At 42.4% G+C, this 139,068-nt stretch overlaps 3 protein-coding genes across 4 annotated transcripts; 2 read left to right on the plus strand and 1 right to left on the minus strand.

The window, feature by feature from the left end:
- Nucleotides 1-1,145: 1,145 nt before the first annotated feature.
- On the minus strand, nt 1,146-39,228 carry NUP58 (nucleoporin 58). 2 transcript variants are annotated; one of them, XM_074569025.1, is made up of 16 exons: nt 38,893-39,228; nt 34,982-35,121; nt 33,619-33,657; nt 30,401-30,553; nt 29,203-29,337; nt 28,387-28,497; nt 25,535-25,559; nt 25,019-25,084; nt 24,089-24,263; nt 22,675-22,754; nt 21,857-21,975; nt 18,889-18,971; nt 15,335-15,536; nt 9,292-9,390; nt 6,471-6,566; nt 1,146-3,236 (listed from the first exon to the last, which is right to left on the minus strand). In XM_074569025.1, the coding sequence occupies exons 1-16, from the start codon at nt 39,006-39,008 to the stop codon at nt 3,067-3,069; spliced, it is 1,809 nt and encodes a 602-aa protein (XP_074425126.1). In that variant the 5' UTR covers nt 39,009-39,228; the 3' UTR covers nt 1,146-3,066. The 2 variants fall into 2 exon arrangements, with proteins under 2 accessions (XP_074425126.1, XP_074425134.1); XM_074569033.1 differs by having other exon boundaries at nt 33,619-33,654; nt 38,893-39,147.
- Nucleotides 39,229-42,499: 3,271 nt separating this feature from the next.
- Nucleotides 42,500-70,335, plus strand: MTMR6 (myotubularin related protein 6). The gene is made up of 14 exons (XM_074569045.1): nt 42,500-42,609; nt 47,019-47,135; nt 49,096-49,258; nt 50,260-50,417; nt 51,127-51,255; nt 52,141-52,275; nt 56,582-56,714; nt 61,945-62,054; nt 62,633-62,758; nt 63,996-64,045; nt 64,812-65,012; nt 65,714-65,848; nt 65,924-66,050; nt 67,903-70,335. The coding sequence occupies exons 1-14, from the start codon at nt 42,586-42,588 to the stop codon at nt 68,161-68,163; spliced, it is 1,869 nt and encodes a 622-aa protein (XP_074425146.1). The 5' UTR covers nt 42,500-42,585; the 3' UTR covers nt 68,164-70,335.
- A 37,177-nt stretch (nt 70,336-107,512) lies between these two features.
- On the plus strand, nt 107,513-110,388 carry AMER2 (APC membrane recruitment protein 2). The gene is made up of 2 exons (XM_074569059.1): nt 107,513-108,480; nt 108,655-110,388. The coding sequence occupies exons 1-2, from the start codon at nt 107,661-107,663 to the stop codon at nt 109,533-109,535; spliced, it is 1,701 nt and encodes a 566-aa protein (XP_074425160.1). The 5' UTR covers nt 107,513-107,660; the 3' UTR covers nt 109,536-110,388.
- The last annotated feature ends 28,680 nt before the right edge of the window (nt 110,389-139,068 follow it).

Here is a 139,068-nt window from a genome sequence, read left to right on the forward strand (position 1 = left end):
TCATTTTAAAAAATGATGCTATAAAAACAGTTAAGGTCCAAAATGCAGTTACGTTATGAATATGTAGATGGAGGGGGTGTAGCTGGGTTTGGATTTCAGAGGCCCTTGCTGAGGAAGATGCACAAATTCTATCCACCTCCACCTTATTTCAACCTCCTCCCTCTCACCTCCTCCCTCCCAGGCTGCAAGAAAGCAGTAAATAAGTGTGGTAGTATCTAGCTAGCCAGCATGTCAGGAACAGAGACAAATGTGAACATAACGGAAGTTTTGAGACGCTGGACCAAGAAGAGGTTGATGACGCAAGGCAATCTAAGGCATAACTCCATCACACCTCCTGCCACGTTAACTGTAGTGAGAAGGCGGGGGAACAATAAGGTATTTCTGGCAAAAGAAAGAGATCACATAAGTAAGTTTAAACCACAGCTGTACAAGGTGCAAACTAATAGACAAGCACATCCTTCATATGTGACTTTAACTTTCCTCCAGTACATATTTTTCTTTTTTTACAGAGCAAATTATCTAAACTTGATTTAATTTCATGGTGCTTAAGTACAGGTCAGCTTCTTAACATGACTTGTAGAGGCCACACCTTGAATGTACTTGTAGTTTGCCCTCTACTTATATTATGTATCTTTAAATTGGAAAAAAACCCCACAAAACAAAAAACCAAATCACTTGAAACAGCGTATACAATGCTGATCCCTGAAAATCACGGTTAAATTCAACCATCCAAGTAATATTCTGGGAACGTAATCATTTCAAATCCCATTTTGACTTTAGTTTGTACTCCAGCATGTGATTATTCTATTACACAATCACTTTTTCACTTAGGCTTAATTAAGGACCTAACTGTTACCTTAACGTGAAAAGAAGCAGAACACAGGTACCCAGGAGGCTCAGACTGCTTTCGAATTTCCAAAGCCATACCTAGTGCTGTGCCACGCTACAGCACGATCCAGGTTTATACAGCGCCTCGTGAAGAGATTCTAGACAAACCCACACCCCCCCTTTCAATCCAGAGATCAAGGCTCTAACTTCAGCAAGAACAATTTTACACCATATAAATTCTAGGAAAAACAATTCTACATATCAGCCGATGATGTTTTTGTTTCTCCTTTCAAACAGGCAAATATGTATTACAAGGATCACAGCATTACTGTTTTATTGTTTGCACAATGGTAAGTTGCACATATGGACAAACAGTACACATTTAGAATTAGTTTCACAAATTAATACATTACAAGAGAGTCCAGTGGTTTAACATATTAACTATTAAAAAAAGCAATAACAAAGGAATACAAACATTACGGTTCTGACTGCAGCCCAATAAAAGTTTAAAAAAAGGCTGAAATCAAAATAAACTGTAAGCTTTATTTTTCTGAGACATAAAAAAACCACATTATATCCCTTCATAAGAGACTGCTCACAAGGATGCAACACCATACAAGTACAAAAGTGAAGAATTCTGTGCTCAGTTTCCCTTAATTATATCAGATCAAGTGACAAACTGAACATTTGTCAAAGAATAATCACCGCTGAATGCAGACGTTTCCAAAACATACAAAATGGTAATAACACTTTAACAATAGAAAGCAAATGACCTGGTACTAGAAAAATCTTATGCACTGTAACTGTTTTAGAAAAAAAGGTGCTTTTGTGAAAATGATTGTGAATATTCATTTGATGCATGTTATATACAAAACATTATCTACCTAAAAAGCAACTCAGCTCCAAAGCTCCACGTTCACACTTCAACCCACATCTTTATTTGCTAAGATTCAATTGATCTATCATTCATCTCATCTCCTTAAGATGTTTTCCCAGCTATTTCTAGCGCACACCGAATTGGAAATGCAGCACAACAAGCTATGATGTTGTAATATGCAAGATTCATTAATTACTGTTGCAATAGCTGTAACCTTCAAATTACATCATCTTCCTCCTCCACTCTTTAGCAGCAACTTATTGTACTCTATACCTCGTATTGAAAGCAGATACGCAACTGCTTTTAAAGTCAATGCTAGTGGCGCTGATGAGAAGCTCCTGAATCAACTCTGTTTTATAACAGCTAATTCGGGTTTTCATTAGAATAGCATATCCTATCTCCCCCAGTTGCAGGGAAAAGCTCATCCAGCCCGACAACTCTCCGCTTGCACACAGACCTTATGGCATCCTGAGCTTTCAGCTGAAACCCTGCAACGCCCTACTGTTCAGCTCAGGAGGGAAAACAAAACCAGTTTGGGAGCATTAGGTAATGCTGAAATGTCTGTGTCAAAATCTCAGGTTCTTCTTTAGAGTTGGCTGCTAAATGGGTCCAAAAAAGGTTTTTAAAAAAATCCAGCTACTATTCACTATTTACCAAACTTTATGAAATAGTAAACACTGTATTTTCAGCTGGTCTAAAACAACAAAACACAAAAAGCAATGATGACATAGCCCAGGACCCACTATCTGAAGTTCCTAGGAACATCAAGATATGGGACCACAGGGCAACATGGAGAAACAGAACACACAAGGAAAAGGAGACCTGTCTAAGGGGCAAGGTTTGCACATCTGTATTTTATACATATATATATACACATACATACACACAGATGTGTGCACTGTACTGTATATATTTACATCCATATACACAAAAACACCCTGAAGTAGATTTAAAGGCCATATCCAGGAACAGAAGATATGAACTCTAGTATTTGTACTAGAATATATTTTATCTGTACAAAAAAACAAATATGCATATATTCATATGGTATAAAGCTTATTAACAAAAAATATTCTGCTACTAACATTAGGTTAAATAGATGGTTTTACAAGATTCTTTAATAATAATGCAGTATAGAACATTTCTAAAACTAGGGCCAAAAATAAAAATACATAAACGAGTTTCTATTCACAAGAAAATAGCTGTTCAATATGATTTTTCATTTTGTACTTCAGACTAGGGAAAAGTAGCAAAATTTTTATAAATCTCCTGGGATGCAATTTAATTAATGCATCAATCTAGAAAAATAGACTTTTCAGATGAACAAAGTTGATTCACTTCCGCTTCCCTAAAAGGGGTGCCTATCTTTTCCCTCGCTTGTTTCCAGCTGGAGGTTTCTTCAGCTGAAGAAGTTGCCCTCCTGTCCCAAAGCCTGCAGAGGCAGGATTAGACACCCCGAACGTCAGGCCAGCTGATGCTGTGATGCCGGGATTGCTGAAGTTAAACCCAGATGTAGTCGAGCTGCCAAAGCCTTATGAGGGAGGGAAAAATATTTTAAAACGTTAAGTTATATCAGGATTGCAAGTTTGTTCTCCTTGGAGTTATGAACACCAGTCACTTCATTACCAATATTTGTAATACTTTATACTCGTGGATCTACAGCAGTATGCCACATTGCTAACACACTTGGACTTGCTATGGCAACTTGGACATTACAGCACGAACACAGTCTACCTCAGTGATTGTAAACAATTACATCCTAAATAACTAATCTATTATACCATTCACCATACAACAGTAGCACCCAAAAGACCCACTGAACCATAACTCCTCAAGTTCTCAGTGTAAACACATAATGCGTACGTAGGGTGGGAGGGAAGGCAGAAGTACACACGGAACACGGCCCCACTCACACAGCAGGCAGGTGGCAAAGCTGGAGTCAGAGCTCCCAGCCTTGTGCCTTACCAACCAGGCTACCTTTGCCTATCATTATAACGTACGTGGCAATGACCGTGCCTTAAATGAGAGGCAGAAAAGGCTCAAAATTCTTGCCAAATTCTTGATATTTAAAAAAACCCACCTTCTATGACTTAAACCAAAAAGCAGCACTGAAAACAAAGCTTTGGAAAAACTGCGTGACTAGGTGAGCCAATTGTGCTATTTTAACTCCCCCACCCCTCTTCTATCAAGGTAAACAAATTGAACATTTGGTTCAGCTATAAAACAAGGTCAGTTGAAGAAAATCTGCCTACAGTTTTCAGCAATGGTAATACCAACTCATTTTACTTTCTTTTGTGAATTTACATCAGTTATGCACAACCACTTTGGATAATAATTGAAACTATTAGAGAGTGCTAGAAATTTCTCAGATCTTAGATAATACAAAGCAGAACTTCCAAACTCCACTTTCTATTCTCTCAAGAAGCCGAATAAGGTAGCCAATCATACAAAATAACAAGTATGACATGAGCAAGTTAAAATCCTAACAAATAGTTTCATACAAGTTGCACCTGTAAACAATTAAAATATTAAGAACAAGTGGGACTGGTTCACAAGCAAAAAAGGTATATTCTCAATATGCATTACTTCACACAGTTTTGTTAGTTCTCTAATAGACAGTTAAAGCAATCCTTTGATCATGTCAGTATTTTCAACTCAATACCTAAATATTTTTGAAGCACAGAAATAAAAACCCCAACTGCTCGTCTCACAGGAATCGCAAAGTGGCTCTCACAAGCCTGATGTCTTCTGTTCTCTCACTTGTTACTGATGCTTTGCATCAAGAACTACTTCAAAACATAACGTGAAACTCTTCCTCCTGCAATTTCCGCACCTGGGTTACACACTACCTCATCTTGACAAAAAAAAAAAATCCCCCATTAGCTACATTCCAGTAACTGCAGAGCTTCAACATGCAGCTGCCTGTGCAGAACTCATTGTTAATGTACTGAGCGTGCAGATCTAGCATATGACCAATGACATTGTTCGTTTGGGTCTTGTCTAAATTTTGTGGACTAATTTGTCTCTCATCCTAGGATGTAAGGGGTGAAGCAGATGCAACTATTCCTCCATTTCCCTGCTAACTCTGAATCCCAAGCAAGATTTTTAGAAGAATAAGCTTGTTCTTCATCAGGGAGTCTCATGAATGAAAAAAATCTTTGATAATCAAAACTATTCTTGGTGAGTTGCATTTTCACTTCAAGTATGTATCTGAGATAACAGGTAAGCATTGCCTCCTATAGAAAACATCCTGAATGCCATTCATAATAAAGCTGTATGCCATTTATAGTGTCAGGAGTTCAGTAGGCAAGGGTAAAGTGTTCATGAAGTACCGCCACCTAGCAGCTTCTAGATACAGGGATTATTTTGAAGCATGCAGGGAAGGCAGCCTGAGCTTTATATGAGTAATGTTAGAATAAGAAAGAGATGCATGAACTGTGTGATAGAAGACTGAGAACATGCTTGTTAGTTTAGATATAACTTTGAAAGTAATAGCTGTTATGCCAGAGGTGCCTTTTTAGGGCAGCCACAAAAGCATAGAAAGGCAGAAGGGAAATTCATCTAAATGGCTTTGTCCCGTCATGGCAGCATAACAAGGCCATGCTATGAAGTTTTTTTTCTTAAAAGTAAACCAAACCCTAAAGCAGAATACTCAAATGAAAAATCTTCAGGAGAGAGCCTTGAACAAGGTATATATTCAGTCTCATTCCTGTTGCAAGGGAAGAGAATCAGTCACAGAATGGCTCTGTTCTGAAGGGAAGAGTCCCAAAGTCTTGAACCATAGCTACAATGTGATCGACAATTAGTATCACCTATGTGTAAACAACTATTTTCAGAAAGTAAACAACAACCTGCCCTTCCAGGGCATAGACCTAGCATCTCCCTGAAGGGCCTTAGAGTACACTTTATTCATTGGGCTTTTACCTCTCCGCTTCAGTCAGCCCTTTAGAGACGTAAGCCAAACATGAGGTACACACCTCCCTGTAACAGTATTCTATTTTTTTTTTTATGTCTGTAAGACAGACTATAGGAAGCTATTTGCCTCAAAACCAAATTCCTGTTGAAAAAGTGAATAGAGATGCAAGCTATAGAAGTGACTAAGATTTCAGACGTCTAAGTTAAGGAGCAACTGCATCCATATTTTCATTTTCTCACCACCAACAAAATTAAACCAAAAAAAGTGAAATGAGTACTGAGTAGTTGAATTGCCACAGAAATGTTTTCAAAGTAGTTAACACATTGAATCATGCATATATTCCAGAGATACAACACCTATAACTTATTATTCAGATAGAAAGGATAAGAAAAACAGCGTTAAAGAAACCTTCTAAGCTTTTAAAAAATAATTTCAACTTTATTTGTAAATACAGGAAGTCGAATTACTGGTATATTTGTCACAAATTTCTACACTAATGTCAATAGCTCACTAACTATAGCCTATGCCTTCAAGTAGTAACTGCACTTCTGTGCCTCGGACTGCATCTGATCCAATCGGGTGCACCTGATCTCCTGTTTCGCCTCCTGACTAGACAGACACCATCAAACAGAAAACATTAATGCTCACTCAGTGCTGTCTACCCAGGAGACCTTTAACAGAACCTAAAAACTCCTCTGAAAATGTGTATCCAGCAAGTAAATAGCTACTTTAATGGTTATATACACATGTAAACACTTTGTTTCAGTAGCTTTCTTACACCAAGTGCAGCAGTTTGATTGTAACAAAGTAAGTTTAAGACAAACTGGAATTTAAGAGAAACAAACCAACCTGCACTTAGACTTCCTGATGGCTTACTTGTAGTTCCAAACCCAAACGATGATGCTCCTGTGGCACTACTTCCAAAGGCAGAGCTACTTCCAAATCCTAGTAGAATAACAGTAAAGACATACAACAAAAAAATTACAGACACAGCGATTAAAGACACATATGTTTGGGGTGATTATTCTCAAACCAAACATAATTCTAAGCATTATTTGGTAAACAAATATTCTGAAGATTATTGACTCAAGTATTTTATTCTCAACTCAGTATTGCATTAAGAAAACAATGCAAACAGGAAAGCGTTGGAGAAAAATACTTCCTTCAAAATACAAACTGAGTAAAGGGAAAAGCTATAAAAACAGGTGAAGCAATCTATCAGAGTTTACAAAATTGCTATTGAATTGCTGTTAAACTGGCAAGAAAACGGTAACCAAATGGGCCAAAACTAAGAAAATTCAGACATAAGTTCTATGACTTCTATTGCAGAAAGCCGCAATCTTCATCCACAACTCTAAAAGAAAAATTCTCTATGCTTAAAACAGGGTAAACATTTTCTTGAGTTTACATTGGGCTTATTTTAGAGTCGTCGTGCCCCCCAGGTTATTTGGGATCAGCTTTACCTAGGAAACCACAAAATAGGTTAAATATAGAATAGAAAAAGAATTTCACAATACTTAATGGGAAAAATCATAATATAAAGGGCAGCCATAAACATATAGCTGTAATAAAACTCATTATGTAAATTTTGTAATTGACATTTATAATTTCATAATATAAATATTTCAAGATTTCAAATCGTGTTATTAATATGAGATCACTTCAAAGGAAAAGTAAGTTGATGCTTGCAGTTTGAGATGGAAACCAGACAAAAGGAGAGAGAGAAAGAAATTCTCTGATTTTGGCCGTCTCGAGAGGTTTGTAAAAAGAGAACAGTATTTGTATTTGATGTTATTATGCCCCCATCTTAAGTTTCAAGTGTCAGGGAAAATACTAGTATTTTACTGCAAATTGAGCCTTTAATTCCTTTACAGAAATAATTTTTAGATTTTAAAGCTAATAAGGACTAAACACATGATCTGAAGCAGTGTTCTCTAGTTATCTGCAATTTTAAAATCAAGTAAGTTTTAATGTAATGAATGTAAGATGGTTTATCTAAATGATACACTCTTCTGTCCTATCTAGTTTGAAATTAATTACCAATAGTCAGACAAGGCGTCTGCAAATATTTAATGAAGCATAGGATCTATATGCTACATACCTCATATACTTAAGTGCTAAAGCATCTATGGTTATCACTGACAAAATTCACAGAATATTTATCATGGAAAAAGAGCAACCAATTAAAATGATGTTTCAAAAGTACACATTAAAAATTGTCCTGTTCAAAAAAAAAAACCTTAAGAAAATCTTAAGCATTCATCCTGCTAATTTGTTTCAGAAAATGTTCTTTCATTTACATTGGCAGAATTGGTGAACATATATAAATAATCTTTAGTCTACAACCTCTTTGGTTGAAAAGGAAGAGTTTTACAGTGTTTTTTGTTGGTTTTTTTTTTTTTTTGGTGGTTTGTTTTTTTTAAAAGGCATTTAAAGCATCATGGGAACGACCTGGTAATTCACAAGTACTTTCTTTTTAGCCTGCTATTCTCAGTTATTTTTCCTGTTTTAGCGCACAGACTTTCTTTTATCTGAAAAAGCTTAAAATCTGATGAGAAACGACATTGGCAGATTTAAGCATAATTTCAAGATAATTTATGGTAAAACGGATGTAACATTCAAGTTACATCATCTTTCCAAACTGAATGATGTTTAATTATCTTAAATATATTACAACACTGATTCACATGTTTGGCTCATTAAGAGGCAAAATGTAGGGATGCGGACTGAGGCTGCAGAGAACAGAAGATGTAACAAGAAAACCCACAGCACATTATGTTTGCGCTCAGCAGATGTAACCATTTTCTTTGCAGATCTCATACAAAAGCTTCAGAGGACACTAGTGTCTTTTGACTTGCACTGCAGGAACCCCTGACCTATATAGATGGGAAATTCACATGCAGATTAGATTCTACTAGTCACTTAGATTCTACTTGTAGTTCTTGTAGTTCTTCTACTACTGAGAATTCATTACGTTTAAATGAAAGTGTCTACATGAATCTTATACTTTTTTTTATTACCACCTACTCTTTCACAGTCATGTGTCCTCTTGGAATATATACCCCACCGGCACTATTAACATTTTGATAAGTATTTTTCCCTTGCTTTCAAATGTTGCTTTTTCAGCTTGAGGGTGTACTTTTATTTTTTTTTCCACCTCAGCACTGAGGGACAGAATGACAGCTAAAGCAAACATGTTGCAGCAAGCAGGATTCCAGAACTGTAGTAACTTTTAAGCGTTTATTCTTATCTTAACCCAAGCAGAAATGGGTCCCTATAGTTAACGGTTGTATATACAGGTGAAAAACTTCTGTGGGTTAGCTACAGCGTGATTCAACGTCTCAGGTGCCTAACGTTCATACATGTAAAATTAAAGTCAAGTTGTTACAAAAGGACATACTTGATGTACTTCCCTAGCTTTAAGAACAGAACTTCTATGAGATTACTTCATCTTGTTCATCCTGGGTTTTAACTACAATGGCTTTTTAGCCTTACTGTTAGCCTTAGCAACTCCTTCTGTATAACATGAAGGAGTTTGGAAAGCGCCGACTGCCAAATTGTAAGGTCTTTCCCTGAAACAGATCATCCTCTTAGTGGAGTTAAAGGTTTGCAAGAGATTCAGATGTGCGGTATAATAATTCAATGAAAGATTAGAAAAGTTAAAGTGTACCTCCAAGGCTTGAAGAACCTAAGCCACTTGATTGCAAGCCAGTGCCAATACCTGAGCCGAATGGCGTTCCAAAACTAACTCCCAGAGATGGCTGTGGCCCTGGTATAAAAAAAATGAGAACAAACTTGCCTTACTCTTTCATAGTAAAGAGGTCCTTTATTTATTTATTCAAGTATTTGATAATGTGAACATCATTGCTTTCAACAAATCCCATTAAGATCCCAAACTTTACCTCATCAAAATTCCTCACTTAACTGTCTGCCTCTACGTCCACCTGGTAAAAATCTAAGAAAACACTGATTGTAATAGGTGAAACTAGTCAAAGCTGATAATATGATAATAATGTCATTTAGTATTTTTAAAAGTTAACCAGTCTCACCTTAAACTTTAAAACATTAATCAAAACCTTGAGAGAACTCATAGGTAAAATTTTGTCACCTGTATTAATGAACTCAGAATATAAAACCTTCAAATTAAAAACATAAGAACTGACACTAATGTAACTAAAACTATATTACCAAAAGTTAATTTATTTAATAAACAGGAATCTTCAAAACTACTCAAGTATTCCATCCAAATTTAAACAGAACACTAAGATAAAAAACAAGACAATGACTTTATTTTATTAAATTTATTGTTCATTTTTAAGCAAGTCAATTACACAATAACATGACAATTCAATTCTTTTCCACACAAGTGATAACTGAGTTCTGTTAAGCTCTGCTACATAACACCATTCAATAAGGTAAACTAGTCAAACCACCTGTTTAAATAAACATTTACAAAAGGCACAGTACTGTGTACCTTAATGAATTAGATACATTCAAAATTTCAAAGTCAGAGTTTGTCCCATAATTTAAAAAAGTTGACAGTACTTCCCCTGCGTATTCACACTAGGATGCAGGACTGTCAAAAAACATTTTCAGTCTGCCAAGATAAAATTTACAGCCTCAGTTCCTTTTTTTTTTTTCCTTAACCTTGGGGAATAAAGAATCAACTTGCTAGCCCATTACTAACACATTTTAAAATAATTAATTCTGATAAATAATTAATATATTTTGACAGTTTTCACAGTACAATCTTATATTCCTGTCTTTTTCAAACAGTTTTCAGTGCACTAGTTAAAAAGTTTAACCATTGAAGATAAAATACAGTGCCAAACTCTTAATCCACAGGCATTCACACCTTTCCTCAAGATAGAGTACATAAAGTATGTTCAAAGATGGAGAAGGCTATCTGTGAAAGTGATGTTTTATTTATATGTTACTGTAAAGCTCAAATGATTTCAGTCTTTTTCCTAAACCATTATCACATTTGGGCTTATTTTCATTCAAAATTTCTTCCTGTGTACTATGAAGTTTCCCATTACTAATATTTATCTAGAGTTTTAAAACCTAGCTATTTGAAGCTTTTAAAATCATTTCAGTATTTGAAGATTTAAACAGAAAATCATTTTGAATCAAGTGAAAGGCACTGTATATCGAAAAGTAACATTTCTTGCTAGGAACACAAAATTCTTGTGATCCAAGCTGAATGACATCTGTATACTCAAAGTAGTGTTAAACTAAATTTTAAGGGCATCTAAAGTTGTTAGCTTTCAGTCTCTGCTTAGCAGGGAATAGTTGCGAAACCCAAGCTATTTTTTCAACTAAAAAAAAATATACCAGATGTTGTAATTACAAATTTTCACATAAATTTCAAACTAAACTTCTTTACATCCAGTTTAAATACTGATACATCTACCTAGCAGCTCCTTAAAAATAAGACAATTGTTATCAATAAAAAGAAAAAAAAAAAGCCTACACAAGTCAGTTAGTTAGCTAATAACTAAAAGAAAACCCAAAACCACATATCCAGTTCCTTCTCAAGTGCACAGGTTTCTATCCCAGTAGGAGGCACTGTTAGTGCCTCCTTAAAACAAAAACCTTAAAACAAAACACTGCAGTCCTCCAGCCAAGCCTTTTTCCAAATGCAATATGCTTTTTAGAGCCAGTAAAAAACATTATTCTAAAATATCTCAGATTATATAAAACAGGATCTCAGGCCTTAGGCTAATAAGCTTCTCATTGAGCAACAGCACATGATATTTGTTAATTTTGTACCATAATGTTCTGAAGGCCTCATCGCTATTTCTAGTTCTTGTAAGTAAACATAGTTTTCAATAGCAAAAAACTAGTAATAAAGATTCTTCGATGCCAAAAGTACTAGCAAAAAATTGGCACTTCTGGCTACTGTAAGTACGAGACAAATTCTTTATAATGAGTATTTTGACATTTTAAAACTTTATATATTTGCCCTGTAGAGCATTTCAGTTTAATGAATAGTGCCCACTATAAAGAGTCCAGACAGGTCAGCCAAATTTCCTAAAGTGACACTGCAATTTTGGGAAATCACAGCTGGTCCTAACAGTGAACAAATTTAGTGTCAAACTTAGATCCAAGTCTGACAAAGTAATACACTAATTTTAACCAAGGTTAATATCAAATGACACAACAAAAGTTTTAAGTGCTATGAAGATTTCAGTATCCTTTCCCATTAGCACTTCAATTTCATACCGAGCCAAGTCAAAACATAACAAAGCATGCTAGTAGCTCGACAATGCTTTGACTAACTCTGCACTCCATCAGTTAAGGAGAGAGTAACTAAGCTGTTGGGGGGGTATCTACTTTATTTATTTTTAGAGGAGGAAAGGTGAGCTTGAAGAAAAGCATTTCTTTAAGACAACTTAGTCTTATCAGAAAAACATCAGTTTCGGCCTCACGCATTTAGTTCACTAAACTTTAATTTCCTTTAAAATCTTTTACTTTAGTCCCATCAATGTTAATAGGTAGACTAGCCACCATCATTTTAACTTCCACGCTGTTCAAGACTGCTCGGGGAAGGTGCTAGTGAGGCAGCAGTTAAAATTCTAGTTGCTACGGCACAAAAGCATGACCAGCTACCAATAAAGCTGTGCTCAGAGCAAGAGTGCTAAACTAGGGAGAAAGGTTGTGTGCAGACAAGACTTAAGCATAATGTTAATAACTCTACTTCAAAAAACTGCACAAAAATTGTGCTTCAGTGTGCACGCCACAGTCTCGGTGTCCTGATTATCCATCCCAGGAGACCAGTGGAGTGCATCTTTGCTCCCTTTCTTCCATATGGCCGGGATCCACTGGCTTTATTTCTTTCAATAGAAGCCAGACACATATTGGCATATGGAGAGAACATAAATAGGGTGCACACCTACACCCAGGAACTGGGGAAACATTCCCTGATCCCACAGCTTAGATGTAGCTACTAAACCTTTGACTTCTGAACACAAGTTTAAAATAAATTATTATTTATCTTTTTCAGAGAAAGAAGAGTAACTAAGTTAATCTTATTAAATAGATGTAACCATGTAAACATTAAATATTTTTTTTTTAAAAAGAGACTAACCATCCTGATCCCACAATACTAGAGTACCATATATTAGATTTTAGTCAAAAAGCTTTAAAGCCCAGATTAATTTTCTTGTTTTATTCTTATCTTCAAGAACAGTAACAGCATGTCAGGTATTACACACACACTCCCTTCCCCCACTTTACATACACCTAATTTCATAATCTTTTCTCTCATAACTTTCTACCATCCCTCATCTATCCCGCTCTTCAGGATCTAGATCTTGAAAAGAAATACGCATGATTTTAACTTCTAGCAGATAGTTTATCAAATTCACAACAACATAACACAAAAGTTAAAACATGTAAACATTTGCAGTTTTACTGCAGCAAATGGCCATCTGAAAACTCAAACGAGGAAAAGGAAATGAACAGGAGGCAGTCTTTAAATATTTAAAGATTCCTGCAAAACTGAAAGAATAGATTCTTTTCCTTTTCCACAAAGAGTAAGACAAAAAGTGGCAGCCTTAATCTGAAGCTAAGAAGTTTCAGGTAAGTTGTTGGGACACACACTGAAATCAGTAATTTAGGAAAGCTGTGAAGTTTTCCTTTCTAGCAAGCTTTTAAGACTTTAAGGTCTCTCTGGAACAGTTCAGGCCTGAATAATCCTGCTTTTGAGCTAGGGGAACAGAACAGATGACTTCAAGTTCCATCTAACCCTATTTTCTAAGAGTTTTAAGTACTCTTGAAGTGCCACTCAAAACATCAATCTACCTCTATTTCTGCAGGTCCTCAAGTGAGTTGCATGCAGTATGACAATATTTCAACTCAATCAGTAGTAAACAAGTTGTTGTCTACTTTTGTTGGCTGGTTATGTAAGTTAATGGCTTTGTTCTATCTGCACCACTCCTGTAATTGGCACATTTTTGGCTTTTGAGATACTCCACCAAAACAATCAACCAAAAAAACACCAAAAAAACCCCAACCTACACACACTCCCATTTGCTCCTTTTGCTACAAAAATCTTACAAAATACCTCAAGGTATAAAGTCACCTTACCTCAGGTTGTGTTGGTACAGGTCAATTCAGCCTTCCCCCCCCCACTCTCCACTACTCCTAAGAGAATATTCAGGAAGTCATGCCGTAAGTGGCATCAATTTACTGAAGTTCTTAGCAGTTCTCTTGAAGCTGGACTAGGAAGAGGAGAGTTCAAATACCTCACCCCAATTCAAAAAAATGCAGGTATAACTTTACATGTGATAACCCAAGTATATGGCTTTCAGACACAACTAATTCTGTAATGACTATGGGGAATATTAAAAAAAAAATAAGACAAGGAGAAAGATGAAAGGAGAGGGAACTACTGTGGCAACATTAGGCTGCACAAGCCACACTTCTATGTATATTAAAAACCCTGAAGTGTGACATTACACTTAATGTGTTTAAAACCAGACTCTTTTGCAGATGTCACTTCAAGAGAATTTCCATGGATTAATACAGCAGCAACAGGAAAACAGTGGTCTATGACGGGAATATTTCATGTTTCTTTTTTTTGTTTGTTGTGTTCAAAATATTTTGGCATATTTGTTTTTTAAATCCATCTCCTTGCTGTTTATAAGGGCCAGGGATGGAAGCACATTATATTTTTTTTTATTTTTGAGAAGGCAAGGACAGCCTAATAATTTGTCAAACTTAGTGTGGTTGCTGCATAGGTCTCTAATTAACAACAGTCATATTTTGAATGGTTTAAGACAAGACACGGAACAGGTGCCAATATGACTTTCAGTACACCCATGACAACATTTTTAGAAAATAAATGGCAGAATGAAGTTAACTACGCTTTTCATAATTTGCTGACATAGACATATCCATGTCCAAGTAAAATTACATAGAATTTATCTTATTTCTGTTATACGATTACATTTTAATTCAATTCTCTACATTTAGGAATCCGTCTGAGAAGTGCTGGTTAGTGTAACAACGTCAACTAAGGTGCCTTAAGTTATTTCCTTTGCCATACATATCCATTCTTCATTACCAGTGGGTCACGCATTTCCTCTGTTTTGGTCTTCCTTTTACACACGTGCACACACAGAACCACTGATTCACTCTGCTAATATTTATTCGCAACAGCATAACGGCCAGCAAAAACTGCTCCAACATCACCCTGACAAAGGACTTGGCTATAAAATAATAAGCCAGGCATCCATCCTCCTATTCTACAGATTTTTGCTCCACTATCCTTCCTGTTCTACAGCAATTTTCATTTTACAGTTCCAAAGTGCTATATAAAAATGCATTATTTTACATAAGAAAAAGGTTAATAGGCATTTAGATATTCTCTCCTCACTGCTTTGAAATAATTTACTATAACCATACAATTCTGGAAAGAGGCTATGTATATTCAGAGATGTTACTTAAGAATGGAGACTCACATTCCGAGGGGTAAGTTAGAACAATACAGTAAATACCACTAATACAAGTAAATTCACAAGATTAAGTATCTGTTGCATAATTATTGCTAAGTCTACCCTGCATTTTTCTATTGGCTATGTATCAGTAACTTTGCTCATCACAACGTTTAAATTTTAGTCTAACACAAAGGAAGACTTCATAGAAAATTTTACACAAGTTTACTATTGTTGTAACACTAATAATCTATAACTTGAATGCACTCAGACCTGTAGCAGGCTGTTGCTGCTGAGTAAGTGTTGCAGCCATCGCAACGGCTGCTGCATTTGGTATGTTGCTGAAAGGGGTCGGTCCAGTGGTAACACGTGGCGCGCTCTGCCACTTCTTAGCTTCTGTTCGTCTTGCCTCAAACACATCCATGGCATCTCCCAGAAAGGTTTTCCTGTAGCCAAGGTATTGGTCTTTGAGCATCTGAAGGGGGTGGGGGGAAGCCATTTTAGTTCAGTGTATTTGATGTAAAACCTTAACTTAATAAGGATAAAGAGAGACTAAGTTATAAATAACATTTCCTTAAAAACAAACATAAAAAACCCCAAAAACCCAAAACACCCCCCACCCCACAACCTGAAGGGATCTAGTCAGGCTATGAAGTGGTGAGAATTGTTTTGCATCAGCTACAGCCAAAACAGGCTCCTTTCCTTAAATTCTGGAAAGCAGTCAAGCGTAACAGATTAACATACTGAATGGTATCAAAATCTTTCAAAGCTGGTATAAGTCGGCACAATTCCATTTGTATCACTGTACTAGCTGACCTAAGAGGCAAAATATGGCCACGTTACTTACTCATAACAGAAAACAATACACTCTTCTTCAATGCTACCCTTTCTGCATGGAGTCTACCTTTGCTCCCCTATCACCGTTACCTGTGTTCTTTCCTTCCTTTCACTCTTACATTTCTTTCTTAGCATGAAGCCAAAGAAGCCACTAGAATTTTAGAATTCACTCTTGTTTCTGATGCTTTTCCATCAATGATGTAATGCAGAGCAAATGCAATAGCTCATTCTGCTTCAGACTTACCAGCAGCGCAAATGTGTTGTGCCTATGCCGCTTACCCTATCAAAACCCCACCTTCTGTGGCAACACCTGGCTTGGCCTGTTCATCATGAGCCATTTCTATCTGTCACAGATGAGGGAACTATGGATATCTTAGGTAACATAAAAAGAATAAATGGCTTTGTCATGGTTTCAGTTGGAATAGAGTTAACTTTCTTATTAGCAGCTGGTATAGTGCTATATTTTAGATTTGGGATGAAAGTGATGTTGATAGCGTGCTGATGTTTCTGATTGGTGCTAAGCAGTTAAGGCCTCTTCTGCTCCTCATAGTCCCTGACAGCGAGTAGGCTGGGAGCGCACAAAATGTTGGGAGGAGAGACAGTCCAAATGACCAAAGGGACATTCCATGCCATGTGATGTCATGCTCAGTATATAAAGCTGGGGGGAGAAAAAGGAGAGGGGGACACATTTGGCATTATGGTGTTTGTGTTCCTAAGTAGCTGTTACACTTGATGGAGCCCTGCTTTCCTAGGGATGGCGGAACACCTGCCTGCCCATGGGTAGTAGTGAATGAATTCTGTGTCTTGTTTTGCTTGGCTGCATGGCTTTTGCTTTACTTAAACTGTCTTTATCCCAACCCATGAGTTTTCTCACTTTTGCTCTTCTGATGCTCTTCCCCATCCCAACCAGGGGAGTGAGGGAGCAGCTGCATGGTCCTAGTTGTTACCAAAAACCAGTTAGGTTCAATTGAGTTTTATGGAAGACATACTATGTCCTGTGCTCCTGGCTAAGGATATGCTTGTTTCCAAGAAGAGGAGCTTACAGTTCAAAAATTCTGTCTCAGGATTTGATCAGCCGTAAGCCTAAGTCTATCAGCAACAGCATGAAACACACAGAAAAGAATGACCTCATTATCACATCAGGAGTGCCGTCTTTGGAGAGAAAAGACATTCGTAGAACTCTGATGAGATTCAATACAATGCCATACTGACTGCCATAGGAGCTGACAGAAATGCCATTAGACATTGTAGAGAGGTTCCTAATGCTAATCTATGCGGAATCATTTAATGACATTCTCTACCCGAATTGTGCCTAAGCACATTTCACCCTTCACTGACCCTGGATACAGAATGTATGTTCATGTGTAATATAAGTGTATTTAACAACTAGCCCAGTGCAAAGATGTTTCATGTTCTTCTACAACTTCAGACCTTTGAATCAAAGTATACGTATAAACCAGAAAGCCTACTTCAGACAAACGAATGAGTTGTGGTCACAGCTCTGCTTTCACAAACCATATCACAACCATCAAATAAGGGAGAGACAGCAGTTTCAAAACTACTCTCCTCTCCTAGAAGATAAACTAAACAGATGGTCAAAGTAACAGATCCACTTAAGCAGTACATTCATTTTTCTGATTTTTGAAGCTTTAGTTATAATCGTGTCTTCCAAAATATCAGCCTTCATGTCCACCCACTAGATTAAATCTCAAAAAAACTCCCCAAAAGAAAGAAGTAACCTCAAACCAACCCCTTAGGTGATAGAATACTTCTCAAGTTGAAGTAAAGTCTTTCCTATTCAGTCACACTGACAAGGTACTGAAGATACTATGGCTTACACCTACATATTAATCCTTCTCTTCATATCAAAGAGCAACAGAACAGTGCCAAAGACCACTGCATGAGTTCGGGCTACACATCTCAGAAGTGAAGAGCCCAGTACACATTTGGGATCCTTTTTCTGTAATTCTGACAAAATTATGGAAGAGATGATATACTCTATCTGGTACCAAAATTGAGTTAACTAAGAGCAGCACAAATATCTGGTGGCAGGTAGCTGTAATCCAGTGAGTATCCATGCTGACAGAAGCAGTGCAACACAAAGAATTTAGTTCATACAAGATCCCTGGTATTCCTGAACTTTATTCAGGAAAGGTAAAAAGTTTCAGATGTTTAGAGAACTAGCAATTCTGAGCAGAAGCAGCTTTGAGAAGAAAACAAGCACAAGATTTAGCAGAGCTATTCCATTAAGGAAGTCACTTTGTAGAAACAATCCCAAACACTTGTACTCCAAGTTTTTTTTCTTGTAACCAGAAGGGTTCTAATAATCTCAAGAAAACTTATGGATTGAAGGACATAGACATTTTGTCAATATGTCCAGAACTGTTAATGGGAAATTTAAGATGGAGTCCACAATAGAAAAAAAAAAAAAAAACAAGCCTAGTTAGGATCTTTGATACATCAGCATTTTTTCCACAGTAGTCTCTCTTTTCTATACACAAGACTTTCCATGAAAACTAGGTTGAAAACAACGAAGCAAGCCAAAACATGATTTTCACCAGAATTCTTTGACATGTTGAAAAATCTTACATATGAATACCAACTTTTTTTCTGTTACCTATTTGAGAAAGAGCAGCTTTTGATATCTTTGCTTGAAATCAATAAATCTTTGGTCGAAAAGCAAAATATACAAGCATAAGGTCAAAGACAGAATTTCAAGAATTGATCAACAATTAAAAAGGAAAAGGAGTTAAGTGAAAAACATTCTGTAACCTAAAGGATTGTGGTCAGTTGCGACCACCAAATTAGACTTCAGCTGAACAAAAGTTATTTTTTTAATAAAAGCACTTCTCCAGGACAGTTTGAAAATTTTTAAAAGCAGTTAATTTAACAGAAAAATAAAAGAATACCTGAAGATATATTATGTTTTCAAAAAGTGACTCTTTGTAGTCCTTTCACTAAACACACAGGATCACATCAAAACAACATACCTTTACATTTTCATGTATTGATTGAAGTTGTGCAGCTAAAGCTACAAATGTTTGATAGATTTTCTGCATAGCCATAGACAAATCTGTAAGAGGCATACAAAATAGTGGTAAGTGACAATACTACTACCACAAGAAAAGATTCAGTGTTTATAGCGCAGCAAGAATCCCACCGAAAACCCATACAGCACAAAGCGCAAACATAGTTGCATGAGAACAAGTTAATGCCTAGAAGAAATACAGAATTTGAGAGCAACTCGGTAACAAGTCACCCAAGCACTACTTTTTGACAGGTCTTCACACTTTATTTTTGAAAAGTATTCTGTTCTCAGATTTATTTTTATATACATGGCAATTTGTTTCCTACAATTCTCTCATTTAGCAAAGCTAAAAAATATTATTTACCTTAACTTTATCCAATTACTCAGGAACATTTTGCCTCATTGTTTTTTACATAAATACAGTTAAATCACATTTCCTTGCATTTGCATACATTTTCTACTCTTTCTGACTTAAAGTATATTTAAGCGTTCGGTTGATCTTGCCGAAGAGAGCACTACAATAGAAGCTTTACTTGCATATCAAACAGAGAAACACAACGGGGAGCCTTCTTGCCTACACAGAGTCTCATATTCAGGATATCCTACTTCCCATACAGATCCGAAAGTGTTTCCAGCGTACTGACCCAACTAATGCAAAACTTTAGGATTAAAAGGGAAATCACAAAGGTTTTGGCAAAATGACACGTCTGTTGACAAAAAGTGCTTTTCTGAAAGAAGCACTGAAACAATGTACCAAAACGAAGCACAGGAAAGTGAAGTGATCTTTCACTGTGAAAAGATCAGCTTCTGCATTTCTTATGAAGGATACATATAACCTACTGATATGCAAATAGTAGCTATCAAGTTCTTGAAGATGATGTCTAGCAATGACTCATGAACTGGAAAGGTCTGCCTCTCCATAGGAGAATTACTCCATTATAATTTGCATTTCTTTCTGAAAAAGAAAAGCTGGGGAATAAATCTCACAGCTATCTGCAGCGTTGTGGAGGCAGCGGTATCTAGGAAGACCAGTCACAAGTTTCCAAAGAGTCTGGAGGCAATTTATTGATACTGAATATTAGACATTTCAAAATTTTCAAAGCATTCTGGGGCATGGTTTCCTGTATGATAAGGAAGTTTTTCCTGTACGGTAAAGGCTACATATGCAATATAGTGTTGACAAGATCACTAGATCATTTGCTGACAGTCTGCAGTCTGCACATGTTGGTACAACAAAATGAAACTTGCCCACACAAGCAAGGAACCTTTAGATTACAGCAGAAGCTGCTGAAAAACCTGAGGAAAATCTGTGAAGGCGTCTCTCTCATACTCTAGACAGACAAGAGGATCACACAGAAAGATAGAGGCCCCTCAGGATTCAGCAGATCTTCCATTCTGGAAGCTAGATCTAGACAGTTCTTTTTGTTTTGACATATGAAGTCCAAAATCTAGGTACCGTCCTGTGATAGCAATATATTCAAGTATCATTTGGCACAAAAAGCCGAAGCAACTTGAAATCACTGCTTATTGGAGGACCCGTACCTAAAATGACCCAGAAGATAAAAATTTCTGTGATCACAGGAATGGCAACCAACCAGATTACCATTCAGAAATCGGTATTCTCTGACCAGAGAGAGTCTCCAAAGATTGAATTACATGGCAGCAAACAAGACTAAATTTTCTCATTTGGTCAGAGCTGAAGGCAATGCCAACAAGCTCCAAACTAAGGAAAAGATCCCAATCTGGAGCTGGCAGAGCAGACACCCATATTTGTCCAGTCAGACAGCCCGGTATAAGATAGAAGGTCCCAGACATCAGCCTTATAATAGCTAGATGCCAAAGGGATGGAGGTGGATATAGTGGATGTCAATGCTCTCACTCTCATTTTGTCAGGATTGCCCATCCAGATCAGAGATTTATAGAAGAAAGATTACAGAACACCTTTCCCAGAAAAATCCATCTTCATCCCTATGCCCACATTTTTCACAAGACAGTCTGCTGAAAGAAACCTTACATCCCAAGCAACTGCACAATTTCTCAGAGTTTACAGGTGGGGGAAAATCCCGCATCCGCAATGATGAAGACATTTCAGTATCTTCCATAGATAACCACCTCTGTTGTATGAAGACCTCTTCTTAAAGTAGCAGGCGGACAGAAGTCACATTAGTGGGAGGGGATAGAGGAAGGAAGATAGAGGACAAAGTGAAAGGAAACCAGATTTTGTTACTGTTGTGTCAACCACAAGAACAGTACACAGACAAAGGCAAAAGAAAGAAAAATGGTTTGGAAGTAGAACTGAAGTAACAGTCATCTGAGTCAATGAAAAACTGAGGAGTAGGGAGCTTTCACTGACATTTATGAGATCACTGGGAATTGTAAAGAAGCAAAATGCAAATGGATTGAATAGACACTGTCAGAAAACGCAGCACAAAACCGGAATTCAAATGTTTACATAATAATGTCTCAGATGTGACCCTGCCCCACTATGAGCCCCAAACTTCCATTTCCAGCTCCTATGCAAGTGCCCTAGCTAAATATAGAGACGACTCAAGTTCTTTTACAAGAACAGTGCTTAAGTCATCAGACAGAACAAGAGTGTAAAACATACCATGCTTCCTTATTTCTTATTTTTAAGAAGTTCAGAAGTTGTGATTTCTACTCCTGCATAGCTAGGTATCAAAATCTCTACACAAAACAAACCAGGCTTATAAACTACACTTCAGAAACTGGATCCATCTTAACAAAGCTCAAGAACATTTATGAATTTAACCTTTAATCCCTTTCATCTTTACATTTAATAACTGCAGAATCTATCTTCCGTACATTAAATAAGTCAACACTGACAAAAGAGGAGATTAATTACTGAATTTTTCTTATAGGTGCAAGATTTCTAAATTTTGTGTATGAAATATTACAATTGAAACATTTACCTTGTGGAGTTATGTGTGAATTATTTGCTTGAGTAGCAAGATGATTTTCCAGTTCTTCTATTTGTTGCCTGTATTGTTGCAGCTGTACTTCAAACTGCTCAACCAAGATTCTGAAGTAGCTAGACAATGAAATAGTATGATTAAACTTCACTAATTTGCTACTTTTTTTATCTGATCTATATTAGACGCCAATTTTCATTTCATTAATTGCAACAGTTATGTTCTATGACATTCTTGACATCCCTCTACTACTAGAAAAGGAGTAAAGACTATTTTTCATGTCTATGAGATTATAAAGCTAAATTAAGTGCACAAATGTAACACTGATTCTGTGAAGCATTCAGAACATATGTTACAAGAAGCAGAAAAACATTCATATTATGAAGCTCATTGACTACTTTGGGTTGGAAGGAACCTTTAAAGCTTATCTAGTTCAAGCCTCCCTGCAACGAGCAGGAACATCTTCAACTAGAGCAGGTTGCTCGGAGCCCCGTCCAACCTGACCTCGAATGTTTCCAGGAATGAGGTATCTACCACCTCTCTGGGCAACCTGTTTCAGTGTTTCACCACCCTCATTGCAAAAAGTTGCTTCCTTCTATCTAACCTAAATCTACTCTCTCAGTTTAAAACTGTTGTCCCTTGTCCTATTACTACAGGCCCTACTAAAGTAGGCCTATTACTAAACACCCTAAAAAGCCTGTCCCCATTTTTCTTATAAACCCTTTTTAAGTACTGAAAGGCCTCAATAAGGTCTCCCCTGAGTCTTCTCTTCTCCAAATTCTATTATTGACTATTTCTTATGAATAATAGTAACTCACTCTGCTGGGGCTGTGTTTTCATGCTGGAGACCAGGAGGAGTTTTCTGTGTTCGTAATGCTATTTCTGCATTCTTTAGCTCCTAAATAAATAGGGAAAAGTAACAAGACATAAGGTTCTGAATGAAGCATTCAAAACAAAAAATAGCTACAACTCTACTGTTCATTCACATAAAATATTTTCTACATATATTTAATTTAACACAGTGATAGAATCTGACTGGAAATTCTTCAAAGAATAGACTGCCAGAAAATTGGAGAACTGCAAATACCAACCGACGTTTGGGGAAGGAACAAACAACAGCACATACTGAAAGCACACTGAGCTCTCAAAAATCGAGAAAATACTGCGCTAAACTGACACAGATAAGATCTAATTTCTGCTGTACTTCAGAAATCCTGTTATAATTATTGAGGACTGGGGGTAAAAAGCAATAGTCAAGAGCAAGGAAGTAACACACCTAAAAAGAAACAGAACAAAAAGGATTATTTCATCTTTTAAACAAAAAACTAACTGGTTTAAAAAAAAGTCTCTTTTTCTATGGAAATGATCTTTTTAAGCATGATAATCACAGCATACACTTCTGTTCAGTACTTTCTAATAACTCTGCCATTAAGAATTTCTCAGTGCCTGGTTCTGCAGTTATTCTCAACTGCACCATTTACAGAAATATGAGAATATCAGTAATAATTTTTTGTTTTCACAGAAAACTGTTAGCAAGGAACAACTATAGAGTACTTCCTTTTGGCATCACAAGATTGAGAAAACACATCAACATTTTTACTTTAGAATAAAACACACTTATTTATAGAGCAAGCAGCCTTGACATGCCAGATGAAAGAAAAAGCAGTACAGAACTTAACTTGAAAAGCACTTGTATCAAAACCTGAGCTCAAACTGATTGCAGTTAAGATGCAGACTGGTGGACAGAGTTGTGACTCCAGTTCAATAAATGAATACTAGTGCTAATTGAGATATTTTGGTCCCTGAAATGCTATGGGATGTTTTTTGGTTTTGTTTGTGGGGTTGGGTTTTTTTGGTTGGTGTTTTGTGTTTTTTTTCTCACGTCATCTGCAGAAAACATACTTGCATTTCTGCTACATCAGAGTCCAGCATGTTGTTACAAACATGTCTTCACTAGCATCTGAATATGACTGAAACTGAACTAGAAGCAGGCAGACATTCCCTTCTGTTCCCTTTGCTGTGGAGTGCTTTCCTGATTTTTATTGCTGTTGCACTGACATCACAGATTTCAGTCTCCTCCACTAACTTCAAATAGACTAGAATTTTTCATTTTGTTTACAACTACGTTGGTTTGGACACATGTGTTAACTTGACTGATAAAAGCAGCTAGTTATCCTACATGAAATAATCAACATACAAACTCTACGTAACAAAACTTATATTTAACCATACCTGTGCAGTTTCCACTTTCAGCTTGTCAATATTAAGAGTGTTTCTCTGTAATCCACTGGCAACCACAGACAGAAGTTGTTTCAAAGCTTTAATGTCTTCTTGTACTTTAAGCATTGCTTTAGAGGACATTCTACTAATTTCTTCCTGAACTTGTTTTTGTTCTTTCACAAATTTCCTGGGGAAGGGAAAAAGAAGGGGGTGGGGAGGAAAGAAACATAATATATTGAACCTGAAATACCCAAGTATTTACCTCTTGGTCACATTTTTTATATAGCTATTAAATTATTTTTCCCATAATCAAGTACTGAACAGTAAAACTACTGTATAGCATAGCATTATCTTAACTCCTAGCATGCTAATACTGTAAAAAAAGCCACCAAAAAAACCCGAAACTTCAACAGCAAGTGTTTAAACATTTTATGCTGAACCCTGACAAACTAAGATAAATTATTTTTATATACACATAACATACTATCTATGTAAAAGCGATTACTACTTTGAACTCAAATACAGTGACCGAGAGCCTCTTTGACTAGCCTACAACTTGCCTCCTTCCTGCCTGAGGGAAGGCTCTTTTGTAGTTCTCTCTATTCCATAGAAGATCCACAATGCACATGCGATACGGACATAAGGTTCGATCCTTACTGTGCATGTGCAATGGGCTTAATACTCCCAGGGAGAGATGGATCAGATTCCAAGAGCATGTTTGTTGGGCATGTCCATTTGCATAAATGCATGGAAAAGCGAGGCTGAAAAACCCCACCAAAAAACAGCCTAACACTTCAGCTACTAGAACTATCTGCCTACTCTGTTCCCAAAGTTAACCTGCTGAAAGGTCTTGGGGTAATAAGTTATCCTGCATGCTACAGAGAACCAACAGCATACAATACTTCAGGTATTCAACTACCGTAAATAAAAAACACTACTCACTGTAGATTTTCCACATCTTGACAGATTACTGGAGGTAGATTTTCATCCTTTAGTGCTTTGCTATCTCTACAAGAGACAATGCATGTTTAGATGGTGCTTTAATATTGACAAACATTTTCGTACGATTACTAAATACCGTGAAAACATTCAAATGACTCTACATGCAATGTGTGCAAAACTGTGTATGCCGCAACTAGAAATGATTTGGATTAATGCACACAGATACTACACCAGGGTCCAAGCCTGTGGTGTAAGCATTGTACACATTTGCAGAAACCATTTTTCAGACCACATGATCAGTCCATACCAGATGCCAGATAAGCTGTAGGTATTGCATTTGATGGGAAAATTGCAATGTTTAAAATGATGAAGCACCATTACTAAGTTATCCATATTGCAAAAGTTAGTTATTTACACTTATGGCTTTTTCAAGATCCAAGTAGTAGAACAGCCAACACATTTAGTTTATCTGTTTTCTAATAAGACATGGAATGCAAAGAAAATCTGAACACTTACTCTGGTCTTGTTCCTGTTTTGTCACCTAGAAAATGAAAACTGTAGGTCAGAGAAAAAAAACAACACTTTGAAGAACAAACAAGACAACGTTAATGAGATTTTAGGGAAGAACTAATGACTACGATCTGCTAGATTTCTCTCGATAAGAGGAACAGACTAGGCTAGGCATAAAAGAAAGAAGGTTTTAATTTACTCCCCCTTCACAGATAAATATCTTTTCAAGAACAATGGTTCAACATTTGAGGTGCTAATTTCTTGGCAGAGAGTAATGCAAAACATCTTGTGTCACTATACAAGTCACTACAAATGCATAAACAACTGCAGTTGAGTAAGAAATCTGTTCCTGCTTACGCAACCACAACTCACTTAGACCTGTACCTGCAAAACACTCAAGCGTTAAATTCAGCAATAGTAGGCTCCTCTCAAATACAAAGGTAATGAAGGTTTGACTACTGTACTTCCCTAAGAATTCTGCTAGTGCATTAAGTTTAGTAATGAATGGGGTTTCACAAAACTGAAGATGTTACTGCTTACCTACCACCTACACATGTCAAATTATGCATCTGTGGACCAAGATGCCAGATGCTCGAGTAACAGAATGGAGCTGAAAACAATATCATGCATAGCAGTGTAAGTAGTAATCACATCCCACACCACAGCAGTCTGTTAGGAAGAATACTCACTCTGAAAGCCCAAGAAGTGAGCTTCATCTTCTTCAGCTGGATGCAATTCACATCATCACTTCCCTCTCAGTGACACCAAGGCAGAAAGCAGCTATGTAGCTAGTGCCAGTGCCACAAACATTTTAAGCTGCACAAGCCAATGCCCCTGCCAGAAACAGCTACTTCTTTTAAAAGCAACATCTACTTAAATTGTCTGCAGACTCACTCTGTCACCCTGTACCAGGACACCTAGAGAACCTGGAGTCTCACAGCCATTCCCTACGTCTTTTGCTAAAGGGAAAAAAAATCTACATAAAATTAAAAAAAAAAGAAACTCCAGAATTTAGGACTCTTTCTCTGCTGATAACCTAAAAATTTGGCAGAAAACTAAGTATACTTTGCTTTCAATCTGCAGCCACTTTTCCCTCCACCCCGTACATCAGAACAGTACTTACAAAGTAAAAGATACAGACTTGAAATCAGATTTTGCTACTTTCTGGGCAAGTGCTGCAGTCAATTTTACATTCTTTTTAGGGATACTTGAGGAAATTATGTGTAAAACCAGCTTCTTTTCCTTCAGTTGCATTTTAAAGAAGTACTAGACAGTCAGTCTTCAGAAGGAAAAGCTTTTATAACCATTTACAGAAGAGAGCACAAAAGTACTAGTCCCTGTCTGTCCTGGGATTACTAAGGTACTTTTGTTTGGTAGCCACATCTTCTCTTTCCTTTTCTTCAGGAAGAAAAAAGAAATAAAACTTCAAAACCATAAAACTACCACCCTCAAACCTTCACACAGTTCCTCATATAGTAGTACAAACCACTGTACTGACAGAACTGAGTAGCAGCACACAGGTAAGGATATTTGTCAGGGCTGCTTAAGCCAGCACTATCCATTATGGAAAACGTTCCTAAATTAAAAAAAAAAAAGGAAAGCTCAAAAAACAGCCCCCTTTGACATTTCCCACTGCTTAGCTAAGGGATCTCTGCTTATCACCCTGACAGCAATAGTCCCATGCACCCAGTTCGACTATGCAACTTAGGGGGAATTCAGGTACTCATTCCACCCTAACAGCTGGGCAAAACAATGATGGGAGATGTGAAATTGAAGTACATTTGTGGTTCTCTGATCCTCATTTTAAGATACTTGCATATTATGGAAGTGTTGTGACATCCTAATATTACAGGAATGGATATCCTGTAAGAATCTAGGAATCAGAGCTTTTTCCATCACTCCTAGTTCCAGTAATCATCTCCAAAACCAATCAACATCATGCAGAGCGCTCCAGTTTGGACAGTCAATATTCCATCTCTTCTACAAGTATCAAGAACTATGTCTCCACAACCTACATTACTCTGTAAAAATGGTTTCATAGAGTTTCTGTATTTCTTTCTCTTCTAGCTACTGGTATACCTAGTTTAAAATTTGGGTCCTGAGTGGAATCAAGAGATTAAGCTAACAGTAATTGATTCCCCAGAGAAAATGCACATTTTAGAATCAGCTTTAATTAAGCTTACTGTGGAAGTATAAAAGCAAGACAAATTAATAAGTTACCATGTGTCAATGTTCAATATTCCCTTACTTAAGTGCTCCAAAGCTACCACAGAGGTAAAGCTTTTATAACTGGTTTTAATAACCTGATAGAATGTATCAGATAGAATCACACACCACCAGAAAAACAGCTTTGAAGAACAGCAGCTTAAAATAGGTTTTATTGTGCAGGCTTTAAAAAAAAAAAATAAACTAAGTTTAAGACCTGTTACAGTTGGAGAAAGCTGGTTCGAGTATTTTTCATATTTGCAACGCATTACTTAAACATAGCTCCGCTCCCCCCTCTAGTGGCTATTTGACATATAACTGATCAGAAATCTGCCACGGTTTTTCAGCCAACGGCCCTGAATCTTCACTCCTGAAAGGCTGAAGGGTTTAGATCCTGGTTCTCAAGTATGATATTGGCTTATACTCATTTTAAATAAATACATTTACATTACATTTTCAACCAAAATCTTGTTCTTCTATACAAGCACAATATCTAAGAACAAAATTAGCTGAAATGACTTGTAAGGGGCAAGGGGGAGTTAAAATTCTCAGCTTTAATTGCACACTCCTAATGCAATGAAAAAGTCTCTCTGCTGCAATGCTCTGGTAATTTTCTCAATAATAAAAAAAAGAATGCTTTAAAACAAACTTACTCTTTTTGTCTGAAGAACTACTAAAATCAATGCCACCAAGACCTTCATTGGCAGTAGTTGAAGGAGCTGCAGTTGTCCCCAGAGTCAAACTCAAAGCATTCTGCCCAAGTCCTACAAGAAACCCAAACTGAATTTCTGCACTTAAAATTTTGATAATTAAAACTTACTTTAAACTGAAAACACATATAACCTTGCTTGCAGTTTCAGTGTCCATTTACAACATTTGGATTAAAAAAAATGCAAAATAAACAGAGAAGAAAACAGACTGCATAAAGTTTCATACAATTGTACATAAGCATTTTATGTAATTTCTCCACATTACTAGGTAGCTAATTAGACAGCCAACTTATCAACACTGTAAGTATCTTCCTGTTTCATAACAACAACTTTTCCTCTAGACCTGAAATAACAATACTAACAGTCAAATATTTTATTCAGACTGAAAGCCACCAAAATAAGGATCTTTCAACTTCTCTACAGTTAAAGGAGATACTTGCATATCATTGCCTTCTCCCATTTATGATCAACTTCATTGAGTCAATTATGGCACTGACAAAGATTTCCTTGTGTTTTCATTTTAAAAAAAGTGTTAAGTACAAGTGAATTTAAGAATGAGAAAGAAGCCAATGACTTCAGATTTCATTTTTATTGTCCATGGATAGCAACGCTGTTCTTAACCGTTAACACTGTTAGAAGTTACACTTTCACAGTATTAAGATTTTATATAAAGAAATCTTACGTTATAAATTTATGCAATCAGACATTAAATTTCAACATTTTGAGACAGAAGGAGGAAAAAACTAAAGTAACTTTCACCTGTTGCTGCCGTGCTTGTATTCTGGAAGAGTGAACCTCCTAAACCTGCTAAGGCTCCTCCTAAGGAAAGGCCTGTGGAGGCAGTTGTAGTTGGAGCGGTTGTACCACCCAAATTTAACGTAAAGCCAGTAGTTCCTGCAGAGAAAGCACACCAGCTTCATGCATGCTGCATACAAATACCTCCATAGACAATCTGAAATAACTGAAAGGTCTGAACAGTATCTTTATCATAATTTGATAATAAACTCAATCATCGTTTTTCTTTCCTGCAGATTTTCCAAACAAAGGCCACTGGAGACTTTTGAATTATATGCAATTTTGTTCTACAATGTCAAAATCCTGATTAGTCCATATTTACCTGCAACTATATAAAAATTTCAAGAGTCACCCAGTACACAAGAGAATCTAGAACCTGGCACAGAACTTATTTTAAGATAATGTGCTATTGACTTTTTATATTAAAATACTGAAATGTTAATATTTTGATGTTTAACATAAAACATTTTGCACAAGACAGATGATAAAAGAACATTCCATTGGTAGTTTGAGCCCGCTCCTGGAATCAAGCATCCCAGCTTTTGGTAGGAGAGGGAGGAATTGAGCAGAGAAAGACCATAGGCATAAAGGGATGGAGCACTGAAGGCACAGATAGCTGAACTCAAATGCAGACTCCTAAGGTTAAGAAAAATGAACTCCAATCTTAATTATCATCATGCATGGTGCAGTTTAGCTGCGTTAAATACGACGGCAGGTGCCTGCCAGTATGAGAACTACACTAGAAAAAAAAAATCTTGTTTCCACTACTAGTTAACCATTTCAGGCCATTTACAAAAGGTAGACACTTTCCAAACTTTTCAGCTGCACGAGTAGGAAGCTCTCAACCTTCAGTGTGGTTAATAATAACAAAAAGAATGATTTTACATGACAAATCAGCTATTGCTGCTATGTGTAATCTAATATACATCGTATAATCTAATGACTTAGATTATATGCTGCCTATATACTGCCCTCTATATAATAAATCTATCTGCCTTAAGGTACCCAAATTTAGAACTAGTGAGGTCCAATGAACCTTCTTATTGAAGTAGTACAAAGTTACATAAATACCAGAAAAACTTAGTGTAGAACTGTTTTACCAAAAAGTTTTATTAATTAAAAAACACAGACAAAAAACCCCAAACCCTAAACACTTTCCTACCTGCTGCGGGAGTCGATGTAAGAGCAGATGATAATGACAGGCCACTCGCTGAGGTAGAAGTAACAGGTAAAGCAAATGGTGTGGCCGAACCTGCAGGTTTGTTGAAGCCTAAACTAAATCCTGTGGTAGCTGCTGATGTGGTGGCAGGCGTGCCTGGAAGAAACCCAAAACCAATTATCACTCTTACAACTTTTTTTTTTTTGAGAACGAATGCTCAATTTATCTTCTCCTCTGAACTATATCCATTTAACCATCATGAGCACCACAGCACGCAAGATCACTTAAATCACGTAAAATATACCCATTGCACCTTCAGATAAATTTGAAAGGTTTACATTAATTGCACAGGCATTTTTGCTCCAGAATTCCTAATGATTCACTGGGCTTTAATCATGGAGGTTACATCTAGTGATAATCTAAAAAAACCTGTAAAAATAAGAACCTTCACAAAGAGCATCCAATAGAAGCAGCAAAGTATTGGTAGATGGAGCTATAAACAATACTGCCCCAAAAAAACAGACTAAAAAGTCTCAGTTGGATATGCATACTAAAATGAATGCACATACCCTTTCAATTTGTAAACAAGAATAATATGTCGAGATGTTATTCCCTCAAATTTTGCTTTTGAACGCTTTTAAAGTAAAGCAAAAGAAGTTTCCACTTCCCTCAGTTTTCATAAGAATACATTTTATATTCTAGAATCCATATTCCAAAGCAAAGGAGGGGGGTGCATATACGTAACACAAACAACAAGAACAAGCACAAGAAAGACAGAGCAAAACAACCCACCCATAATCCAGGAGGAAGCAGTCAATGATCTGCTTCTGCACCTAGACGTACATAAGTCTATGGGGCCAGATGGGGTTCACCCAAGAGTACTCAGGGAGCTGGCGGGAGAGCTCACCAAGCCTCTCTCCATCATTTATCAACAAACCTGGTCAACAGGGCAGGTACCAGATGACTGGAGGGTGGCTAATGTGACACCCGTCTACAAGAAGGGTCGGAAGGAGGATCCAGGGAACTACAGGCCTGTCAGCCTGACCTTGGTACCAGGAAAGATCACAGAGAGGATCATCTTGAGTGAGCTCTCACGGCAAGTGCAGGGCGACCAAGGGATCAGGGCCAGCCAGCACGGGTTTAGGAAGGGGATGTCCTGCTTAACCAATCTGATCTCTTTCTATGACCATGTGACCCACCTTCCGGATGCGGGGAAGGCTGTGGACATTGTCTATCTGGACTTTGGTAAGGCCTTTGACACCGTCCCCCACAGCATTCTCTTGGAGAAGCTGGCGAATCATGGCATAGACAAGTGTACTCTCCGCTGGGTTAAAAACTGGCTGGATGGCCGTGCCCAGAGAGTTGTGATTAATGGGGTGAAACCCTCTTGGCGGCCGGTCACCAGTGGTGTCCCTCAGGGCTCAGTTTTGGGGCCAGTTTTGTTTAATATCTTTATGGATGATCTGGATGTACTGAGTGCACCCTCAGTAAGTCTGCAGATGACACCAAGCTAGGTGGGAGTGTTGATCTGCTTGAGGGTAGGAAGGCTCTACAGAGGGACCTGGACAGGCTGGATCGATGGGCCAAGGCCAACTGTATGAGGTTTAATAAGGCCAAGTGCCGGGTCCTGCATTTCGGTCACAACAACCCCAAGCAACGCTACAGGCTTGGGGAAGAGTGGCTGGAAAGCTGCCCGGCAGAAAAGGACCTGGGGGTGCTGGTGGATGGCCAGCTTAACATGAGCCAGCAGTGTGCCCAGGTGGCCAAGAGGGCCAGCAGCATTCTGGCTTGTATCAGGAATAGCGTGGCCAGCAGGAGCAGGGAAGTGACCGTGCCTCTGTACTTGGCACTGGTGAGGCCTCACCTCGAGTCCTGTGTTCAGTTCTGGGCCCCCCTGTACAAGAGGGACATTGAAGTGCTGGAGCGTGTCCAGAGGAGAGCTACCAGGCTGGTGAGGGGTCTGGAGACCAGGTCATACGAGGAGAGGCTGAGGGAGCTGGGCATGTTTAGCTTGGAGAAGAGGAGGCTGAGGGGAGACCTCATTGCCCTCTACAACTGCCTGAAAGGAGGTTGGAGAGAGGTGGGTGTTGGCCTCTTCTCCCAAGTGAATAATGACAGGACCAGAGGAAATGGTCTGAAGTTGTGGCAGGGGAGGTTTAGGTTAGATATTAGGAGGAATTACTTTACTGACAGAGTGGTCAGGCACTGGAACAGCCTGCCCAGCGAGGTGGTTTGAGTCACCATCCCTAGAGGTATTGTAAGAAACATCTAGATGTGGCACTTCAGGGCATGCTCTAGTGGCAGAGATTGTAGGTTGTTTGGTTGGACTCGATGATCTTTAAGGTCCTTTCCAACCATGAAGATTCTATGATTCTATGAAAGACATCGCTGGTATTCTCAGTAACTGCTGCATACCTGTTTTGCATGACATCATTTCTTTCAGCTATTGAAAAGAATAAATGTTCATCTGCATAGTACAGACTGCCACTTGTGATTACACATCACAGTCTGTTCTGGGTTAGCTGCTACTCCTCCCATCTTCTGCCCATTTCATTTGCTTCTTTATCCAACACCATTTTTTCCTATTTATTTACAGCATGGCTTCCTAAATTCCTGGATAGCTGTCTGTCTTGCAGCACCACCCCCAACTTTTGTGATACTCAAGCTCAGTTTCTCCTCAAGATCTTAGTTGCTGACGTTTCAGAAGAAAAACACACCACAGCTACCCACATATTCCTGTATTTCCAATGACAGCTGAAAAATAGTCACTAACAATACATCAGAGAAACAAAAGTAAAATATTTCCAAGGTCCCTTCCCAGTTCCACCTTTATTCTTCTAAAACAGGTAATTACCAAACAGACCTGTTCACACAAAGTTCATGAAAGCAAGAAATTCTGTATGAAGAATTCTCTGATAATGTATTCCACTTCCCTTCTGCTGGAAGATGAAAGTCATTAGGGGGACATAAAGACGAAGTCTAGCTTTTCACTACGACCACTGTCACAGTTGTACAGGAACAGAATAACCCTTTAACAAGTAACAGTGCCCAGAACTGTAGGGCTCCATTCTGGTTTACAGCTTTAATATTTGGGCTGCAAAGGAGACTGCAATTAGTAATGGGGAAAAAGCTCACATATGACCACTAACTTTCTACATTACAAGAAAGATCTATCTATTTTTTTTGCCTGTATAACATTAAAATCCAAGTTAGATCCTTACCTAGTGTCAGTCCTGTAGCAATAGTTGTTGCTGTTCCTGCTTTAAGAATAAAAACAAACATAGTAAGAATAGTAATTGAAGACCACAGAGCAGTTATGATAGTAAACAACATGAAACAAACACTGAAATAATGCAACATTATGAGACAATATGTAGACTATTATACAATTTTTCTCTGTAGTATGTTGAAAGCAAGACAACATAAACAGAAAACAGTATTTGTAAGTGCCAGCAGCACAAATCAAAGCGTAACTGACTTCAAAAACTGCAATTTCTCTTTATAAAATATGCTGTGAAGCTGACGTTAACACAGCAGTATAGCAAATTGTTTGAAATTCCAAATAAATGAAAATAAACAAAAATATGGAAACTAGTAATTCTATCAAGTTTGAGTTTTTTTTCCAGATATATGCCAGTATGTAACATTAGCATGGAAACAAGTAGATTTGCAGTATAATGAAGAGGTTTATAGAGTCCAAGGTCTTTGTAAAATTCTACATCTTGGTATAGGGTTCTGCCCTACTGGTAATTTAAAGGCATTATTTTGAACACAGTGCTATGCCATTTCATATTTTAAAAAAACATCTGATTAGAAGATTAAAAGAATCATTGAGAGCTAAAAGAAAACTACCCCAGTGTAGCCAAACACAGTAATGCAGGCTTTCAGTCTACTGTTACAAGTAGATTGGTTCTTAGAACTTCCCCTATCTACTAATAGAAGTGTACAAGAAAAAAAAGACCATTTTGTCAAACAACATTGGAGCCAAAGTAAAATTCATTAAGTTATGTCTGCACGATGTCTCAAAAAAAAGAAATACCCAGTCAGAAGAGTTTTATTCTTTTGTACCCCAATACTCCTATAAGCATATGTATGTTCACAGGCTGAATTAGAGACCTAAGAAAATATTAATAAATCTCTTTATGCATATTGCTGACATTAGAAAAACCCAAACAAAAAAGACAGAAATGTTTACTACTGCAGGGTTACAAAAGTCACATTACAAATACTAATAATCTAAATTTTCAGATCAAACTATACCTCAATCTTAAATCATAGTTTTAAGCATTCTGAATTAAGAGTTAGATTTCTAGAAAATGTCAGGATCCATATTATGGAACAATTTACACACAGGCCTGGGCACAGTTTTCTGGTAACTGCATTTGTGTTTCTGCAGCATTGATACTGCATAATTATCAATGAACGACCTTTTAAACTGTTCAATTAAGCCTTTTTACAATTGTATTCTGAGCTACAGAACTAGTGTAAAGAAGTGAGCACATTATGACAACCCGGTTTTTGTGTACAAGTGATCTGTTTCTTCACCATTGATTCAAATTTCTGCTGTACAAGAAATTTTTCTACCTGTACTGGTGCCTCCTAGTGTAAAGCCAGTGGTTGATTTTGATCCAAAAAGTCCACCTCCAAAGCCCACTGAAGGAGCTGATGTAGTTGCTGTAGCAGTGGAAGAGCCCAGAGTTCCAAAACTAAGTCCTCCTGTTGAGCTATTACAAAATAAGACTATTAGCAGTAATTATTTTTTAAAAGAAAGAAATCCACACACACCCCTTATTTCCGTTTCTTTCCCACACCATCATTCATTTTTCCGAACCACACACAATGCAGCTGGACAGGACAGAGTCCAAGCTCACTAAGACCAAAGAGAAAGAGGAAGCCTGCCTCCCTCCTTCCTTCTGCAACTCTGTGACTCCCACTGCTTCCCTGACACCAACTCCAGCATTTGTTCAACTCCTTGCTGACCAGACGGAAATTTGAACTTTTCTCCGTTAGATCATGCCATTAGTTCTGCACAATTATTCTCTCTGAACTACTGAAAAGGGAGAACGAATGCTAGAGGCAGCACAAAGATGACAACAAACCTGCAAGGACGTATTTTCAAAGCAGGCTGCAAGTCCAGTTAGATACCTCTGACCAGAAACCTCAAGCAATGTTACTTTATTTTGTGCTCAAGTGGTAAGCACAGACACACAACCATTCACATCAATAGCACAACTTCGCCCTGTCTTTCTACCAAAACACACGAATGCATGAATTCATTTTCTAACCAAAATGCTACCCTTCCCCACAGGTGCAAACCATAGAGGACCCAAGCCTACCATACTTTCTTTTCTGACTGTATACTTGTCAAAGTTACAGAAATAAGCTTACCAAACTATTTTCACAGATGAAGGGGAAGAGAGAAGGAGAGAATCAAAGATCAGTCATCAACAGGAAAATTAAGCCTTTATTTATCTATTTATTTGGGGCAACTACACAATTCAGAAGTTTCATGGCAAATACAGAACAAGCTTTACATTTAGCAGAGAAAGCATTAAGTTATTGGACAAAACATGGGGAATACAATAATCACGATTATCTCTAACCAATGAAATGTCAGGATCTACAAGCCAGATGAGTCTACAATGTTAAAAATTTTGTTCTTAAACTGACAAAGGATCAGGTGAATAATTTATTTGTAGTAACTTCCTGCCTCCATTTGTGAGCTTTTTTAGAAATGAGATAAATTTTCTTTAACTTAGACAATATTTTGCATATGTACAACAGCAGCACTGAAATGAAATGCAATTTAGACTTAAGGGTCACAACTGTCAAGAAATATTCTATGTTTCAGGTGTTCAGTAGTCTCTCATTGTTCCCTCATCTCCTCTCTCTTTTTGTATGAAAGCACCTCCTAGGCATAACAAACACAAAGTAAATCCTTAAAAAAAAAAAAGGCTATAATTAGCTTCTAACACAGTAAGTTTTCAAAGTATCTACAAAACTGATAGTGGCAAGTGCAGCAAAAGTTGGCTGCAAGTTCAAAATCTAGGTCCGACTTATTCTTAAAGAAGTAATTCAGGAAGCAGATCAGCCAAGAAGTTCAGAAGGAGGCAGACCCACTAATTGTCTCACTCCACAGGAGCCAACGCATATCAGCTTTCTTTACTCACAAAATTTCAACATATCAAACTACAGCACCATCACCTAACTGCTTGTAAACTTAAACATACAATATGGTGACAGTCAAGAGTTTATGTTTGTCATCCTTTTCCAGTACAGATAAAGATGATTTTTCTGGGAAAATTTTTCTTGTTTTCATCATTCCAGTAAAGAAAGCTAAGGTAGAAAATATGCATTCAGCACTATAGGACAAAGCTCAAAAGTCTCTAGTAAAATGAAGTGGCATCTTGTCTGTTTAGATGGAAAGAACCCAAAATGTAGAAATAAAGCAATGGCAGCATTCTCACCATCAGGAGAAGGCATGTGCCAGAAGGACTGCCTACTGCCCACAGACAGAAAGGAAGATGAGCTCGGGTCACTTAAGTCAGGTCTTAGCTCTCATTTTAGAGCTAAACAAAGCATTGCACCTGGCTAAAGCATACTACAGAGAACATTAATTAACAAAAAGAAAGAGCATAACTACCTGCACAGCTATTAGTGCAATGCAGGGACTAAGTATAACACCTGTGCTTGGACTATGCAATAAAGCCCCTTCTCTGCCAACGCCTAGCAATACTGTCTTAGACTCAGCTCAGAAGAACAACAGTTTCTTCTTACAGTCCCAAACATGTTCTCAAGCAAACCATCCCATAGGGATGCTCGATATTCTTTCACCAATCAACCAGCAGTAAAAAGGCCTCTTCCTCTGTGATACTCCTTGACCAACAGCCCTGAAGACTTGTCCTGTTTGTAAGAATAAATACATGAATAAAAATGCAGAGTACCACACTGCTATTAATTAGCACATGTTAAACTTCTACTTATCATTTTTAACAGATTAAAAAGCCAACTAGAACAGCTGAAAAAAGAAGAAACAAAAATATTTAAGTTCAATAGGCAGTTTTTAATAAGTGCAGATCAACAAGACAAAAGAGTTTCCCTTGTTTCAGGGAGTATATTTAGAAGAATGTTTTTGAATAAACTAATATTATTTTAACTTGCTCATTTTAATCACAGGAAACCTGCATTAAACAGGCATGAAACAAAAGAAACTTAAGTTCTTTATAAAATCCAGATAAGGTTCACTGTAGGGGTAAAAAAAAAAAGAAGCAAAACCAAACCCACAAAACAACAAAAACCAAGCACAGGTAATACGCGCCTGTCATCAATGTCACGACCACAAAATTAAGAGTATCAGAAGAGACTCAAAAAACTTTTTCCCCTCTCATATGGGCTTCCAAAAAGCAATACTGCCATTTAATCCAGAGATACTCTCAAATTCAGATGTTCTGTTCCCTTCCTCTCATGCTGCTAATTCCTGACAATTCTGAGAGATAAGTATTTTCAAATATACCTGCTTCAGGCGAAGTTCCCTTCAGTAGCTCACCCTGCCCATTTGCTTTACATTACAGTGATCAATTTTGCCTGATCAGATTTGGGAAAAACTGATACAACACTCCACTACAACAGTCCTAATCTTCAATGGAAGCATAATAACAAGCAGGTCAGAAAAAACAATCTCTGCTAGTACAGTTGTGTGCAAAGAAAAAAAAAAACAAAACAGAAAAAAAGCCAGCAACAAAGACTTACCTATTATTCTGAGAAACCCAAATACCAGTAATGCCTTTAGTACAGAGCCTGCTGTATGTCACATGCACAAAGCACAGCAAAGTTCTCCTTTTACTGCAAGACACTATACACCACATGTAAGGCTACTAGTGTCAGAATTAGTAAGGTTGCACCCACCTTCGGAAAAAAAAAAGAGAGGGGGGGAATTTCACATTGGAATATTAAAAATTTGGGCTTTGACACCAACGAGCTCCATGCTGCACAGATGAGCTCAGGCTGACTGCTGAGACCTAGATAGGCATACAATTTGCGTTCTGCATTCAGAACCTTAGTGAAGGCAGACACGCTGCTCCGACAAAGCCAAAATAAAGCAAAATTAGAAGAGCACCGCCCTTTGTTATTAGCTGCTGAACAGATTCATCCCTACGCCTACATTCACGAAGCAGACAAGGCAGGAGGGGCCTCCCCGCCCCCTGCGTACCGGGGCAGACACGGTGTACACGCTTCATCCCTTTAGGCCAAACGTGCCGGACCTACAGGCCTCTCCAGGGGCAGCAGGAGAGGCACCGAGACACGCAGCACGGTGCCTGCCTTCCCACCCCCCAGCACTCACACACATACACGCCGCCCAGGCCAGGCCCGCAGAGAGACGGCGGCCTCGGGGCCAGGCCGCGGGAGCCAGGGGGCCGGGGCCTGCGGGCAGGGCCGAGCCGAGCGGGGGTGGGTTGGGGGAAGCTGCGGGGGGTGCGGGGGGAGCACGGCGTTACCTCGGCGTGGCGACTCCGAAGGAAAATCCCCCGCCCCCGCCTCCTCCTCCCGCCCCGGCGGCGGCGGCCGCCGCGGAGCCCAGGGTTCCCGCGCCGAAGGAGAAGCCCGCAGACATGGCGGCAGCGTCGGGAACGGCCGGAGGAGCGGTGCTGGGAGACGGCAGCGGCGCCCGGGGAGCGCGGCGGCGGCAGAGGCCTCCCTCGGCAGCGGCGGCGGGAGCGGCCTCCTCAGCTCCGCATCGCGCCCGGCGCCAACTTCGAACCCGGCGGCGGCAGCGAGCGAGCGCGCGGGCACCAGCCACGCTCCCTCCGCGCGCCCGCTGCAATGCACCACGGGACAGCAGCGCCCGCGCGCTGTCCCCCGGCCCTTAAAGGGACAGTAACGCGCGGGGCGGCGGCCGGGGATGTCCCGTTCCGGGGGGACTGCGGGGGGCGTGGGGCGGGGAGCCAGGCACCCGGCACCCCAGAGCCTCCAACTCAAATTCCATGAAGCTCCTCAAACCCACTTAGTTTACGGCTGAACCAGGGCTCGCAGCCAGCACAACGGCACGTGGCTCTGCTCTGCTTCTCTGCCGATTCTCCACGGAATCACAGAATGGTTCGGGTTGGAAGGGACCTTAAAGATCATCTAGTTCCAACCCCCTGCCATGGGCAGGGACACCTCCCACTAGACCAGGCTGCTCAAAGCCCCATCCAGCCTGGCCTCGAACACTTCCAGGGATGGGGCATCCACAGCTTCTCTGGGCAACCTGTTCCAGTGCCTCACCACTCTTAGGGTGCAAAATTTCTTCCTGATATTTAATCTAAATCTACCTCCTCCAGTTTGAATCCATCACCCCTCGTCCTGTCACTACATGCCCTTGTAAAAAAGTCCCTCACCACCTTTCCTGTAGGCCCCCTTCAGATACTGGAAGGCCACAATAAGGTCTCCCCGGAACCTTCTCTAGAAGTTGTACAAACTACAGCACCTCAACACCACCAACTCAATTATAATTACTGCCTGCGTTTACCACCCAAATTACTGCTCCTGCTTTCCTGACAAGGCTGTCCTGCCCACACGTATTGCACAGCGTTCTGGGTGAAGCCGCGTTGGTGGCTCCATCCCTGCCCCATCTGGCCACTGGATCACGACGCGTCTGCCACATAAAACCAGGGAACGGTAAGAACCCGCTGCTGAAATGCAGGGGAGTTTTCTCAGTGTCCTACAGACCACACTTGCTCAGGAAAAGGCATTACTAGACTTTTCTTCTAAATCTACCCGATAGTCTAGATGAATCATAGTGCTACGAAAGGTTCTACGCGATTACCTCGAGTTTCTCAAAGCATCCCAAACAACGCAAACACCTCTCTGTTCTGCTGCTGCTCAGTGCTGTGGCCGCTGAAGGCTATGTGGGGCTGACAGGTATTATTTACTGAAAAGATCTTTGAGATTATTTATGGGTGACTGAATCACTGTCCTTTGCACAAGGCAGAGCTTCCGGCATATAGTTAAATGTCATTTGTGATGTTTAGTCCGTGTTTACTTCTATATTGCATCCACATGCCTATCTTTGAACATCTTAAAAAAATGGAAGTCCTAAAACTGTGAAAGCATTAAATAGCATGTATAGAGTGATTTCTATACAGTCATTTGTCAAACATTTTTCTGATCTGGCAGGCCAAGAAGCGACAAGATGTATTGGCTTAACAGGAAAAGGGGACCTGTCAAGGAAAGGGTGATGCCTTCGTGGTATGATTTTAATAACTCACGACGGTCTACAAATGTGACCACTCAAAAAGTTCAAGTCTGTATGTTAGTAAAAGAGGTTAATTTGTAAAAAAACTCTCCTACTGAACCGTTTCTCATTTAGGTAATAATCATGAAAACAGCAAGACTTATATAGCCCATTCTTCAACCTTTAAGCTAAGTTTTATCACGTCTCAACTACTGTGCAGCACACACAAGATTTTTGTGCACCAGCACCCACACAACTGCGACATGGATGAGCCACTGCACCCTGCAGCTTGATACTTCATTCTTGTACAGCCTAAAACTCTCATTCCCCCCAACACACTTTTACCAGCAAGTTCTTAATTCAGCAAGGCCTTTGACACTGTCTCCCATAAGCTCCTCGCAGAGAAGCTGTTGATGTATGGGCTGAAAGAGCAGACAAGGAGGTAGACTGAAACCTGGCTGAACGGCTGGGCCCACAGGGAGGTGGTCAGTGCCACAAAGTCTACTTGGAGACCAGTAGTGAGCCAGGGGTCAATACTGGGTCCAGTCCTGTTTAATGTCATCATTAATGACCTGGATGATGGTGCAGAGCGCACCCTCAGCACGTTTGCTGATGACACCAAACTGGGAGGAGTGGCTGAGATGCCAGGTGGTCGTGCTGCCATCCTGAGGGACCTTGACAGGCTAGAGAAACAAGCTGACAGGAACCTCACAAAGTTTAACAAGGAGAAGTACAAGTCCTGCACCGGGGGAGGAACAACACTGGGCACCAGTACATGCTAGGGGCCAGCCAGATGGAAAGCCACTTGGCCAAAAATGACCTGGGGGTCCTGGTGGACACCAAGTTGAACATGAGCCAGCAATGAAGGCAGCAAAGAAGGTAAATGGCATCCTGGGCTGCACTATGCAAAGTATTGCCAGCAGATGGAGGGATGTCCCCTCTACTCAGCACTGGTGAGGCCACACCTGGAGTGCTGCGTCCAGCGCTGGGCTCCTCAGTACAAGAGAGACATGGACATACTGGAGAGAATCCAACAAAGGGCCACGAAGATGATGAAGGGGCTGGAGCATCTCTCCTATGAGGAAAGGCTGAGAGAGCTGGGACTGTTCATCCTGGGGTGATTGGGGGGGATCTCATCAATGTGTATAAATAAAGGGAGGGTGCAGAGATGGAGCCAGGCTTGTCAGTGGCCCCCAGTAACAGGACGAAAGGCAATGGGCACAAACTGAAACACAGGAGGTTCCCTCTGAACATCAGGAAACACTTTTTCCCTGTGACGGTGACCAAGCACTAGCACAGACTGTCTATAGAGGTGGTGGAGTTTCCATCTTTGGCAACACTCAAAAGCCATCTGGACATGGTCCTGGCCAACTGGCTCTAGGTGTCCCTGGACTAGACACCTCCAGAGGTCCTTTCCCACCTCAACCCCTCTGTGATACTACAAGGACAATCTTCCAGAAATTTCCCCATTCGCGACACTCTAGAAGACTGAAACTCTCCATGCCGTGAACAGAGGCTTGGGTAACCAGGACATGGCTCCTGTTTTCCACACAGCTACTGCCACCCCAACGCGGGGCCCAGGACCCCCCTCTCCTCAGGGCCGGTTACCAGGCGAGGCTTCACGGCCAGCACTGCGCTCCGTGGCTCCCAGCACAGCAACCACGGCCTCTTCCTCCCCCTTCCTCTCCCTTCCCCGGATCTCACAGAGAATCCCTACGGCACTGCGGGACACAGCGTGGCCCGCTCCGTCCCCTCCACCGCCGTGATCTCCGTACCTCCCGTCCCCCCCCCCCCGCCATCACCGTCCCGGCCGTGGCGCAGCCGCGCTGAGAGAGAGGTGGTGTCCCCCGCCCGCCGCCAGGGGGCGCTGCAGGGAGTGAGCCCCGCCCCGCCCCGCCCCGGAAGCGTTTCTAGGTGACGGCCGCCCCGGTCCGGCAGTAGCGCGGTGGATGGTGGCTGCGGCCGGGCGGGCAGCGCGATGGAGCACATCCGCACCACCAAGGTATCCCCCGCCTCGGCTTTCCGCTCCTGGCTGGGGCGGCCGCTTCGGTCGCCGGGTGGGGGTGGTCGGTCGGGGAGCGGCGGTGTTGCCGGTAACTGAGGGGAGGGCTGGGCTGGGCCGGGCTGGGCCGGGCCTGTTCGGCCCGGCGAGTCCCTGCCCCGCCGCCGCCAGCTGTGGGCGAGGGCGTTGTTGTCCTTCTCTTCCTTCCATTTTGTAGCCCGTGCCTTCCCGGGAGGGGCTCCGGGGCGGTCGGTGCCGCTTGGGGTGTCCCTGGGCCCCGGGGGGGGAGCAGCCGGCAGCAAGGGTGTCTGTCTCCGGTGCTCCCCCCGCGCCCAGGGTGTTAGTTTGTCTGTCCTCTATAGCCAATATGTAAGAAAGACTTATGCAATTTTTCCTCTATTTTTTTCCTAAGTGTTTTCTATATAACTTTACTTTTAAGTCTCAGCTTTCATAGGATTAACTTTCTAACGGTATTTTACTCCTCAGCCCCGGCGGCGGGGGCTGCTGAGGGGGCTGCCCCCCTCTCTTGGGTCCTGGAAGCTGTGAAGTGGGAGTTTCCCGGCCTGGCAGTCTGACCTTAAACTAGGCTTAGAGATGTGCGGAGAAAAGGAGTGGTCATATTTCAGCTCCAAATAGTAGATTTATATCCAGCATTATATAAAGGAACAGACTTTTAATTTTGTGTAATGACTTATATAAATTTTATTTAAAATGCGTCTAGCTGATTTTTTTATATATATTTGTATGTGTACATATAAAACAGGAGGAATGTCACTGATGAAGCTACTGTTAGTGATGCTTACAGTTTACTAGATAGAATAATCTTGCACCAAGCTGACAGATAGCAGATAAGGTTTCTTTATCAGCCTGTTTACTTAGAAACCTGAAACTCCTTGTTTGTGAACTTAGTATTGTATTGTTACAGGCAATAGCTAATTTCAAAATAAAAACTAGGCTAAAACCAGAGTCTCTTGATGAGCTGAGTAGCTGTTTAAGTTTCAAACCTGAAAATAAGGCTAGAAAGGTTACCACTGTCTTTGCATTTGCAAGTGTGTTTCTGCATGTTTTTGGGCCCCTGGTGGGGAAAAAATACTTCATGTAGCAGTATAACTGAAGAGAGAAACAAGCTCTGAATACGACTTACAAGATACAAGACTTACTACTTGAAGCAATTATTTTTATAATTCATACAAAAAATTATCAGTTCTGAAAGTATCAATTTTATGGCTAGAAATAGCATGAGGTTTTGATTATAATTGTCTTGCTTGCTTAGCTTTTTGTAAGCCGTTGGTTTATTGAATATCCAGGTGGATTAAAATGCATATACGCTAGATGGTAATAATTGTGAGTGTTACAGTTACAGGAAGCAGGAAAAGTAAAGTACGGGCTTGCACTCTGGGCCTTAAAGGTTCAGTGCATGTGTAGGTTCAAGTTGGATCTCATTCCAATTGTTCTGAGACATATCTACTTTTTATAATCTGACAGCTGTTCACAGTTGTTTTTTTACAATTTTTTTTTTATTAAAGTAATAGTAAAATAAGCTTCAAATAGCAGTGCAGTCTTGTATTGTTAACTGCTGTGCAGGGAAGCTGTCATCCCTAGGACAAGGTGATGCAGTAGGTTTTATTCCTCGTTAAACTTCAGTTTGCTGGAAATGTCAAAGTTAAAATTGTCTTAAAACTATCAGTACAGCTACTGGAAATAAAGTTTAGCTTTTTGTGAAATAAAACTGTCCAGCAGATTTATGTTGAATAAAGAAGTGAGGTGAACTTAAAAATCACTTCTGTCTGAGAATATATATTTAAATAGCAGCAAATGATGAAAACCAGTTCACAATGTGTCATAAGTGGTGGGGAAATTACAAATAAGAATATTGTGATTTTGCAATGGAGCTTTAGAACTAAAGTGTCCTTAAAAATATTTTAAAGCAAAACATAGTAGAAAAGACTGGAATTTCTTCAGTTAAGTGTTTGTATATTTAAAGTCAAATCTGTTTTAGTGAAAATACTGATGGATTTTCTACTGAAGATAGAAAGTTTTGCTTAGCTTGACTCTTAAATCCTAAGCTTATGTTTGTCAGCCTGAGACAAATGGGGAAGGGAAAACTTTAAATTTCAGTGAGTGTCATACAAAAGTAATAAAAGAATTTTGGAATGACATACTGTAATTTGTTTTTGTCTTGCTTTAATTGTTCTAATTTAATCCTTTGATGTTTTTAATGCAAGATTAAGAAGTAGTGTTTCAACCTTCCTTTCTGTTCTAACTTGTCTCCTGTATTGAAACACTTCTTTCTGTTTTTTTTTGCTTTTAATCTGTAACTCCTAATACCAATAAATTGTATGGTGTATCTCTTTCACTGTCAATACTCTGTTATTGAGGTAGCTGTTCAAATTCTTACTGATCTAAAAATTTGCTAATCTCTTAGTGCTACCTTCTGTCAGAATATAGCTTTTGACTACTTAAATGATCTCTGTTAACAGATGTGCTAAAATTCAGTAACAGTCTTCAATCTCTTAATCTTGTGAACCCATTCTCTTCAAAAATGACGACTGACTTGTTTTTCCATAACTAAGGATTTGCCAAACTTTACAATTGAAAGGCAAAAATAAGAAGTGTCTGTCTAGCTGCGTACCCATTAGAGCTGGCTTGGGTCAAGTTTAAATGAACATCTCATCTAGGGATGCTGAATCTAAAATACGTTTCAGTTGTCTCTAAGAAAAGCGTATCTAGAATTTAGCTTTCATAACTCTTGAAGACTTTACCTACGTAAGAGGAAGCTGGAGCACTAGTGCCTGTCCTCATCTAACATAGAAATACAGCTTTGAGAATAGCTGCCTTGTTACATGGAGAATGGAACTTTGCATGCCAGGATTTTGTGGGTTGTGTTACTGGAGCAAAAGTGGAGCAGTTTCTGTGCCCTTCTCAGTTTGCTGGGGAGCTGCAGTGCCAGGTACCTGAGCAGTTACTGCTGCAGAACTGCCCAAAATAAATTCTGTGTTTTGGCCATGCTATATTGATTTATGCTACTCTGTATCTGAGTGCTGATATGTTGCTGGTTACAGCATAATATATTTTGAGGTACTGATGCATGTAGCTTTGCAGGTTTTTTTGCTTTCTAAACTGAAATCTAGAATATCACAGTAGCACTGGCTTTTAGTAGATATTTTTATTTCCTTTGTTCTGTTTTACATGTGTTAAGTTGCTTTTCTAACTTTCAAAACCAACATTAGGCCTTGCTAGATTGTAAGAAATACCTAAATTGAAAAGACAAGTTTTTAGTGTTCTCTATGTGCTTTTAGTAGATAAATAAGTTTGTACATATGAATTAAAAATGGCTTAAAATCAGCACAGTAGCTGTAGTCTCTCCTAATCACCTCATCTGGGTGCTGGTCTTGCTGGTGTGGTAGTTTTTGGAGTTCTGCCATGCATTTAACGGCAGTAGCAGCAAGCCTCAAGCATAGGAGCTTTAACTTGCTATTAATGAGACGGTGCTGCCAAGAAATAGAGGAATGCATGGAGATAAGCCAGTTGCCATGCTCCTTTCCTGTTGTTGCGCACAAAGAATCATGTAATGTTTGCTTCAAATAAAGCAAACTGTGGAGCCTGTAAAGTTATGAGCAGCAGATAAAATGCAGGCTATCTAGAAATCACTTTCTTTCTGAAATGTTTTCCACGGGACTGAGATAACAATGTTGATGGAATAGCAGAGAAGTTTGCCCTTGCAAGACTCAAGCTTCAAATATCTGCTTCAAAAGCTAGCACAGTCCTTGAATTTTTAGGAGATTGGTATAATTATTAGTATTATGCTTGCATTTCACTAGAATGTATTTTGAGTATGAGGCAAGGTTACGATGATATAGATTTTTAAAGCTGAGGATGACATAAAAGACAATAGATAACTAAAATTGAAGTCAGGGGGACATAATCTTTATGGCTTTGAGTCTTTAGACAGCCAAGGAAGCAAGTTGCTGAGATCAGCTGTTAATTCAGTGCTGGCATCTCAATAACAGGAAATTCAGTGTGTGCTTGCTCTGTTTTGGGGAAGCAGTCTAAAAGCTTAGTAATCAATTGGTTTTAATTATTTTCTAAAAAACTTGATATCCTGGCCTCTTCTACTAGTAAATAACCATAGCATTTATGTGCATGGAGTAAGTATTCTGATGAGCCTAGCATTGTGCCTTCATTATGCACTTTTGTATTGAAATAGGATATTTTAACTAGTCAGTCTTCTCAAAGCTTATGTGACTGCTGTTGTGTTCTTAATAGTTTGGCCCAAATAGCCTTGTGTGTACTGTTGTGCTGTCTACCGCTTTCAAAATTATTGCACAAACTGACAGAGCTTTTGCACCGTTAGGATTTCGCTTTCTGCAGAAACTAAGTTTTGCTCTCCCTCCCCTCTTTTTTTACAGGTAGAGCAAGTGAAATTACTAGATAGGTTCAGCACGAGCAATAAGTCACTGACGGGAACTCTATACCTTACAGCAACGCATCTGTTATTCATTGATTCAAGCCAGAGAGAGACATGGGTAAGGATAATGAATGCTTGTGGCTCCAAAGCATAGGCTCCAGATGCATTTGTTCTTCCTGATCTAAGGTTGAATTTGCTTCCTAAAATGCTCATCTAAGGTACCTCTTGTTCATGGTATCATAACAAGTTAATGATTTGCAGATTGTACTCTTGCCTGACACTGCTGCAGTTGAAATCGGGTAGGGTTGAAAATGTTCACGCTTCTTTTCAAGCTGCTGTAATTTCTTCTCTAGCCTTTACTTGTATTCCTGCATGAATGTGTGGTGGTTTTCTTTAAATTTGCACTGCAGTTCAGGGGCAGGAGTGGGAGACTACCAGGTAGTTTAAGCATCAGGTTTAAAATTTCTGCATTAACTTACCTTGTATTTAGATCCTGCCTAGGTTAAATGAGATGGCAAGACCCAAAGATCTAGGCTTTGGTGAAATATTGAATATCCCATGACCTTTTTTAAAGTGGTAAGCAGCTGTTTCTTCCCAAGTGTTCACCTCCGGAATGAAAGAATTCAAAAGGGGCTGCAGCTTTTTGGTGACCACTATTAATGTTGTGGTTACTGTACTAGCCAACAATCAAAGTTGGATAGTACAGTGATTCCCATTAGTTTTTCTGTTCAGTGCCCTGATGGCACACATGTGGACATCAAGTTCTGTCTTCCACTGTAGCCCAGCTATCTGACTGAGTTCAGTGCCTTAAGTCTATCATCCTCTGGGATGAAATCTCATTTCCCTGTGTGTGGCTAATTATTTTTTTCTGTGCGTGTATTACCTGATGGTGTATCTTTCTGGATTACCCTTAATTCTGTATCTTGGTTATCTGACTAGATGCCTCATGGAGCTTTCAAGAAAAGTTATTTTTTCCGTGATTTGTTCTTAGATACAATGCACAATTTTGTACAAACCAAACTGTTATACTTTCATACAAAATGGGTTATTGGGGAGAATGTGATTCAGAAGCATTACTTGCATCTCCCTGTGCACCACGTTAAAAGGTTTCATTTTGGGGAAATTGAATGTATAATCAGAGTATTGCATTTCTGTGATGAGAATGCAAGTATCAAGTATAATTATGATAATGTCTCAGAGAGATAGTCTTTGTAAATGCGTATTTGGCAGCATAGTTTTCAGGTGCCTGTCTAATTCTGATCAATATTTAAGAAGAGATGATTGCTTCACTGAGGTAATTGAAATGCTATCAAGAACGTCTTGTTCAGTTGAGGTAATGCATCTGTGGCTTTCTTGCCGTGGCTGAACAGCTGTTGCTTTCCCATGTATTTTTTTTAAATTTTGTGTAGATCTGCCACACAGATGAATCTATGAAGGGCTTTTGTGTATCCATTACTGTGGCAGTCTTCTGTTAGAGTGGTTGAAAGGCATTTAGCTGAGAGGCTTTCATATCTGCATACTGCAATGGGTAATACAGGAGATGTGTTCATTCTATAGGTGTTGAATACTGGAATTCTAAAATCTTCTGTATCTTTTATACTTTGAGTTGCTTTCCCTGATTTGCTTTATGTTGCCTGAAAATTCTGAAGTGCGTTCCTGTAGATCCTTTATAAAAAAAAAAAAAAGGCAAGCATATAGCCTACTTGGACCCTGCCTAATTAGATGTAAGCGTATCAGTTAGCAAAGTTATAGAAGAGGACTAAACAACCGCAGTGGAGTTCTACTTCTTGATTTTATTTTGTTCTGCATTTAAAAGGATATTTACTGCCCCTTGCAGATATTAGACAACCCCTCAATACGAGGGAAGTGATTAATTAAATTTTGATGAATTATGATATCCTTATCAAAATGCCAGTCTTGGATTTCTTATTCTAAATTTATTTCTTTTCATAACTAAATGATTGACAAAATTAGTCAAAATCTGTATTCAGCATTGCTTAATATCTGCTTTTGTAAATAGTATGCTGTTCCCATTTTTTTGTCAGCATGCTAATGCTGTGAGTTCTTGTATGCCACAGATACTGCATCACCACATTGCTGCGGTGGAAAAACTTCCCTTGACTACTTCTGGCTGCCCCCTTGTCATTCAGTGCAAGAACTTCAGGATAGTTCACTTTATTGTTCCCAGAGAGAGAGATTGTCATGACATTTATAACTCTCTGCTTCAGCTGTCAAGGACAGGTAATACTTCCAATTGTAAAAGACTTTGCAGTATATGTCTGGATAACAAGGTGGTGGTGGGAAATCCATGGCTTTTTTTTTATTATGTAAAAGCCTTTTAAATGGATTTGATATGTGAAAGAATTTTAATGATTAAGTATTAATCTGCAAACAAACTCAGAATATGCGTTGCCTGGCTTTTGTAGGTCACTGATGTTCACTAGCAGAATGCGAGATTCCTGTTTTTTTTGCATTTCTAATGTTATCCCTGAAATTGTGACTATAAATGTGTATAGTCTTTCTTTACTGGTGTGTTCCATAGGTAAAATGCTACTAAGCAAATACTAACTTGTTACTGATTTCATGCAGTTTGAAAAATAAAACTAAAGTTTTGATGCTAAAAATAGCACTACCAATTCAGCTTTACAAGAGAGTTCTGTCACCTAGTGTGGTCTTTAGCATTTTCTTCTTTGCATTTAGAACAATGTAAAATGTCGTCATCTGTGATATGTGAATAATGTATTAGGAAAAAACATAAAATATTTTGAAAGCTTTTTTGCTTTAAAGGAATCTTTAAAACTTACTGCTTTTAAAGGTCAGTAGATGTAAATTTCTGTTCTTACCTCCAAAAGTAGTTCTTCTAGCTCTTGTAAAGTCCTCTAATAATTCTGCCTTTTGTCTTGTTCAATTTTGTCAGTCTTTATTTTGTGACTTCTGATTTTTCCCTTATGGCTTTAGAAACATCCTGGATGAAATACGTCAAGCACCCTAGAGAGAGCTCTCATAACCTACCTTTAACTAAATATCCGTAACTGTGTCAGTTAACAGTATGATAGTTGTAGAATAAATATTTCAAGAGTGTCAAGTATCTATGTAGTCTTGCTTCTGAGAATCTTGAAGCCTGAAGCTTTCTCTGCAACTTGGGCAATTTCAAGACTTGTCAACTGTGCTACCTTTCTCCACTCAGAAATTTTTTTTGGGGAGGGACAACTCATTATATAGTCTTATTCTTTACCTTTTAGCAAAATATGAAGAACTATATGCCTTCTCCTATAATCCAAAACAAAATGAATCGGAGCAAGTCAAAGGTTGGCAGCTTATTGATCTAGCAGAAGAATATAAGAGAATGGGAGTGCCAAATGCTAACTGGCAGTTGTCCGATGCAAATCGTGATTATAAGGTAAGTGTTGTAATGGAAACATGTTTTGTTCTGCATCTGTTTCTGCCTTATCCTCTTATCCTATAGTTCTATGGAAAACAGTCTAATACTGTGAAAGCACTTGGCTTGCAGCATGAGCAAAAACTTGCAGGTGAGAGTGTTAACTCCTTAATCAGTGTGCAGTCTCACAACTTTCTAACTGAACCTTTTTTCAAGGTCTCATTGAGAGAGTGTGTGTGCATAGATGCATGTGTTCTTTGGGATTGTTTCTAGAGTATACTTACCTGTTTGAAGCCCAGCCCCAGCAATTCTGGTGCTCTGCAGCTCTGTTATCTCTCTTAACTGACACGGATTCTGCTTTAGCATTTGTGATGATTAGTTTTCATCTTACTGTGTGGTCTGCAAATACAAAAAATAAGGGAAATAATTTTAGTATTTTATTTGAAATTCATTCTTAGCATTTCTACTGAAGAGTTGTATTCTTGAGAGGTGAATGCTAGTATAACAGTGCTTTCCAGCAGTGCTTGGTTGTATAACTTGGATACCAATTTGTACATCCTTATTCATGGCTTGTCTTCTCTTTTGAGCTATTTATGTGTATATAGAGAAACATGTTAGTGTTTATCCTTTCTCTTATTTCACCTAACATAACTCAAATTAGATGCAATAAAACTAGTATAGGCTTTTTGCCCTGTACGTAAAATTCTTTGTGTGTATCTGTGTCTTTCAGATTTGTGAAACCTATCCTAGGGAACTTTATGTTCCCAGAACTGCAAGCAAGCCCATAATTGTTGGTAGCTCTAAGTTCAGAAGCAAAGGAAGATTCCCAGTGCTGTCGTATTATCATAAAAATAAAGAGGTATACTGTGTCTTCTCTTAATGCAACTGTACTGAAAACTATTTCTCAACACTGGGCAGTAGTTCAGGGTAGGTAAGGAGAAACTGACCTCAAGATAACTGCAGATAGCTTTTTGTCAAGTGATCTGTCTGCCTTTATATATCAAGAATAAAATCTGTTAGGTCAAAATGGGCGTCAAAACCCCAAAACAAAACACCAAAAGAATAGAGCTGGTTCTTTAAGGAGGAATTTGAAAGGAAAAAACCCCTAGAGAACGGGAAAAAGATTTTGCAGGGTTTGGTAGAGTGTGGTGTGAAGCAGCATCTACCTGTCTTAGCTATGGAGTGTCTTTGAAGGGAAAGAAGGATTGTCCTCTTGCTGAGTTGAAAAATTTATGAAGGCTGAGTGTTAAGCTACTAGATGCATTTGAAGATAACTACTATTTGGAAGATGCAACTGATACCTTCTGAAATAAAATATATCATTGAAAATTGCATGCTGAAAATTACATTAGACGATAACATATCATACTTGCAGTAGTAAAACCAAACATAACTCACTTCATACCAATAGAGTAACTTGCTTGCCCAAAGTATATTTTTTCCAGTTTATACTTTCTTGGAATTTTTAAACTTGGTGAAAGTCCATTATGTAAACTGGTACCTTGCCCATGTACATAAGCCAGAAAAAATCTAAAGGTATGTCAGAACATTTTAAGTTGTAGTTACTGTGTTTGAAGGTGTACAAGTGATATACTTAAAGTCGGAATGCCTAAACTTCTTTCAATTTAATGCTGTTACCTGCCAAATGAAACAATTTGTTTCCGTGTCCTTTTTAGAATTATGCAAAGCACTTAAACTACAGATATTAAACTGATGCTAATTTGTTCTTTGTTTTCTATGGTAGGCTGCAATTTGCAGATGCAGTCAGCCGCTCTCAGGTTTCAGTGCCAGGTGCCTGGAAGATGAACACATGTTGCAAGCCATCAGTAAAGCAAATCCTTCAAATCGCTACATGTATGTCATGGACACCAGGCCAAAGGTATGTATGTCAGGTTCTACAGACTGGCCTCTCCTCCTGAACATTAAAGTACAGGGATACAGTGTAATTCTGAAAAAAAAAGAGTGTTAAATATAACTCTATTGTGGGCAAAAATGTTCTTTAAAGGTAAGTTTAGGCCTCTCTGTTCAGGTGTTTAATTACTTGCTTTCTTAAAGAAGCTGCGCACCTCTCAGGACTCGGCTAGAATTCACTGAATATGCTAGTGAACTTTTGGGGAAGTGCATTTAAAAATACACTTAAAACATAGTTAAAACATGAATAATTGAGTGGGATCCAAATCATTGTAACTGTTTGAAATTAAATTCATAAAACAGTAAGCTGTGTTGGGGTTTCTTTGGGAATGGGAGAGAATACTGTATTCTGTGTATATGTTCTGTGAAAACTGCTATTGCTCTTTGTCTTAGCCAGGAAGAAATAGGGTAAATTCTGTTGTAGCATTCTGAGGTCATAATTCATCACTGTCTAATTAAATTGAATTATGTTGGGTTTTTGACCTGTGTTGGAATGTGCATTTAAATAGGTATTCATTTCATAGAATCACAGAATGGTTCAGGTTGGAAGGGACCGTAAAGATCATCTAGTTCCAACTCCCCTGCCATGGGCAGGGACACCTGCCACTAGATCAGGTTGCTCAGAGCCCCATCCAGCCTGGCCTTAAAAACTTCCAGGGATGGGGCTTCCACCACCTCTCTGGCCAACCTGTTCCAGGGTCTCACCACCCTCATGGTGAAGAACTTCTTCCTAACGTCCAGTCTGAATCGACCCATCTCTAGCTTTGATCCATTCCCTCTAGTCCTACCGTTACCCAACATCCTAAAAAGTCCCTCACCAGCTTTCTTATAGGCCCCCTTAAGATACTGGTAGACCACTAAAGGTCTCCTCGGAGCCTTCTTTTCTCCAGACTGAACAACCCCAACTCTCTCAGTCTGTCCTCATAGGAGAGGTGCTCCAGCCCTCTGACCATCCTTGTGGCCCTTCTCTGGACACGTTCCAGCACGTCCATCTCTCTCTTATAGTAGGGGCTCCAGAACTGGACTCAGTACAGTACAGGTGGGGTCTCACGAGAGTGGAGTAGAGGGGGAGAATCACCTCCCTTGACCTGCTGGCCACGCTTCTCCTGGTGCAGCCCAGGATACGATTGGCTTTCTGGGCTGCTAGTGCACACTGACGGCTCATGTTGAGCCTCTCGTCCACCAGCACCCCCAAGTCCTTTTCTTCAGGGCTGCTCTCAAGCCAGTCACTGCCCAGCCTGTATCGGTGCTTGGGATTGCCCCGACCCAGATGGAGGACCTTGCACTTGGTCCTGTTGAACTTCATGAGGTTGGCATGGGCCCACCTCTCCAGCCTGTCAAGGTCCCTCTGGATGGCATCCCTTCCTTCCAGCGTGTCAGCTGCCCCACACAGCTTGGTGTTGTTGGCAAACTTGCTGAGGGTGCACTCTATGCCACTGTCCATGTCGCTGATGAAGATGTTAAACGAGACCGATCCCAGTACTGATCCTTGAGGGACTCCACTTGTCACTGGCCTCCACTTGGACATGGACCCATTGACAGCCACCCTTTGGGTGCGGCCGACAAGCCAGTTCTTTATCCACTGAATTGTCAGTCCATCAAAGCCCTATTTTATCATCTTGGAGACCAGGATGTCGTGCGGGACAGTGTCAAAGGCTTTGCTCAGGTCCAGGTAAATGACATCAGTTGCTCTCCCCTTGTCTATTGATGTTGTGACCTTCTCATAGAAGGCCACCAGGTTCGTCAGGCACGATTTGCCCTTGGTGAAGCCGTGTTGATTGTACCCAATCACCTCTTTGTTATTCTTCTGCCTCAGCAGTGCCTCCAGGAGGATCTGCTCCATAATCTTACCAGGCACGGAGGTGAGACCGACTGGCCTATAGTTCCCTGGTTCCTCCTTCTTTCCCTTTTTGAAAATGGGGATTATGTTTCCCCTTTTCCAGTCAGTGGGGACTCCACCAGACTGCCATGACTTTTGGAATATAGTAGAGAGTGGTTTAGCAACCTCATCCGCCAGTTCCTTCAGTACCCGTGGGTGTATCCCATCAGGTCCCATGGACTTGTTCACTTTCAGGTTCATCAGATGGTCACGAACCTGATCTTCACTTACGACGGGCAGTTCTGTCCAACCCTTGCCATTGTCTTCTGTGACTCCGGGAGTGTGGCTGGAGCCCTTGCCAGTGAAGACTGAGGAAAAGAAGTCATTGAGAACCTCAGCCTTCTCCATATCACTTGTCACCAGCTCCCCCGTTTCCTTTCTGAGGGGGCCCACACCCTCCCTAGTTGTCTTCTTACCATTAATGTACCTATAGGAATTTTTGCTGTTTCCCTTGATCTCCTTGGCTAGATTTAATTCTAACTGAGCTTTAGCTTTTCTCACCAGGTCTCCTGCTGTTCGGACAGCTTCCTTATATGCCCCCCATTCCAGCTGTCCTCTCTTCCACTCCTTATAAAGTTTCTTTTCGTGTGACAGTGTGTCTAGGAGCTCCCTGTTTATCCAGGCAGGTCTCCTAGCATTCTTTCCTGCCTTCCTCTTCCTTGGTATAGTTTGCTCCTGAACACAGAGAAGGTGATCCTTGAATACTGACCAGCTGTCCTGGGTCCCCCTTCCCTCTAGGGCTTTGTCCCACAGCACTTTGGCCAGCAGATCCCTGAAGTGATCAAAGTCTGCATGCCTAAAGTCCAGGGTCGTAAGCTTGGAACATATCCTCCTAGTTGCCCTGAGGATCTTAAATTCTATCGCTTTGTGGTCACTGCAGCCAAGGTTATCCCTGAGCTTCACATTGGTCACCAGCCCTTCCCTGTTGGTGAGAACGAGGTCCAGCATAGCACCTTTTCTGGTTGGTTCCTCTACCATTTGGAGGAGGAAGTTGTCGTCAATGCATTCCAGGAACATCCTGGATTGCTGGTGCCTTGCTGTGTTGTCCCTCCAGCAGATGTCAGGGTGGTTGAAATCCCCCATAAGGACCAGGGCCTGTGAATGCGAAACCACTTCTATCTGCCTATGGAGGGCCTGCTTTGCTGGTCAGGTGGCCTGTAGCAGACCCCTACTGTGACATTGCCTTCCCCAATCTTCCCTTTAATCTTAACCCGTACACTCTCAACCAGCTCCTCATCCTTGCCCATGTGGAGCTCTATCGATTCTAGCTGGTCACTGATGTAGAGGGCAACACCTCCTCCCCTCCTACCTTGTCTGTCCTTCCTAAAGAGCTTGTATCCATCTACCCCTACATTCCAGTCATGGGAATCATCCCACCAAGTTTCAGTAATGGCCACTATGTCATGGCTTTCCAGCAGCATAGTGGCCCTTAATTCATCCTGTTTATTGCCCAAGCTGCGTGCATTCGCATAGAGGCACTTCAGCTGGGCTGGCCGTGTCACCCTCTTGCGGGAATCTCCCTTGATTCCCTTGGGGTGTCCTGGTGCGTCGTCTCTGGCTTGCCTTAGGGCATCAAGTGGAGAGCCCTTACTAGGACTCCATCCCTCTGCCCCTGATGGGCTGCCCCACTGTTTGTCACAGGCAAGCATGAAATTATTGACCCCTTCCCCCTTCAAATCTAGTTTAAAGCCCTATCAATGAGGCCTGCCAACTCCTGCCCCAGAATCCTTTTTCCCCTCTGGGATAAGGGCATCCCACTTATCCCTCACTCAAATCTCTGAACACAGGAGCTGGAAAACAAGGATGTAAAGTGAAAATCTTACACTGCAGCATCTGCACTTATTTTGAGCTGGGTTCAGCAGTAGGTCGGTCTGACAGACTGAAACTGAGCCAACTGTGGGTTTTTTATAGTTGTAATTTTCATAGCTGTAGCAATTTATTAGCTTCTTACCCCCAAAACTGACATTTTTTTTTTAGGATGTCTGGAAAGCGCATGTATGGTTAAGTCTGGGTCTTACTCTTTAGGTTAATTGTTTTGTAGTGTCTTTGCTCATAAATGTTTGGAAATAAGTAACGGTTTGTTGGTGGGAATATGGAGGAGAGAATAGGAAATTATTAAATGCATTATTCAGATATGTCAGCTCTAAATATAGACTGCCTGTTGGTTTTATGTACCATGCCTTTCTTAAGCTTGAATGCTTTCAAGTTGATTTGCCACGAACTGTTAATTCATTAGAATCTGTTTATAGTATGTGCTCTTGTGCGTTTTGTGTTTTGCTTTGGTTGTTTTTTTTCCCCTCAGCGTATTCCATTGAAATTGCATTACTTCAGTTTCTTAATATGAGATTTTTATTTCAAGTACTGGTTTTCAGTATTTTTATTTTGCTCTCTTAAGCTTAATGCAATGGCAAACAGAGCTGCTGGGAAGGGCTATGAGAATGAAGACAACTACTCTAACATTAGGTTCCAGTTTGTTGGCATTGAAAATATTCACGTAATGAGATCCAGCTTGCAAAAACTTCTGGAAGGTATGTTCTAACTGTATGATAATAGTGCATGTGAAAATAAGATAAATATTTTTCTGAAGTCTTCAAAAATAGATTCACAAACTGTATGGATATTGCTGTGTTTTATCACAGCTCTGTTTAGTACCAGTTTGTTGTGCTTTGTTGTAATGAATTACCTTAAAACTTTACCTTTAAACTGTAAACCCAGAGAATGGAGTTATTTTGAAGAAAATTGAATTGCACATATGTCTTGGGTGAACTTTTGATTAGTGTGTCAGTGGCTTTTGGGGAGATTTCTGTGTTTTCCAAGTATACATGCATGAATACATACATGTGTAATAAATACACAAAATAGTGTATGTCTGTACCTACACTTTCATATATAGAATATGGATTCTTCAAGGAGCACTTAGTTCCCCAGAACTCACAGTTAATAAGCATGTTGTCCGTACAAAACTTGAGCTCTTTGGCCTGGTGAGCCACTTCTGTGCTTGTAGGTGCATCTTAGTGTTTGTAGAGAGGAGGGTAGGGGAAAAGCGAACCACTTTACCATAGCACTGCCTGCCACCTGGTGGCGAAAATCATAGAATCGTCTAGGTTGGAAGGGACCTCTGAGATCATTGAGTCCAACCATTAACCTAACACTGCCAAAACCACCACTAAATCATGTCTTAAGCACCATGTCTACCTATCTGTGACTCACCATCCCTGGAGGTATTTAAACCACTTCCCTGGGCAGCCTGTTCCAATGTTTGATAATGCTTTCTGTGAAGAAATTTTTCTTAATATCCATCCTAAACCTCCCCTGGCGTGACTTGAGGCTGTTTCCTCTTGTCCTGTCTCTTCTTACTTGGGAGAAGAGACCAACCCCCACCTTGCTACAGCCTCATTTCAGGTAATTGTAGAGAGCCGTGAGGTCTCTCCTGAGCCTCCTCCAACTTAAACAACCCCAGTTCCCTCAGCCACTGCTCGTAAGACCTGTGCTCTAGATCCTTCGCCAGCTTTGTGGCCCTCCTCTGGACACGCTCCAGAACATCAATGCTTTATTTAGGTATAGGTAAACAGCTGAAAATAAATTTAAGACACTTTGTGGATTATTAATACTGAGATTAGAGTACAGTGGCAGAAGTCAGGGTTCCTCACCTGACAAAATATTTATATTAAGTGTTTGTCTTCTAGAATTACACAAATATTTCCAGTCATGGAGAAGGATTACAGTTGTATGGAAGCCTATTTGGATGAAGACATCCTGGTTACATTGGTCAAGAAATCTTACAGGCTAGCAGTGTAGGCTTACTTCACTCTCATTGAGCCTGTATCTGCTGCTAACCTGTTCTTCAGGCACTCTGTATGGATGTTGTTGATGCCCCATCCCTGGAAGTGTTCAAGGCCAGGCTGGATGGGGCTTTGAGCAGCCTGGTCTAGTGGGAGGTGTCCCTGCCCGTGGCAGGGGGGTTGGAACTAGATGATCTTTAAGGTCCCTTCCAACCCAAACCATTCTGTGATTCTATGAATACTACTGGCTTTGATAATATGTAGCTTTGTAGTCTTACACTTACTTTATTGGAGGGAAAGATGATCAGCATGAGCCTGAACTTCAGTTTTTGAAGTCTGGCATAATCCCTCTTTCTTTTGCTACTATCTTCAGTTCCAGAAAGCTAGCTAATAAATCTTGATTTTTTTTTTTTTAAAAGACACCTGCTCCTGTGCAATAATGCCTGAGGCAGAAGCGTGTGCATCACAGTTAAACTTCACAGACTTCCTATTTCTTCCATTTGACTTAGCATCCCACCAACAGTACTGACCAAATATATTGCTGTGGCTTTCATTAAGGATGGAATATGTTTCAGTTTTTCCGTGTGTGGATGTCTGGTTTATTTAAACCCAATTGAAACAAAATTGTGCGTAATGTCTGTAGTTCTCTAGATCAGGTTTTGGGGCAAATGAACACAGTTGTTCTAACTCTGTCCACATAATTAGCTAGATTTTTGCTGAATGCCACTCTAGAAATAGAAGCATCTTTAGGGGTAGGAAGGACCTTTAAAATTTAAGGAAGTATGCCATAATCTACTCTTCAGACCCCTGTTAGAAATAGGGTGATCAGGAAGGAAATGTGGTGAAAATGGCTCATAGCTTAAAATGAGGAAAATGCTATTTAATGTCTGTGTACCAACTTCCCATGGATGTGCTGAACTAAATGTTCTCAAATCAGGAATGTGATACCAATGACCCTGTTCTTTCAAGAGCCATTGTAACTGGGACTGTCCTCGGGTTTATTTATAACAAACAACTGTTATTCATTCTTCAGCCTGTATCCTGCTCCTAGGTTCTCTGTCCATCTCCCTGATTTCTTTTAGAATCTAAGAATTCCATTTTCAAGCAGAATGTAAGACATAGTCATATAATCTGTTCCAACATCCTTTTGTAATGGGACTACACCATGGAGCATGCTGGTAGCGGTTACAGTCTGTTCTTCATCTTGGATTCAGATGGTTTTTAAATATCTTGCATGCAGTGAAACAAAACTTTTCTGAAATAGATTTCTTCAGTGTGGACATGAGGAGTCTGCTCCCCTGATGGGCAGGCTGCCCGTCTATACAACACCAATGGAAGAATCTTCACATAAACTAAATTTGTGGCTGTGGTATTAAATTTAAAGTCCAGTTTTTATATATCTGAAACACAGTATTACATGTCAGAAAAGACTGATAACCAAGAAGATTTTGTTTATGTTGAGAACAGCACTTCTGCAGGAAGTATTTGAGGAAAAGGCTCAATAATAGCTGCAGTGGTCTGCTGCATATATTTTGATGGTGGAAGTGTGTTAATTAAGGTTGGGGTTTTTTGTGAGTTATGTGGAGTGTGTGTAGGGGAGGTGGGTTTGTTTGGTTTTATTAGTTTAGCTGTTACAAACAACCTCTGCCCCCAACCCACTGTGCTTCAGCCTGGTTCCTAATCACATCTTGAACTGCTGCCTGAGGCATTGTTAGAGGTGTGTATAAGGACAGTCAAGCAATGGAACACTGAGGTTTTGGCACTCACATGCCTGTAGGGCATGAATTTATGATGGGATGCATATAGGCAAAACTATCTTGAATGATAGTTATTGTGAAGTAGCTGAACATCTTAGTGGTACCATAAATCGTCTCTTACCCTTTTTAGGGACCATAAGGCACCAGAAACTTTTTTTTTTGGCATATAAATGTCAAAACAGCATCAATGCAAGTTCTTTATTTCATGTCTAAGTAGTATAAAAATGTCTGCCTTAATTTACAGAACTAGAAAGTAATTATTTGGGCTCAACGTATGTGTTCTTATCTCTGCATTGGTTTATAAAAATATAGGAATCCAGCTAGAAGGGGGAAATACCAGTGGTGAAATATTTCTACCAAGCTGAAAATTCTGATCAAAAGCAGACTTTGACAGCAATATCTGGGTGAAAACAAACTGAGGGCTGAAAGCCTGTTTATTTTCTAGCTGAAAGCTTTGTGCTTTAAACCATAAGCTACAGACCGTAAGGGTGAGCAGCCGTGAGTAGTGCCTCTAGACATTGCCTTGTCTGTCCAATCCCTTCCCTGCAGATGTTTGACTTCCCAGCTATTAAAATATTTTTAGCTTCTTTTCTTTACTGTAGAGTGCTGGACCTGTTTATGCACTGTTGTGATTGAACTGGTGTATGGAACCACTGGTCTACAGGCAGTGTGAGTTAGCTGAAAGGATCAAGTAGTTCTCAGATGATTTTCCTCTGTGAAATAGACACCTCAGAAACAGAACTCCTGCCTATCAATGCTCTCTCTTTCAAAGACTGGGGAAAACTAGCATAGCTTTTTGCTGCTTCTACTGATATTTACAGACTAACCTTTAAAGCTAGGTCTTGTATCCAGGGTTTTCTTGATGTTTTGTTATCGTGTTGTGCTATGATTTGCTAGCTCTTTCTAGGTGACAAAGATCTGTAGATTTTAGAAAAAGTGCTATGATCCTTATTTGGAAGCCTGTCTTTGTTACAGCATTCAGCAGCGACTGGCATAATGACACTTCCTGTGAAGAGCCATGGGGAGCATACAAAAACTCTTATGGCTGAAAGCTGAGAAACATGTAGCACAGATACAGGAAAGCTGCGCAAGGCAGTGGTTTAAGAGTTTATAGCCTTCATTACATCAGGGGACTTGACTGAACAGGAAACTGCATCACAGAACGACTTAGTGAATTTTGTTCTCTATTTTCCCTACTAACTCTCTTCCTCCCACACTCAGAGGTAAAGATTACTTTGCAGCTGCTGTATGAATATCCCTGCTGACAGTTTTCAGCTACAGAGCCTTTTTATTTTCATTTGGGGCCTGCTAACTTGGTAGACAGTAGGCTTCTGCTGTGGCAGGGGCAGGTATTTTTGTAGATGACAGTCTCGGGTATCTTCTCTTAGAATCACATGTAGTTGAAGCTATATCAGCCAGGGAATATTCTTTTCTTATTGCCAGAAGTTTATCATGTTTGGACAGTAATGTAACTGTGGGAGTTGGAACTCAAAATCATACAAGAACCAGGTTACGTGTTTCACTTGTGAATTGGTAAGCGTCTGTGTGACAAACTTTCAGTCTACAGCTCTTGCTGTTACACTACAAGGCAGCTTTCCTTTAATGTGAGTTCTTCCCTGCCCTCTCAATCAGCATTATTGTTACAGGATCAAAGTATACCAGGGAAGAAAGGTAGAGATCAGGGTCAGAACTGTAGTATGTAATTTCTGGAGGTAGACAATCTCTATGGTTTTCAGTTCATCACCATGTCCTTGTACTGCACTTGCTCCATTCTCCTAAACAGAATGGAGAATGTGATGAAACTCTGACTACTCTGAACTGTGTGTGGTGTCTGGATGCAAATACTTCCTACTAGTAGTTGTAATCTTTAAGTATTTCTGTTAAGCTTTTGGCACTCGCATTGCCTTCCTTGGTAAGGCTCCCCATCGGGGATAACCAATATATTTACTTTGAATGTTTTGGCTTTTTTTTTTCCAAAAAGGCACAAAGGTCTTACTCTTGTCATTCATGGTTACTGTAGTTCTACTGAATTGAATTTTGGATGGAGCACACTTTGTAGTAGCCCTGTCTTAACCATTTCAGTGGGGGTTTCCTGAAAGATTTCTAATCAACTTACAGCATAGGGCATTAGAAACAACATACAATTATTCTTCTTTCTCAATTGCAGGGTATAGGTAGCTGCAACTGCTTAATGCTTTCTAACTCTCTGTTATTTTCAGTCGGTGGCACGAAGGGTTTGTCTGTCAACGACTTTTTCTCTGGTTTGGAGAATTCTGGGTGGTTGCGTCATATCAAAGCTGTGTTGGATGCTGCTGTCTTCCTGGTCAAGGTAACTTGTGTGCTGCTTCTTTGTTTGATGGCAAGTTGACTTTCTACCAGGGAAAATTATACTTAATATTATGTACTATGTAAAATTCTGCAGCTGACCTGTTTGGAAGTAGATGCTTAGTATACACTGATACATCTGATATGCTGTTTTAAGTATTACATGACTGGAGATGTTAAACATGCCAGCTAATGTTTTGGGGTTTTTTGAATGCTGTTTGGTCACCTTATTGGGAGATAAAGGGATTCTTATGCTCCCGAGGTTCTTGTAGGTATTTATGAAAGGTGTAAGCAATTTGGAGGTGGATGGAGCAAACTATTATTTATTGTACCCTGAAAGACACGACTCTTGGGGTACTAATTGCAGAGAAACCAAATTGACTATGCTGACTTCATCTAGGAAGGAAATGTGACTCTTAATGAAGAATTCAGAGGAACAGTTGCCTTTGCCAGACACTTATGAAGCCAAGGGCTCAACCTGAGGGGGGCTGGGTGAAGAAAAAACCTGGATCTTTTTTTTTACCTAGTGAAAACTTCTGCCTTAGAATAGAATATTCACTAAGAAACAACTGTGTTTTGCAGGCAATAGCAGTTGAGAGCGCAAGCGTATTGGTGCACTGCTCAGATGGCTGGGATAGGACTTCCCAAGTCTGTTCTCTTGGAGCTCTCTTACTAGATTCCTATTACAGAACAATCAAAGGATTCATGGTAAGCTCATTGCATTGTTGAGTTGTTCCGTGGTAAACAAAGGATGTAAAATGAGTATGAAAGTGAGCAGTGTAAACATGCTGATGCTCGCTTTTTGTAGTTACAAATATAAAACTTGCAATATACTGGTAGATCTTTCTTTCAGAAATACTTTGCTACTGGGAAGAACCATTTACTTAAAATCTAAAAAACTGAAATACAAACAGTGGATTGCTTTTGGCACCTTGCAGAAATGTTGCAATGATTGCCTTTTGCATCCAGAAAAGCCCATTGCCTAAGAAATGTAAGGATTCCAAAGCGCTTATGTGAGATGACAGAGGAACAGAATTATAGCAGCTCTGTGCTTTCATTACTTGTCCCAAAATCAACATTATTAAAATCTAAAGGTGACAGCTCCCCCAGTGACACAGACTTATTTAAGCAATCTAAATTTCTTTATCTTCCTATAGAGAGGAAGAATTATTTTGATATGATTATTCTTTAGAGTCGGAAAATCAACAGTGTTCTGCAGTGGCAATACAAGATGCTATGGGAACTCCTGAAAAATAGTACATAAAATTAGTTCCATGTAGTAGTTAGAACTAACTGCCACAAATATTACAAGCAAGAAAAGTGAAGTTGAGGAGGAATTAGAAAAGGGTTAATTTCTTGTGAATAGTGATAATGTGTGTAATCTTTAGGGAAGTAGTTTCATCTTTTTTTTTTTCAGTCCTCACTGTCCATTAGATTTCTGGGAAAGCTTCTGCAATGGACAGGCAGTCTTGTGTTTCTTTTGGTGCTTGATACTGTGACTGAAGTGATAAAACAATCTAGTGTTGATATTAACAAACTCATTGCTATAAAACGTTACAAAGATTATATTGTGTGGCTTTATGTAAACTATGAGAGCAGGAGTGCAATACTAAAATTTTTCCTATACTTTGCAATTTTCTTTGTAAGTTGGTTGATAATCTATTTGTGAAGTCATACAGTGTTAGTACGCTTAAAGCAAGCCTGGCTTAACGATAGTTAACTAAACTGCTAAACTTTTCTTACTAGTTTTAGAAACATGCTTTCAGAATCTCTTGTGAAAGACTTCCAAGAAAGTAAAGGAACTACAAAGTGACAAAGAGTTGCTCCTACTGTAGTTTATTTGACTGAAATTTAAAATACAAATATCAATAACCTGTGGGGTTAATACTATAGAAGTAAGATTGAGTAACATTTTAAGTGAGATTTTGTTTGTTTTTACCCTTAGGTCTTGATAGAGAAAGACTGGATCTCTTTTGGGCACAAGTTCTCTGACAGGTAGTTCACTCTTCCAATCCAGTAAAATGTATACGGTGAACTGAATGAAGTATTCTTGAAAACAAAAGACAACTTGTGGATGTTAAACTACTGCAGTGTTGCTAAAATTTTGCAATGAGTAAGCTATTTTCAGTAGAGAGAGCACTTCTGTATTGCTATTTATAAGCCAATTATCCAATAGGTATTTGAATATTATAGACATAAATTTCTAGTGCTGCTGATGCTTTGCTCTCAGATGTTGGTAACTGCAGCTAGATCTGCATGTGTGCACAGACAGTGCAAAACCAATATAAAGCTATGTCCCATCTATTTAGGCAATCTAAACCACTTCGTTTTGAAATTGTTAAAAAGGAGTTTGCATTTATGTTTACTTCTAATGCTGAAGTCACGCCTACCTTTAAAAGTTCTGTATGTTAAGAGTTCTGTTTCCCCCTTGATCTGCCTGACAGCTATAATAATAGCCTTGCTGCTATTCACTGCTTTTAGCTGGTGTACTCTGAATGTTGGCTATGGAAGTAAGACACAAAGGAACTTAACTGTCTTATGTTTCTCTTCTGTACTGAATACAGATGTGATTACTTACAAGTCAGAAAAATAGGTTAAATATAGACTTATTTCTATTCAAAAATTGCCCTAGTTCTCGAAGTTAGGTGCTTCATCTCCAGACCAAAGCTAGTGTCAAATTAATGTGCTGTCGCTGAAAAATTAAGACTTTTTGAATTTCTAACTTAAACTACCTTCAATCTGCTTATGGAATCTTTTTCAGGTGTGGTCAGTTGGATGGAGATCCAAAAGAGATCTCGCCAGTGTTCACCCAGTTTTTAGAATGTGTGTGGAATCTGACTGAGCAGTTTCCACAAGCCTTTGAGTACAATGAAGCTTTCCTCCTTCAGATCCATGAACATGTCCATTCATGCCAGTTTGGTAACTTCCTTGGAAACTGCCAAAAAGAGCGAGAAGAACTCAAGTAAGCAGATATATTGTAACATGTCTTTTGTTTATTCCAGCAGACTAAGAACTCCTGTGAATCTTCTTCATTTTAGGCTCTGACTAGAAATAGAGGCAGGACTGGGAGTACTGAAAGGGATGTTGAACTGCATCAGGGAACAGCAGTGCTTCTTATGCTTCTGTACACTGAAGACAGTCTAATTCTGGGAGAAAATCCCATGCTCACTTTTCACAGGGAAAGTTAAGGCTTCTTTCTCCTTCTTTGCCCCCCCACCTCCCCACCCACCCTAAAAATGGGTAAGTTTAAGTATAGAAGCAGAAGCATTCTGCTGGGGGAGGCCCCCAATCTATTTTTAGGTAACCTAATTCAAGACTAATTACTGTCAGTTAGAATTATTAATAGAATGTCTCCTAATGCTTCAGCTGGAAAACTTCTGTAAAGTTTTATCAGTTCATTTTTGTCTCAAACTGTACTTCAAAAGCATTTATTGTAACTAGGCAAAACTTGCACAGTGTAAGCACTAGTACTTTTAAAACTGATAGTTCTGTTCAACATTGGCATATGCCAGGAAGAAGCTGATTTTACTAAAAGCTCTTAATTTAAGATTTATAACCATTTCTAGTAACTTATTTTTAAAAAGTTAAGATGGATTTGAGTTGAACAGCTTCTGGTTTTTGCTTGCAATCAGTGTCTTGACCGTGATCTCTTCTTGCCTTAAGATTAAAAGAGAAGACATATTCCTTGTGGCCGTTCCTTCTGGATGAAAAGAAGAAATACCAGAATCCTCTGTATAATCCAGATTTTCCTCCAGGACTAACTCTTCTGGAGCCTAATACGGTATCATTCAATTTCAAGTAAGTTTGAATTATATACAGTATCTCTTCTTCAGTTCTTTATCCTGCATAGTTAAAACTGTCTGCTACATGCAGGTTTTGGAGAAACATGTACCATCAGTTTGATCGAAGTATGCATCCCCGGCAATCTGTGTTCAATCTTATAATGAACATGAGTGAACAAAATAAACAACTGGAAGAAGAAATTAAAGAACTGGAAGCTGTAAGTATTACAAAATAAGTGTACTTACTTGTGACTTGTTCTTCAAATTCACATTTATAGTCTAATAATACTGCTAGCTTTCATATAAATGTCACTACTGTTTGGCCTAGTGCTTGTTCTATGTAATGTTGACTTTGACTTTCACTGTATGCTTCTATGTTGAATGCCAGACTATGCAGCCAATGTTCTGCTTTCAAACACAATTTATTTTGCTGTACTGATGAACTGTGTTATGTAAAAGTATTCCTACTACCAAAGCATTACTGAAGATGGCTTAATATAGGTTTAGTTTATGTTAAACTTACCTTAGATGACAGGGTACCCATTGTAGCTACAGCTGTGTTGCTAAACCAAGGCGACTGAAAATGTTTTATTTCCATTATAGCTACTAAAATGGAAGTAGTAAGTATTGTCCTTCTCTTAACTTCATATGCAGGTGCATGCTATTGTAAGTCACCATAATTATGGGGCATATACATTGTACTGCTTATTTGAAGATGGGTAATTCCAGAGATTGGTTTTCTATAAATGACTTCTAATAGCTTGCTACAGCAAACAACTAGAAAAACTGAGCAGTGTATCTCACTTTATTCTCGTATGGCTTAATGAGTAGCCTTTCATTGATGTTTCGCTATGGTCAGTTGAGGTGCTGAAACTTCAGAACGGTATCTTTTAAAAAATGCAGCTGTTCTCTAATTATCAGTTTCCCTTTTTTGCATGGCTAGAAATGGTAACACTTAACTCCTGTATGTTATTTTGGGACATGGGAGAAGGAAGAACAGCTTTTTCCAGAAGATTTTATTAAACTGATCCTACCATAATGTAATGAATTCAGGTCACTGAATCTTAAACTGTTTCAAATCTTCATTGTATATTTAAAAGTTCTTATACAACTGAAGAAGGAAGGTGAAAACTGAAGGTGAAGCAAGCGGAAGAATAAGCAAGATGAAAATTCAAAACTGAGACTTGACTTTACTAGAACGTTGTTCCAAGGTGTTAAGTGAGAAATGCGGGCTCAGGTGAACTTGAGTGATGAAGAGATAGAGTTGTTTGAAATCTTGATTCCATCTTCAAAAAGTTGGTGTCAGGAAACACTAGAGTCTTCTGGGCTCAGTCTAGGTTTTAGTAGAGCACAAACACATCAACAAAAAATATCGGTTCAGTTAACTAGTTCAAGCTCCCAGTTACTGAGTGAGATTTGTTTGAATTAAAAAAAAAAAAAAGCAAAACACCTTAATCCAAATCTATCTTCTTCTCTTGCTGGTTGCTGCTAGGATAGGTCCTTTCCTTCAATCCTGTTTTCTAGTTGACACCTTTTAGTGTCTTCCTGCATTTGAACAAACCATATTAGCATTTTTCAGATATAAAGGAAAAGTCTTAGAAGGCTTTTAGGAAGGACGTAAGGGCTTAGGTACAAAATTACTTTTTGTCTTTAAGAGACTCATGGTCTACTGCAAGCTCACTACTTGCTAATAGTTCCAAGGCCTGTTTTCCTTTGCTTGTACTTCAGAAAGTATACCCATCTTGATAGCAACCAAACAACGGGCAGGTCGGGAAGAACCTCTCCTTCTCTACAGACACTGACGACGTTCAACGTGTCTGCATTCTGCTCAGCTGCAAATTTTAAGCATAAGCTTGTGGCATCTGCTGTCAACTGTGGGGGGAAGAATATTTTATTGTCTAATGGCCTAAATATAATAATACTGTTACGTATGTAACTTAAGATATATAATAGAGGGTTCTGCAGATGCTAAGTTAACCAGCAAAAGTAGTGAATTCACTTCCTTTCAAAGCAGAATATTTTCAGTAAAGCCGTGATGCTCACTGTTAGTAACTATTTTCTACATTTCAGAAAATAAAGCGGAGAAATGGGCAGTCCGATGTGGTCCTTGTGAAGGAACAGCAGCAGCCTGTTCATCCTGCACCCATGGTACTGAAAACCCCTCCGTGCTTCAAGAAGGAGCAGCCACTGATCCCTGTGAACGATGCTGTAAGAACTATAGAGGGCAGCAACACAGCAGACAATCGCTACAGTGAATTTGTGGAAGAGTACTCAAAAGCTGAGCCTGCTGTTGTCAGCTTGGAGTATGGAGTGGCCAGAATGACCTGCTAATTAAAATGTGACACTGTGCTCCTCTTCTAGCCTGACTGAATTAAGAGGTGGATTATTTTGCGGATGGGTCTGTGCTGCATGACCAAAACATGATTTGTATATCAGCAAGTTTTGTTAACGTAGATTAGAACAGCATGCTAGTTGTCAAGTGTTTGCTGTTCTTTTAAGGGGAGAAAAAAAGCATAGCTGTCTTTTAAAAGAAATAGGGGCATTTGGTAAGTAGTGACTAAAATCAAGGAATGGTATGTCTTTGGACTGAAGTCAGTTTGCACTAAATTGATTAAAACTGTAATATTACTTTATTCAGTATAGGAAAACACAGGTGGTCTTTCACGAATTGATTTTATTTGGGCAAGAAAACTTGAAGTTTCTATTTTAGGAACTGAAGCTACATGTATATATCACATATTATATGAATATGTATACTCTTGTTTAATGTCACCCAGTACTAACTTTCAGTGTGTTAAGTGCCATGGAAAAGTACGATATATTTCAAATCATAAATACTTGGCCTTAAACCTGTCAGATCAATGATATTGTTTTCCTTTACTACTGCAGTCTACCTGGCTCTGTTTACATTGTATTTGCTCAAATTGTTATTTCCTTAAAACAGGACTGAATATAAGGAATGAAGCATGCCTAAGCTGGCACAGCCTTTCAGCAAATAGCTATATGAATGTTAACTTATCACTGAAGACTATTCTTTTTTCCATTTTTGCTGTTGTGTAAAATATAATAGGTTGGCCTGATTTTTCCTCTCTGGCAGCTCTGTAGATTGAGCATTATTGAAGCTACACGTTGTCTCAAATGTTTTGATTTGTGGCAAGTTATTTAAGTGTAGAGTAAAAAAAGAATAAAACATGTCATGTAAGAAACCAAAACTTAGCCAATAACTGAATAGTCAGGTTCATTCAGATTGTTTAATTGTGTGCTGTGCAGTTGCTCAAGCTGCAAGAACGGAAGCAGAAGTTTTGGAAGTGTAGTCTACTGACGTTGTTCCCCAAGTAAAAAAAGTCATTCGTGTGTGCAAAGCTCATGAGAAAGTGAGTCCCTCCTGAATCTTTCATTAGAAGAAAATCTTAGTTATTGGTGAGACTCCCCTTCTCATCTTGTAGAAACTTGTGAACCTGTGCATATTTAGTAATTTCAGTACAATGTGGAGATTTTTATGTAATTGGAGAAGACAAAAACATCTTCTAGCAGGATGCAGTAGAGATCATGGAACATATGAAAAAAGGGGGATGCTTACAGTTTGTAAGCTTAATTATGTATCTGTAACCTTCTAGTAAGGGAGAAGGGTTTTGCTGAAGTTTGTCTCACGATGGATTTTCTGAGCAGATAACAGAATATGGAACTCAAATGCTGGTGCCCAGCTCTTAAACGGAGGCATAGATTACAATTTGGGGTGTTAAGATCCCTAGGTAGAATGTTAGATTAACGCTACTAGCCTTTTATGTGTGGATTTAAATAACTTTTGGTTACAAGTGAAAAGGAGTTTATTCTCATCATAATCCCTGAAGTCTGTTTTGTTAAAATTACTGGTGTGCTACCCACAATTTGACATAATTGGCAGCATTTCCCTCTGCACTGTATTGGATCCAGGACTCTGTTAACAAGGCCAGTATAGGTTGTGATCGAGTTGCACTTGTGAAGCTGTCTGGGAGAAATTAACTGCGACTCCTGTATTTGACTGTTAATTCCCCTGTTTCACTAATTCGTTTTTAAAAGCCTATATGTGTAAATAAAGATTCCTAAGCATCTTTATTCCCAAAGATATGAGCATAGTGTCATCCTTAAAATACATTATCCAGTCATTTGAAAATGTTTAGAATCTTTCCACCACAGGTTTTGATAGTTTCACGTTTGCACAGTGGTGCCTTACAGGGTTGCAGCAAGAGAGGTTTTTGTGCCTTGTTATTTATTGTCTCCCCTTCTCTCTCACCTTCTGTATCAACTTGGTTCTGTGGTTTTCCTTTGGAAAAACATCTTATGTATTAAGCTTGTATTGTATCACAGTAGTGAAACAAACTTATTGCTGACAATGTAGGTAAGCGTTATCGATTTGCACTCGTTTGTTTTAATATTTAGCTGCTCTGGTGTGCCATGTACATGTTTTATATTTATTGTTTAGAGTTTATAGACTCAAAAGATTATATTAAGCTTTTTTGCAAATATTGTTGTATGTCGTTTTTACTTCAACGAGTAATCTGAGTCTTCAGTCTCAGTCTTCAGGCTCTTTTTATTGCCAGAGTTCACTTCTTAGTGAAAGGAACCGGGATGCCTTTTTCTTTTTAAATCAGTGTAGGCATGTTAGGTCAGCTTTAAAATACCATAAAACTATCTGCTCAGGCACAGAACCTGTTTCTTCATCAAAAAATACAATACTTCGTGGTCTGAAATAAATATTTCACTCCAGTTAATAGGTGAGTAGAGTTTTATAAGGCTGTTTTGTTGAGCAGCCGCCTTATAAAGTCCAGATAGCTCTGCCAACTCAGTCCCCAGGGTCACCGGTGAGAAAAGTTCCTGCAGAGAGGCAGCTGTCTCTTCTCATTTGCTGTTTAGGCTTAAGCCAAGACTACCTAAAGCACATGGGACCTGTGGTGAAGTAAATAGATGGTAGTGAAGTGAGCTCCAACAGAAAGCTTGGCAGGATGGCCAGGACGTGGCACAGTGGGGCTGATCTATGCCCTCCAAGAAGGGCTTAAAAAATATCAAGCAGGTTGACTAAAAAAAAAAAATATGGCAGAAGCCTTCTGAGAGATGAAAGAATTTTAATTCTTGTTTCAGTGGATGAATGTTTCTTCATCATGAATGTGCTGCTCCAAAAGCAGTTACAATACTGAAGGTGCCCAGTACAGATCAAAACATTGTGCAGAACTCTTTCATGCTGCAGCATTAACGTGTCGTTGGTACCCTGGCCAGTTGCGTGGGAATAGAATGTCCTAGATAGAAAGTCATGGATTCTGTTACATCAGCCACAAGACTTTGGCACCTGTCAATTCTGTGCTTCATCTTGAGAAGGTCGCGGTAGAGTCTTTGGGTTTCTATGGTCTGTGCTGTGCTTGATCTTTTTTTTTTCCAATCTCAATGCTATAAAAGAGAAATAATTTCTTTTAATTATAGTCTCATCTGAGCAACTAAAGCTGACTTCACTTTGTATTCCAGGTATTTAAAATATTTATTTCACTAGTACCAAAAGAGTTGGGCTTATTTTTGGGCGGCTTGCTATGCTCATAATGTATTCTTCAATACAAGTTTCAATACCCAACTGTTCTGTTCCGTAGGATGACTGCCAAATCAACAGACTAAGAAATTAATTAAGCAACACTGAACTGAGCCTGTGCGTTTTCCACACATGTCCAATTACTAGTGACCTAAATCCAGGGCAAAAGCCTGAAGTCTGGAGAGTCCATTTAGAGAACTGGAACAGCAGTCCTTCCGTAAAACCGCACATCCCTGTGTGGAACAAATGCCCTAATACAATGTTAGTTCAGAGAGAAAGTTATCACAAATCAAGCTGTGACAGTTTGATTTGTCTCTTCCTCAGGATAAGCAAGCTGGGTAAATCTTGCTGGGAAAGGTGATGTGTTCTTCCTCGGTAGCTGCCATTTTCCTAAGGCCTTTTGATAATGTAATGCATAAGCAAATCTCTGAGAACTTGCTACTCCCCTTCTGGTAAACTAAGCACGTAACTGGGTGCGCGGTTGGGCTGAAGTGGGGCTGGGGTAGCTTGGCTTAACTACTATCCTTTTAAGGAAGTGACATAAATAATATAGAGGAAGTCAATGTTAAAATAGCACAGGGCACGTGCTATCAACATCTGTTCTTTAGAGTCCTGCCCTGCTCTGGAGCAAGTGTGGCTAGCATGATGGCCTCGCAGAAGCACGGTGATTGCTTTCTGGTTAGTTTAAAGATAATCTGATTTCAAACTAGATCATCCCTCCATGGTGGCAATTTATAGATCTTTAGGTCAAAACCTGAAGGTTGCTCTTAAAACTCTTGTTTAGTTGCTAATAGCTCTAAGCCTGTAGCTGATCATAGGCTAAGTATAATGGTCGTGAAACCTATATTAACCTTTAGGATTAGATCTTTAGATTAGATTGAAGTCTGCTGTGAATTGCTTTCACCATTTATGCCACGCTTTCCTCCAAGTGTTGCTTATTGTGGTGCTTGATATCTGTCAGATGTAACAGGCTTCTTCATGCTTTGGATGTTTCAAAAACGTGGAAGTACTGCAACTTTCTTCCCCTATTCTGAAGGCTTGGATCAACCTTAGCGAACAGTATGGGTGAGCTCATGTTTCATCTTGACCTGCCTACATGTTAAATAGCATTAAAAATCAGCACGGCGCCATAATTCAATGGCGCCACTCCTGTATGTACAATAGGCCTAAGGAAAAGGATGTAGTCGGGGACCCTTGTCACAGCACGTAGCCAGGAACAGGACCCTGCTGAGATATGACTCATAAAAAGTAGAAGCAGTAGAGCTGGTTTGATGTCCAGCGGCAGCTCAGGGACTTGAGGAGGAAGGTCAGAAACACGCTGCTTCTGAGATCGGTTTCCAGGTCCCAGAGAATTCAGTGACCTGGTCTGTTAAACGCTTGTAGCTGAGCAATTCTGCATGGGCATCAGGCAGCAGAGAACATATATGGATCTGTTTCTTAATCTACTGGCTTCAAGTAATAAATGTCTTGGTGGTGACATTGAAATTGGGGTGCAATACTTTGTTTATTCTTGTTTATAGTTTAACTCTCGAGGTCAGTTGTATACTGCTTATAATTAAGTGGGATCGTAGTTCTTGACACATACCATAATAGTGTTTCCCATCCTAATGACGAGGTTAGCACGTACCTATCTTGTGCTTTGTATCTCTGCATTTGTTCCTGCTGAACGCTTTTCTTACAAGTCGGCAGCCTTGGTGAAGCCCCACGCTGCCCCACAAAGGCATTCCCAATTACCTCGCGTTGCAGACTGGTTTCCTTGCTCTGTCTTACTGTTGCTCTTCAGTCTTCTAGTTTATCTTTACAGCTGTCTGTCAGCAATGTTCCTTGACAAACACCTTTCCATCAAAGAAAACGGGTTTGTTGTGTTTCTGTGTCTCAGGGATTTCTACCCCTGAACTAGTGAACTTGAAAAATATTGCTTATTCTCCCTTTCAGGGCTTCTGAGTGCCTGTTGACTTCCGCAGTCAGCTTACTTACACGTTTTTAACTTCAGACACGGCTATTTAAAAAATAAAAAAAAAATCCAAACGTTGGATGCGGCAACGGGAAAGAAAACTGTTTTCCTTGTAATGTATCTGAGAAGGCTGGCTCTTTCACTAGCATTTATTGCTCTATGTAATGCTCTGTAAAAGTCATTTCTCTGTGTGCCGGAATCATGCTTGGTGTATGTTCCTGAAGAAACTTTAGCAAATGGAATTTTGTAATAAGTATTTTATTTGTATGTGTTTTGAAAATCCATAAAGCTTAAAATAAAAAGATCTTAATATTGCCAATCTAACTGGGCATTAAACGGTCCATTTATAATAGCAGTGTATGAACATTAAACATATTAAATAAAATTTTCATTTTATGGATGAATTATATCTGATACAGGCTGTAGAGTACAGAAATGTCTCGGCCTATTTATTAGTTTCTTGAACGATTCTGTAACTTTTAGATAGGGGACGACTGGCTTGGTTTCCTGTTACTGACTCTAGACTGCTGGTCTATTAATTACAAACGTTATTTGGTGCTTAATTTAAGAGTTAAGTGTCAGGAGAAGAGAGCTCTGTGTTTACTTTAGCATTACTGTTGCTCCATACGTGGTGATCCAGATCAGTGTTTTCAGCAGCTCCGACAAATCTGGTTAGGAAGTTGGAATAACTTTCTGAAAACACTGACTTCTCTTCTCGATGACTTTTCCATTAATTATTAAGAACTGTTTAATTCTTAGTTCTGAGGCTTCTTAGGACTGTGCAGCTGTATTCTTCATTTAGTAAAGACAGCAATTGGGTTTTGTCATGTTAATAAAGCTCTCCCTGACTGCTACTGGCTACACAATGCTCAAGCTTCTTCCAGCAGCATTTTGCTTCTATCTACTTACTTCACCCACATCCAGCTCCATCTTGACCTGCACTGAGAATATGGTCTCTGTTCATAGTACAGATGGAAACTAATGGACTGGAGCACTGGACTACGCAATGTTGTGATCTTTGTTACAGAATGGGACCCTCCTGCTGTAGGTAGATGCAATTTAAAGGGCTCTCTTCAATCCATTGGAGGTTTTGATTCAAGCGGATTCCTTTCAGGTAGGCAGGCTGGATGCTGGAACACACCGTGGGAGAATCTGGTGAGAACCACTAGGGGAATGTGTCAAATACATCGAAACTGTGAAGTCAGAGCAGGATGTTTTGACCACGTGCCGCAACAATCATAACATCTGTTAATTGGGTCTGTATCCAGCGGCAGTAGCTGCTACATAAAGTGCATGAACACGTTCACCCACAGGCGCTGCTAGTGCGTGGACGCTACGGGATGCAGTGAGAGTGCTGAGTTTCATGTGTGCACACCGAAGTGAAAGGAAAAGCTAAGTCTGACTTCAGCTCTTAGTATAGCCTAGAGGCTGGTTCATTTATTTTACTGACTTAGTCCGGGGAGCAGTCATTGCCTCACTTGTCTGTAGCTACAACCTGCCTAAGTTTAGGCGTTCCTTGGAGCGTGCGTGTTTAAACTGAGAATAGACAGCATGTGGGAGAATTAGCTGGCTGCTGCACAGAATGGTTATATAGTTTTTGTGTCCCACTTGCTTCCCTTTAAAGGAGATGGAGATGTTGTTCTTGACCCTTGTGGTGGCCACGCTGGGCTGTGGAAGGAAGCTCTCAGTAGCTTGAGAGCTTCGATGCTGGCTGAACTCGTTCTAGAGCTTGATGCAAGATTGATCCTAAAAGCATTGCTGTCTGCTTTGTGTTTTATTTTTTCCACCGCTTGAAGCTCTGCCCTGGGTAAAACACTAAGGATGGCTGCGTTCTTGCAAGACTATGGCTTGGCAGAGGACAGGGCTGTTCTCTGGCTATTCAGGAGCGTGGATGTTGTTCAGGAGCGTCCCTGGCTGCGCTGGCCGAGTCCCTCTGTGAGAGCCGGGGAGTGCTGCAGCTTAGTGCTCTGTTGAGATTCACGTGAGAGTGCTTTACTGGGGAAACGCTCTTAGTGATTGGGTCCTTCTTTAGTTTCTAATCCCACTTTAAGCTTTTTGTACACTTGTTTTCAGTAGTATGCTGGTGGAAGAAATGATTCTTACTAAACCAAATGTTTATTCTTCTGCTCGGTTGCTGGACTGCACATATGCGCTGTCTTTCCAGGTTATCTGGTGACATGCAAGTGTCCCATTAGTCCCCAATATATTCGAGAGGTTAAAGTGTGACTACCATGATAGAATAATAACTTTGATCACTTTTTTCCTCTTGAATGTTATAAGGGCAGCACATGAGCAGGAAAAGTGTTCCAATTGCCGTTATATCATTTATTTGAATGGCTTTTAAAGGCTCATTGCAGGTGCAGGAAATGTCAAAGGAGACTGCTGACAGCTGTTATGGAGCATATGGAAAACGAATGATCAGTGGAAGAAAAGGGAAGAATGTTTATGCAGGAGCAGGGAAGTGACCGTGCCTCTGTACTCGGCACTGGTGAGGCCTCACCTCGAGTCCTGTGTTCAGTTCTGGGCCCCCCTGTACAAGAGGGACATTGAAGTGCTGGAGCGTGTCCAGAGGAGAGCTACCAGGCTGGTGAGGGGTCTGGAGACCAGGTCATACGAGGAGAGGCTGAGGGAGCTGGGCATGTTTAGCTTGGAGAAGAGGAGGCTGAGGGGAGACCTCATTGCCCTCTACAACTGCCTGAAAGGAGGTTGGAGAGAGGTGGGTGTTGGCCTCTTCTCCCAAGTGAATAATGACAGGACCAGAGGAAATGGTCTGAAGTTGCGGCAGGGGAGGTTTAGGTTAGATATTAGGAGGAATTACTTTACTGACAGAGTGGTCAGGCACTGGAACAGCCTGCCCAGGGAGGTGGTGGAGTCACCATCCCTAGAGGTGTTTAAGAAATGTCTAGATGTGGCACTTCAGGGCATGCTCTAGTGGCAGAGATTGTAGGTTGTTTGTTTGTGGGGTGGTTTTTTTGTTTTTTTTTTTTTTGAGGGGTGTGTATGGTTGGACTCGATGATCTCAAAGGTCCCTACCAACCATGAAGATTCTATGATTCTGTGATTCTATGATATGTTAAATCAGCATTAAGGTTTTTGTTTCGTAACTCTGCTTTGTAAGTGATTTAAATCCCAGTGTGAATGCAGCTAGAATGGTGGAGGTGAGTGGTTAGTAGTGTCTCAAAAGTGAAGCATAAGCACTCTTGCCAAGACAAAGATTTGTAAATATTAATCTCGTGGTTCTGTTTAACAACTTATGGTGAGTTAACTTTGGATGGTGAACGTGTTTTGGGCAGAAAAACGTAAAGGAGGAACATGGAGCACAACTGGATGTAACCATCACTACGAATTTTGTGAAACGTGGTGCAGAGGACAGCACTGAGGCTTTGGTAGCTATAAAAAAAATTGAGGCTGAACTGCACTCTAATTCCTTTGCTGCTGCTTATATCCCATAGCACACAGGTCCATCCATCGTGCCAAAGGAGAGCCTGGGAGAAGAGAGATAACTGTTATCTGGCTATTTGCTGATAGGGACCAAGAAAAGGCAAAGAGAGCTGCTTCCCCAGCAGAGATGCCATGGAGGAGATTGCGTACCAAGAGTGGGTCAAGGGGTTGCAAGAGAGTGAATTTCTACTTAGACTGTTGCAGGAGAAAGGCTGGTCAGCTGGAGTTCAACAGTGGGGAAAGGATTAGGGTTAGCAATAAGAACTATTTGAACTTACTGGTGTTTGAGGTATTGTATGGAGGAACTGAATTATTTATATAACCCTATAACTGAGTTATATATAGCCCTAAAATTTCTAATTCCTGGGTCTCAGTTTGGCTTGTTCTATTTCAAGATGGGAATCTACATGCAAAATTCTGCTTTGCTATCCTGAAGTCTTGCCAAAAGTTTATTTAAAGAGCACAACTTGGCAGAGACTGCTGTCTTATCTGCAGATTTGCATTGAGTCCTATATGCTCTGTTGTTGTTAGTGCTCTTGTGGCTATTCAGTTTCTGGTCACTTCTGCTGTTTTCTTGGTTTTTCTCTCTTATCTGGCTATACGCAGCCAGGCTCCAAGGCAGCTGAGGCTGAGAAAAGCTGTCGTACGTAGCTGCAGAGGTCAGCCAAGGGACAGTGTTTTACTCCTGAGCTGCTTGTCTTGGTAACAGCTATCCAAGTCAGCAAGGTAGAAATCCACCGTTTGGGATTTCTAGCAACAGCACACCGTGCTCGGTCTCAGCTGCGGAACAGTGCAGTACTTTGGAAACTGGTATTATGGCAGGTCTGCAGAAGAGCTAACGACCTGACCCTGTTCTGAAAAGGAGCATTAGGCAAACGCTGGAAGAGCAGCACTTCTGAGCAGCACTTGAGGATGCGAAGAGTGTGGTGCTCTCTCATTGCGAGGATTAGGGAGAGCCACTCTGATTTAGCGCAGTTAAAAGGCGTTCCGAAATTGTGCTGCTCATGCTCAGTCTGTTGCTTTGTCGGCTTATTAGTGTAACAGATAATGGGGCGTCTTTAGCGTTAGTTAAACAGGCAGCGTGTGTGTTGAGGACATGCTCTTTCCCTGGGGAGGTTTTTAGAAATTGGTAATCACAGCCTAGAAACAGCTAACGCATCTCAGGTCTTGCAAGGTCAAAGGAACTTGGTTTTCCGGCAGCGTTTGGGCCATTAAACAGAGCTACACCTACACCGCTGAGTGAGTCTCTACCAGCTCCAGAGAGACTCCTGGGCCCATTATTAAATCCTGTTTACCTTTTCCATAACTTCTCATTTAATGACAGGTTTCAAATTAAGGAAAAGTTCCCCTCCCAGCTGTCTGGTAGAGGTTGTGCTAAACTGAGTTTTCCACTTTGGATAAAATATTCTGTGTTATGGCTTTATAACTATAAATTATAATATGCTTTATATGAGGAAAAAAAAAAATCCAAGATCCTGTATCTGTTGAGTAGTTTTTTAATTAAAAGTGGTAATGTAAAACTGGTAGCACTTTGTGTAAAACATGTTTTTAAATCCATATAGTTTTAAGGAAGAAAAAAAAAAAGACCTCTTTTGGCTTAATTCTGAAAATAATACTGGGTATTTGGTGTAAATTTTTTAATACTTTTCTTTATATTAGATTTATACTTCCTGAAGTGGGTAAGTGATGCCTCTCTGAAGACAATATACTGAACACTGTGACCTCAACATTTGCGACTTTAAGAACGGGATAGTTTCCTGCTTACAAGGATTGTTTCAAAATGATCCATTGTCTTGAAGATGTTCCTACCCAGATGCACTGCAGAGGCAGTGACTTGTTTTGGGTGAAGGAAGGGATGTATTAGCAATCTCTTGCTTTGTTCCCAATTATTTTTTACTTTGTTGTGAAATATTTTTATTAATGCCCATGAAATAATGTAATCTATGATAGTGACACGTACCCCACAACGCCTTAATTGCCCATTCTGGAGTGTAAGTCTTCAAATACACAGAAGTTTAGGACAGGGAGCTGTCAAGCCTTAATACTCTGGTTCATATTAACAAACTAAACAAAGCCTCATTTCGCTTTTAAACCATCATTGAGGGTGAAGAGCTCAGCACAGAAATGCATTAATGACATACTCATCCAGCTGCTTTATTCTTCTTTAGGGACCCTGCCTCTCTGGACTTAAAGCAAAGCAGAATGGGGATGGGTGGGGGAGAAGACAACTTCGACAGAAAAAACCTCTGTCAAAGTTAAGTATACCTTCCTTCGAGAACATAAAATACTTGGAACTCGTCTTTACGGTGACTTGAAAATTGAAATATTAGCTACTGTTCATTTAAGTTTGAGAGGCAGCTCTCAACACTGTGCTTAGCTCCTTGTTTTTACTGCCATTCAAACACCAGTGTAATTGGAGGCACGCACCCACTGTTGTCCTTGTCTGACGAGCTTTTATGTGCCATCTAGACTGAGTTAGAACTACAGAAAGAGCCCGAGGCTACTTACATAATGCAGTTATGCTGCTGTTACATTATCATTTTCAGCCGTAATACTTAAAGTACCAATAAATCAAATTACTTTTTTCCTTTCTGTAGTACAAAGATAATAGCAACTTCCCTCTTACCTTCTTTCTGCTATTTTTGTAGACTTTAATATGTAGTGGGTTATATTTCATCAGACTTAGTTGGATAAGTTGTTTTCTGAAAACCAGATTTTACTTAAAACTGAAAGCCACAAACATGGCAGGGAAAGCCATCTATATAAACACTTAGGGAAGATACTCACTAATTACTTTTTTTATCAACTCCTGTAAGACTACAAATAGGACTGAAAACCTGCAGAATAATGATGAGGTAACCAAACAGTTCCTCAATCCTGAAATTCTCAGTCATTTCCAGAATAATAGACTGGTACTGGCTAGAAGAGGTACGTGGAATACAAGAGAATTTCATATGAGAACTTGAGCAATCAAGTAATGTTAGGTTAGTTGTGCAAAGTATTTTAAAGTTGCCTCGAGAGATCCTAGCACTAATTTAATAAAAGAGAGGCGATGCACAAATACATGCCAAAGCTGTAAGTCATAGAAAAGCAATGGGAAGAGAGATTAAATTATTCTGCCCACTTGAGCCAGTATCCACATACATTACTAAAACCCTCGAGCGCTCTTTCCAGGAAGCCTGAAGGAGGAATCACAAGCTGCTGGCATGTACCCAGGTCCCAGTGGCACCCGGTGGGATTCATCTCCAGCTTTATGTGCCCACTTCTGTGCAGACCTCCACCTCTGAGCCGCTCGCCCTTGGCCCCTTGCACAGATGAACAGCTGCTTCTGGCACACAGCTGCCCTTAGGCGAAGGTGCACATCTCAAATCGGTCATACGAACCGCATGGTGAAAATGCCTGTTTGTGTCACCTGACTGCAGGCAGCCTCGGGTGACCCACTCAGTCACATGGGAAGTCAGGCACTGCGAGTCACGTCCCCCCCGCTGCTTTTCAGGTTAGAATTCTAGAATTTGGAGTAGCTCAAAAACATGCCTGGGAAAGTAAGGGCTGACGAAAGAGCAAGGTGCCTAGATGTTCAACATCGCAGCGGATATTCGATGGAGCACTTCACAGCAGCGGCCTCCAGAGCAGCACTGGGAAGCATTGCAAGGCACCTGGACACCCTGTGCTGTTCGTGGAGAGCTGGACACTCAGAGGACACTATTAATAGACATCAGAGACTGATGTCTCACCCTACTGTTAGCAGAGCTTGGGCTGCAGCCCAGAGATGGGTTTGCCTGGCTGGCAAGAAAAGTGGAGAACAGGGTTCAAAAAACTGGTGTGCTGAGCAGGGAGCTGGTTAGAGACTGCCAGCAAGATACGCTGGTGCTCGGTGAAGGGTGCAAGGAGGTCGGGAGCCAAATCCTGCCTCATCTCTGCTGCCTTAATGTACTGGTTAAGAGTGGCAAGTGAAAGGGGAGGCCTCAGTCCATTTTCCTAATGGACTTGGGTGGGTTTGGGCAGACACCTCTCCGGCACTCAGGCTGCATGCTGGGCTGAGCAGGGTTGCAGCACAGCAGAAAGCCTGAGAGCGCTCACGTTGTCATCTTCAGTCTCTCCTTGGGCCTCTCTGTGATCATCTCCCTGTACTTGGCACTGGTGAGGCCCCACCTCCAGTACTGTGTCCAGTTTTGGGCCCCTCACCACAAAAAAAAACATTGAGGTGCCGGAGCGGGTCCAGAGAAGGGCAACGAAGCTGGTGAGGGGTCTGGAGAACAAGTCTTATGAGGAGCGGCTGAGGGAGCTGGGGTTGTTCAGCCTGGAGAAAAGGAGGTTGAGGGGAGACCTTATCGCTCTCTACAACTACCTGAAGGGAGGCTGTAGAGAGGTGGGGGTCGGTCTCTTCTCCCAAGTAACAGGCGATAGAATGAGAGGAAATGGCCTCAAGTTGCCCCAGGGGAGGTTTAGACTTAGACTTAGGAAACATTTTTACACTGAAAGGATTATCAAGCATTGGAACGAGCTGCCTAGGGAAGTGGCTGGATCACCATCCCTGGAGGTATTTAAAAGACTGGTAGTAACAGTGCTTAGCGATATGGTTTAGTGATGGTTTTTGTCAGAGTTAGGTTGATGGTTGGGCTAGATGATCTGAAATGTCCCTTCCAATTAGGCAATTCCGTGATTTTAAAGCTTGCCATGGAGCACCATGGTACTTCCCATCCCCTCAGGGAAGCAAAGCTGGCCTCCAGATAATTAATCAAGATACATGAAGAGAAGGAAAGGGACACAGAGAGAGCAAAACTCTGAGGGTACGTGGGCTAAGATCACTGTAAAACCCCAGTCTTCATCTTCCTGGACAAGTGTTCTGAGACTCCTTGGGCTCAGGGCATGCAGTGAGACCAGCATGGATAAGGGCAAGGGTTTGAACCACAGTCCTTACCCTGGGTAGGGAGATTTAAGCCTAATGGAGCAGAGGAGACTATTCGAAATAGGTGAGTTATCTCTGAAAAGGGGAGTGTTTCTGAAGTGGTCTGTACTCTAAGTATGTTGCTGGGGAAGCCAGGCTAGAACTGAAAAGCAGGTTTCTGCAGAGCTTTGCAATGCTAAAAGGAGATGTACTTTATGTGCTTGTGATGTCCTGAGGAATACACCTGTGTTTCCCAAAGGGCTCGGTGATACTGGTGTTGGATCCTTATTTCCAAGGTACGTTCCAGATGTGCCACAATACCACAGGTACACCAAGGTCTGAGGGCAAGAAGCGATGCCAATAGTTGAATACACTGGAAGTGGAAGAGCAGGGCCGGTAGTACTAACTCCATTGAGATGCTCCTCACTGGTGACGAAGCCTCACGTGTTACGTAGAGGTGAGGCCTTTATTCCCTAGGGCACGTAGGAGATCCTCCTCTCTCTTCTCTCTCAAAATGCAGAGTCTGAAACAGATGTAAACTGCCATCTGTGCCATGGGCAGCAACTGCGCTATACGCCGAAAATATTAATTTGTTACCTATTAGTTTCGGTCTCTGTGAGGGAGATTCACTTCGAGGTAAGTGTGGAATAATGTAGCAATTGGTACGGAGAGCAGTATTTCCTTTTTATGTGGCAAGTCTAACAAAATAAATGACATGAATTATGTGACTTCCTTTCACCAAATCATCTTAAGTAGTTTGTAATGTTCCTAATATGCCAGATTCTTTAGTCAAAGCAAGAAAAAAAAATTATTGTACCCCAGCTCTCTGGAAAAACTGTTAAATTACTAACAGATACATGATTCGGGGAAAGATATTTGGTTTCTCTTAGAGATACTGTAATAATTTCCAGGCTGTAATAAACTGAGGGTTAATTCTCTAGCTTTTTTAAATTATCTCTTATGATTGCATGAGAGTAGGAGTGATAGTTAAATGTGTAACTTTGGAAGATGTGAGTTGGATGGCAGGGTCTGCTGCAGGCTGTCTCTGACCTCAGATAATTCTTTTAATCGCCATATTACTCCTGTTTGCCTGCGGAAAGCAGACAGAGATAATATCCTCTTTTCATCAGTTCTCCCTTTGGTTTGCTTAGATTGCAATCTATTCAGGTCAAAGATTTAGTCTTATTTTACATGGCATTTATACAGGCCAATTTCACTGAGGGCCCTGAAGCTCGATCTAGAGATAATTCTATTTTCTAACAGTATTATCTGGAAAATATCTACAATTAATCCATGACGAGGTACTAAAATCACAATGAATAACAATTCCTCCCAAACTGCTTAAAATTTCTGTCAAATTGCAGAATGGCAATATTATATCTAGATGATTAGAAGAACAGTATACAGCTGCCAGATGAAGGTCTCCAATGTTGGCACAGTCTGAATATTTTATGCTAAAGTGCTGTTTTTACTCTAAGATGGCTGGTATTTGTTATGTCTTAACACTGTGTCTTAAAAAGCTTGTAAAGGAGAAAAAGTAAGTTCTGCAGAAGCTAGACAGTAGCATTCCCCCTCATTACCAGCTCCAGCAGATCTATTGGGTACGAAAAAATGATAAAGTAAGTACCTAGTGAAAATCAAGATCTTAAATCTTTCTCTTGCATTAGCTTGTGAGGCAAAACTAAGGAAAAATAAGAACTTCACAGAAAACAAAATTCTGAAGTGAAAGGAATGTCAATACATCATTTTAATGCATTGGCTTCCCTTTGTAAACAGAAGAATGAAAATTGTTATATCTGGGGACCTTGGAGAAACTGTGAAGTGCAAAATTAAGCAGTAGTTAATGAAGATGAGAATAATAGTAAAAAATTTCCACAAAGCTGTTTAGAATCAGATAAATAATGTCAAGGAGACAGATTTCTCTGCCTTTGGTGAAGCAGGTACCAAACCCCTGACTTATGATTATCTTGCTAATGGGAGCTGCCAGCTCCTCCTGGTGGGCTGTAATGTTGAAAATCCTCAGGCCTGGCCTCCTGCCACGGTGCCTTCCCTCAGTTTACCTAGCCCATCTGTAGCATGGCTTTAGTCATCTTTCTCCTGTGCCACCGGGTAGCCGGGACAAGTGTGCGGAGTATGTATCTAAGTGTCCAGATGTTAGGTGACAGCATTTGAAAGTCCTCTGGATTCCCTTGGAGACAATGCACTAGGCAGCCACCCATGTAACCTATTTTAGACCTTTACCTCACTTCAGATTTCTCTTGACTGACTACAAAGGACGAATCATGTTTGAAATAACTTTTCTTCCCTGCTGTAGGGTAAGTGTGAAACTATTGGTCCCCAGGGGCCAAACCAGCCCCAGGCTCTTCTGCTGTGCCATACAGGGGCAGCACAAACCCTGTGTCCCAGGATGTGTCTTGGGTTGGTGCCTACCTTTAGTGGCACCCTCAGCGAAGCCATGTATGTGTTATTCTGCCTCTGTTTTTTTTTCTGCAGCCACCTGTCTGAACGTAGGGGCAGCCCCCAACCCTGCCCCGACTGCCATGTCCTGGGACTCCCTGTGTGTTTGTGGGAAGGGCAAGGGGGGTCTCAGCTTTTGGGGAATGGGGCCTGGATCCTCACTGCTGTGTAGGTCAGCCCTGGACAATGTGAAAGCCCTGGTTTGGGTTTACATGGCAAATAAGCCTGTATCTGCAGTGGGAGGATTTAGGTGGAAACGTGCCCAGGGATGCAGGCTGAGAGCGCAGTCCCAGGAGCCCTTCCTCAAATAGTGAAAGAAAGGGGATTTGGAAATGAAAAAAACTAAAATAATGGCTTAAGGATAAATCTTCCCAGTCTCTGTCCTCACTTCCTCTGGGGTGTTGTCTTCCGTTTCCAAGGCATTACACATTTTAAAATGTCTAATCTTAAAATCCTTACTTTTTCCCAAATGAAAATGAGCGTGCTGATCTTGCAGCCTTCTGACCACTTGCAAAAGCTTCATTTCCTCTTTGAGACACTTGCTCAGGAGGGCTTCCAAAAGTGAAATGCTTAACAACCGCCACTGCCGCCTTGCTTGTTTAAGGACAAGTCCATGTGGACACAGTCACAAGAGCGGAGTCTAAGGGAGAGGGAACTTCAAAGTTTTAAATTATACGCTTCACTGAAATATATAATTCATACTTAGGAGAATTGTGTACAAATTCTTGTTGCATTGTATAATTTGTGCACATGATCTCCTGTAGTTCCTCAGCGAATGTCTTTGTTCTTTTTTTCTCATTCAAAAATAAAAAAGGTTTTTCTGTTGTCTCATTTTCCTAGACTTTGCCAATTGTTTGTAATTGGACTTGTCTTAGACAATGTTCTCTCTTTCTTGCTGGATGGGACATGCCTGAAGGGGGAATGTGAACACTTATCATATGAGTATGTGAAGATTTAATGGCAAAACAGAATCACAGAATGGTAGGGGTTGGAAGGGACCTCTGGAGATCATCTAGTCCAACCCCCCTGCCAGAGCAGGGTCACCCAGAGCAGGTTGCACAGGAACGCGTCCAGGCGGGTTTTGAATGTCTCCAGAGATGGAGACTCCACCACCTCTCTGGGCAGCCTGTGCCAGTGCTCTGCCACCCTCAGGGTAAAGAAGTTCCTCCTCGTGTTTAGATGGAACTTCCTATGCTCAAGGTTGTGCCCGTTACCTCTTGTCCTGTCCCCGGGCACCACTGAAAAGAGCCTGGCCCCATCCTCCTGACACCCACCCTTTAAGTATTTGTAAGTGTTGATAAGATGCCCCCTTGGCCATCTTTTTTCCAGACTGAAGAGACCCAAATCCCTCAGCCTTTCTTCATAAGAGAGGTGTTCCAATTCCCTAATCATCTTGGTAGCCCTTTGCTGCACCCTCTCCAGCAGTTCCCTGTCCTTCTTGAACCGGGGAGCCCAGAACTGGACACAGTACTCCAGGTGTGGCCTCACCAGTGCAGAGTAGAGGGGCAGAGACCCAAGGGCAGAGACCCGAGTCCTTTGCATGTGACGATGCTTTGTGTGCCTAATGGCTATGGAGTTATAGTGGTGGTCCTGCACTAGTTTAGTCATCTTAAATGCTGTTGGTAACCCACAGCTCTCACCAGCTTGAAGAGGCTTTGTAGGTGTGTGGTGGTTTAGAAACTGAGACCTCTTAATGAAAATAAAGGATTCTACTTTATCTACTGTTTTTTCGAGATCCAGAAACCTCAAATCTTTGCTTTAATAGCCTCTAATTAATGTACATTTTCCTCTATTGCTAGCACATCTGAGATCTCTCCATGTAGTATCTAAACATGTTCTCTGTTTTTCATGTTAGCAACTGAGTTTCTCATTCATGTCATGTATAAACCCATGCAGGTTGGATCTTCAGTGTTTTCATCAGCAGCTTACATGATACTGTGCCCTTTCCTAATATCCTTAATCTCTGCTTCTGGCAAATAGAATAGTGACCTACTTTATTTTTCTGCCTTCAGAAAAAAAACAAAGTGCATGTGGTGGAGCAGCAGCTGCTGTTTGTTGACAGTGAGCAAAGAGCCGTAGTGTTAAAGCCATTCCTGCTTTTACATCCTCTTCTCCCTCCTCCATTCGTGTGGGCACTTGCTGCAGCCCTGTGTCTGCTGGTGGTGGTTGGGTGCCATCGCCCAAGTCTGGACAAAACAGAGGAGAAGAAGGGACTGCCCGCAGATGAGGATGGGTTAATTACAGGGAAAGTGGACTCAGGGGCTGCAATCCCCTCTGTTAGTGCTCCCTGATGCAGCGCTGATTCCTGCTTGCAAAAGTGGAAACACGCCAACAGCTCCTGAATGATGCTCCTCCTCTTGGACCTTCACCTGAGCTATCACTTAGTTAGAAGACACGAGGGGACCAGGGACCGATGCGCTGCATCCACTTTGCAATATGGGGAGGATGGAGGTGTCTTTCCCATGGTTACCTCCCCCTTCCTTTTTGCAGCGGATGATGGTGTCAGTGTTGACTCATCAACCTGCTTGCTTCATGGGCATCTTCCAGTATCTCCAGGAGCTCCAGTGCTTCACAAGACTGTCATACAGTGATAAGAGCTCGGCACCAAAATAGAAAATCAATAGTATGCAAGCAGTCTCCTCCCACACGCGCTTTTAAAAATCTCCCCCACAACCTTTTGCATCAACACTAACCAGATTTCACCTATAAATCTGATACACTTAATCTCCCTGAGTGCCTCTCCAGCACTCGTCTCTCATCCCCAACTTAAGCTCCCTTATTGACAGATGCACACACACAAACAACTTTTTCCCCCCCGCTTTCTCAATCCTCCATTAGTTGAAAAACAACCTATGACGACAGCGCTGGCAGGGCTGTATCCATTCTCCTTGCGCTCAGAGCAGTGAATGGTTCAAAACGGGAGGACAGAGCTTTGCTCTTGCAAGAGGCAGCCAGGCAGCCCGTGGTCTCGAATGTGGGGGCTTATGTGGCCATCTCCAGCCTCCCTGCAAAGCCATGGCATGTATCCCCACAATTGCACAGTGGCAGCTGGATGTTTTACCCTTGGCTGGCTTTAATGCTGTCTTCAAGTTATTGTTTCAAAGCTGCCTGATGCAACATCAAAGCAGCAGCTCAGACAAAGCACATTCAGGCTGGGAGCTGGGGTGGAAAGAGGGGAAATCTGCAGCGGAGCGATCATGCGAGCTCGTTTTTCTTTTGCTTCAATGGGAGTGAAGGGCGTGCAGGAGACCTGCTGGCAGAAGAAATTTTATAGGTGTGAGCCTGGTGAGAGAGCAAATCCAGCCCATCACAGCTCTTTTCTCCTTTTGTTTTGGATGCCAAACTTTTTTAGTATGTATTGATTGGAAGTGTTGGAAGGGATATTTGGACTAGGGTAACAGCATGAAGAGTTAACAGAGTTTCTGAGATAAATGCATTGGCTCTTTGACGTAGTAAAAAGAGATGAGTAAGGTGAGAATCCGAACAAGAACTAATCTCCATTTCAGATCTTGTTTAAGAGATTAATTATGGAATATTGTAGACCTAATTAAACACATAATCAAGGGCAAATAGGCACAGCCTTACACCAACTAACAGAAATATAAAAATTGCTGTGCTGGAACAGATTGTATTTCTGTACTTGGAAAGCAAGAAACAGCAACAGCCTCTTACAGCTCTCACATAGATGAAACCAATAACAGCAAGAAAAAAAGGTTTCAATACATTAACCTACAAATTCTGTAGTAAAGGAAAACTAATGGCCTTCTACAGCCACAATTACAGTGAGTTTTGTGGGTACCAGGAGGTCTCATACTAATTATCTTTCCACTTGCATGGCATCATCAATTTAAGGAACCTAAATGACCATAAAAACATTAATTCATCTCACTACTAATCTGTTGAATAGCTGGAGAAACAGAAACCTGAGTACTGAAATGATGTGCCTGTGTTCTCCCACAAAATTAGTGAGAGAAAAAGTTATACAAATTGAGAATCTTGACATTCAGCTGTTCTGTCAAGATTTAAGGATTTAAGGATGTTACTTTGTAAACATACAAAAAACCACCCTGGGGGAAATGAAACCACAAATTTAACTAATTGAGACAAATAATACCAGGCTGCTCCTGTCAGCTGCAAGCCCCTGGGTTTGAGGTTTTGCTTTTCACTGAGCTCTTGTGAATTCCTTGTTGACTCTCCACGTCTTCGCCACTTAGAAAAACTGTCAATTCTGTATTTTTCAATTTTTTAATGAAATTGTCCATCACAGACACATCAGTTTGGCTCTCTGAATTCTGCAGTTACTCAAATCACACATGGCCATTGAATCAATCCTACCCTTAAGCAAGGGATGTGCACATATATATGTATGTGTGTGTGTTACACATTAGCTATTTAATTTCAAAGTGTTTCTGATGTCTTTTCAGCTCCCGAGAGAAATGGCATGGCTGCCTTTGCAGTATGGGCATGGTGGTGATGCTGCTGGCTTTGGTTACAGATGTCCCTGCTCCTCTCCTTTGAGTCGCCCCAGGTACTGAGGGACCATCTTGGGATGCAGCACTGCAGTGCAGCCAGATTTGTCCTTTTCCTTGGCTTTCCAGCCCATCTGTTTAATGTCTGCGCCTTTCGTCAGGCCCAGCCATTAGTCAGACTTCTGTTGCATGCTGGGTTGTTCTCCCCTGCCCTTTGCTTGTTACTCCTGCTTTTCTCTTGCTCTTGTTCCTTTTTTATAACTGACCCATTTTTGGGCACTGCATTTTATCCTCTGCTCCTGGAGGTGGTCCTCAAAAAAACCTTGTCCTTTCCTGTTTTTTCTTTACTGCCTCAAAGAAATAAAGAAATAAAGGTGTGTGCTACTTTTGAGGGCAAGAATATGAAGCGTCTGTGTTTGAAAATGATGCTGAACACAATGTCTCTCATCTGCATGTGTGGGAAGAAAAGAAGTGAACAAACCACCTGTGTTACATTCAATCTTTGCCGAGTATCAAGGATAACTCTAATTTTACAGGGTATGTTTTTTCCTCAAGGAATTTTTGAAGGACACAGCTGACAAATGGCCGTAAATAAGGAAGTGATCAGAAACAGAAATCAGATGAAGAGGTTTTACCTGGGGCTTCTTGTGAAGCTCAGCCACTTCCCACGCTGCCAAATTCCTGTCTTGATGGTGTTGCCTTTTAACAGCAGGAGGAAATTATGAGATAAAGATCTGGAAGGGCCAGAAGATCAGCAGCCGGTGAGTTGAACTTGCTCACACCAATAATGATGCCCACTGTGGTCAGACATGGCAACAAGGGCACCAGCTGGAATTTAGCTCAAGGCAGGCAAACCCAGGGGCGCTGTGGGTGTTAGAGAGAACACAAATAGTCTTAGTTCATGCAAAAGTAGGTATTTTTTTTCAAGGTTAATTCAGCTATAAAACAACTATCCTGGTCAGATTGGTTTGACCTTGCCCGGAAAGGATAAAAGTGAAATGCATGACAGTTTTTTCCCTTCCTCTTATCTTCATGCAACACTACCTGCAAGTTAAGGGATATTTCATTTCCTTGCTTTTCAGCCATGCGTGGAAACCAGTGTGGAGCGAGGGTCTCAGTCACTTCTCATGGGACAAAGTAGCCCCCGGGGTGCTCTCCTCCTGCTCCAGCCATGGCAGCAAGGTGCCTCCTCTGTCTGGAAAGCAGCAGAGGATGGGCAGTATTTGCAGCCAGGAGGTGCCTGCGTGAACACCTGCGAGGGTTCACTCCTTGTTGGTCCCACCAGGTCCCACCTGTAAGACACCTCTGGAGCAGCCAGGATTGGGGCTGACTTTCTGTTGCAGCACTCGTGGCTCTTTCTGCCTTCAAGACATTATTTAGGATTGCCACCTGCTCTGCCAGTCTGTGTTGCCTGCGCTCCAGCCGCGTTTCCAGCTTTGCTTTGCAGTAGATTGCTTTTCAACACAGCCGATACGCTGACACCATCACAAAACCGCAGGCACTGAGGCTTGGGCAGGGTCTGTCTGTGCCGATGACATGGCCTCCTGGGGCATCGCTTCTGTGTGTGTCAGCTTGGGCTACAGTGGCCCAGGGTATTTCCCAGCTGAAGTCTATGTTATATGTTATATGTCCTGTGATAGGACAAGGCATAATGGTTTTAAACTAAACGGGTAGATTTGGACTAGATATAAGGAAGAAATTCTTTACAATGAGGGTGGTGAGACACTGGTACAGGTTGCCCAGAGAGGTGGTAGATGCCCCATCCCTGGGATTCAAGGCCAGGTTGGATGAGGCTCTGAGCAACCTGATCTAGTTGAAGATGTCCCTGCTTATTGCAGGGGGGTTGGAATAGATCACTTTTAAAGGTCCCCCCAACCCAAACTATTCTATGATTCGATATTAAAGACACAAGACAAGGTGTTACTTCTGCATACTGTATTTTCCGTGTGGCATGGCCTTATCATTTTTCTGTCCTCATCGTTTGCTGCTTTTTAAAAATGCCTTAATTTCTTAGCTCATTTGCTCTCCGCTCTCTCGTCTCAGTTTGGTGCAGAACCACCAGAGCCCATGGAGGTCTCATGAGTGACACTGACTCAGTCTCCCCAGGACCTTCTTCGTTACCTCCAGCTTCTTTACCAGTTTATCCCCAGTGGACCACCAAGCCAACAGCACTCTAGTCCCACTTTCCATGACTCCAGTGATCAGATACCACCCTAATGAAGCAGAATTTGGGTATTTTTTATTTCAGACTAGTGACTGCTCTGCTACTGAAATGGGGAAGATGGCTACTGCGGTTATCTTTCATGCTAAAATCTATGGTTTTGCTCAGCTTTCAAGGAGACTGTAGCAAAAAATTGAAAGGATATCATGTTAAATATGAGAGTTGTCTGTGAGAGCTGTTTCTCCCCAGAGCAGAACTAAGTCTTCCATTGTTTGCTGCAAATAAAACCAGTGGCTAAGATTTGTAAAAGTGAAAACATTGATGGCAAGGTGGGTCCTGTAGAGCCTCCGGGAGTGTGGGGCTGTATCCAGTCACATGGACCAAATCCAGCATACACCAGCTCCTGGTGCTTTGCAAGATGTCAGGAGAGATTACTGTTTCTGTCCCAGGGTTCAATAAAGTTATTTGTATATTTATGTAAAAAGAAAAAAAAAATCAGTCATTTCTATTTTGATAACAGTGGTTCATAATACACTTTGTGTTCTAGAGGAGCAACAGGAAGAGTTTCAAAAGTCTGCATTTCCCTGGTGAAAAAACTCAAGAAATGTGCTTAGAAATAAGACCGTTTCACAAACACGTGAGCCCCCATTTGTCCAGTTGAATGGCCGGGGACTGGGCTAGAGCAGAGGAGTTTTGCAATTATTTTCTTTTTTAATCCTGCTAAAAAAATTGCTGTCTTAGTAGGACAGTAATCCACATGTGCTGTAATACTGGTTACTAATTAAATCATTTTGAGAATTAGAAATGCAGATAAAGCAAGCAGGGATTAAACTGGTCTGGTAGTTTTAGTCTCTTTAGGAAATTCCCAGTCGAGTTTTTACAGAAAATTGCTCAAATGAGCACAGAGACAGGAAAAATACCTTTTCAGCAATCACTGTTTACTATATGGAGCCTGTATATCTCTAATAGTGATGTCTTTGCACACATTAAGGGAAAAAATGATGTGATACTGTCATGGTTTCAGCTGGGATAGAGTTAACTTTCTTGCTAACAGCTTGTGCGGGGCTATGTTCTGGATTCAGAATGAGAGGGGTGTTGATAGCACACTTATGTTTTTGGTTGTTGCTGAGCAGTCAAGGCCTTTTCTGCTCCTCGTACCATCCCACCAGCGAGTGGGCTGGGAGTGCACAAAAAGTTGGGAGGAGACACAGCCAGGACAGCTGATCCCAACTGACCCAAAGGGATATCCCATGCCATAGACATCATGCACAGTATATAAAGCTGGGGGAAGAAGAAGGAAAGGGTTGAATGTTCAGAGTTATGGCATTTGTCTTCCCAAGTAACCGTTATGTGGGATGGAGCCCTGCTTTCCTGGAGATAGCTGAACACCTGCCTTCAGATGGGAACAGTGAATGAAGTCCTTGATTTGCTTTGCTTGTGTGCACAGTTTTTGCTTTACTTATTAAACTGTCTTTGTCTCAACCCACAAGTTTTCTCACTTCTAGCCTTCTGATTCTCTTCCCCATCCCGCCGTGGGGGGACTGAGCGGTCCTAGTTGCTGACTGGGGTTAAACCATGACAGATACGTATGAGGTCAGTACTTTCTATAATTCAGTAATACCCAATTTTTTTTGTGTGTGTGATAAACCCATTTTTACTCTGTTACTGACAGAAAGTATCGACCTGAGGAAAAGACCCAAAATTGAGAAGTGTGAGGTGTGTCAAACATGGCCCAGGAGGCTCCCAGAGGCGTTGTATGTAACTTGGGCACAATGCGCCTTACTAGGAAGGATGCAGTTGGCATCTCCCTCCACGCTGTCCATGGCTCTCCTTTTCCCTGGGCTGGTACCTCTGGAGGTGCTCATCTGCCCTTGGAGAGGGCTGAGGGGCTGGGATTAGAGGTGTTCGCTTCTCCTGCAGCCCTCACGAGACCCACAGGAAAGGGAAATACTCTCCTGGCTCTGTGTGGTACCTCCAACCCCATATTTACCTGAGGCTCTCCAGCCACAGTGAATGGGAGCAGTGGGGAACGAGGATTTTGGGAACCATGTCCTGAGTTGACCCAGGGCTGGCCAGAGCGCATCCAGCCACCCTTTCCAGCATCCTCCCACCGGCATGTGTAGCCTCGCTGCTCTACTTCTCTTTGGCTTGGACTTTGCAGGGCCTGGCTGAGCTCTGAGTTAAGTCAGCTGGTATTTTTGTATTACAACTTTGATTTTCAGTGCTTTCATTTAGCTGTTTATTAAGGTGCTTAAATGCAAATGTAGGCACTCGTGTTATGGTTTATACATTGTCTAGATCTGTACTTCTTACTTGAAAATATGTTGACGTAAATTACTGGCAAGTGCAGTTTTCTACATCTCTGATAGCTCTGTCTTACACAACCAGGTCCCCAGGGTTCTGCTTGATCCTGGTGTTACAGATGTGGTATAAAAATAACTACATTTTCAAGCCCTGCCTTTGTAATTTAGCCTGGTAGTATGATGGTAGGACTAGAGGGAATGGATTAAAACTAGAGATGGGTCGATTCAGACTGGACGTTAGGAAGAAGTTCTTTACCATGAGAGTGGTGAGACACTGGAACAGGTTGCCCAGAGAGGTGGTGGAAGCCCCATCCCTGGAAGTTTTTAAGGCCAGGCTGGACGGGGCTCTGAGCAACCTGGTCTAGTGGGAGGTGTCCCTGCCCATGGCAGGGGGGCTGGAACTAGATGATCTTTAAGGTCCCTTCCAACCCTGACAATTCTATGATTCTATGATTCTATGATTGTCCAGCTACGGCTTATAGCAGGAAGCACTCAGTAAAGAGAAACACACTGAACCGCTTTTCTCTTTCAAACAAGGAGAGTGAAAAACAGCGTGAAATGAAGGCAGATGGAAGTGTTTGATCATTGCTTCCTGCTGTTTTGAGAGTCCTGTGTCATTCTTCTTCTCTTTAATTCTTATCAAGTATAAAAGAAACATGACAAATTATGCACAAACACCTTATTCCAAGATAATAATTTACCATCTGATGCTAAGATTCTTAAGCTTTCAGAAACCTCTTGAGAATACTATACTTTCTTAACTGGTAGCAGGTTCATGTATTTCCTTAGGGTAAGTGACTTTTCACTTTTGATGTTAGGAGAAACTTCTCCGGAAATCTTTCTTCCTAGCTAGGAGCAAATACTTCGCAATGCTTTATTATAATTGAACATCAATAATGTTCAGTGTACAAAAAAAAAAAAGACTCTTACAAGAAATACCCTTTCAATACTATAAATGATTAATAGAAAACCATCATTCCCTTAAAATGCTTCACCATATTTGCAGTGCAAAAGGCAAGTCAGATGCTGGAGTCACACCAAATTTACATTAGTCTTCTGTGCTGCTGTGTTCTGTCTTATTTTATATGCCTTCATATCACTAAGTGCTTTCCAATTTTTCAGTAAGGGAGCTAATTGATGTAATTTGGTCTTTTTCTTACCCTTTCCTTTTTGTTTGTGCAATGGAGTATTTTGGTAGGGTCGGTTTTCTTTAGGATACACAAAACTATTTATTTACATTGGAGAAAACAGAGAGAGAAAGTGTTCCTTGCACTTGGGACAGACAGTTGTAAGGCTGAACATCCCCAGTCCCCATGGGACTCCATTCCCAGAGCAATTGGGCTCCCTGATTTCCAAGGACAATGAGCTGAGCCCTTTCCGAGATCTGCATTTGGGCCAGCATATTTAGGTTTTCACATGCCTCTAACAATTAACCAGTGCAAACCCTCCTGCCTCCATGAGATAGCATCCTACGTCTGCAGTTAAAATCTTCCTAGAGAACGGAAGGAGCACAGATTTAAGCCGATTCACAACAGCTTTAATTAAAACTCAATTAAAATGGCTCACATTTAAACATCCAGGAGATACATGCACGAGCCACACTTAATTACCGGAGTGCAGCCTAATGCCCTTTTCCGTGCCCACGGATGGTGGGCTCGTGCTCGGGGGGGCTGCGAGGAGCAGAGTTCTGCTGGGCTGCTCGAGCCCTGCACTCCCTTCTCCCCTCATCCACCGCTCCGGAGCCCTCTCCCAGCACCTTGCTGAGGCTCGGTGGCCCTGGGTGAGCAGCTGCAGAGCGTAGGGAAGGCAGGTGGGCAGCCCAATGCCGCCCCAGCAGGGCCACTGCCGCGCTGCTGAGAAGAAGCTGCTTGTACGGTCACAGGGGCAGCGGAGGCTGGTGGTGCCCGGCGCTTCCTGCAGCCATATGGCTGCTCCAGGGGCCCCCTGGCACAGCCCCCAGCAAATCCTCTTAGTTCAGCTTCACCCTCTTTCTCGCCTCTTTGATGTCAGTCTTGCCTTGGTCCTTGCTCCCGTCTCAATTCCCGCCGCCAGCTCTGGCGGTCAGACAGTGGTTACGCCCCCGGAGCTCTCGTGGCCTGACCACGGCACAAGGACAGGACATGGAGGTTATATCTGCTCTCCGCACCAGGGTCCTGCCTGGTGATGGGACAACAGGCACAAAATGGTCTGCATGCATGCCATTAAACCCTCTTTCCCCCCCAAACCAAGTGTCTGCATCCAAACTACATTGCCTGCTGCTCCGATATCTATCATAGGCACCTAATCGAGATGAACTGGCTGAAGCAGAGCAAAAAGGGCTTTTTGTAATGAGGGGCACTACCCGGGGGCAAAGACCGGGAATGAAGAACTTAAATCTGCTGCTAACATTGATTCTCCTCTTTGAGACATCGATAAGGTATCTGTTTGTCTCCATGTGTCACAGGCAGACAATAAACGGAAACCTCCTTTCCTAAGGCTCTTACGAGGATTTTTGTTAAAAATTAGACCAAGACAATGAAAAGCAGTAAGCAAAATGTTCTTATGCAGAGTGGAAGTAGGTGCAGAGCCTTATGTACCCGGAGGGGCGGGTTCACAATAACAAGAGGTTGTTGCAATTTATCCTGTTCCTCAAAATCTTGGTAAGAAAACAAAAATCCCTGCTGATCCCTTTTCAGTTTTGAAGCAGCACGATAAAAAAACATCTGCTAAAGCTAATGACTGCATTTGCATAGATTACATGTGACAATCCAGCACACAACAGGGTGTCCTGCCATGTAGACAACGAGCCACAAGGGTGATGCACTTCTTTGGCACTTATTGCCAGAAGTCAGCTACACTTCTACAATAACAACGTCAGCTCATTTCCAGGAGGGGTTTGGCGAACAGCGCCGCCGGAGAAAATTACTGATTCCCTCTTGTTTTCCAAGCTAAAAGGTGTAGCGCTCTCTCCTGCCAAGCGTGGAGGAGAGGTGGAGGAGGGAAAACAGCTTTCATGACGGCACCCAGCAAAACCCCTTGGCTCTGGAGTGGTGGGGGGAAGGTGTCCAATTCTGTTGGGCTCAGGCTGAGCCCCGACCGCTGGCAGCATGGGCACGGGGCTGGCCGCAGGCGACAGGGTGGCTGTGCACAGCCCTGCTGATGGCCGGGCAGAGGGAGGGCCGGCGCCTGTCATGGGGCATCATGGCTGGATGCCATGTTGAGTTGGAGGGGAAAAAAATGGTCCCTTTGTGTTTGCAGCACAGTGGTTGAGTTTTATGGCATCGCTTTGTTATTCTTGCAGTGTTGGCCACGGACAAATACAAGATGACAATTTATATCCTAAGGCAAACTGGCTCTGATATGGTGCTACTCCTTTTCGTTTTGTTTAATTGGGCTAACAGAAAAAGACAACAGCTGCAATGGTGGGAATGAAAAATGCCTTTGCTTGTCCTGGCTTTGACAGCAATCAGCCTGACAAGGGATTATCAATTGATCCAAGATAAGTGTTAGTGAAGGATGCAGTTTGTTGTCCGTTTATCCCCTTCACTATTTCATAGATACAATACCACTTCAAAAAACAAACATAGATAGTTAGAGTAAACTCTTAGGCATGTTTAAGTAAGACCAGAGTGTAAAAAGGAGAAGAATCTCTGAAAAAAATGCTTTGGGACTTCTGTGTGTTTAGATATGCACATATGTGTGCGCATGCATGTCATGAACAGAGCAAGTAAAAAGAGAGACTGGCCAGAGGCACGTGTTTTTGAAAAAAATCAGGTCATTTTCTCCAGCTTGAGTCTTCCAAGACTGCAGATCTGGCAGTCACGGGATGCTTCCTTCTGGCCTGGTAATCCACGAGTTCAGGCAAAGCTCTGCGACCACCTGTCAGCCTATTTTTGTGAAGCTCCATGGAAAAAACCTCCACGAAAAAGACTGGATGATCTCGACTGTCCCATTTGATACATATGACATCTTTTGGATTGGCGCATGGTTTTCCCATTGGGTTTTGCTGGAAGCAAGGGATGATATACCCTGGCCAGGAGTCAAGAGAAACGGGCTTCCCCCAACCAGCCAGTGACACCAGGCAAACCTGTGCTGCTGGTTTCCAGTTTGCCTCCTCTGGCCCCGATCCAGCACCGTGGAGCTTGGTGGGAATTTTGCAGTTGTCCTTGGTAGGTGCTAAATTCCTGAATTCAGCTATTGTGTGTGGAAACACCACTGGGGAGAGCCCTCCAGGTCCCAAGGGGCTGGCGGATGCTTGCCCTGCATCCCCAGTACCCCACCAGCCAAATCAGAGGGTCTAATCCTACATTTCTTACGTGATCCTTGTGCAAATGGTGCTTCTCTGGAAACCTGATTTGTTTGGGCAAGAAGTAGTGCAGGAATGGAAGCCCCAGTGATTATTCCTCTTGGTACTAATCTATTCTTTAACTGAACTCTACTCTTTAGATATTTTAGTAAAACTGTCATAAATCAACACCCACTGCTTCATTTTTCTTAGTGACGAAAAAAAAGGGAAAAAGAGAAAACTGAAAAGCTGTCCTTTAGCTGACATTCAGTTGGAATTGATCAAGCGATCTGCTGTCAGAGCAACCGCTCTTGTCAAAAATAGCCCTTTGGAAAAAACCCTCTGGTGTTATTTGTATCGCGTGTACCACACAATGCTCTTTAGTGAGAGCAGGGCAACAGAGACCAGTATTAAAAAGAGATCAGTGAAAGTGCCGTGTGGGAAATGAATCGTGTGCTTCTCTACAAGCTACCAGTGTCCCTATGATTGCCTCCAACTAACGAGTTCACTGGTGTGTACCAAGGCATCATTTTTAGAAAGAATAAGCGGGGTCAGATTTCTTTAGAAACTCTCACAGCTCTGAGGGACTGACACAACCAAATTCCAGGCTGCACCAAGCCTTTCCCATGGTGTATCTTTGACCGGAGCCCCAGACCTGCAAACTCCCAACCATCTTAGTGGCTCCCCTGGTGCAAGAAATAGGCATCGCCACGTGCACCCGCATTGGGCAATGCACACGTCTGCATTAGAGATGATGGAAAATGTTTCATTTCTGTGTAACGACATTTTCCCTAAATGGAAAAACCGAAAGCTGAAAAATGTTGGCTGATATTTTTGGGAAAGGGAGGAAATAACTTAAAATCCACGAATGCTGAAACATTTGGAGAGGGGCTGATTTGAGCAAAATTTTGTGGTTTTCTATCAACATTTAACTTGGGGTCAGAGCTTTTAGGGTAAGATTTACCTAATCCACCCCTAATCTGACACGTAAAACAGGTCAAATAAACTGCACCCTAAGAATCCCTGTCTTTTGCCACATTAGAAAAAGGGGATTTAAGCTAACTAGATGAGATGCAGCTGTTTACCCTGCAGCTGGTTAAAGTACGGGGAGACAAAACTTACCCTTTGGTTTGAAACAGATGGAAACCAGTGGTTCCAAATGAGAGCTTTGGGATTTTGACTGTTATTACACTACATGGACTCTTCTATTTTGTATGGGCAGGAGAAATAATGAATACAAAGAAAAAAGTTTTCTAAATGCTTCAATTTAACTTCAATCTGTACTTTACATGAGCCCATTTATTGGCTTTAGAAGGGGCCTCATTAACTGATGAGAAGCTGGGTTAGAGCTTTACTGTTTCTTTTCACTTTCTGAAAGCTTGATATCTCATTTCATCAGGTCACACTTTCTAATTCTAGCAGAGGTAAACCTAGACAACATTCATAAGTACATAATAACTGATGGGATGTATGAAGTGAAATACATATCCTTCGCATCCAAGGATTCACTGGTTAGGATTCTTACCTGTATCTTCTACGACAAAGCAAAAAGACTTTTCCATGAATGCAGTAATTTAAATTGGAAACGCTCTTGAGTTTGCAAGGCATGGCCTAGTTCTGTACAGCATCTTATGTTTAGCCCTTTTGGAAGCTGCTGAGACATACCCTGTTTCAAATACAAAATATTCATCTATCTGCTTAAAAGCAGCTCATATAGGAGCAGTTGCAGTTTTGGGGCTCCTGAAAAAAGTCCTGACAGTGAACTCTGTCATTAGTTTTGGAAACTTGTCATAATAAAAAGCGCAATTATTTCTCTCCTCTCCTGCCATGTTCCAAGGCCCAGATTTAGTCCCAAAGCTTTTCAGTAATTCCCTCACAGCCTGTCTGTTTCACACCTGCTCAGGTTTCTTTTCCCCCTTTCGCATTTGGCCTCCGAGTCCTTTCACCTGAGCCCAAAGACTTCCACGTGATACCAGAGTGCTGGCACCCAGCTGCTCCGGCTGGTGTTCTGCCCAGGGGCTGGCTGCTTCATACACAGTGAAATCACGGGAAAGTGAGACAGAGCACTCATGGAATCAAACTAATAATGTATCTATCAGTAATTGTAATGAAATTACTTTTTTTTTTTTTTAAATCTGCAGCAGCTGAATCTAGCAATAGTCTTGCTGGTGAATCGGAGATGTATTTCTTATTTTTAAAAAAAGCACAAGTAATATGATCACATCTATCCAGGCATCCCATTTAGGGAGGCAGAATCTTTAATTAAGGGCCTGATTCTGACTTTTACATCCACTAACACTAACCAGAAGTATTTCTGCTAAAGTCAACAGAAAGGTCTGACATAGTATAAGGGTGAAGGAAAAACTCAGGCATCCCCCATGTGACGAAAGTTTTTTGAATACTTATCTCTCAGTAAAAATGTCCTCATCCTCCAAAAATCATTCTCAACTGTTTGAAAAACACATTCTGCCCCGGTATTCCCCATCATGCCCCTAATCTGCTTCCACTCTTGTTTGGGCTTTTAACTAGAGGCAGTGGGGAGGACCCATCCCTCCCGTGGGTACTATTGTCTGTCAGGTCTGCTGGGACTGCAAAGCCAGGATTTTATTTTTCATTTATTTTTGAAGTAGAAAAACTTAACTAGCACAATTATAAATTAAATTAAAAAAAAAAGCTTTTATTATGTCTGGGATTTTGCCAACATCCAAAGAAGAAAGTGAATGGCCGTATATTCACGTAAAACCCCCCCATATTTATGTGACTTTTTTTAACATTTCTCTTTTCAGTTCAGTATATGGAAGAAAATAAACTCTCCACATTTCCAGTAATTACAGTGCAAATAAATCTGGGATTGGTCTGGGTTAATTCTTAGGGGTTCTAGCTACAATGTTACAGCAGGATTAATCTAGACCGTTTGGTTTTGTTTTTTTTTTTTTTAATGCAGAGGGCTAGGGCACTAACATATTATTAATTAGAAGTCAATCTGTCCCTTGGGGGACTACATGCACTGCCTGCATTTTTAACTCGTATTTAGCTTTAAGACAAATGACGGATATTTTCCCCCTTTTAGTTTCTCAGTTGCTTCCTTATTTCTCTGTAATCCTTTTGTTTTGCATTGGGAAGAACAGCTGGCTAACCCAGGGATTGTATGCAGGCAATTGATTTTTTCAGTCTGTTGGCTGAAGTGGAAAACATTCAATAATTTTCATTTGGGTCGAACTCGTGTTTTGCTTCATTTTAGGAGGGTTACCGTTATTTTCCTATCTTGCTCTTTAAAACAGCAAAACATAAGCCATTCATACAGAAAAGTTGTTTCAACAGAAAAAAAACCCTACAAAAATCTTGAACGAAATACTGTAACTTCATCCTTTCTCAGTTCAGATTGTTTAATTGATTTTAGAAACTCCATGATTGGTTTGTTCAACCTGAACATCCATTTCTTGCTGAACGGTTGGGTTTTTTTTCTATAAAATTGCACCCAGGATGGATGCTGAGGCTGAGTGACAGTAATAAAAGTAAAAAAACCTCACAGTGGCCACAAGATTCCTTTCACATGCAAAGGTGTTGTTGGCCGTTGCTGCAAGGATATTATCGGCGAGAACAAGAAGTATTCCTCGTCCTGAAGTCCTCACTAGCAAGTCTCTGGTCTAATACACAGTCTTCCAGGCTCATGAAATGGATTTCTTCCCATTTTGGCTAGACTGGACCAGTGTTTAAATACGTGAAAAGTCAGTAACTGTTTTTCATTTCCTGCACATTTATGCTGCAGAAGGGCACAATCATTTACCTGTTCAAGAATCTGTGCCTCAGCTCTCATTTGGTGTGACTTCTTGGAGAATTAGAGGACATTTTGGTTACCTAAATTGCACAGTTCTGCAGCAGGCACTTTCGAATTCTATAAGCTTGTGAGGTTCAGACATAATTTTCTGACAATAGAGTCCAGGCCTCTATTTAGAGAAACAGGTCTTGTTCTGCTCACTGTACACTTCCCAATGCTGCAGTTCTTCAGCCAATAAAACAAAGTAATGACAGTTTATTATTTCCCAGGAGACTGGACATACACTTCACAGGGACATATGCATCTCCTAGTCATGGTGATCCTTGCTTATCTGTACATTGCACTGATACCAGCTTTTCCCAGTGACAGTTTTTCATGTTAATCGGGCAGTGTCTGATGGGCAAGAAGCCTGTGGGGAGATGACAGTTTGATAGAGTGTAGGAAACTCGCTTTATCCCTCATCTTCTACTTGCCACTGCCTATTCTTTCTTCCACGTATCGCATTTTTTTAGATCCTTTTAGGAAGCTTTTCCCTGAGACATCCCCAAGTTTGAGCTGCCTGAGAGTGAGCGTGAGCCAGGCTCTGGACACGCTGAACTACACATTTATGCTGTTTATGCCCCTGCAGCTGGGGAGAGTTTGGTTTGCAGAAAAAGATGTGAAAATGGTCTGACCTGGGAAAACAGGAAGGAGTTAGACAGCAAATGGCCTCAAGGAGGTCCTAGCTGCTGCCCCATGGGCTGGAGAGGGAAGAAGGAAATATGCAGTATTAGAGCACATGGATCTGTTTGGAGGCAAATGCAAACAAGTGGCAAATATTAGAAATCCGGATGCTTTCCTCCCAGTGCCTGAACAAGCAGACACTTCCCACTGCTAATGTGTTACAGCGAGAAGGCTCATATGGAAAATAGGAGGGATTCTTTAATTCCCCATTTCTTTTTCTGAAATTTTTTTTTGCTGTTTTTAGCTGTTCTCTTTTTTAAGTCCCAGTGGTTCCCTAAGCACATCTTAAGGTATCAGCAGAGATCTGACATTACTTATGTCTTCCTTAATGAGCCCATTGATTTTATAATCCAGCAAACAGCGTCTCTTCCATTTCTGGATACTGTAATGCATTGAAGAGTTTATCTGTGCAGTAGAACACCTAACCACGTAAGAAGAAACTGCGTTGTTTGAAGTAACTTTTCCGGTAGCAGGCCTGTTTTTCCCAAGAATATGTTATTGCTCTGGGCCTCCCTGTACTCATCTTTAAATTCTAGACCCTGGCATTGTACCTATCTATGGCTTTTTAAAAGCCTGCTGCCTTTCTCCCATGACCAGCTGGGGTCTAGAGGCAGGGACTGCACTGGTCAAAGTCTTGCAATTCACTTTCTGCAATTTAGATTCACTGCTTATCATGAGGAAGATCTACCAGTTTTAAATTGATGTAGCGTCTTCAAGCCCTATGAATTATATATACACTATAGTATATGTGATGGTAGAAGCACAGCTGTAGAGAACGCTAACAAAAAGAAGTGAAGGACTTCCCCAGAAAATGGGTAAACTCTGGCTTAAAACCAAGCATGTCCTAGGCACTATGTTGAGAGGGCTGCTCCTGGCCCCCTGGAGTCACTGAAGCTACTTAGAAATGAAGCACGAAGTGAAAAATTCCGGCACGGATTTTTCAGCCACCTCTGTCCTGTCACCCTGTGCGTGGTGCTCTTGTTCAGCACGTGAGGCAACCTCAAAACACCAAAAAACTCTGGGGCTTCTGTCAAAATGAGGGACAAGATGGTTTGCCTAGCTGTCACTTCCACCACTAATTCACACTCGGTGAATCCTAAGATTTTTATTCAGTATTAATTCCGTGCCATACACCGCAGTCTCCGGGGGCGTCTGCCCGCTGTGATCACTGGGGAAAAGCATGGTGAGGCTCTGCCGGCTGGTTTGTAATTATTGCTGCTGCTGGTTCTCCTGATGGCCCTGGCTGCGGGGCTGCCCCCGTGGCTCCAGCCACTCCACTGCAGGGAGTGAGGCTGGGGCAGGACCGTGGTGGCTGAGGGACGCTGAAGAAGGCACCCTTGGCTGAAATGATGCAAAGCAGTGGCTGCCTGAGGATCACAGCACAGGTCAGTGGTGGAGCCAAGGCTGGGAGCTGGACCAGCAGTCTGTGACAGTAAGCTTCAGCAAGCAGCCCAAAAAAGCTATAGAGTACGTCCAGTGAACAAGGAGAGGACAGCTTTCAGCTCATAGTCCTTAATTTCTATAAAAAAGTGTACACTTATAAATGCTAATTTTAAAATGACCTTTTCTGAATAATTTTGTTATATAGTGTGTCTTGCCTGTTTTTCTTCATTCATATTCATTCTAAAGATGAAAAAAATCCACCTTCGAAAGCATTTCTTCCACAGGCCCTTTTTGATATCCCCTTCAGCTGGAATAAACCCGCTGGTGTGGCTGTGCCACGTAGCTTGCCATGGGATCTCTTTCACCCTGTCAGATGTCCCTCAGACTAAGTCAGGTCAGGGGGGATGCAGTAGAAACAGCTCTCCCAACACAGCTGCTCCTTGTCTGCAGGTCATCAGGAGCTCCCAGCTGACTGTGGAGTCTCTCTGTGCTTTTAAATTACAGCTCCTCATTTGTTTTCACTTTGCAAGGTGTCTGTCAGCCTTTCTCCCCCCTTGCCAGGAAGACAGAGTTAGGACATTTTTCACTGTCAGAAGCAGGCTTCCATTTCAGACCTACAGAAATGAAGGGAAGCCATAAAGAAATCCCTTCCACAATTCAGGGGACTGAGTTTTAAACCTCTGAGAAAAAACAGTAAGTACTAGGTATTGCTTCCATAGGCTTTGCACAAGCTTCCTAGAATGTAAACCCAGAAAGAATAAAAAAGGACCACATGGAAGAAAATGTCTCTGGCTCCATTTCATCCAGCTCCTCACCATCCTTTCCCAAAAACCACCCTCCCTCACCTTGGAAGGCCGTTCGCACTGCGGATCCTATATCCCTTTACAGTTTTGCAAAAAATGACAGCACGCCTTTTTACTTCCAGGGGAAATCCTGGCCGAAAGCAGGGGGAACCGAAAGGGCGAGGGAACGCCACTCAGCTCGCTGTGTGAAGCTCCCATTGCACACGAGGACATGGGGATGACAGATGTGGCAGAGAACATTTTGTCCCAACCTCCTTGATCGCACAGCACTCAGGTGTCCGAGCAGCCCTAGATGTAAGAGCTATTTTGCATGAATACAACCACCTTCCAGCATTACTCTTCTTCAGTTAGTGACCGTTTTGTCTAAAGCTCTTCCTGTTGAGCCCTGCAAGGACAGGCTGACCAAAGCATGTCATGAGTCCATCATGAATTCAGGTTAAAACAAAACAATAAAATAAAAAAGAAAAGAAAAAAAAAAGGAATGTTTCATTTGTCTCTTTCAAAATTCAATGCTTCAATATTTCATTTTAGAGTGACTATCCATTTCCAGAGGTACATCGGGGTTATTTAAATCATATTTTAAAATGTCAAAAAATGGTTGAAACCAAATGTGTAGAAAAAAAATTCAATTTGTCAAAACACTTCTAAAGTAGCAATTTCAGGCTGACCTCAAGTCATTTTCCTCCATTAACACTTGGATTTTAAGTTGACTGAAAAACAAGCTGAGAGTCCACCCTTTCCGTCGTGGATGCAGACATTCACACCAAAAAGAAAGAGGGCACAATAACTTGTCTGTTCCATGCAGCTGTGAAGCATTAAGTCATCTGTCCTCTGCCTTTTGCATCTCTGTGTCTCTTTCCTTTGGACTCAAAGCTTGTAAGAAGAATCAGTAAAATATAAAGGATTGGTGAAATGTAGCAAAGGGCCAGTATGAGAGTGCAAAAATTGCAAGTTCGGACATACGGCCAAGTGTTACTTATTAGCATTTATGTGCACTTTTTCCCGAGATACATGACCAGGTTTTGGTCTTTCAAATTTCCAAAGGATGCGTCTGTGCATCTGCACAAGAGCATTTTGTATTTTCTCTTTTTTATCAGGTTTTCTTCATCGCTCTAAAGAGCAGAAATATTACCAAGTGATGGGGGAACTCACAAAGTGGCACAATTGATAGGGGCACAGTCAAGGTGAGGAACTTACACCTATGGGTTGAGGTTCTGGTCTGACCTCCTGTCTCCATGGCTTCCGGGTGCTGGGCATATTTATGAGCTGCACTCTGTAAAATGTAACTCACTCCTCCTCCTCCACCCAAAATCTTGGCTTCTGTCTCATCTGTCCTTTCCTCTGTCTCTTGCAGAAGGCAGGAGAGACCTGCAAGTTGAATGATGTGCTCATATTGCTCTTATTGAACACTTGTAATTGTGAATGCAAATGGCACTTCTTCTCCACGAACAGAAAAAGGACTAAATTCACTGGATAAATTATTCACAACAGATAATTCAACCTGCCCTCTTGGGAGAATGCAATGAATGTCTGATGATGTTAAAAAAATCCCCCACAACTAATTCTTCCAACCAGTGAAGTCAATAGCAAAACCTTTTACTGACTTCAAAGGGAGCAGAACCTAGCCCCAAGCCAGGGAGCCCACATTATGACTTCTCTTTAGTGGTTCTCACTTGCATTTAGAGCTAAAACCCAGACACGCATTTGTGTTTTGAGGAGCCCAGACTAATGCTGTACAGCAGAGTTGGGCTGCCAGGGCACAGGCATTATTACAGCTCTGGCTGAAAGCAGGTCTGCTCTGCAGTCGTGGTGCAGAGCACTGGCCCCAAGCCGAAATAACCCGGCCTCAAGAGAGAGCCAAGGCAGAGGTGGTGTTTCGCCGGTTTGGAGCTCAGGGCAGGTTAATTTGGCCAGGTTTGTCCTGTTTGGAGAAAAGGAGGCTGAGGGGCAACCTCATTGCTCTCCCCAACTCCCTGAGGAGGGGAAGCAGAGATGGAGGTGCTGATTGCTTCTTCTCCCTGGCATCCAGTGACAGGACGCATGGAAATGCTTCAAAGCTGCTCCAGGGAAGGTTCAGACTGGACATTAGGAAGCATTTCTTTACCAAGAGGGTGGTCACACACTGGAACAGGCTTCCTCGAGAGGCGGTCCATGCCCCAAGACTGTCAGTGTTTAAGAGGCATTTGGACAACACCCTTAACAACAGGCTTTAACTTTTGGTCAGCCCTGAAGGGGTCAGGCAGTTGGACCGTTGTAGGTCCCTTCCAGCTGAATTGCTCTATTCTATTCTATTCTATTCTATTCTATTCTATTCTATTCTATTCTATTCTATTCTATTCTATTCTATTCTATCCTATCCTATCCTATCCTATCCTATCCTATCCTATCCTAACTTTGCATCTGGGATAGGTTTGCAGCCACTGAGGGGGTTTGTGGCCAGGGTGCCGCCAGCCACCCCGACGTGGCTGTGCTGCTGGCCATCATCTCCGGTGGCAGTGCGCCACGGGCATGATTTGGGTGCCATGACTGAGTGCAGTGGATGCGGCGGTCTGGGAAAAGGCTCGCGTGGGGGCTGCTGCCATGCTCCCCCCGCCACGGCAGGGGAGGCGAGCGGAGCGAGGGCTGGGCTGTGCCCCAGCTTGTGCCACTGCTCCCCTCTGGTCACCGGCGGTGGTGACATGTGGCCTCAGGCACTGGGGAGAAACAGGGACGCGGGGACGGTGCGAGTCGTCCCGATGAGGTGCGAGAGGCGGAAGGAAGGGAGGGGAGCGGTGTCGGCACCCTTCGCCCCCGCCGCCGGCGGTACGCACCTCCCGGGCTCGGTCTGGGTGTCCCATGTTTCCACACGTCCACCCCTGCCCTGTGGCGCACTGTCACCTGCAGACTGTGTCGTGTCCCCCCCCCTCCGCCCCCCCGTCCCTCTCCCGCCATCTCTCGGCGCTGCGGGTGCTTCGCTGCGCTTCACACGGCGCGGTTTTAGTCTCGCAGGTCCGAAGCGCGGGGGGACTGCGCCGGGGGGACACAGACGCGACCCAAAACGCTCTTGTAAATACAAGCCGAGCTCTGCCCGGCCGGGTGCGGGGCCGCGACGCCCTCCCGGGGCACCCCGGGGCCCGGTTTTGGGTGGGAGAGGGGAAGAAGGGGCGACTTGAAGCGGCGACGGGGCTGCAGCCCGGCGAGCACAGCGGGCTGGCCGTCGCCGCCAGCCCCCCGCGGGGGACACCCGGCGGCTGTGGGGACGGCGCGGCCCTCTCCGCTCCTCAGCCCCCCCAGCCCGCCCCGACACGGGGTGCCACCCCCCGGCGCCGTGCGGCAGCGCGGCCCTGCCCACGCGTGGGGGGAGCGGCGGCGGGAGGAAAGGGGTTAAGTTTATATAAGCCGTTTTGGGGAGGGGTGGCGGCGGGGGCGCTGCCGGCGGAGCTGCGGCGGCGGCTCAGGTTGGTTCCGAGTGGGCGAGGGCGGCCTGGCGGAGGAAAAGCAGCTTATCCCCCCGCCCCGCTTCCCTCCGCCACCACCGCCGGGTTGCCATGGAGACGGGCGGGCGGCGGCGGCGGGGCTGTCAGTGAGGGATCGCACCGGGCACCGGCGGCGGCGGCGGCGGAGGGGAGGCCGCGGCGGCGGCGGCAGCAGCGGCGGCGGCAGCGGCAGACATGGACTCGCACTGCGACTGTGCCGAGCCTCCGGCCGCCGAGCAGCCGTCGGGGAGGATTAACAAAACCGCCTTCAAACTGTTCAAGAGGAGGAAATCCGGGGGCACCATGCCGAGCATCTTCGGGGTGAGGAGCAAAGGCGGGGAGGGGAAGGGCGCCGGCAAAGCGGGGATGGTGCGGAGCCGGACCCACGACGGCTTGGCCGACGCCGTGCTGGAGAGCGGCAAGAAGGAGGAACCGGGCGGCGGCGGCGACCCGCAGAGCAAGGAGCCGCAGGGCCCGGCGGGCGGCGGGCTCGGCCTCTCCCCCGGCAGCGCGGTGGCCAAGTCGCACAGCTTCTTCTCCCTGCTGAGGAAGAACGGCAGGCCGGAGAACGGCAAGGCGGAGGGCGCGGAGCAGCGGGCCGGCGGCAGACAAAAGAAGGGGCTGAAAGGCATCTTCAGCAGCATGCGGTGGCACAAAAAGGACAAAAACGGCAAGGAGGAGAGGGGGGAAACCTCGGAGATCCCGTCCGGTCTTATTATGCCGGGGTCTTTGACTGCCAGCCTGGAGTGCATCAAAGAGGAGACGCCAAAACCTTTGTCTGAAACTCCGAGCGGCGCGGCAGACGTGGGGCTGGAAGCGCCGCGGGAGAAGCGAGGCGGCGAGGCCCACGCCTCGGCCGAGGAGCCCGAAGCGGGAGGTGGGGAGTCGCGGGACAGCAGTGTCCCCCCCGGGGAGGACCCTGCTGCGGCTGGAAGGCAACCTGAGGAGCTCAGCCGCGAGCAACCGGACCCGGGCGCCAGAGAGGTTGGGACTGCCAAGGATGCGGCCATAACAGGTGACATTCCAATAACGACTATTCCCCCTGTTGAACCTCACTGTGATAGCGGTCAAGAGACGGCAGCCGCCCCTGACCCTTCCTCTGTTGATCCACCCTCAGAGCAATCGATTGATCGTATTTGTTTGATGTTTGCTGACGTGACTTCACTGAAAAGCTTTGACTCTCTTACAGGCTGTGGAGATATTATTGCGGACCATGAGGAGGATGTGGGCGGCGGGAGTGGCGGCTGCGGGAAGATCACCCCCGGGGCCAGCAAGCTGGGTGCCTCCAAGAAGCACCCCACCATGGTGGCCTACCAGGGAGGAGGGGAGGAGATGGCCAGCCCGGACCAGGTGGATGACACCTGCCTGCAGGAGTTCTGGGATATGCTGTCGCAGACAGAGGAGACCCCGACAGCAGGAGGAGGAGGAGGTGGAGGAGGGACAAAGAAGCCCGAGGGGTTGAAGGAGAACCAGGGTACTGAGGGGGCCCAGAACAGGGTGGCAGTGAAACGTGGTGGCCTCCACCAGATCCCCATTCACCTCAACCACAAAGAGGAGCCGAAGGGCAGGGAGAAGGAGCAGCACGAAGGTGTCCCAAACAGCGATGAGGGCTACTGGGATTCTACCACCCCGGGTCCTGAGGAAGATGGTTCCACAAGCATCCAGAAGGAGACCATTCCCAGGGACAGCTACAGTGGGGATGCTCTCTACGACCTCTATGCTGAGCCGGATGAGACCCCGCCAGCGGCGCCTACGGATGAAGCGGTCACTTGTGTGCCACGCTCCAAGCCTGTGTCTCCAATAACAACCACGTGCTCACTGAAAACACCCTCAAGCACATTGAAGGACTCCAAGATACCCATCAGCATTAAACACCTTTCGTCACATACTGCCAGCCACGCAGCAGACACCAGTAACAGCCATCATGTCGCACACCATCACCTGGCCAAAAGTGAGATGCACAGAACAAAAATCCCCGTCTCTAAAGTCCTGGTACGCCGGGTCAGTAACAGGGGCTTAGCAGGGACAACGGTGAAAGCTGCCACGTACCAGGACAGTGCCAAAAAGTAGTTGAATAAGAGGTGGAGACAAAGAAGGACAGCAAGGTCAGTGTGTGAAAGTCTGCATGGGAGACCACAAATAATGAATTAGTTTTACATCACCTGGAAAAGGCACCTGAAAGGCTGTACTCCATGGGCCTGCACTTCTGAATCCCTTCTTACTAGACTGTATGGCTGAATATAAAAAGTCGACGTCTTTTCGAGCACCTTTTTTTACATTTGTATCGTTTTTCTGCAGCACTAAGCATTGGGGAGGTTAATTTTTACATGCCTTTTTGGAAGCAGGACTTGGATTATGAACCTAAACGAGCACCCTTCCTCATGCAAAGCAGTGCCATCAGTTCTTCAAGGGAACAGAGTTAAAGGAGCGACAGGAGAGGTTCTCCAATACGCTTATCTTTTAATCATTTCTGGGGGAGGAGTGGAGGGTGGGCGCCTGGCTCCGATAATGGTGTTTCCTCTACAAGATGTTGGAAAAAATGCCAAGCAAAAAACAACCAACCTAACAGGTATTTTACCTGCTGTAGGAAGGAGAGCACTGCTCAGCGGCAGACTTGATTGACTTGCGTGCAGTAGCTAACTAAGGAGTTAGGTGGACTTGTCTAACAGGAAAACATATTTTTGTTTGTCTGTCTGTCTGGTTGGTTTTGATCCGGTCTAATGTAAGTGGGTAACAGAGACACCTGACCTAGGTTCAGATGTTTACATCAATACTTGTCCGATAATGCATACAATCAGGTTCAGGGAAATGTTTTACTAAATGCCAATATATACACACTGTTCACATTTATACAATAACTTGCTCGCCATGTGTAAATATATACATATTTTAGCAGATTTACTCAATGCTACAGATTTTTTATAAAAAGAAAAAAATCACCCCTCTGTATTATCTAGAGTTTAAGCAAGAGTTAGTTTTTATAGGTAGATAATTTTACAGTTCTAAAATAATGGAACTTTGTGTAAGTACCTTAAATTAGAGCAACACTCTGTTTTGTATAGGCTCACGCATCCCCAGATAAGTAAGTCTGAAGTGCTGATTTTATTCCAGTGGCACATTCCATGGGTCAGAGCTGAGGTTCTGACAGCACTGCCGCTGCAAACCTCTATTTTCAGGGGTTTAGACAAAGTTGCTCTGGGCTTAAACCTTACAGAGAAGGAACCCAGGAAAGAAAGGTGTTTTTTAATTATTATTTTTTAAAATATATAAAATTAGTTTTTGACTATTTAAAGAAAGCTTGGGTTCTTGTTGCTTTTTATTTTCATTCTTAATAATGTGAGAATAATTTTACTTTAAGAGAGAAAAAGAAATACAGTAAGCTAGTACATAAAATGGTCTGATGAGCTTGGGTCTTATGAGAAATGTATTAATAGCCAGGACATTTTTGAACAGTGGCTACTGTACATGGGCATTGACAACATTTCAAAGAAATTTAATATGGTTTTAATGTGCCTGAGGACATATTTTTATGATACACTGAAAAAGCTCCAAAAATCACTGAAGTCTAAAGGTAAATGTTATCTATTTACAAAATATTTTGATATAAGTATTTAATCATCAGACCACAGTTAATATAAAATATATGCTCCAGTGTATCTGAAAAATAATTTACATTTTAAAAATATACATGTCTATATTATGTAGAGAATCCTAAATTCACGTCATTGAAGGTAATGGGTCTGATCTTACATAGCAGTTGGTTTTATTGTCTCTTAAATTGAAAGAAAGAAAGGAAAATAAATATACAGAATATACACTTGAAGGATATTAAGGTTATAGAGAAACGATAAAAAAGCCAGGAAATAACTGTAATAAGAATTGTATATATGTATATGTGTGGTTCACTGGGGAAATGACCTTATAGTCACAAGGGTAAAATTGGCATCTAGTTCTGAAATTACAGCAGGATTTAATACCGAACTGCAATGCCCCAGTGAACAGGGAGAAAGCGTGAGCTTTCCCGACCAGTCCCTGTTTTCGTGGTTTGAGGAAGAAACCTTAATACACTTCAAAGAAGATTATTTTATATGTTTTCTCTCTAACGCGTACGTGTGTGGTTCTCTACATGCCTGCTCACGCAGAGGTGCTGTACATATGCATGGTGTAGTCAGAACGCGCCTCCTCCTGGGGTCCCTGCCCCCGGGCGATGGTGCGCACCCCCTGCACGCTCGCAGTGGTGCACTGGTGGCCACGCGTGCACGCTCCCACGCACGGGCCGAGGGGACATGCTGCGGAGCCGCCGCCTGGCATGCTGGCGGTGATTTCCTTTGCCTCGGAAAGGGATTTGCATTTGGCCCGACTCTGCTTGTGTGTTTTAGAAAGTTCAAGCTGAAATACCCAGGAAAGGATGAATGTACAGAGCATGGAATATTATCCTGGTCCTCAGCCCTAAACCCAACATTCCTTTTTTCAGTTCTTCCGTTTTCTTTTGACTGTAAGGGACACATCTTTCCTTGCATGCCAACTCTGCAGAAAATTCATAATTCCCCATTTTGTTGTAAGGAGAAATTGTGCAGAGAGATTCTGTAGGGCACTGGAAGTTGAGAGGGAGGGAGGACGTGGTGAGCTCGGGATAGTACCATAAAAACTGGAAGCACTGAGTACAGGTAGTGGGAGTGGTGCATCTCTAAAACCACTAGAAGAGAGCAGCTACCATCTCTGACAGGACTTGTGTGTGGCAAATTATTCATCCTGTGCATTTTGTTTGCATCGTGGCACGTCTGTATTGAGAAACCAATCGAGTGACACTAGACTAGCTCCCTCTCACTTAACGACTAACACGAATCATCATTAAAATGCTTTGGCTTCCCATCATTTTTCTCTCTCTCCTTTGTTTTCCGCCCCGTTTTTCCTTCCGTCCCCTGCATGCTGGCTGGGGGCTCCCTCCTCGCTGGGACCCCCTGGTGCGGAGCGGGGAGCCCCGGGCTAGTGGCCGGGCTCCTTCTGAGGCCAGGTGCTCCCTGGCTGCTCTCTCGAGCTTTCTGTGGCATACCCAGTGTACGTACAATTTGCAAATCTCTTGGCGGTTCGTTTGGCTGCTTGCTATGTACATATTTTAAGGACAATCATATCCTTAAAAGGAAAATGGGAAAGTAGCTTGTAGTAGGGCGTCAGTATTTTGAATCCCTGCGACATACTGACGTTGATTCAGGGTAACGGTTGTGTGAGAGTAAAAATACAATTTAATGCTCAAATTAACTTTGTATTTATAAAACTCACTTTTGTCTTTAAGCCATCTATGTTTTTTATTTCGAAAGGTAATAGAAAATTTAATATTTGCTAGGGCTCTCAATTTTCGTAGAAATATATTTGTATAACCACACAATGCCTAGAACAATCATTGGAAGGAGGTTCAAAGGCTTTCTTTAGACCTATATTTAATTCCGGAAAGATCCCTGTAAAATACTGTGAGAGGCCTAAGAACAAACAGTTAATGGCTTGCTGGATTTAAAGGCTGAGACATAAAGAGGTAATAGTCCTGAGGCGTTCTGTGGTGGTTTGCATTCTTATTTATGTTACCCATATATTTTCCTTGGCTTTGGTAGGTATCGAGGTAGAAATGGTGTTCTGAGTCCCAAAGATAACATTCCCAATGCTGTCGTCATTTTGATTTTCTTCAAGAATACTTTTCTTTATTTGTTTTATTTGTTATTTTGTGGTCTGAATGATGCTTTGTAATTATCAGCTTATATGTCATTCATACAGGATTTTGTAGGTCAGGACTTGGCATTTAGTTATATATGTACTCTTTGCACTTTCAGGTCACTACTGGTAAATTTCGTATGTTCTTAGGATATTTCTATATATTGCGTAGTGTTTTATAGCTATCGACAGTGATTTCAGTGGTATACATTCCTGTCCTATATATTGGCACAAAAGATTTCCTTTCGGTAGCATGAAATGATGTTTTTGTGGACTTCTTTTGTCATGATAGCAGTTGCGTTTCCTGTACTATATGTGTGGCCTGCAACAGATATAAAGGGTCTTATTTTCCCTGTAGTGCGTATGCATTTTGCTCTTGCCAGTAATAGGACTCAAGCACACGTAGTAGATTTCAGAAGAAATTCCATGACTAGAATAAGAAAAAATCTGTGTTCAGTCTTATTCCATCAATCGCCAGCATTTTCTTCATCCACTGTGAGTATCCTCACTGCCATTCAGGGCAGTAGAGGACTGAATTTTAAAAGTTACATGCCTAGATGTACACTACAAAAATTAATTCGCTGATTATTTTTTAATGAATCTTACTAAATTATTTATCTAAGCTAAGCGAGTATTGCACCAAAGTCTTCAAAACGTCTGATACAGATGGCATTTTCGGTAAGATGCTATAAGTGCAGATGAGCCAAATTAACAGGCTTTGCTTAGCAAAGCAAAACCTTGTTGTTTCTTAAATTTGTAGTACTGAGTGAGCTTGCAGATCAGAGGGAGCCATTGATTCTGCTACATGGCCGTGCTCAGAGGTTATTTTTCCCCCCCTGTTCTAATGGACTACTCTCAGAAAAGGCTTTTCAGCAAGATAATGGTATGAAAGAGACAGTTCAGAGTAACAATAGCCACTTACAAGGCAGATGGTTATCTAACAGCCACAATGGGGGACTCTAAGCAAGGTGGCCTGAAAATGTATTTTCATAGTTATTGATATGAAAGGCTGAGGCTCCGGCCTTGGAAAAACAAATTGACACCGACTCAAAGACGCTGCAGAAATGAGTCTTGGCAGAGTTTACGTGTGACAGCTTCCGCAGGTTTTTAATTTTTTTTTTTTTACGTTATTTTGGCTTTTCCTTTTTTGTTGTTGTTTTTGCTTTGTTTATGTTTTCATTGTGATGACATAACCCCACATGTCCAGGCAGAATTGCACAACAACTGGCTCTTCTGAGATTCAATGCTGAGAATAAACTGTCAGTTGTCTTCAGTGGCCTGGGACTGGTCCCCGCTGAACTTCCCTCCCTTCCATTGAGGAGTGAGAGGGATGGGATGATGGGATTCCCTTGTCATTCGTCCATGTGCTGTTTACTGTCAGCGGGACGTATCTGAATCTCTCTTGCTGTTTGTGTCCAGGGGACAGTTTTTTTTAATCTGGCTCACGGGAATTTTTTAGCTCATCATTAGCTCACATGTTGTCTTCCCCGTGAGCATTTCGGCTAGGAATGGTCAGCATTGATTTGGTGTTTCCTACGTCCATTTCATGTACAGAGAAATGGAAGAAGTTGCCATATGCGAAGGAATAAGAGCTATAACCACTCAAGCGACATCCTGGGGGCCTTTATTCCTGCAAAAGCAGGTTACTAAAGCTCTTCCTGCCTTAGAGAGCTTTTCCATCCAAAACAGTGAGTGCTATTGCCTGGGACCACATTTTTGTTTTCTCTCAGTCTCTCGTTCCCTCTCAGCCATACTGCAGTAGCTTGGGAAACAGATCTTTGACCTAGCCCTCCAGCACTGGAAAAGAGGAGCTGCTGCCAGTGTGTTCTTCAAGGGGGCTTTGCTCCTACTTGGTCTGGAAAAAATGAATTCACCTTCAGAACAAGATGCAAAGATATTTAAAACTGAGATCTGTGCTGTGTGATCTCATACACGTGGGTGAAGATATGGAGTGATATTTTCTTGAGTGATATTTTGCATAGAGGAGAATATATCTCTCCGCTTTCCTGTTGTGGCCCGTCTATCAAATCTAGCAGGGAAGCATGACACTCCTCTGGGAAAGCCCAGAACCTGTTTGTTATGGAGACTGTACCCAAATTTTCTTTATCTTTGGTAAGAACTGCTTTTCTTTTTCCTATCTGTATATATTTAAATAAATAGAACCAAAGTCGCAGTGAAGAGAGGAAAAGGTTATGTACTTTGCAGGGCAAGGAGTTTAAACTGCTAGGCTGAAAGGTTTCTTGTAGCAGTGGCTAAAAGAAGATTGCTTTGCCTACTGTAACATCACATCCAAGCAATGCTCTGAAATAGAAGCTAATCCAGCTGTGGCCACAAAGCTAGAAAATGCCGAGAAAATGTGACAATCTCTTTCCAAGGCCCCAGTTTGTTCCGTGGCAAAGCTTCCGCTGACTCCAGTAAGAACTGGAGAAGGTCCTTAATCTCTTAATCTTGAAGGAAATAGGAAGTGGTTCTTAAATAAGTCTTCCCTTTTTTTAAAGATGAACATTATTCAGGTGTTTGTGCAGTCTTTTATATTATCGTAGTAGTATTTTCACTGATCTGAATGCAAAACTTGTCTTTCCATTGTTTTTCCATCTTAACAAGCAGCCACTCCCGCACATAACTCCAGCGCTCAGCATGTTTAAATTACAGCTAACACAATCACTGCCTTCCTTAATTTAACTTGTGATGGCAAAACCAGGACCAGATCCTTTCCAAAGTGCTAAATCCCCTGCTTACTGTGTCATTGTTCTTGTTTATTGATATGGTAACTAATGATGCCTCCCTTTAATTGTTTCACAGCCACATCTTAAATCTGTTTTTAGGGAGAACAGTGTGCAGGGACTGAACAGTAAGAACTTTAACAGATTTTTTATTATTTTGGATGATGTTGCATCAAAACAGTTGCTATTTCAGTATCAGGTTGTTTCCATGGGCTTTTTATGCAGATGCTTTGGAAGCTTTGAACATAATGTGCTCGTAAAAGAAAATTGGCTACATCTGCTTTGAATTAAGCCTGACCTTAAAATGTAAAAGCTACACATCTGGTGATGTTTCTTGGTTAATGGCAGCAAAGGGGAAAGTCTGCCCTAACTCACCTGCACCCCATGGACTGGGGGTACAAGGCACTGTCAGTGGGAGAATCTGCTGTCTGACCCTGCCGTGTGGTCCCAGCACAGGGTTCTGGGGTGTCACCATGTGGAGGTGGCTGCCAGGTTAGACTAGACAGCCGCAGGAAAAGCCAGGGTGGTGGGGCTGGGCTGGGCTGGGCTGGGAGGGTTGATAGAGTGGCTGGGAGATGGGATGAAAACAAAGGCTGGACCTCTGGTCCTTGTGGAAAAAGAGTGTTAAACTTATGGCTATAAAATCCAGCTCCTTTTTTTCTTGCATTGATGCTCCAAAGGCTGTGTTACACTGAGTTAGGAGCCAAACTGTGTGAGTCTGGGTGTGCTGAAGCCAGTGCTCCTGGTGGTGGACTACATTGTGACTGCTCTCATCAACACTTGCCCAGGAAAATTGTGGATGCCCCATCCCTGGAAGTGTTCAAGGCCAGGCTGGATGGGGCTTTGAGCAGCCTGGTCTAGTGGGAGGTGTCCCTGCCCATGGCAGGGGGGTTGGAACTCGATGATCTTTAAGGTCCCTTCCAACCAAAACCATTCTATGGTAACACTTGAGGAGTGCTCAGTGCCTTCCGTTTCTGAAGGCAGTTTTTAGCACAGAGACTTCCGCAAATCCTCTGTAGCCCAGCACTGACCCGTGGCATCTCACTGCTCTTCCATCCTCATTTTGCCAGGGGGATGCAAAGACCCAAGCCCTTGGCAGGGTGGTGAGCACTGGCTGCACCCTTGCACCCCAAGGGCAAGCGGGGAGGGAATGTAAGACACACCAAGTCCTAGGTAGAGTGCAAGTAACTTTCTTTCTGCAGCACGTGGCTTGATACAAGCAATATTATCCTGCTTTTCAAAAGAGGGAGCAAGACTAAAGCTGTCACCTTTGTGTAAAATTGAAGTAAATCCTCTGCCATGGGACAGACTGCAACAGCTGGACAATCTCTCAGTCCACCAGTATTCCCTCTGAAATCAGTGGATCTGTTAGTGGTGTCGGTTGTTATTGAGTGAAGATCCCATAATTTGGCCCCATCTGAGTTTTCCTTGCTGCGTTTGTCAGCAGAGTGTCTCCGAAAAGCTCTGGTGTTGAGGCTTGTGGCCCTGTTGAAATGGGGGTTGAGGTATGAATGTGGATGGTGGAAAATGCACATTCAATAAGTCCAGAAAACACAGCATGGCTTCAGTCTTTTTATCACAGCCCAGTTCTGCTTAAATATCATGGTGTGCCTGAGGAAAATGTATCAGGGACTGCTCCACGCTGCATCTGACAAACTGATGCTCTCGGGGCTTCCGATGTGCTGAAGGGACATATGTGTCCTGTTAGAAGTCACTTAACCTGTTCCTGTAAGACGTGTTATAGCTGACAGATCACTGTTAATTACAATTTTCCCTCGTATTTTTTGTGTCAGCCACCTCCAGTAAGGTAGCATATGACCTATTGAAGATAACGAGTGGGTAAACCAAAACTCCTCGCTCGTCTTATCTAAACAGTTTGCTAATAATCTGACGAGTCTGTGTGCACCGACTTTTTCTTAGTGAAAGCTCACAACACTCTGGGGGGTGTTTTTATAACAGACTGTTAGACACACTCTGCCCCTTTCCACCTCTACAAACTTCGATGAGTATGTGTCTCCTCAAATCACTGTATTCTTAACGTATTTACAACCTAACTGATAGCAATAGATGTCTTTCTTCCCTGGCAGTTCACAAGGATATACTAATCAGTGTTTATTATATTTTTAATTCTGTAAATATTTATTTTGGTACTCTGTGTATTTATTGGCACTGATTCTGGTGTTTGCTTCTGTGTCATTGTAAATGTTGATGGTTTCAATAGTCTTGCTTCTAATGAATGTAAGGAACTCAGACTAACTGCACTTTTCTTCCATTCAAAAATCTTACAGTGAAAAATATTCCCACTGTCATATTATGTGTTATAATGAATACAGTTAATAAAATCAGTTGTCACTTTTCATTGATGAACGTGAAGGTTACTTTTTGATGTTCAAGCTAGAGATAGAGCCGATCTGTTCAGTGCACTGGAAAATACCAGGCTTTTGAAAGCAAGACATTAGAGAATTGTGTCCCCAAAATAGCATAAAAGAGCATACTTGGGCATGTGTGCACTTTCATTTTTTATGTAGAAGTGCCTTTAGCGGTTTTACTAATAACATCATAGAATAACTAGACTAAATTTGTTATTTAGGGGAGGGCTTTCATAAATGAGAGTTTTGGTCTTCTGGTCTTCTGTTTCATCAGCATATTTTTTTTTCTTTTATTTTTCTCCCTTTAAACCACTTAGACAATGGAAATGGACTGAGTTTCATTCTGTTTTTCAAATCAGCTTTGCTTCCTGGTTCTCCTGGTTGAGAAGCCAGCGGGGAAGCTAGTTTTCTTGGCATAAATTGACTTTGTAGTTGCAGTTTTGGTGTGACAGCTAGAACATGCATTTTGCTGTAAGCTACAGTTCCCACCTTTAAAACTGGGACTTGACGTCTATGACTGTGAAGTGACATTTATTAGAACCTCTGTTTTGCAACTTTCTCTAATTTCTGGCATCTAGAAGATGCATAAAGCCTTTGCATCCGTCTAGTTTTAATCCTTAAGTTTATTTACTTCACTTAGCTATGTAGCACTGCCTTGCTAAGGGCTCTCCCATGTTACTACTTGTCCACGGAAGATACCAAATCAGCCGGAATAAAAACTGGAATAAAGTCTGCTCAAAAGTTTTCAAGGAACAACAAAACAAAAGGTATGGTAAGCTCATTATGCAAGTAAGGAGCAGGACGTGGTGACACAGTATAAATTGATCCTGTGTTCACAAAAGCATAACTGCTCTTTCCAGTAGCTGGAATGAGGAAATAAGTGTTTTAAAGAAATGTTTTACCAGTGATTTAATGCACAAGCAATTTTACATTCAGGCCTTCTCAGCCTATATCCCCTATTGCATGTTCATGTCTTTCATCGCATGCACCTGGAAGCAGATGAGTTATGGTTTAAATTATTTCCTGCTGCAGAAGATTGCCTGGTGATTACCTTACTTGTGTCAATGTATAGCTACTAGGATTTTGGGGGGCAAAGGAGTTGCAATGAAGTGCAGGGCAAAAGTACAGCGAGCTCGTGAATCTTGATAACTGTAGATCCTTGTGATGCAGCTGTTAACATGTTCCACAAAACCAGACTACGGTAGCCTGGCAGATCCACTGTGACAGAAAAAATTGAAAAGTCTGTTAAAACCAGGAGTCTTGGCCCAAATATTCTTTTTGAAATCAAGATGAAGAGGCTGAGTTTCTGATATTGAACTAAAAGTCACTTACCAGTTAAGACCCAGATCTTAACTGGGTCTTAAGACATCCCTGACAGTACATCTCTATGGTTTTCATGGCCGCCTTACTGGAAATGTTTTTGCAATGGGAGTGATGACCTGGAAATCTCCCTGTGACCCATTCATTGAAGATGAATGCTCCATCCAGTTTGCAAATCTAGCAAGCAAGAAAGAGAAGAGAATATTCTTGACTCCTAATAATTGGTAAGGTATATTGGCAAGACTAATGGACCAACTGACCATGAGTGAGTGCTAGTCTCATTTTAAATCCTTTCCCTTGAATCATGGTATTTTTCCCTTTCAAAGTGATCATACAGGAGTTATTTACTAGGAGCTCACATTGAGCAGACGCCTTCTCCTACCTACCACGTTGCACATCTGCTTCCAATTAAAACCATTCCACAGTGCCCTGAGGGGGATGGGAAGGAGACTCAAAGGCTCTGCAGAGGGTGATTGCAGCAGCCGTGGATGCTGCTGTGGAAGCTGAGGACTAGGAACCTGCTTCATCTCTGATGACACATCACTCCTTTTGCTCTGCAAAGACCCTTAGCACTTGGCTCAGATTCTCGGTCAGACCCTGGGAACAGGAGGTCTGTTCTGACTAATGAAGGAGACTTGTCCTTGACCAATGTGTGTTTTTTCTCCAGCTTAAATGAATATTTTTAAAGATATAGATGGAGTCCCATAGCTACTATTCTAAATAGAACAAGACAAATGCAAGGATTCTTTTGAAGTGTAACTGCCCGCAGGTACTAACAAACAACCTATGCTGATGCTGCGTCCTTATGCAAAGACTCTTCACTAAGTGGCTTTATGCAGCACTCCCACGTGAATCCCAGGTGAGATGACCTAGAGCCAAGGGTTGCCACCAGAGGGGAGGGAGGGCTTGTGCCTTCCGACAAAGCACTGGTCCAGATCAGGGAGATCCGAGTCCCTTTTACACTACTTACTTTCCAGGCAGTTGTGACCTGATTTACAGAAGGCTGCAAGTACCACGTTTTAAAGTCTGATCCACAAAATCAGCTGTACCCAGCTGTGGTGTTGCTCGGAACTTGTGGTCTGAGGTTTATGATAAAACTTCACTATCACTTAAGCACCTGCACCGAGCAGGCTCAAAGGCATCGTGTGGCTGGGTCTGCTCTCCCGTGTGTCACAGTGGGAGTCACAGACAGGCTCTTCCTCCAGCCCCATCAGCCTTCCCTGTTGGTGTGACTTGAAATTCATAGGTCCCTTGTGCAGAGGGGAGACTTGAGTGAAGATCCTCTGGGTGAAGATGCCAAATGAGCAGAGGCTGACTGGGTGGAAGAGCGGCAGCGTCGTGGATGTGGTGGGAGAGGTTGAGGCAGCTAAACTTAGGGCAGCCAGAAGCCTTGCGGGCAGCGATGTCCTCCTGCTTCACAGGGAGACGGTTGCCTCCAGGGCAGTTATGTGGCTCAAGGTGCTTCAAGAACATAGTCAGCTGTGGGCTACCTCAGCGTGGGAACAAATGGTGCTGAGCTCCTTGCATGGAGCTGGGAACATGCAGGGTGACATGCAGAATGCAAAGTAAACACAAATCCTATGACCGAACAGTATTTTAAGGACAGAAATTATGCTACATCTGTATGTCACGTAAAGCAAATCTGTTCCGTTCCTGCCCAGCTCCATGTGTTCACCTGTAAAGATAGAAAACGCAACCTAATTTTGCAACAAAATAGGTTTGAATAACTAAAGGCAAATGTGTCTTAGTAAATATGAGTAGTGAAAAACCTGCTCTTGATTATGGCTGTGAAGATGCTGGCCACAGTCTAAAGTGGCCATGAAGAAAACATCCGTTCTACTAAAACGTTGTAGAGGATGAGAAAAATGATGGTTACAAAAACCAAATGGATTGTTCTGAGTATTTCTTAAGGAAATATAGAGACAGGTAAGAACTGAACTAGTTTTTGTCTATCTTTACAGTAGGGATATATTACATCTACATCTGTCTTTCTCTGAGTTTCTACTCTTCACATTCTTCACTAATAGATTTTGTTTACTGGCAGGTTACAAGTCGTACAAAAATGCAGCACTTAACAGTGAAGAAATCAGTCCTGCTACTCTTTTGCTTATAGATGTCTTTTTTTTTTCCTCCTTGTTAACAAATTAAGCTTTTGATCCTTCCAATTAGACCATATCCAGTCATTATCATGCCACATTTAGGGTCTGATTACGCAGCTGCTGCGTCTGAACAGCTTCGTTCAAATCAGTAAGAAATGCTCCGTTGCAGCAACTGCAGAAATGGTGCTTGCATCCTTCACAGAGCTGCCTATTGCTGCTTTCTTGGGGACTTAGAATATTTATGTCTATCATCACTACGTGATGTTGAATTTGCCTGTTGGTTGGTTGTTGTTTTTTTTCCCTAGGGTGTGATAGAAAACCCCATAAATCTGCAAGTTTTATGAAAAAACAGTTGGACCAGATTACACAGTTCAGTTAACTTGTCTATGCTGGATCTTAATTCTCTCTCAAGATGTAACATGTATTCAGACCGATTTAAAATAAATGACTGTATCGGAAAACAAAACAGACATCAGAGCACAAGCATAAAGGCAAATGTCAGCCCCTGGCTCTGAAACGACTGGGACCCTCAATCCGAGCTATGAAACCTTGCATTTCTGCCTCAGCGCAGGCAAACACACAGCGCTATTTATAGCACAGCCTTTTACTACCCTTCTGTTAGAATAGGCTTCATCGGAGGATTTACATGACTCACCAAAAGCAAAAGCCTTTTGTACTTGGTTTCCATAAGAGAAGGCCAGTGTGAAGCTGGTGTTCACTGGGCTGAATTACAGAAAATATCAGTTACTAGAAAACCAGTTACAAATTCAAAGGCATCTGTTACCATGGCATAGGTCTCCTCTTCCCTCTCCATGCCCCAGATTTAGCACCAACGATGGCAGCTTAGTGAAAGCTCAAAAAGAACGGTTCTTACCTCTGAAAAATAAAATGCATAGTCAAGGAAGACCACACGTTTTCATGGCAACTAAGGAGTAAAGAAAGGGTTAAGACCTAGGAGATGGCTCTGAACCAATAAACAACACAAAAGATTCCTATTAGCAAATCAAGAGCCCAATGTGCTCTCCTTTCCCCCCTTGTATCTTCAATTAAACCCTTTGGGCCACAAAGTTGCTCTTCCTGCCAAGGACAACAATCAGCACGAGGTGATTGTTTTAGATTCTGCTACATACTCTGAAGTCGCATGAAAATGAAAACCAACCCTCCCTTCACCCTCTGATCCGACTTCCAGGGCAGGGCAGGCCCATCAGCTAGTCCCCATCCTTTCATCTCGCCGTGCCAGCTGCAAGCACCCAGGCTTCCCCCAGAGATGCCGCTTTCTCACAGAGGCGTGCTTCTTCCTGCCTTCCAGACGGCAGCAGGCTTCTTAACAGGCTCCCCGATTTCTCTTTCCCCCTTGGGATTTCATTTCAGTGTTATCTTGTCACACCTGTTTTTCTCCAGTCGGATGACGTGCAGGAGCACGAGATGTACGAACGGTGACCGACGTGCAGCTCCCGTGGCAGTTTCAGAGCTCCCCGCTGCAGAAGTGGCCCCGTGCAGCCAGCATCACTGACGCTCTGGTGGGCCAGTGACAGCCCCTGCCCCGGCTGTCGAGCAAAAGTAAGGACCACTTTGTTGAGGTTTGCAGGTTGCTTGTTTCCTTGTCTTGTTCTGCATCACTGAACTTTACTCTTTCCTCCCTAGGGCTTTTCCGCAGGGCTTCTCGAGGCTCCCTGCTGCTGTTACGGGGCTGTTTAACATGGCTCGGGAAGGAGGAGAGCGGCTGCAGAACAGGGCAGGGAATTGGAGTCAGGCTGTGATATCTTTTCACAGATGCCCTCTGTGACCTTCAGTGCAAAACTCCATCTCTTTTCCCACCTCTAAATAGGTATCGTGATCCTTCTACAGGAAAGGTTTTATGTGGCCAAATCCTTCAATTTTTACCCCACTGCCTGTGAAGCAATTTCAGACGTGAGTGCAACAGCAGCACCCCCTCATTCTCCCCATCCTGCCCAGATTCACCAAGGGCAGATGTGGCCATAAATTGAACAAGAAGAGGGGAGGAAAAACACTCTTTCCCGTCTTTTTTTGCATGGGAATGGTAGTGGTAAATATCCAGGGTGAGGCTTTGGCTGACGAGGGGCGTGGAGCTGCCTCTTCCTCCCCCTGGCTATGGTGCTGGTGCTCCCGGAGCTCTGCAGATGTGGGATTAAAGAGCCGGAGAGGAAGGGCGTCAAGAAGAATTGGCAGCATCGTGGAGCAGTGGGAGAAGGGTGTATAACCCTTCCTCAGCTGAAGCCCTACAGTGTGAATCTTTCTCCTGCCAGGAGCAGGAGAGAGAGATGTGGGGGCTAAAATGACTTGAACTTCTTGATACATCTGTCCTTAGACCTGGCCTTTCTGGTGACCAGCGTCCTGCACAGCTTTGATCTGCTGACAGCTACAGACTCTCCACTTTCATGAAACTAATTGAAGAAACACCAGAGTAGGAAGTAATACCAGTCACAAAGGGATGGTCTGCCTCCTCCCTCACTTCCAGTTTTCCATTAGGGATGGCAGCAATAGTTATTCATTGCTCCCACCACGCAGCCAGAAGGCAGCTGTCCTTGGGATTTGATGAGCCAGGCATTGAGCTTTGCAGAGCGATGTGGGGCTATGGCTCTGGAAAAGGGTGATGTAGGAACTGATATATTGGTTGAACTGGTGACCACCTGATCAAGTAGTCTATTGCTGTCCACAGCTGCCAGCAGAGGAGATAGTTTACAAAGACACATGGAGATGCTATTGTGGATAATTATGGAGCATCTTTGGCAGAAGAGGTACCTTTGTAACTTCAGGTAGCGATATGTCTGTTTTGATGAAAATTGATTGTATGGCTTGTTACTGCTGAGGAAATTATTCCCACTTGCATAAATATTCACTTTTAGTGAATCGTTTGAGGTTCTTTGCTTCAGTAATCTCCTGTGGCTATGAGTTCCACACATTCATTAAGCTTCACTAAAAGACAGAAAGAAAAAAAAAAGCATTTTATGAGATATAAGGGAAACGCTGAGGAAATTTTAGGTGCTAGGTAATAAATTATTAATTGGGCAGGCTCATAAAGAAGGAAAGGTAAGAGAAGGAGAACATCCCGATGAGGTGTATTATGCCATGAGGTTGTTTGAAACGGCCTCATTACTCACACATGACTCATGCATTTACAAACGAAAAAGTCAAATTTTTTTAGGGGTATTGGTCTGGAGCCAAAAGGGGTCTCCAGGCGTTCAGCCAGCAGCCAGGACTGGGGGTGATACTGACCCAACGCAGCTTCCCTCCTGCGCTGGGCAGAGCTGGCCGGGCTCCGCCGCTGTGGCTTTCGCCTTCCCTTCCTGTCCCGCCGGCAGCAGAGCGGTGTTATGAAATGGAGGTACTGGGAAACAGAATTTGTTTCCAAATCACATAGTGCTTCGTGCTCTGGTAGTTTTTAACTGTCTCCTGGCTGGGTTTATTCTCCTCCTGTGTTTCAAGGGTCAGTGTTGGAGAGCTGGGTGCTGCCACGGCCAGGGAGTTGAGGAGCCACCTCCAGCAGCATCTCAGCAGGGGAAAGCTGCTGCCTTAACTCTCTGGTAAATTGCCCTGTGCCAAGGTCTGCTCATTAGATGTTGCAACCCGTGGGAGACATGTTAGTTAGTTAATTTAACAAGATTTTGCTGTGGGCTCTATTTCAATGACTGGTTTTGGTCATAGAGCAGTGTCCTGAGGGCTCCCCAGCCCAGACCAGGCTGTACCTGCATGAGTGTTGCCGCCGCCTCAGCAAGGCCTCCTCTTGGGTCTCCTTGGGCTGTCCCTTACAGAGCCACAGAATCACAGAGGGCTTGAGGTGGAAAGGCACCTCTGGAGGTCATCTGGTACAACTCCACTGCTCAAACAGGGCCACCCAGAGTGAGTTTCCCAGGACCACGTCCAGGTGGCTTTTGAGGAGGGAGACCTCCCTGGGCAACCTGTTGCAGTGCTTGGACACCCTCACAGTGGAAAAGTGTTTCCCGATGTTCAGAGGGAACCTCCTGTGTTTCAGTTTGTGCCCGTTGCCTCTGGTCCTGTTGCTGGGCACCACTGACCATCCTCCCTTCAGGTATTTAGACACATTGATGAGATCCCCCTAAGCCTCCTTTTCTCCAGCCTGAACAAGACGGATGTTTTCTAGTAGAAGTGTCACAGGTCATGGCACTGCAGGCACTGTCCCTCCTTAGCCCCACACCATGCTCTGCCCCACAGCAGGCGTGCACGGGTGCCTGCCTGGAGCCCAGTGAACCTGGAGAACTTTTAGGACCATGTGCTGTCCCAACAGGAAGAGAAGGGGCAAATCCTCATGCTGTGCGTGGTGGCTTGGGGCTGAGAGGTGGTGGGAAGGGTGGAGGGATTTCTGTCTAAGCAGCAGCACCAGCTTGTTCTGCCACAAACTGGTGCATAACGGCCTCAATGAGCTCCATGTACCTCCTCACAGTGGGTATGATGAAGCTGCTGCTGCTGCTGGCAGCGCACGTGAGCGCAGCTGCTTTTCTCCCAAGTCCCAGCTCACCCTTCTTATTTCTGTTAGGTACTCTTACAAAGAGATCATTTCCTTTGTGAAAGGTGAGGCACCAGCCCAGCAAGCTCTCGATCGTGAAGAGCAAATGATTTATTTAAGATGTCTTTGTGCTCTGCTGCGGACCTCAGCTGGATGAGAGCCTCTCCAGGCTGGTGCTGTGCTGGAGCCCCTGTGGTTTTACAGCGCTGTGGTTTTACAGCCCCTGTGGTTTTGCAGTGCCGATAGACCAGACAGAAGGCATGGGCATCTGGAGAAACCGAGTCCACCCCGAGGAAATGTGTTCAAGTGGAGAAGGCACTTGCAGGACCAAAGGACACCTGTGTTTTAGTCCTGCGTCTTCCCCTCACCCGCTGCCTGCCTGTGTGTGAACCAGCCCAACTCTTTGCCGGGCGTTCGCACAGCACAAATGTCACTCACTGGAGTCCCTTCTGTCCCAGCTGTCCAAGTGTGGGTGCAGGAGAGGAGCCCAGTTTGTGGCTGCTGTTTCTCTCCAAGCTTGCGCTAGCCCCAGGGACCATTCTCCCCTATGACTCGAAGGTCTGACGCAAATTAACTCCACAATACTCCTTATCGGGAGAGCTCCATCAGCAACACGTGCGATAACTTCCTACCTCTCATCTTCCTCTGCTGCAGCTGTTATCAGACCCTGCTGTGTGGTTTTAACAGCGTACTTTCAGTGAGGACCTACCACCCGTGGAAGGGCCCACATGCTGCTGAGGTGCTGTGGCTCTCATCAGGCTCTGACCCTGCTCTCGGAGGCGGCGGATGAGAGCTTCACAAGTCCTTTAGTCTGGGTGAGGATCAGACCTTTGCAGAGGGTTTTCAAACCCCTCCAGAGTTAGAAAAGCTACAGTGCTTACAAGGCACGACTTCAACTTCTGTACAATGTGTAATTTCCTTTAATTGCTTAAAGCGCTCTAATTTTTACACCGTTGTGAAAGGATCTTTGTTTACAATGATTGCAGAGGGTAATATTTCTAGCATGGGTAACCATGGCAATGAATAATTCTATTCTCAGGAACTGTGCCAGCTGCACTAATGCCTTATAGTAGCACTCAAGCAGTTTGCTAATGAGAGACTTCTCGTTTATTGTAGGAGGACATTTTCCCGTGTCCACACGTTAGCCTGTAGTTTCTTAAATGCACATTCTCTATCAGTAATATGTGGAGAAAAAAAACCAAACCAAAACAAGCAAATCTCAGTTACACAGCTCCTCTTGCATGTAAGGTTTTCCTGTTTTTTTCTTGGAGACTGTATTATAAGATACATTATTTAAGGAAACTTACGATATGCAATAGTCTGTTCTGGTTTTACTACCACCTTCTAAAATAAGGATGAGCTTAGGATGCTCTAGAGCAGCTGTTTCTTACACAGAAAGACACCACCGTGTAAACTGATGTAGTCAAAGTATGCAGCTTTTATCACTAGAGGAAGGACTTTGGCTATTTTTAAAAATTATTTTTATAAGGAATTTTACTTGAGTAAAGAATAATTTAAAATTATATTACTTTATAAAAATATATATTACAGGTTGGAGTTGAATTACTTCAACACCGAAGCATCAAAATTGATTAAAATATTTTTCTCATCTATGTATGAACGTGATTACTATATTTGTTAAAAAAAATATGTAAAATAAGTAAAAGATGTATTTTTACATGTTTCATTATTTAAATGCAACTTAAATTATTTTAACAACAAATGTTCCAAATGGAATACTTTTTTAGCTTATGTGATTTAGGGTATGTTCAGTAGAAACCATTAAGGCATAGCTAAACTACAGTTCCTGCCATTCCATGGACTGTGGTCTCAGAGCACAAAACCAATCAGGTAGAATAAAGCATCCTCTCATGTTTTCAGAAAAACATTAACAACAATCCCAAGTCTCTTATCCAAGATTGAAATCCTTAGGGAAGTTTTATGGAGTAACTGCTGAACTGGGCAAAGTTGTTGGGAACGGTTGTAGCTTGAGGGTTTCTAGAAAAACATTTCTTAGCCTTGCGTCTTTGATCGGAAAGGTGAATGTGTCCAAATAAACAGCGCGGCACAGACCTTCAGTTTTTTTCATGTCAGAAGGCGGATTGATCTCTTTTCTATGGTTAGCGATTCAGTGCCCTAATTAGTGGGCTCTGTTGTCACCGGTCTCTAAGTGACCGACATCTGCCCAGAACCAGCTGTCGGGTGGGTCGCGCAGCGCGTAGCCTCCCTCCGCAGGGCTCCCCGTCATCACCCAGTTGTGCTCTGCTCTCCGGAAAAGATCCTCTGCCCATACCCCTAAAGACAAAGCAAGATCCACCAACTACAGTTTCCCAACAAGTTCAGTCCAGGTTGACTTAAATACGAAAAATTGCCCCAAGTTACGGTTCTGCTCAGCCTGGGCTAGCTCGGTTCTTCTGCAGCTCAGTAACACCCCCACCTCTTTAGCATATAAAAAAGTAGGTCAGTTCTGACATGCAAACAGCCCGGAAAAGCCGTAGTGATTTTCCACCAAACTGTCACAACTCAATGGCTGACTTTTTTCTTCCCCAGTCTCTTTTTTTCCAGCTAAGACAGTTCCCTGGGTTTAACTCAAATGATCAAGTCACTTGGGTCTTCCTTTTCCCCCTGAAACTACAAGTATTCACTTTGTGAAAATTTACAGCTCGTTTACTTCTCTCCCTCCATTTCGTCCCAGTGCGGATGGCCACCGAGAGGACTGGTCCCCCCAGCCCGGGAGCCCCCGTCCCAGCGGGGTCTCTGCTCGGCACAGTGGCAGGGCGGCAGCTCTGGGGCAGCCGAGCCTGGCCTGAACACACGTGCCAGGGGTGGGGGTACCTGGGGTGGCCCTGATACCTGCGGGGCTGCAGGCTTCCTCCTGCGTGTATGAAGTTGTGCTGTCTCCTCTCCCCACTTCCACTGGAAGCTTAGAGGAGGTTTTCCCAATGGGACGATGGCACAGGAATAGTGTGTGGACTTTTGTGTGCTGATCCCTGAACCTTGATGGACCCCATGGCAAACTTGATGAACCCTGCAGAAATTACCTAAAAGAGAAATGGTGGCTGACCTTGAGCCACTGACCTGATCTAAACCCCAAGCTACTCAGCGTTTGCTGCTATTTTCATGGCTACCCCAGATAGCTGCTCCAAAGTGGTAACACTCTGTTTCTGGGTTTGGGGTTTTTTTTTCTTTTTTTTTTTTGGTTTTGTTTTTTTTTTTTTTTTATGGAAGATGTACTGACAAAGGAAGAGCTACATAAAGGGAAAAGAAAAAAAAGGGAGGAAAGAGAGAGAGAGTCACTTGCTCTTCCAGATGGCAGATACCCAAGCCCAGGCTCCTTCACGGAGGTGTAAATCCAGCATGCACTTTTTTCGGTCCATGGAGCTACCCTTGATTTACGCTGGTGTGCGAGCAGCCCTGGCTGGCAGAGCCGCTGGAACAGTGCAGAGTAAGTGCTCAGGGAACAGGGAGCTCGCATCAGGATTAGAAAATAAGGCTGGCCTGAAAGGGGGGATTTATACACATTCCCGCTGGGTTTGGGAGCTTGTGACAGGACCAGTGTTTTACATGGTGCTGTGGCTGTTCCTCCCAAGCGAGCTGGGCTGGGATCCCGCCTCCCGCTTTGCTGTGGGCAACAGACCTCTGTGGAAATCCTCTCTCCTTTTCAGGTGCGGGGATGTGGTGCCCAAAAAGCTTGCAGCGAGGGGACTCACACCACAGAGGGTTAAAGAGCTGTAATTTCTGAGGCAGTCCTGAGTTCATCCTTTTCTGAGGGCTGCACTGCTGCTCATTAGAAGCAATTAATCTCCAGTGCTGTGCTTTCCTGTCAGCTCGTGCCGCCGTCATGGGCCAACTCATCCGTGAGGAAGCAGCCGGGCGTCCCACGCTGACCAGTGTCTCCTCCGATGTTTCACTTCGCTGTCACCCCTCACAAGCGGTTTGGGTAACTATGTGCATGGCCTATTAATGGCAGTCACATCTGAGCCCCATGAATGAGGGGAAACGTGGACAGCTTCTGCTGCTGCTGCTGAAAATTAGGTTTGTGATCGAATTAGGTGCAGTTCGAGAGATGTGAGCCGTTCTCCAGCGCCCAGAAGCTCTGCAATCGCTCTATAGGAGACAGCTAAAGAGGAATCAGCACACTCATTTGGGAACTTTTCCCTGATGGCTCTTTTCCTTAACATCAGTGCCAACTGTAGATGATGTAAAACATTGCCATACCTCTCCAGAGACCCCTCTTTGTGGACAAATTGTCACCAATCTTTGGCATCCCTAAGAGCATAGGTGAAGGCTTTGCTCAGCCAGGTGAGGGGATGGTTTTCAACATCCTTCCACCACATACGTTATTCTTGGGCTTCTGTATATTCTGTGTCTTGGGCTTCTATTTTCCCTTCAGAGTATGGCTGATGTAAGAGGGCTTGAGTTAAAGGTTTCATTGCTGGTTTTACAAGGTACCACTGTCTGTCCAAGCGCTTCCTGGCATGTGGGCTGCACGTTCAAGACAGCTGCCGGCAACCATCCAAGTTAGTAGGACTCCGTCTAATTTTTTCTTTCTCATCTACTGATTGATCACCCGTAACCCAAATCCCAGTCAGAGATCACAAACATCGCCTGAGACATTCCAGTTATTTCTACAGCAGATCTCAGTTCTCCTGAACACCCCAGAAACCCCCCACAAAACATGTGGAAGACCCTGAAACTATCATCTGGGAAAAGGCCAAAGCTACATACCCTAGGTCAAAAAGGCTGACATCACATAAAAATGCATGTCCCCATTAAACCTGACACGACCTGCCCCACCAGGGACCCTGGGAACTGAGATATCCACTGCTTGCTTTCCTTGTCAGCCATGACTTTCGTTTCTCATTCTCACCAAACTACCTTGTTTTTCCTTTATCCTTAAAGCTTCCATTCGCCCAGCTTGCAAGTCATTGAAGAGCAACTGTATTAGATATAAAGACTACAAAAAAGAGGTATTAGGACCCTGTTGTATGATAAGGGCACTTTACCAACATTAGAAATCTGGCTGGATATGGCCTGTGGAGAATCGCTGCTGGGCACAGGAGCTGCACAGGAACTCCCAGCCTGGACAACCTGGGGGAAATGACTCTAGCTCCTGGCATAACCATGCCTCGTGTAACCACTTGGAGTGGTAACCCTTAGACCTGCACCTACACAAGTCTGTTTTGTCCCACATCTACCCGTCTACTGGTGCTCTCATCTGTTTTTAAATTATGATGCATTTCAAGTGCATTTGTGAGAGAATTTCAGATAATTCTTGAAAAACTTGTATAGCCCACAGGCTTGCAGTGGGGATTTCTACGGCTGTCTGTGCTGTTTCCACTCTGCTCCCCCTGAAACCACCACTCCGGGGCTTTGCCAGGGCCTTTGGGAATCGGGGATTTTGTAGCTCTGACACCATCCTTGTGCTGCCTCCGTCCTGCTGGCAGAGCAGGGTCACCCAGCTGCTCACTGATGCCATGAGGGTGAAATGTGCCGCTGCCCTGTCACATCGCCCTGTCACATCGCCCTGTCACATCGCCCTGTCACACTGCCCTGCCACTCTGCTGGCACCCCCTAGCTGCTCCAGAGCCGAGCTCTGCTCCTGCTCCTGTCTCTGAGCCGAGGAAGAAGAGCACACAAGCCACCTTCTCAAAGCACACCATCTCCCCCTTCTCAAAGACAGAAAAATATCCTTTCCTATAAAACTGTTTTGACTTGTGGCTGATGTGCCCAACGTTCAAGCAGTAACAGGGTTGTTTAATAAGTGTCCCCGCAGAGCGCAGGCTGCACCCCTAGCCCAAGAGGAGGTGCCAGGGAAGGGTTTTGGCAGCGTTTCCTTCCTCCCCTGCAGCCGGTGAGCCCAGGAGCCGAACCCCAGGCGCTGACCCTCAGCAGCCGGCGCGGCAGGAGGGACGGCAGATGTGGGCAGACCCACTTCTGCATGCAAGCTGCCGTCTCCTCGCCTCGCTAAGCGCGTCTGGTCCCTGGTGCACACTCCAATGGCGCTGTCTTCTCCTGCTGCTGCCAGAGCCCCGCTCCGATCCTGCACCCAGGCTCGCTCTGATCCCTCTGCAGCCCCAAGGGGCGTACGCAGGGGAAGAAACCCCACCAGAGTGGGGGGAGAAGGAGTTCAAAGGCTTGTCGAGCAGAGGCTGCAGGAAGAGGTGTGAAATAATAATAGATTTCACAATGGGGAAAAAGAATTTTTGAATGGGGGAAAAAACCCGCTCATCTAGGTAAACCCTTCTTAGTTTGGAGCTCTTCCTCCTGCTTGGTGGCTACATTCCCACTCCTGCAGTTTGTACACAGGTAGTAGTCCCACGCAGTGTCTTTTGTGTTTAGGATCAGGAATTACTCTTTTCTCCCCATATTGAGCACAGGCCTGGGAAAAGGATGAGTCTTCCAAGCTGAATTTTCCCTCATTCTTTTTTTAAATTTATACAGCTGCCATTATCTTCCAGCTGCTGTTGAGGAACAGCCTAGAATGACTCATGACATTCTCCTGTTGTCCCTTGCGATGTCTGGCCTAATGTGGGTGGGTTGATTTGCCACGATCCCGCCTGGCTGTTTGTGCTTTGCAAGCCACGCAGAGGAATAGATAGCCCAGGTGTGCAGAGGGGGCCAAACACATTCTCAGGGGCAGATCACACTTCATGCCCACCCCCCTGCCAAGAGCACCTCATGGGCGGGAAAGCCTCCAGTGGGGGGGTTTGCAAGGGTGGCCAAGTGATGGGCCCCAATGTGGTGACCTCTCTGCCTGGCTGCTGTGCAGAGCTATGGCTTCTCCCATCTTGCTGGGGGGAAGCCGCCCTGCCATGGCGTAGGCAGTGTTTGCATTGCCAAGGATGCAATGTAGGAGCAGGAGGTGGGAGGATGGGAAGGGGAAGCTGTTGCGTGGGGGAAATACAACTCTTTACCGGTTCTCTGCTAGTAAGTCTGCCCAAGTGCTATGTCCCTCCAAGAAGAGTCTGCTTGAATCAGTGGGTTATACTTAGGAATCAATCATAATGCAAATGCAACAGAATAGAGCTCTCTGGTGGCATCCCAGGCACTACCCCTCCTTGGCTTGAAGGAGCACAGATTTTACTTAATGTCCACGGTGGGCCCAATTAAGTTGAGAAGTCTCGAATTAACTCATTCTTTTCCAATATTCCCCAGACCACATTGTCTTTTTCTTTTTTTTTTTTCTATCACGGCCACAGGCTTCTCAGAAGTGCTGCACTTGTCTGGGATTTTTCTTTCGCCCATCAGGTCCTGGGTCATTTGGTTTTGGAGCAGTGAAGAGCTGGAGTGGGCCTGCTGTGGACACACTGCCACGTGCGGGGCTCAGGGGCTGTAGACTTGCCTGAAAAACAAAAAAAAACAGTGGAGAAATAAGGGAAGCCTGGCCATTATCTGTTGATTTCCATTATAAAGGCGCACCATAGACCATGGCAGTATTACAGTGATGTAACCCAACCCTGTACCCACAGGCAGAATTTGGCCCTCTGTATCCTGGCACAGGAGGTGCAGGGAAGCCATGGAAGTAGGTCCACCAGGGTGAGTGCATTAACTTGATGTTTTGGGATATAATTCTCAAAGTCAAAATGCATGAAGAGAGATTTTACATTGAAATCTATGATTTCCTCCGAATTCTCTTCTTTTGTGCCTTCTGCATGCAAGCTTTTGTTAGTCAATTGCTACACAGCATTTTACACCGTGTCTTTTGTGTAGTGGTCCTTTCAGCTGTCATGTTCTGATCACATTCAGCCTAGATGTATAGAGCATTTACTGTTTGCTTTGGGAGTTTTTTAATGAACGTTTCATTTAATATTCAGCCTGACTTGCCATTTGTCAGCAAGATCAACACCCTGTTGAATTTCACTCAGAGCAACCTCAGTGCATCAGTTATGGGTCCATGTCTCGTTTTGTCAATAGTTGTAAATAGGCCACTGACTGTGTCAGTCATATATAAGTGTGAAGACAACAGAGATCTAAATACAGACCATAATGGAAATTACCTTTTTTTTTTTTCTTTCCTTCTCATCTCGGGCTCTGACCCATTTTTTCCCCCATGTCTCATCTCTAGTTTATGTCTTGAGCTCCATCTAAGGGTGTCCTGTCAAGGGGAAAAGGGAGTTATGTTTGCTTTCTTCCCTTGTTATGCTGCATGAAGCAGGCCTAAAAGGTTTTCCCCTCTTTATCCAATAATATTCTCTTGCTTTCTTTTTATAATAACTCCAGGGCTTGTCCTAATAGACTTGCTGGATAACTGGAGTAATACAGATATATACAAAAACTGCTTTGCTGAGAGGAGTAACGATTTTTCATTAATGTCCTTTGGGGACTTTTATTCTGTTTCATTGAAATGCCCATAAATATGTAGGAGAAAATAGACTCTTGTAAATGATTGGATAATTCTGCCATCTTAGCTAAGAGGTGGGCAACTGCTATCTGCGACATCCCACAAATTCTTCGGCAAAAATAGGGAAAGCTAAAGTTGACATTTTACATATATCTTTCTTTTAGAGCCATAAGAAGCAGTCCCAATCCTCTTATGCTTTGTTTTTATATAGAAATAAAAGCACAAGCAAGAGCACAAGCCAATTTTTTTGTTTTCCCTGGTATGTCACTGCTAACAGAGCGTTTTTTGAAATCCCAGCAACTGCTACTAATCCTGACCTGATTTGAAGTCTTTTCAAAGCACACAAATACAACCAGGTTGACAAAGGTCAGCTCAGAGACTGGTTTGTCTCCATTTACCTCAACTGTGACTGCCAGAGGGGCAGGAGAAGCACCACCAAACTGATCAGCTTGCAGCGTTGCTGTTAAGAATACTTTATTACTCTGGAGCAGCATCATCAAATCCTATAAACTTCCTGGGACTGCTGGTGTCTTGGCCATGGCAGTAGCAATAGTTGCACGTGAACAATGACCTCCAGAAGCACTCTTTCTCCTTGTCTTTCCCTCTTAGCATTTTCTTAAGATTTCTCTTCCCAGTATCCATGACCTTCCCTGGTATTTGTTTTCTCTTCTGCACGTTCCTGCCTGGAATTGAAGGGGGAAATTGAAGATCCTTAAAAAGCCCTGGGAAAGGGCTTCCCTTTTGCTACAGAGGCTGTAAGTTTGCCATATTTCTCCCACGTCACAGCAGGGCTCCAGACCCACTTGTTGTCAGTCATTCTGGCAGGATCGATAACGCTGGGAGAGGAGGTCAGAACGGGTAAATAAACTGACATTGAGTACAGTAATAAACATCCTGGCTATAAACTCTCCTCACATACATATTCCATGTTCTGCAGTTTGTCATTTAAACATGAAGCAAGCTGTATTCAGATAGGAAGTTGGGAATGATGGGGAACGAGAAAGAAGGATGACCAAGGCACAGTTCATGACAGTGATTAATTTAACAACATGTGCTTGTGTGGATGTGTTTCAGGATTTTGTTGCATCAAAAAAAAAAAAATCTCAAGTAGCTTTGGGACAATGATGAAGCTTTATTGCTCTTCCCAACCCTTGTCTCTAAACTCAGAGTTATTTAAAAAAAATAATAAATGAATACCAGTATCTTATGATGTGCTCTCTCTGCTGCTCCTCCTGTAATTCACTCTTGGGTCCTTCCTCCAAAGTGAGTGCTGCCAGCGTTGTTACTGCCTCCCCTCTGCAAACCAACCCTTTCACAAAGGCTTTCCACTTGAACTAGAAAAAAGAGACTTCCTCCCTAAAAGACCAGAATTTTATCCTCATCAGAGAGGTTTTACTACTGTGTAATATGTAGTGATCATCTAATATCTGTCTTGTTTGTCCATAAAATGAAAGCATTAATATCCCCATCTGTCAGAGATTGCATGTAAACATTCATTCCTCCCAGGATGTGATGGACATCCGTGTTCCCTTTCATTTAAGCACTGCTACTTCTTCTGTCCTAATGCCTGATCCAGGGCAGCAGCCTTGCAGAGCATTTCAGAAGGTATTCACACTCTACTGATTCATTCTAACATAAAGGTAAATACATACATAAGCATATATTTGAACAGGGGTTCCCACAAATCATCGTGTACTCAGTATCCAAATACTATTTTAGTGACATAAAAGGGAGGCTGATTTTAAGGAATCACAAAAATTTCGAATTCTGTGTCTGTTTTCCAGCACACAGATGACATGCCTGCAGCCCTGTGGCTGTTTTCCCCATACATTTCGGATTCTCTCAGCTCGAAACCTTGCTTCGTGAGTTTTCCATGATGATTGTCATTGGTCCATTAATTCTAGCAGCTCCAGGGTAAATTCTATCTGTGTCTTCCTTCAGCTACACGGTATTTGATTTGTCCTCATCTACATAATCCATCTGTCCCCTGATCTGAAAGTTGTGTGCAGCCCTAAGTGCCAGGGAGCATAGGCTCAGTGCGCCGCTCTGAAAGGCACGGACAATAACCTTGCATAATTTCTGGCTTTTTTTTCTTAGCATCTGATTAAATTAACGTGATTCTGTGCATGAGTCATGTAATGGGTGTCTGTTTAATGTACGGCTTCTCAGCCGTGGTGCCTGTTTCTGAGAGGTGATGGATATCAGTAAATGGAGTTACAGGTGCTTGGTTCGTCTCAGGATCTCATCTGGAGTAGAGTGGTAGTTCCTTGGTGTGGGCAAAACCCACATGCAGTGCCTCTGTGCCCCAAGCATGGGGTGGGGTCTGGTCCATGGCTGCCAGTCCACCTGGTTTCTGCATCCTGAGGACTTCAGCAGTAGCTAAACCAGAGGGAACCATCAGCTCACACAGGGAGACCTCCAAGGCAGACAGTCCTGTGTGTGGGGACGCTGCAGGCAGGGGCACCGATGCTGCCTTCCTGGATCCAGCCCTCAGTGACCTGGACATGGGAGAACTGGCAGTCCCCAGCAGATCTGCTCTGGTTCACGGCTCTGACTCTCCACTCAGATTTTCACATCAGATCTCATCTTAAGAACCAGGAAAGAATGTTCGTTGTCGTATAGTTTTCTTTATGTACAGCTTATTACTTTTTTCTCCCAAATAATCTTGGTTTACTTAGAATCTACAAAAATGTGTGATATCTGATCCAGATGGGGTAGAGGAGCTGACATCCGCCATCACTAGCACAGCAACATCTGGCTCTGACCTGCTTGTGGCAGGCATTTAATCAGGTGCTTACAGTGTTTGTGTCTGTGGATGTGTTTGCACAGTGGTAACTCTCCCCATGTTCCTCAGAGCCTGGTGCTGCTGGATTATTATTCTTTTTTGAATCCAAAAGGGTTGGATTTTTTTTTATTTTTGGATGTTTTCATTCAGCTAGGCATGGCTGTAGGAGGACAGAAGGTTGAGGACAAGTAGCAAAACAGGAGAGCATCCAGCATGCTGGATCTTAGGGAAAGGTGCACAAAGATGCCCGGTACAATTATGTCTGTTGGACATGCTGAAAGCTTCACCTGCTAATGCAACCCACAGGGACACTCTGTAAATAGCATTATGGACAAAGAGAGAGAGGATATGTTCACTTATAAGTTGACTAAAACTATTTTTGTTTCCCATTATGATTTTATGGGAGTTGCTGCTGCTTTAAAACTCTTCCAGCAAGGACAAAACATGGTGTTTTTTTCCAAAAATTGTTGGTCTCCAGCACGCTGTGCTTGAGCCAGCGGGCATAACCTAGAGTTTCGCAATCTTGTATTTTGAGGAGATGGGAAGGACTCAGGCTGAGCTGCCTACCAAATGCATGCAAACAGCTCACCTCCTTCCCCTCAGGCTTTCTCTCTCCTCAAGTGAGCGTGATGCTGCCTCACCTCAAGAGCTTTGAAGTCTTTGCTCAGGAGTCACTCTGGAGTCGTTCTCTGTTATTGAAATGACAGTTTTGTGTAGAAAATTTTCTTGCAACTCACTCTCCTGCCAGAGCAGGCATTACTGGTTGGTTCCCACGTTTTGCGCATTATCAAGGTTTGTGCTAACCTTGTCTCTTCACTGGCTGCTTCAACACTGCAGGGAAATGGATGTGAGAGGAGACCAAAAGAACTACGACAGGAAACAAATACCAGGAAATAATAGCTTGTAAGTGAAGAAGGCCTCTAAGGAATCACAGGGACATGGATGTAGGCCTGCTTGAACTAAGTCACAACAGCAAAACACACCTGGCAATTAAAGAAAATGAAAAACAGGTGAAATTTCACATTGGGGATTCTTCTCCTGATGCCCACCCCTCCTGGGAGCAATCAGCCCTTGAAGCCATCTGCCCTGGAGAATCCCCAGCTCACAGTTTCCTAGCTACAAGATCCAGCAAGGGATTTAGTTTACAATCAAGCCTATAGTTTGCAAGACTCTTTTTATCTATAAATCTTTGAGTTTTTCTTGGTGGCAGGGAAACACTACTCTGGTCCCTCCAGAACCTCCCTCCTGATGCTTGAGCCATGCACAGGAGGCCACATGGGGTCCATGCCCTTAGGATGTCACTAGGGCATCAAGATGCTAGTGGACTGCTTACCTCAAGTGCCTCTTAAGCAACAGAGCTGCTGGTGCACAGCAGCAGAGCTACCTCTTTCCCTCCCCATGTCCTCATGGACCAGCTTGGAGCACACAGGCCTATCAGCTAACTAACTGGGCTGAGCTGGGGTAATTGGCCCGTCTGGTCTTGGTGCACACCTGACAGCAGGAGAGTCTGAGGAAGAAAGAGCCAATTCTGTGGGTCACAAAATCACTGCAAGAGAGAAGACTTGTCTATTTCCAGAGGTGAAGAGGAAAAGTGATTTTGAAAGGACAGGTTGGAGTCAAAAGGAGAAGCGTATGCAGTCCAGTGCTCTCTTCACTGGATTGTGTAGGTTCAGAGTACATCTGCACAGCCCCATGACAGACCCCAGTTCACGCCACATGCATAGGTATAATTTTAATCCCACATGCATCTCTGGAATAAGCCAACTGGTTCCCT

The sequence above is a fragment of the Larus michahellis genome, chromosome 1 (assembly GCF_964199755.1).
Source record: "Larus michahellis chromosome 1, bLarMic1.1, whole genome shotgun sequence".
NCBI lineage: Eukaryota > Metazoa > Chordata > Aves > Charadriiformes > Laridae > Larus > Larus michahellis.

Coding starts and splice junctions, on each gene's coding strand:
- NUP58 (XM_074569025.1), bottom strand. CDS start 39,008: ATGTCTGCGGGCTTCTCCTTCGGCGCGGGAACCCTGGGCTCCGCGGCG. Junction 30,554..33,618: donor TGCTACAGGACTGACACTAG/GTAAGGATCTAA, acceptor GGTTTCTTCCAG/GCACGCCTGCCACCACATCA. Junction 15,537..18,888: donor CAATACATGAAAATGTAAAG/GTATGTTGTTTT, acceptor CACCCCCTTCAG/ATGCTCAAAGACCAATACCT.
- MTMR6 (XM_074569045.1), top strand. CDS start 42,586: ATGGAGCACATCCGCACCACCAAG. Junction 52,276..56,581: donor TCATGGACACCAGGCCAAAG/GTATGTATGTCA, acceptor TGCTCTCTTAAG/CTTAATGCAATGGCAAACAG. Junction 62,055..62,632: donor CTGCTGTCTTCCTGGTCAAG/GTAACTTGTGTG, acceptor TGTGTTTTGCAG/GCAATAGCAGTTGAGAGCGC.
- AMER2 (XM_074569059.1), top strand. CDS start 107,661: ATGGACTCGCACTGCGACTGTGCCGAGCCTCCGGCCGCCGAGCAGCCG. Junction 108,481..108,654: donor CAAGGATGCGGCCATAACAG/GTGACATTCCAA, acceptor ACTCTCTTACAG/GCTGTGGAGATATTATTGCG.